The sequence below is a fragment of the Pinus tabuliformis genome, chromosome Q, assembly GCF_031772625.1.
Source record: "Pinus tabuliformis cultivar Carrire ecotype Pingquan chromosome Q, CPIR1, whole genome shotgun sequence".
NCBI classification, from domain to species: Eukaryota; Viridiplantae; Streptophyta; class Pinopsida; order Pinales; family Pinaceae; genus Pinus; species Pinus tabuliformis.
The window spans coordinates 579,837,398-579,981,576 of NC_142296.1; positions in this window are offsets into that span (position 1 = coordinate 579,837,398).

Consider the following 144,179-nt stretch of genomic DNA (forward strand, 5'->3'; position numbering starts at 1 on the left):
GTTATGCCTTTTGGATTGACGAACGCTCCTGCAACCTTCATGAGGCTAATGGATGACATTTTGCAGCCATTCACCAACTACTTTGTAGTAGTATACTTGGATGACATTCTGATCTTCAGCCAGAGTTGGGAAGAGCACTGTTGGGTTGTGTTATATTCTTTCCATGTAGTTAATAGGGGGTTTGAAGGGCACCCATAACCCCACTTTATGGGGTCCGGGGCAACGCCCCGGAAAATTTTGGTTTTGGACCATATGTTAGGTTGGGCGGACCCACCTATGGTTTTGTGCATGATTTTCACACATGTTTTTTGGATGTGATGGTTTTCGGTCCATGGTATTGGATGCTTCGACATGTATAAATATGTATTGTAACATTGAAAGGAACATAATGAAAAATCAAGCTGGTAGTCCCGGTTTTGGGATCCAGGGAAAAATCTCTATGCATATGTGTTTTACGGGTTATGCTCTCGCATTGTTTATTTTCTTTGTTTAAGAATTCGTATGCAGGTAATTTTTGTACAGGGTTAAAACCTACATTTGGTATCAGAGCTGTTTTGGCTTCAAGGGGACGCCTTTGTTGCTGAGGGGTTTCACTCGGGCCTGTGGTAGACCCTGTTGAGTGGGAGATCTGCGAGATCGATTCTGGTGGTGAAAGAAGATGGCGAGCAGTGGAAAGATAGAGATTGAGAAGTTCAATGGTCAGAATTTTGAGTTGTGGAAACTCAAGATGGAGGATCTGTTGGTGGATAAAGATCAGTGGATCGCAATAGATCCGGGTACTAAACCATCGAGAGTGATCGATGAAGAATGGAAGAAGTTGGATTGGAAGGTAAAGAGCACAATACGATTGTGTGTCTTAGATTCAGTATTGCTGAATGTATCAGGCGAAGCTACAACAAAGGCTTTGTGGGTCAAGTTAGGGACTTTGTACCAATCTATGTCTCTGGTGAATAAACGTTTCCTGCGGAAAAAGATATATAACCTAAGGATGAAAGATGGAGACTCAGTGACAGAGCATCTGAATGCGTTTAATACTGTGGTAAGTCAGTTATTATCTGTTTATATTAAAATTTCAGATGAAGATAAGTGCATCAGTCTGTTGTGTTCTCTACCAGATTCGTGGGATAGTCTAGTTATTGCAATAGGTAGCAATGCAACTGCTTTGTAGTTTGATGAAATAGTCTCAGCCTCACTGACGGAGGAGATGAGACGGAAAAATATGGACAACCAGAATGGTGATGCCTTGTCTGTACGAGGATGGTCCCAGAACAGAAACAAAAATAAGTCATCGAGTGGGAGATCTAAATCTAGAGGGAGATCTAAATCTCCGAGAAAACCTACAAAGGTGGTGTGCTGGAAATGCAGAAAGGAAGGGCACTTCAGAAGGGATTTGTAAATCTAAAGCTCCTGATAAAGGAAAGGGATCTGATGATGCTCCTTCTGCAGAGGCGAAAACCACCTCAGATGAAGGTGGGATGTGTACTTGGCTTCTTCAAGTACACATGTAGATCATGAGGCATGGTTGATTGACTCAGGTGCATCCTTTCACTTCACTCCCCATAGAGAGTGGTTCTGTGAGTATGAGAAATACGATGGTGGTGATGTCTTCTTAGGAGATGATAGGAAGGTTAGAATCATTGGTCGGGGAAAAGTAAAGTTGAAGTTGCAAGGTGGAAGGGTTAGAACACTTCCGGGTGTTCTACATATTCCTGCATTGGCCAGAAATATGATTTCTGTAAGCAAGTTGGATGATGCAGGTGTAAAGACGGTGCTCGAGAAAGATACCTGGAAGATGGTTCGAGGAGCACTGATATTGATGCGGGGAGTTTGGATTGGAACTCTGTAGAAGCTGCAAGGTAGCACTGTTGTTGATGGGTGCAATAATTCTATGGTTCCTGAAAATGGAGTAGAAAACCTAGTGGTCTCTAGAGAGAAGACCATGTTGTGGCATCAAAGGCTTGGACATATTGGAGAGAAGGGCCTTCAAATACTTCATGGTAAAGGTATGGTAGAAGGTATGAATGATAGCTCTCTGGATTTTGATTTCTGTGAAAATTGTGTGTATGGGAAGAAAAATCGGGTGAGTTTCCCCTCTGGTGGTAAGAGGACGAAATAGATATTAGAGCTTGTGCACAGTGATGTGTTTGGACCTGTGAAGATTCCATCACTGGGTAAGTCTGTGTACTATGTATCACTTATAGATGACTTCTCAAGGAATACATGGATATATTTCCTTAAGAAGAAATCTGAAGTCTTTGACAGGTTTAAAGAATTTAAGGCTCTGGTGGAAAATCAGACAGAGAAGAAGATAAAGGTGTTGAGGACAGATAATGGTGGAGAATTTTGCAGCAAGGAATTTGAAGAATTCTGTAAGAAGTGTGGTATAGCACGGCAGAAGACTACTCCATATACACCTCAGCAAAATGGAGTCGCAGAAAGAATGAACAAGACGTTGATGGAAAGGGCTAGGTTAGGACAGGAATTCTGGGCAGAGGCGGTGGATACTGCATGTTACCTGGTCAACAGGTCACCTTCATCAACGTTGGAGGATAAGACTCCACAAGAAGTATGGACTGGTAAGAAACCCTCTCTTTCACATCTGAGGGTATTTGGATGTGATGCATATGTTCATGTTCCAAAGGAGAAACGAACCAAGTTGGATAGTAAATCTGAAAAGTGCATCTTTATTGGGTATAAGGATGGTTTAAAGGGTTATAAGCTTTGGAACCCAGTCACACAGAAGGTTGTGTACAGCCGAGATGTGGTGTTTAGAGAGGTAAAAGATGTTATTAAACATGAAGTCCAACCAAAGGAACCTGAGAAGATAGAGTTTGAGCCAAAGGAGGAAGAATCAGACTCTACAGCAGAGAAGGAATCAGAAGATGAAGAGCCACAAACTCCGGCTGTGAGAAGATTAGTTCGAGAAAGAAGGCAACCAGAAAGGTATATTCCATATGCTTTTGCTTTGTCTGTTACTGATGATGATCCCAGAACTGTGAAGGAAGCAGTGGATTCAGAGGATGGAAAAGTCTGGAAAGAGGCCATGGTTGATGAAATGGCATCTTTGCACAAAAATGAGGCTTGGGATCTGGTGGAGTTGCCGGCTGGAAGGAAACCCATTGGCAGCAAATGGGTGTTCAAGAAGAAGACAAATGCAGAAGGAAAGGTGGAGAAACACAAAGCTCGATTAGTAGCAAAAGGTTATTCCCAGGTGCCGGGAATTGATTTTGGTGATATTTTTTCTGCTGTTGCCAAGGTAACTTCTATTATATTACTTTTATCTATTGCTGTTGCTTTTGATTTTGAGGTAGAACAGATGGATGTGAAGACAACATTTCTTCACGGGGATTTGGAAGAGGAAATATACATGAAGCAACCTAAAGGCTTTGCGGTGAAGGGTGAGAAAGAACTAGTATGCAAGTTAAAGAAGTCTCTGTATGGGTTAAAACAGTCACCAAGGATGTGGTATCAGAAATTTGATACATTTATACGGGGACTTGGCTTCACCAAAAGCAAAGCAGATCATTGTGTGTATTTTAAATTAATTGGTGACCGTGTTATTTATCTGGTCTTGTATGTGGATGATATGTTGCTGGTTGGAAATGACAAAGAAATTATCCAGGATTTGAAGACACAATTGTCCTCCAAATTCAACATGAAAGATCTTGGTGCTGCAAACTATATTTTGGGCATGGAAATTAAAAGAGAACGGTCAAAGAGGAAGCTATGGTTAAACCAGAGGAAGTATGTCGAGACAATACTGCAAAGGTTTGATATGCAGGATAGTAAACCGGTGAAGGTTCCTATTCCTGTAAGTGTGAGGTTATCTGCTGAACAGTGTCCCAAGACACAAGAAGAGGAAGAGGACATGTCTCGTGTTCCATATGCAAGTGCAGTGGGTAGCCTGATGTATGCAATGGTCTGTACTAGACCAGACATTGCACATGCAGTGGGAGTATTGAGCAGGTTTATGTCAAAACTTAGGAAGGAGCACTGGACAGCACTGAAGCGGGTTTTCAGGTATTTGCGTGGCACTAGTGATTATGGTTTGTGCTACCAAGGAAGACCAGGATTGGACAGAGTGTTGGATATTCATGGCTTTGTTGATGCAGACTGGGCTGGAGATCTGGATCAGAGAAGATCTACAAGTGGGTATGTGTTTAACCTATTTGGAGGTGCAGTCAGTTGGATGAGTAAGAAACAATCTGTAGTGGCACTATCAACTACAGAGGCAGAATACATGGTAGCCACTCATGCAAGCAAGGAAGCTGTTTGGTTGCAGAGATTGTGTTCAAGTATGGGGTTAGTACAGGGAGCTATAAGAATAGACTGTGACAGCCAAAGTGTAATTTTCTTGGCAAAGAACCCTGCTTATCATTCAAAGACAAAGCACATTGATGTTCAGTATCACTTTGTGAGGGATATGATAGAAGACAGAAAGGTGTTGCTGGTAAAGGTGGACACTTTGAAGAATACTGCAGATGCATTGACAAAATCTGTGAGCTCTGAGAAGTTGTAGAGAAGCAATGGGAATCTCAGGGCTGAAAAATGACTAAGCTCTCTTGCGGCCCCTTGTGGAAAGAAAACAACAAGTGGGAGATTGTTGGGTTGTGTTATATTCTTTCCACGTAGTTAATAGGGGGTTTGAAGGGCACCCGTAACCCCACTTTATGGGGTCCGGGGCGCTGGTTTTGGACCATATGTTAGGTTGGGCGGACCCACCTATGGTTTTGTGCATGATTTTCGCACATGTTTTTTGGACGCGATGGTTTTCGGTCCATGGTATTGGATGCTTCGACATGTATAAATATGTATTGTAACATTGAAACGAACATAATGAAAAATCAAGCTGGTAGTCCCGGTTTTGGGATCCAGGGAAAAATCTCTGTGCATATGTGTTTTATGGGTTATGCTCTCGCATTGTTTATTTTCTTTGTTTAAGAATTCGTATGCAGGTAATTTTTGTACAGGGTTAAAACCTACAATCACCTCCACCACATCTGACAGGTTCTCCAAACACTGCGGCAACACAAGCTATGTGCCAATTTGGAGAAATGCACTTTTGGCATGACCCAGGTTCAGTATCTGGGATACATCATTGATGAACAGGGGGTGTATGTCGATCCAGCTGTTAGTGCTTGAAATTTCACCTCGGGCTGAGAAAGGTAAACCTCAAGGCAACATCAAACCATTTAGCGTCGTAGCTAGCCCTACGGGGCAGGAGAAGGCTCTCTCCGGTCTATCTCGGTAGAATCTTCAATAGATGAGATGACCAACAAGGTAACACTGATATTAGGCTAGTAAACTGATCAAAAGGTTTGATTTGGGGTTTTTTGGGTTTTTGGTGGAAAATTGAGGAATTGCAATTTTGGGTGCAGGGATTTGACACAGTTTCTGCAGGGGGTTCTTTGGGGCGAGGTAGGAGACCGTATTGATGCCTTTGATTGAGGTGAGTGGATGGAAAAGACCGGTGAGGAGCTAAGGAGAGCAAATAATACTTTGAATTCTCCTTAAACAGTAGAAAACATAGAAATTAAACAAATTTAAAAGCAGAGCATGGCAAGCATGAATTCTTACTTTAACACTTCATTTGTTTAATATGCAGAAGGAAAGAAAGGAGATGAATCACATAACACACTTACAAGAACATTAAGAAGCACTCCATCAATACATGAAACCACAAGAATCCCAAAAAGGACTGCAAAACCCTGGTCTTCCTTAGCCAAAAATTGCAGAGATACAAGTGAAATAATACAATGATAGCTTCTCCCTCAAGAGTCCAACCATGAAAATGAGCAAGAAAGTACATAATATAGATGATATAACCTCTTCCCCTGCCTCCATGGGTCGAGCTCACTATCCTAGGAGCTGTTTCAACCACTTCTAAACTAGGCACTACAAACTAGGCACTCAAAACAACTTGCCTCTATAAGCTAGGAAACCAATTCATTCATTTAATATTTACCCTTTTCATGAATGAATCTTCTAAAAGTGTTACATAAGAGTAAAAGTTTCTAAAAAGTACAATAATTACATCAAATTACATCAAAGAAGATCACATTTCATCCCAAAAAGTCAAACTGGGTCAAACTGTGCTTTTCCAAGCTGTACAATGCATTTCTGGACAAAACTGCCTGACAGGTCGCGCGCCCCTGCCTGACGGGTCGCGCGCCTTTGGAGCCATGTTTGGGGCACTTGCAGGTGGCCAAAGTGAGAAAACGTGGGCTTGTTGGAAAGTTCTGTGAGTCTACTTTCCAACCCAACTGGAATTTCTGAATTTGGAGTTCATTTGCTGTGTCAAAAATCAAATCTCCCAAGACTGCTTTCTGCAATTCAAAAAAGTGGCAGAAAGTCAATTTTTACTAGTTTTTTGACTTTCTGGAGGCCCAAAACTTCACCAAATCTCAAGTCCATCCATGAGCATATGTAACTTTGCATGAAAAATCTGGAAATGCTGAGTTTTGGTCAAAAGGAGTTGCCCTGAAGTAGGGTCGCGCGGGGGGTGAGACCCGTTAATGGGAAAAACTTGCAAATTGCCAAAAAATGCCAAAATTCACCCAAAATTCTCAAAATTTTTTGGGATTTGTGCTGTGGCTGGGCTATTTAGTGCCTTGATCTTTGAGGGAAGCCTCAGCCAAGATACGGAGTGGATTGGTCTTCTTTTTCCGTTTAAGGGCCTCGGACAACCACCTTTGAAACATTTTCATCTTGGCCTTGCACACATGCATTCTTGCCCAGTAATGGTTTTTCATGTTCCTCAGCAATCTCTTCTCTTGGTTGGCCTTAGCCAACAGCCTCTCTAAGTGTGCATTCTCCTAGATGAGCATGGACTCTCGGTCAGCGGGCAATGGATCACTAGGTCTTCTTCGGTTCAAGACTCGGTCACTACGAATCCTCCATAACTCATCAAGGACTTTTTCCTCCTCCAACTGCTTGTTGCGCTGCTCAAGGTAGGTGATGGTCCATTGTGCCCCCTCTAATCTCCTCTGCAAGGCATCATTTTCAGCTCTGAGATGCTGAATGATCTCCTTTGCCTCTTGGCTAGGAGAACTGGCCTCAAGATCAACAAGCTCAATATCTGGAACTCCTGATGGACCCTCATCAATCATGGGATGTTTGCCCCTCTCTGGTACCTGTGCTGGTGAAGAAAGTGAGGCCCCTTCCACCTGATGTGGAGATAACACTCGCTGAGCTGATGATGAAGGCGAGACCCCTTCCACCTGCTGTGGAGATAGTACTCGCCGAGCTACTGCAAATAAGGCCCCTGCTGTTTCTGCTTGTAAAAGTGCTGAATTCTATGCTCGAACAATCTTGAAGATTTGAGGGAGTTTGAGCGATTTTATTTCGAGTTTGCAGGGGAAACCTTGACGGGTCGCGCGCCACACCCAACGGGTCGCGCGCGCTTGACGGGTCACTCCCATTACAAAATACACTGCGGAAATGGCGCTGACGGGTCGCGCGCACCTGACGGGTCGCGCGCCTGGCCTGACGGGTCGCGCGCCTGTCTTGAGCCCGAATTCGACCAGTCTTTGCCCAAAACGCTTGGATAGCTGCTCACTCTCTCTCAACAATGCCTTGGATGCACAATAAGAATAATAGGAGGGAAATTGAGCTTTTATAACCTCCATTTGAAAAAAATTCATGCTCAAACCCACTTTCTAATGTTTTCTCATTGACACTTTTTAAAAAAACTGACTTTTTGGCTTCCTTTGTCCTAAAATTGACTCTTTTAGTGCTTTTTCTTGATTCTTTTTGCAGGTAGATCATCTGAGGGATCTCGGCAAGGGGACCAGGGTTTCATGATGTCTGTTGCAGTCTTTTGAAAATTTCATCACTTTTACAAAAATTTAAAAAAAATGACCTTGGCTTTAAAAACAAAGTTTTTAAATCCAAGGTAAAAATTCACTGTACAAGATAAAAATATCGAAGAAACATGTTTACAATCCTCCCTCTAGCTTGCTGAGCACTCATGGACTTTCAGAGACATGACCTTGCAGAGATAAATGACCAAAACCCTAGACCTAAGACTTTGACCTCAAGACAAAACAAGACAAGCTTGAAAGAGCTTAATGACTGATATGACTGATCCAGCAAAGCCAAGAGGGGTATAAATAGACCAGCTCCTCCATCAGGGTTATGGCATGCCTAACGGGATGCAAAACTTGACACTGATGAGACACCTACCTATGCAAATGCAAAGAGCTTTGATCGCTGATGGAGGGCTTCAAGACCGACACTAACACCAGCCAAGATCCAAGTCATTCAGGATTGGCCATCTCCAACCACTCTAACAGAGCTCCGCAACTTTCTAGGTCCTGCGAACTTCTACCGCAGGTTCGTGTTGGGGTTTTCTCATATTACTTGGCCCTTGAGTCAAGTTACCAAGGGAGGGGCGAAAGCAAAATTCTTTTGGTCTGAATCTCAATAGAAGGCATTCATGGAGTTGAAGGATCGCCTCTGCACAGCACCAGTGCTCGCGTTACCAGATTTACAAGAACCATTTGAGGTCGAGACAGATGCCTCTGACTATGCTATTGGGGCAGTCCTTACTCAACATGGACATCCAGTGGCATATCACAGTGAAACACTTTCAGACACAGTCTGGAAGTACCCCACTTATGATAAAGAGATGTATTCCATTGTACAGGCCTGCCGACAATGGAAGCATTACATTTTGGCGAAGGAAACGGTCATCCACACAGACCACCGACCCCTGCAGTTCATATAGACCTAAGGGAAATTGCAAAATGATCGCCATCAGAAGTGGTCTACATACCTGCAATAGTTCCACTTGAATATCAAGTATAAGAAGGGCAGCACCAATAATGTTGCAGATTGCCTCAGTCGACCACTGATCATGGCGTTAACCACCGTGCTCAACTCTTGTGGGCACGAGACTTCTGATTGGCCACTTCTCTACAAAAGCGACCCAGAATTTGGCCACACATTCCAGACACTCTTGGAGGGTCGGCATGTTCCAGATTTTCACCTCCAGGATTCCCTGTTATGCCACCTCGGTCACCTTTTTGTTCCTTCAAGCGAGCGTGCCAAGATGATTGGGGAAGCACACTACAGTCAGGCTGCTGGGCATTTCAGGGTCGAGAAAACAGTGGCAGTACTGCAAAATTATTTCTATTGGCCGAATCTTCGACAGGATGTTGGGAAGTACATCAGATCATGTACTACCTTTGCCATTGCCAAACCGACCATTAAGAAGCACGGCCTCTATACCCTGTTGCCTACCCCTAGTCGACCTTGGGAATCCATCTCCATGGATTACATGTCAGGCCTTTCTTCCACTAAGCATGGAAATGACTGTGTTTTTGTGGTCATCGACAGGTTCTCAAAGATGGCCATTATGGCGGCCTATAAGAAGAATATCATAGCAGAAGCCACTGCTAAACTCTTCTTTGAACGAGTGTGGGTGCACTTTGGGATCCCACAGTCTATCATCTCAGATCGCGACAGTCAGTTTCTCAGCACATTTTGGTCCAGTCTCTGGTCAATGCTGGACACCAAACTCATGAAGACCACAGCCTTCCATCCTCAAACTGATGGCCAGACATAGGTTGTCAATAGGATGATTGTGCACATTCTGTGCATGTATAACTCAAAGAATCCACGCACATGGGACGAGAGCCTCCCCTATGTTCACCACAGCCACAACCGAGCTCTTCACAGCTCCACTGGCCATAGCCCTTTTCAGGTGGGTTTGGGATTCCAGCCACTATGCCCCATTGATGTGGGCATGCCACTTGCAGCTACTCACATAAATTCAACTCATGTCCAGTCCGAAATAGATAAGGCCACCAGCTTCATTGAGCGCATCCAACATATTCACCAGCAGGTCCATGACATTCTTGAGAAATCAAATGCCAAGTACAAGCAGCGACATGATCAACATTGGGTGCCACACAAGTTTCAGGTGGGTGACAAAGTCTGGTTGCATTTGCAAAAGGAACGCCTTACTGGAGCCTATCGGAAATTGAGACCACTGTGATATGGTCCTTACACCATTACTAAGGCTATGGGATACAATGCATTTGAGCTCAGCATTCCCCCATTCCTTGGCCTGCACCCAGTGTTCAATGTGGACCGCCTTCGGCCATACTTTCCACCATTGCTAGACACATCTGAAATTGCAGAACAACTCAAACCCACAGAATTAAATCCAGATTGCATGGAACAAGCTGCAACTGATCAGATCATGGACACACAGATCAAGAACACTCGCCAACAGAATATCCAACTGTATCGAGTTGTCAAAGCAGGCCAACTCCTTCAGCAGGGCAAGTGGCTCACCAGAGAACAAGTTCAGAAAAAGTTTCCTCATCTCATGGAGGAACTCAACGCAATGGGGACAATTGCTTCCTAAGGGGGGAGGAATGATCCAGGTGGATATTGGTGGCCACCTACGAAGTCCAACTGGACCCCCACCATTGTTTCTCTTAGCATTTTCAGTTTCCTTAATTGTAGCACAACTTACTATTTTTAGCAGTTTTTCGGGTCCTGAACTTTTGGAGCCGTTTTAATTCCCTAAAAAACGTTTTTTTGGGAAATCTGGGGGCAACATGGGTCCATGGACCGATGTTTCCCTTCCCAAACTGATAGTGCTCGGATAGGTCTTCCTAACGAGCTATTGTACGCATCAAACGGAGATCGTATGCCAAAGTTACGACCTTGGGAAGTTGATGTACCAATTTACCCAAACGAGGCCCGCAGTTTGGCGTTTCATGTCCTAGGGTTAGCTTTTGTAATGTTAAGGGTTTTCCATTGTTTCTCAACAATAAATAGGCCTTCGAGCCTCATTGTAACACAGTGCAGAGGCATGTAGCCACCACATCTCTTCTAAGAGATAAGCTACCATCGCCCTAGCTGGTTTATTTCCATTTCTGGTTGTAAGCATATTTCAGTATTTTCCATTAATGAAATGAAGTATTATTTCTGCTGCATCTTTGTGTATATGGTTATCTCTGTAATTTGTTGCGTTCCTGTTTAAATCCAGACCATATTCAGACCGTGCTGAATAAGGAGTTTAGTAGGCTTAAGTGTGAAGTTCAATCAATTGTGGGATTCAAGGAGATCATGATGAAGCCTTATGAGACACCCTGGGATTTGGATTAGAGGTTAAAGTGCACGATCCGCTAATCCAACATGAATCTTATGGATGGGCAGCACCATGAATGGTTTGTGGCTTCGCTCTTGCCTCATCTGAGGGTTGCTTTATCACAACAAAAGGTTGGGACCCATGTTTAAGTCCTAGAGATTACAATGAGATTGTATGAGATGCTGATGCAAGATGGTAATTTGGGAGTTCAATAGATTCATGCACAATTACAAAACCTTTGCCTAGAGTTTCAAAGTTTGAAGAAGGATAGATTAGTTCGGCCAAAGGTGCACGAAGAAGTTTGGTGCCTGAAATGCAAAAGATAGGGGCATGACAAATATCACTGCCTCATCATCGCGAATTATGTTGCAGTAGGAGGGTCGAGGCTTCTGAGGGCGGAAGCTCAAGTAGGGCCAAGTACATGGCCCATGCTATGGTGTGCTATCTGTCAGGTGGCTGGAAAACATGTGACACACAATTGTCACCTACTACATAAATTTGTACAGACACCGCAACAACTCTTCTGCAACATCTATTAATCGGTGGGTCATGATGAGCGTAAATCTCATAGCTATGAGCTAATGATGGATAGAACACCCGCATATAGAGTGCAGGTAGAAACTCGGCCTCTAGATCAAGGCGCTGGGGGAGCACAAGGAGGATTTTAGGGACGCAGGTGAGGCCGAGGTGGAGGAGGACCTGGTAGAGGTTGAGGACAAGTGATTTTCTACAATTGTGGGGGACCAGGACACTACAAAAGAGAATGAATGAACTCGATGCACCTATCATGCATATATTGCACTTAGTTTAACCACGTGATATAAGATTGCCCTGTATTATTAGCTAAGATACACGGAAAAGGGGTAGAGCCTTAGCAGCCTAACCATAATCTACAGATGATGAGGGCTGAACCCCGAGAAGAGGATCCTAATGTGAACATCGTGCTGCGAAGTGGAATGACAACTAGCGAAGACAAGGGAAAGAAGCCTGTAGAAGGTGAATGGGTCTATAAATCTCCAAAAAAGGAGGTTGGCTTTGATTTGGAGTGCACGAAGGAAACCTTCATGGAAGCAAAGAAAGGCTTCACTGAGGCTTCTACCTCAGGAATTCAGGATAAGCAGTCTGAAGAAATGGACCCTTCCATGCTTACTACATTTTGGAGACCTGTATGAAGTTGCTTCGAGATAGCAAGGCTATCAAGGGATTACAAGAGTTGATCAATAAATGTGCTAGTAATACTCCTGATGGCCTTTGCATGGTCAGGAAGATTGGTAAGCATAAGGCAAGAACAGGGAGCTAGATGAGACTCATCGCACAGATAGGAGAATATGAAATGGACCAAGTTATTCTTGATTTAGGGTCCGACGTGAATGTTTTTCCTAAACGGACATGGGAGAGAATGGGGAGACCTACGCTGCAATGGTCTCCTATTCAATTGAGGATGGCGAATCAGCAAAACATTATCCCCATGGGAGAATTACAGGGAGTGACAGTTGATATCGAAGGCACGAGCATGTTGGCCGATTTTGAAGTGATAGAGATTGTGGATGACAACAATCCATACCCTATGCTCCTTGGGATCGACTGGGATATCAACATGAACGGGGTGATTAATTTGAAGAAGTGGACAATGTCATTTGAAAGACAATCGCTACGCATATTAGTACTATTGGACCTTGCATAAGCATCGCGCTACACTGAACCAGTCCGTGATTAAGAAAGTGATGAAGATCCGAGCCAGATTTATAAGATAATGACGCGAGATCAAGGTTGGGTGAATCTAACAGCTGACGGTTGTCTTGCATGGCACCATGAAAGTTCCTACACATTAGACTCAGATAAGGAATTGGATCATCGACAGAATAAATTGCACTAAGTATCTACACTATGATGTAACATGATGACCAAATCACTACGCTGCGTATCATCGGAGGTAAGAAGTCTGCCTTACTGTGATGTTTTAAATTACGTTGATAAATTTCCAAATGAATTTGAAAGGGAAGTGCCAGAGAAGCATCACTTCCAAGCCTTGGACTTGGCACTACACGCTACGCCTACAAGATGGTGGGGTACACATAAAGGCAACTTTGATGGATGGTGCGAATATAGAAGAATGATGACGGTGCAGTTTGGTTACCCTAAGTTATGATTAATAGAGAAATACGATGGAACGAGTGATTTGCATGATCACGTAGCTAGATGGACCAATGCTTATGGAGAAGAACTGCAACCAGAGTGGGTGCATCTATTCTGTCACATCTTGGGTGTGATACCTATGAATTGGTACTTGGAAACAAAGCTCTGCCATGGCACGGATGAATGGGATATTTTGAGACAAGGATTATTGATGAAATTTAGGTTTGAAGATGGATTTGAGTGCATTGATGAAGCGCTACAAGAGATCAAAGCAACGATATTTAGAATACCGTAGGATCCCTTGGATTTGATTCAACTGGATTGGACCACCTAGCTGTGCCACATGTTGGAGTGCTACAATGTGACTGTTGAAGAAGAAGATGGGGATCTAAGGAACATTAATATCTTGAGAACAAAAGGACACTGCAAAGTTGAGGGGATGCATATACAAAACCCAGATATCACCATGCCGCTAAAAACAAGACAAGTGAACATCGAGATAGAGGTAGAGTTGAAGTTTGCAAAGATAGGGGACTAATGGGATGATGCTACGGTAGACAAGTTCGTTGAGTTTCTCCGCGAATACCAAGACTTGTTTCATACAAATTTCTCAGACTTAAAGGGGATAATAGGAGACCTAGGAGTTATGAAAATTACATTGAAACCGGACTCGAAGCCGATCAAGAAAAGGACTTACCCCCTCAATCCAAAGTATAAAGAAAGGGTTCGCTTAGAGTTGGATAAAATGATTGTGGCATGTATTATTGAACCAGTGGAAGAGTCTAATTGTGTGAGCCCAATAGTAGTTCAGGAAAAGAATAAGAAGGATGGAATAAGGATATGCATAGTTCTCAGGAAGTTGAATGACGCTTGCATGCATGATCCTTTTCTAAGACCATTCACTGATGGGTTCTCAGGGTACCATCAAATCAAGATCGTGCCAGAGAATAGAAGTAAGATGACTTTCGCAACCGAATGGGGATGCTTCCAATATACTGTAATTCCTTTTGGACTGAAGAATGCACCGGCGATCTTTTCGCACGTAGTCATTGTGGTGTTCAAGGGCTTCATTCACAAGTTTCTGGAAGTATACTTTTACGATTGGATGATGTTTGGGATGGTGAAATGCCATGTAGCTAACCTACCCTTGATGATGGATACACGTTGAAGGTATCAGATCTCACTCAATCTGAAGAAATGTTTGTTCAGTGTTCCTTTCAAAATCTTGCTGGGCCATGTGGTGTGCAGACAAGGATTAATGGTGGACCAAGCTAAGATAGCAATTATCATTAATTTGAAGGTGCCAAGAAGTGTGAAATAGCTGCGCGCAACGTTGGAGCATACGGGATACTATAGAAAGTTCATCAAGAGTTATGCCCAGATTACTGCACCAATGGAGAAGCTACTAAAGAAAGATGTTGCATTCTGTTGGAATGAAGAGTGTCAGTGAAGCTTAGATGTGTTAAAGGAAAACATGGTCACCACACTGATCCTAGTATTCTCATATTAGAAGAAGGAATTTCATGTGCGTGTGGACACATCATGTATTATGCTCGGGGCAGTAATAAAACAGGCCAGTGAGGGAGAGTTGGATCACCCTATAGCATTTGCAAGTAGGAAGGTTTCTAAAGATGAGAAGAACTATTCAACAACAGAGTATGAACTTTTGTCTATGGTGTACGCGATCCATAAGTTCAAACACTACTTGCTAGGCGAACACTTTAAGATGTATATAGACCATTCTACATTGAGGTACTTGGTTAAAAAGCTTGTGTTGGGGGGGGAAGATATGCAAATGGCTGTTGTTGTTTTAGGAATATGATTTCAAAGTCATTAGGAAGCCATGATGATTGAATGCGGGACTAGACAATCTATCGTGTATCTCTTTGCGATGCACGTAGCTGATGATCACTTTGCAGATATCATACACTTCCTGATGATGGGGATGGCTCGAGAAGGATATACTAGTCAACAAAAGAAGGAGATGGTGGTGTGCATGGAAGAATTTTCTGTCATTGCAGGACATTTATATAATAGTGTCTCGGATGAAATTCTGCGATGTTATGTACCTGAGTTTGAATGGAACAACATCCTCACTAAAGCTCATGGAGGATTTGTGGGAGGATTATGCAGGAAAAGAAATAGCGCAAAATATTTTACTCACTGGGTTGTGGTAGCCGAAACTACATAAGGATTCCAAGGCTTACTAGAAGGCATGCAATGCATGTCAGAAAATGGGCAGGCCATCACAAAGGGATGAGATGCCTCTGAATCCACAAGTGTCATTACAGCCATTGGAGAAATGGGCCATTGATTTTGAAGGCCCGATTCAACCTCTAAGAAAGAATATCAGTGCCATCACCGCGACGGAGTATTTGACCAGATGGGTGGAGGCACAACTCATGAAGGACTGTACAGGGGCAACAATAGTGAAGTTCCTCTTTGAATATGTGTTGAGTAGGTTTGGTTGCCTGAAGATTTTGATGAGAGATCGTGGTACACATTTCCTTAATGACATGATCAACGCGCTGACAGATGAATTCCAAGTTTATCATCAAAAGAGAATGCCCTATCACCCGTAGGCTAATGGGATGGTCGAAGCATTTAATAAGATATTGGAGAACGCACTAACAAAGATTTGCAATGAACAAAGGAATGATTGGGACGTGTGCATTCCCATGGCGCTATGGGTTTACAAAACTACTTGTAAGAAATTAACTGGATAGACACCCTTCAGGCTGGTTTAGGCATAGAAGTTGTGATGCCAATGGAGTATATTGTACCTAGTCTACGCATAGTGGTGCTCAAAGGAATGGCAGATTGTAGAGCCCTAGAAGAAAGGCTCACACAACTGACAAAGCTTGAAGAAGATAGGTTTTTGGATGGTTCCATCAACAAGTTCAAAAGGAGCGTGAAAAGGCATGACACGATTGACACATCAAACTGCGCACCTTCAAGGTAAATGATTTAGTTTTATTATATGACAACAAGTTTGATAAATTTCCAGGAAATTTTCAAATGCATTGGCTAGGGCCATATGTCATCACAGAGATTACTAATGGTGGGGCAATTCAACTAGTGAAATTGAATGGATATCCATTCCCCTGAAAGGTAAATGGTAGCCGATTGAAGCCATACACTAGGGATCTGGCCATATGACTATATGATGGAAGAACATTATTAGTGCTCTAGGTAGCTGAAAGGAGGCACGTGAGTATAAACTACACTGCCTAGGTTGTAGGGTTGCACGAATGGGGGACTCCGCGGGATGGATGTCACGGCATCAGCACAAGTGCGAAGGGAGCTACATTATAGGAGGAGAAATTGTGTAGAGTAGCCATAAAGGTCATTGTTCATGATTTGATAGTGAGAAAATGGCTAAGAGGAGCGAGGGGGTAGCACTTAAGATGGAATTTAAATGTGATATCTTTGAAAATCTGCTACCAATCTAGCATTTATGAATGAATTTTGGGGGGAGTGGTCAGATTTGAATTCAAATTTGCCTATAAATTACAGGTGGCTGCCCTATGAAAAACACTTTGCATTCTGAGAGTTGATTTGTCAAGTTATCCGCTGTGCATGAACCCTAGGAGTTTTGAGGCTTTGGTGGCCAATTCAGTGTTTGATAGGTTGACTAAGGAAATTGAGGAGGTCCTTAATAGTCTAATGTCAGCACCCACAAAAACTGCAAGTGCTGGAGAATCGATGGCCTCTGAGGAAGCTTCCCCTAAGGTCGTAAGTGCAGAGGTTCCTGTAGACGTGCCAAAGACACCGAGGTCACCCAGTACGAGGCCTACGCCGACAATAGAGGGGCCTAATATGAAGAAAGACAAACAAAAAGTGACACAGTTGGTATGTGAGTTGCCAAGGAAGCACTAGAAGAAAGAGAATCCCACCGCGCAGGAGAAAGGAAATATGGTAAACCTAGCATCCAGCAAGGGCATAGATGAAGGCACAAAGGATATTGATATTGAAGGAGTAGACCCTATCTCCAAGATACCTGAATACATCCCTCCATGCTGGGGTAAGGTGAAGGTCCCGAAGGACCTAGATGAGGGAAAAGTTCTACTTAATACACCTCTGCTACCTGATCAGATCACATTTGAAGGTCTGTGCTTGGCGCATGTCCCACATCTGAAGTTACAGTATTGGGACTTGGCAGATACTGAGCGATTCCCCCACCTAGTGACTGATACATTTATGACACGCGTATTCTATAAAGATTCTGGTGTCACAACATTGGTGCTGGTGAAGTGGATTACAGTGGTGGAGAAAGAAGGATTCTTGAATCTACTTTGGGTATGGCATTACAACCGCGCTCCCATAAATTTGATCATGATCAACAATTGTTGTGTTTGGTGCGTGATGGTGCTTGTGGTTGCGAGAGCCAATACCAATCAGAAATATACTGATCCATAGGATCACATTGCTACCGCATTCAGGGTTGAATCTGGCCAAGGCATTTGGTGGAAAGTTGGGTGAGCGTGACCTCACTGAGAGAATAAAGGATAAGTTTAAGCATGTCAAGAAGTCATGTAGATATTCAATTTCAAGAATAACCAACCCCATAGTGAAGTAGCCACCTAGATCTTGGCTGGGAAGGTAATGAGGAAGTATCGTCCAGACGAGATGCCAACACCAATTGATTCATTAGCGGCCCAGTGCATAGAGGGCATACAATTTAACTTGGCGTGATACCTCTACAGTGAGTTCCTCACAAACTGTAGAGAAGCACATGACTAGAGCAAGACGTTTCATTACTCTTGGTTGTTGTTATCAATTGTGTTAGTCGCGCGGGAATTACTGGAGGGCAGCTAGTTTCCTTTGATCGCATCAGATTTACTAGAAGCAATGAAGTTCACTTTGCTATGGGTCACAAAGGATGCTGAGTGGGTCAAGGAGAGTAAAATATTTTGGGTATTCATGGAGGCAAGAATCTGCATGACCATCAACCACAAGCCACAACTTTCACCAACTATTTATGAGCAGTTGTCGAGATATGCGCAGTTCAAGGTGGACTTCCACTGTATCTCCATCAAGGCGCAGAAGGATGTAGAATAGAAATTGTATGATCTCTCATACCTTACGACGAATGATGCGATAGTAGCGGTCCTTGATCGTTCGCCAGCAGAATGGCACATGGCCTCAGATTTGGTCATTAGATCCAGTAAGTCCACAGGAAAGTAGAAGAAGGAAGAGGCCCAGTTGAAAATGTAGCAGATGGATGAAAGATGGAAAAAGGAAGTAGAGGAAAATTCCATAGATGAAGTAGAGTGCACCGCTAATGAGCATGCAAAAGAGAAGAAAGAGGAGGAAGAGTGCGACTCTAATAGAGGTTGGAAGTCTCCTTCGCTATAGACGGAGGATGAGAAGTAATCTAAACAGGGTGGTGGAGACCAGGAAAGCATTCCCTTCTAGGTGAAGCAGAATGGGGAGTAGGAAAGAGAAGGGCCTCAAAAGAAGTCCAAGGCAAGTAAGTCATTGCTCAACCCGATCACCTTGATAGAAGGTGACTTAGACGACATTGGGGATAAGGTTAGGGATGCGACCGTGGAACTACTGCAGAAGTTTGAGCAACAGCATAAACATGCCTTGGTGGCCATTTACATGGGCATGCGCAAGTAGTAGATCCAAACTACTCAAATGTAGGTCAGTGTAGGGCAGGGAAGCGTAGTGTCAACTGTTGTGGCATTGGGGACTAGTGGCGCAACAGAGATGGTTTTCTCCATGAATGCTCGAGTCGTTGTGCTACCTAATGGATCCATAAGTGTGGAGACAGAGGCTCACAGGGTTGCATTAAGGAACATTGGTCTCAACGTGGCAGTGCTCCCAAGCGAATTCCTTCACACACTACAAGTAGGTGTGATTGTGGAGTTGAGGGCCCAAGAGCAGTGTGCACTGAGTGTGATAAGGGAGCAGAAGGTTAACAATGAACAATTGTTCGTTGAGAAAACATCCGTGATAGAAACCTGGAAGAAGGTGTAGGAGAAGAACGATCACACAACATCAGTGGTAGCAGAGGTGTGCATAAACATTCTGGAACTACACATCCCCGAAGAAGCGATGGTGGAAGCCAAAATTCAAAAGTTGGTTGTAGTTTTGCATGATGCCAAGACCAAGCTGGCTACGGTTCAGTTTGAGAAGAACCTTAAGATTATAGAGCTTGAGTTGAAGGCCTAGCCTTCGACTCCACCAGAGGTCAAAGAACAGTGTGAGGCAACTGTCAAGGATGCAATTGCTACAATAGATAACGTGGTGATGGATTGCACTGTGGTCTTTGAGCAGTCGTTGCAGGTACTTACCAGTCTTCACAAAGACCCTAACCTACAGAGGTTAAATACCAAGGCGAGGGAATTAAAGCAGTGGTACGATGAAGAAAGAGCGACAGAATGCACTGTTTTCATCACATAGAGATTGGAAAAACTGCGGGAAGCAAAAGGAACTGAAGGAACATATAGAAGCAGCGCAACACAAAGAGGCAGTACTCAAGCCCAGATTGGGGCCTTGGCTAGATGAGGCCCATGCACTCACTACCACCATTGAAGGAAATTTGGCTAGCCTGCAAGTAGTACAATAGAAGATCTAGGCAGATAGCACAGGACCAGTGACAAAGTAGCTAGTAGAGCAGGTCAAGCAGGCAGTGATGCAGTGTACCACTGAAGTTGTAGTGGTGCAAGTGGAGCTGGCAGGTCTTCACAGCAAGATCTCTACGCCAGCAGATTGACTCGAGGGTGAGTCACCCTATTTCTGTTGGGGGCTTGTTGGGGCAGTGTCCCCTAGGGTCAATTTTGGGGTTAAAAGCCCAAGTTTTGGGGTAGAAAGCCCATGTTTTTGTATAAAAGGTGTAAAATCTCCACATTTCCTGGTCATGGAGTGCGAAGATGTAAAGTGTCACAAATGGTTTTCACCCTTTGTTTATGTAAGTCATGTCAGCTTTAGGAGATCTACCCATGGTCCACGGACCATGGGATTGTATAAAAAGGGAAGTCTTAGAAGAGTGTAAGGAAAATTAGATTTGGTAATTGTGTTGATTTAATGGGTCAGTAAGAGCTAAGAGTGAAGAATCTTAGTGTAGGAAAGAGGCTCTGTAGCTGTGTGCGCAGAGGCCTAGGGTAGAAATCCGCAGTTGAGTGCGTGGACCTCTACAGTTGTGTGCACATGATGGTTAGAGTCTGTAAGGAATATCTAAAGCATTAATAAAGAGGATTATTCTGGAATTACATGTGTTGATCTATTTACTTCTATTATGAATGCATGCGATTATGTTATGAAGAATATTGGGTTTATGATTTAATTCGATATTGATGCATGAATCTATATGTTTTACTTTACTATATGAACACAAGTAATAATATATGTTTACGCGAAGAATATCTTAATGCATGTTGAAGTTATCAGATACTTAAGTCAATCGAGGTAAATACAAAGGTAAGAATAATTACAGAAGTGCATAAGTAAATAAATCACCTGTTTGGGTCCACGAAGGATAATCAGAGACCTTCACGAAGGTCTAGAGGCCAATTAAAGGAAGTATATTGACAAGCCCTAAAAGGCGTATCGATCTGCGCAAAGGCAGAGTTAATGCACAAAACAACATCACTGTCATCTCTGGGTGTGGAAACTTGGTTCCTGTATCCCCCCATACTGCTTTGGGTGAGACTTCAGTCCGCGCTCCACGGATTGGTGCCAAAAGGGCCCGTAGTGTAGGTATTTTCTTGGCTAATTAATTTTGAACTTGGGTCAGGGCCCATTAAGCCAACAATGGGTCCAACACCCTCAACAGGATTCCATTCTAAGATTACTAGTGAAATATGCCCTAGCTCTAGGGTCGGTATTCCTATTTTTCTTATTTCTGTAGGTTTTAACCTTGTACCAAAATTACCTGCATACGAATTGTAAAAAGAGAAAATAAACAATGGTGAGAGCATAAAACATAAAACACATATAAACACATATTTCCCTTGGATCCTAAAACTGGGACTACCAGATTGATTTTTCATTATGTTCCTTTCAATGTTACAATACATATATATACATGTCAAAGCATCCATAAACCTGCATCCATTAACCTTGGATTAGAACATAATTGTAGCTCCCTTGACTAGATCTACAAAATACCATGGACAGAAAACAATCATGCCCAAAACCATGTGTGAAATCCATGCACAAAACCATAGGTAGGTCTGCCAACCTAATACAGGGTCCAAAAATAGTTCCTAGGGAACTTCCCCGAACCCTGTGTAGGGGGGCTACCGCCCCCCTAAACACCCCCCGACAAGGAGTGCAGCCTCCCCCACTGTGATGCCCCCGGAAGCGCCCTGCGCAATGTATAGGGTCGCCTACCTCCCCCATGTTGGAAATAATACTGAGAGGGGGGGTGAATCAGTATTATCTAGCAATTTAATAAATCTTCCTTATTTGATCTTTGAATTATTTTAGCATGTCAGTACCATAAAATAATGAGCATGAAAAACAGATAGTCACACCAAAGAACACAAGATGTAAGGTGGAAACCCAATGTGGGTGAAAACCACCTGCTGCAATATGTCTCTATCTTCTTTCAATTTAGAAACTTCTTTTACAATGATTTTGTACTGGTGCAGTCCTTTACCAGTACGCAGGCTGCAACCTGCAGAGAGCTACAACTCTCTCTCTCTCTCGTTTTCCAGTCTACTCCTGGAAGGGAGCTACAACCCCCTACTTCTTTTCATAAAGCATCAGATAATCAACAAGTACATAACAGATATAGATCACTACAGATATCAGATTAGCAACAATAGAACTAACCCAGAACACCTTATCAATAGAGAAATTCAATCAACAGAACATCTTAAAACAGAGACGCAGTTTTTCTTTCTGTGGCCTGCGACCAGACACCGTTAACCTTCTGCTACTCTGCGTCCACACGCAGATATCCTTCTGCTCCGCTGCGTGCCCACGCACTGTTCCTTTGACTGCTCTGCGTTCTGTTGCTTCAGGGACGCACCCAAAGATACTATCGCGCCGCGTCTTTCGCTACAGAGATGCACCTGAAAACACTATCGCGCCGCGTCTTTCTGCTTCAGAGACGCACCTGAACCTTGATCGCCCTGCGTCCCCACGCAGGTATCTCTCTACTGTGCTGCGTCTCGGCGCACTTGCCCTTTACAGTACCTGTGTCCCGGCGCACTTTCCCTTCACTGAACCTGCGACCCTCTAGATATAAATGATATGAAGGCTTCAGAACAAACCCAAACAGTCAGATCTACAGATCTGATCATGCGCCATAGAGATCACAGTCCATTAGAAGATTCGCCCTCTTAGATCTGGACTAGATCTCACCAAATAAGATATTCAACCCAAGACAATTGCTCAATCCAAATGAACTCCTTTGCTTTATATAGGCAAGCTCCTCCCCAAAACATGGAACAATACCATGAGCCGACACCATAGAAACACAAAACCGTCGGCTAGATACCACACAAGAAACCCCCACATGCTTTTTCTCTGTCTTGAAATGTGTGCACTGGGTGGACGCACCTCCTGAACAGCTGGCCAGCGTCTCTGGACGCGGACCCTGCATGGTGTACTTGCGGGTATGCACCTCCTGAACTGGTTTCCTGCATCCTTCTTAATTTTCAACAAACTGAGAGCCTTGCCACTGGAGTTGCCATCAAGTACAACATCTGTAACATACAGTCATACCAGAAAACATAATGCCAACAATCTCCCCCTTTGGACTTGATGGCAACCTTACAAACTTCAGCTTCATTCTCCCCCTTTGACATCAAGGGCAAAGGGTATGCTCCCCCTAAGCTCATGCTCCTCCAGATCTACAACAAATAACCAGAGATCCACCATGAAAGAGATAGAGACATATTGCAGCTATTTCCAAGATCTCCTTCTCCATAATGCCAACAATGCATTATGTGCTCCCCCTGAGCCTTGTACCACCAATAAGAAGATGTTCAACAATAAGATGATGCATCAACAACCCCCAACTTTTGCCTGAGGTATTCAAATGTGTCCCTGGGCAATGGTTTGGTGAGAATATCAGCAACTTGTTCCTTGGAAGGAACATACTCCAACTTGACTTTCTGTTCAAGCACTTGTTCCCGGAGAAAATGGTACTTGATTGGTATGTGCTTGGTTTTTGAATGCATAACAGGGTTCTTTGAGATGCTGATTGCACTTGTATTATCACATAAGATGGGGATTGGTGGTGTACAAGTGATTTGAAAATCCTGCAAAGTCTGCATCATCCAAAGAAGTTGGGTGCAACAAGATGCAGCAGCAACATATTCCGCTTCAGCTGTAGACAAGGCGATCGAACTCTGTTTCTTGCTGAACCAAGATACCAGTCTGGAACCCATAAAGAACGCACCACCACTTGTGCTTTTCTTGTCATCCACGCTTCCGGACCAATCTGCATCTGTATAAGCATGAAGAGTAAGATCTGTATCTCTAGGATACCATAAGCCATAATTTTGAGTCCCTTGAAGATATTTGAAGATTCTCTTTACTGCCTGAAGATGAGTCTCCTTCGGATTTGCCTGAAATCTTCCAACTATTCCAACTGCATGCATGATGTCCGGTCGGGTACCTGTCAAATATAGTAAACTTCTAATCATAGATCTGTAGGTTGGTTGATGTACTACTGCAGATTCATCATTTGCACTGAGACTACATCCTGTGACCATGGGTGTACATACTGGTTTTGCATCTTCCATGCCATATTTCTTCAAAATCTGTTTGAGATACTTGGTTTGAGATAAAAAGATTCCTCCTTTCTTTTGTTGGATTTGCAAACCAAGGAAATATGTCAGTTCTCCTAGCAAGGACATTTCAAATTCTTTCTGCATGACCGAGGCAAAACTTTGACTCATAGCTTCTTCATTGCTGCCAAAAATAATGTCATCTACATACACAACAAGTATTAGCAATTTGTCATTTTCAACTTTTATATACAGATTGCTATCTGCTGAACCTTTTGAAAAACCTTGTTGATGAAGATATTTGTCCAACCGGTAGTACCAAGCCCTTGGAGCTTGTTTGAGACCATAGAGAGCCTTTTTCAATCGGCATACAAGATTTGGATCATTTCCAAGAATGAACCCATCTGGCTGTTCAACGTACACTTCTTCTTCCAAGTCTCCATTCAGAAAGGCTGATTTCACGTCCATTTGAAATACTTTGAAGTTTTGAAAGCTTGAGAGAGCAAGGAACATTCGGATGGCCTCAAGTCTTGCAACAGGAGCAAAAGTTTCTTCAAAGTCTATTCCTTCTTGCTGCGCATACCCTTTACAAACAAGTCTGGCTTTGTTTCTAATTACTTCTCCATTTTCATTCAATTTATTTTTGAAGACCCATTTTGTTCCGATAACATTCTTATCCTTTGGTCTAGGAACCAGCTCCCAAGTGTTGTTCTTTTCGATTTGCTCAAGTTCTTCATCCATCGCTTTTACCCAACATTCATCTTTGCATGCTTCTTTCACATTTTGTGGTTCAGTAGAGGATAGTAATGCCAAATAGCTTGAGGCTTCTGCAACTGTTCTTCTTGTTTGTATGCCTGCTTCTTTCTGCCCCATAATCTGAGATTCTGGATGATTCTTCTGAACATATCTGGATGGAGTTTTCTCTTCTATTCTTGTCTGCTCCTCTGGTTCTTCTTGAGGTTCTTCTTGAGGTTCTTCTTCTTCATCATTCTGTCTTTGAGGATAGCCTTCATCTTCTTCGATATCTTCCCGATGTACTTGCCTAGGAATGTATCCCTTCTCATCAACCACCACATCAATGCTGTCAACAATTCTGCCAAGTCTTTTATTGTAGCACTTGTATGCTTTGCTATGTGGAGAGTAACCAAGAAGAATGCCTTCATCTGCTCTAGGTTCAAGTTTGCCAAGCTGCTCATCAGTATTCTTGATATAGCATTTGCTCCCAAAGATTTTGAAGTGCTTTACCGAAGGAATTTTACCGCTCCAGAGCTCATGAGGAGTTTGAGTGCTGTTCACCCGGACATTTGTCTTGTTGAGAATAATAACCGCAGCATGTGCAGCTTCACCCCAGAAAGTTGCGGGAGTTCCTGATTCATCAAGCATAGCACGAGCCATTTGTTGGATTGTTCTGTTCATTCTTTCAACAACTCCATTTTGCTGAGGAGTTCTAGCTGTAGAAAATTCTCTCCTTATGCCATGTTCATCACAGAAATCGAAAAATTCATTTGAAGTAAATTCCCCACCTCTGTCGGATCTAAGGCACTTAATTTTGTGACCTGATTCATTTTCAACCAAGGCTTTGAAGGATTTGAATTTTTCGAAAGCTTCATCTTTGTGCTTCATAAGTCCTAACCAGACAAACCTGGAGAAATCGTCAATAAATAATATCAAGTATTCCTCTCCTCTAGGTGTTCTTTTCCTGAATGGACCACATGTATCTATATGTACTAGCTCAAGAGGCATGCTAGCTGATCCTTCCTTCTCTGGAAAGTTAGTCCTGGTTTGTTTTCCAAACTGACATGATCTGCATATGGTGTTGTCAGGAATTTTGATATCTGGAAGATCGCGAACTGCCTGATATTTGCATGCTTTCCTTATTTGTGAGAAGCTTAGATGTCCCAACCTTCGATGCCATAACCAGTGTTCTTCATCCTTGCTCAGATAGCATTGTTGTTGTCCTTCTTCAAATATGTATAGATTATTTGGAGTTCTTTTGCCTTTGAGTACTGTTTTACCTGTATCAAGATCACGAACAAGACATCCATTCGATCTGAAAATAACCTCGGTTCTTTGATCACACATCTGGCTAACACTTAGAAGATTATGCTTCAATCCATCAACATACAAAACATTTCCAGCCTTGACCTTTTCTTTTAAAGGAGCAATTCCTTTTCCTTTTATAGTTGCAGGAGTATCATTTCCAAAAGAGACTTTCTTTCCTTTTTCTAGAACAGAATAAGATTCAAGTTTTTCTTTATCACCTGTCATATGCTTCGAACATCCACTGTCAAAGTACCATAGATTTTCCTGTCCCTCTGCATAAAATGCTATTCCACATCTTTCTGTTTGAGGTTCCTTTATTCTCCATGTTTTGGTGCTTGAGGCTTGCTCCTTTTTCTGCTGAAACCTGCTCCTGCATTCAGATTCTTCATGACCAAAGTTATTGCAAATAGAACATTCGACTTCATTTTCAAGAACCGAAAAGTTGTTATAGGTCATTTTTGTCATCCCTGTCATACTTCTTTGTTTTTGAGCTTCCCTAGTCATGATTGTTTTATATGCAACACATTGAGCTGCTTTGTGACCAAAATTATGGCAAGAAAAGCATTGTCCATTGAAGAAGCTTCTGCGGTTATTGAATCTACCTGCCAACTGATTGTAATTTCTATTTTCATCTATTCTTGAACCAAACTGAGAAGATTTTACCTGTGGCTGGTTGTAGCTTTTGTTCACCCTTAAGATGGATTGCCCCTGATAGTTTCTGTTTGTATTTTGTCCCTGCTTTACCTGATTATGTTCATTGTTCTTCTGCTCATTTCTTCTTGCCGCATCAAGATAACTTTTTGAGGTGGATGCTTGAGAGGTTTCTCCATTGTAACCCAAACCTGTCTTGTTTAGAGGAGACCGCTGCACATTGATAATCTCATCCAAAGTTTCAGATCCTTTGACAAACTTAAGATTAATAGCTTTTGTTTTCTCAATTTCTTTTCTGAGACCAACAATTTCACCTTCTAGTTTTTCAAGATGTTTTTCTTTTTCATCAATTTGAAATTGTAGAGTATCAATGATCACATTGTTTTCTTCTATACATCTCTTGAGTCTAGTAATTTCATCATAGAGGTTATTCACATCTACAGCATCCTCATAATCATCATCTTCAAATGCCATTAACAACTTATATTTATTACCTTGTTCATCTTCATCACTGTTTGATAAACCATCACTATCTTCATGGGTGTAGTAGCTTTTCTCATTTGCACTTTGTTTCTTGTTCCATCTAGCAGGTTCCTTTCCTTTATCCTTATAAGGACATTTTGCAGCATAATGACCTACTCTTCCACAAGCAAAGCATTTGAAAGGTAGCTTACCTCTGAACCTTCCAGAACCCCTTTGAAGATTTCTGACAAAGTTTGATTCTTCTTCCTCTTCTTCTGGAACATGGCTTGCTTCATAGTAATCTTCTTTGCCTGATGCCTTAAAAGCAGCTTCCCTTCTGTCTGATGGACCTCCCTTTCTCATTTCATAAGCAGTTAGAATTCCATGTAGCTGAGAAATAGTGAGAACACGGAGATTTTCCTTTTCTTCTATTGCAGATACTTTAGATTCAAACTTGGGGGATAATGATCTTAGAATCTTTTGAACTACTATGGCCTCTTTTATTTCTTCACCCAAATTTTTCATACAATTAACAATCTCATCTACCCGAAGAAAATAATTAGCAACACTTTCATCATTATACATCTTGAGAGTCTCATATTGAATCCTGAGAGTTTGAAGTTTAGCTTGTTTTACCTGTTCATCTCCTTCATAGCTTGTGACCATTTTGTCCCATATCTCTTTTCCTGATTTGAAGTGCATTACCTTCATGAATTCTGTTTGGGATATACTTCCTAATAGAGTACTGACTGCTTTTGCATTTGTTTCATACTTCTTTTTCTCAGCTGGATCTGTAGGAGTAGCTGAAGGAAAAGCATAGCCTATTTCTACAATGTCCCAAACTTCTGTACCAAGAGATTGAAGATATGCAGTAACTCTTACCTTCCAATAATTGAAGTTTGTCCCATCAAAAATCGGTGGCCTGATTGATGCTTCTCTCTCGTAGTTGCTCATGATGAACGATCTACCTTCAAGCGATCAAGCTTCTCTGAAGGACCTGCTCTGATACCAATTGTTGGAAATAATACTGAGAGGGGGGGTGAATCAGTATTATCTAGCAATTTAATAAATCTTCCTTATTTGATCTTTGAATTATTTTAGCATGTCAGTACCATAAAATAATGAGCATGAAAAACAGATAGTCACACCAAAGAACACAAGATGTAAGGTGGAAACCCAATGTGGGTGAAAACCACCTGCTGCAATATGTCTCTATCTTCTTTCAATTTAGAAACTTCTTTTACAATGATTTTGTACTGGTGCAGTCCTTTACCAGTACGCAGGCTGCAACCTGCAGAGAGCTACAACTCTCTCTCTCTCTCGTTTTCCAGTCTACTCCTGGAAGGGAGCTACAACCCCCTACTTCTTTTCATAAAGCATCAGATAATCAACAAGTACATAACAGATATAGATCACTACAGATATCAGATTAGCAACAACAGAACTAACCCAGAACACCTTATCAATAGAGAAATTCAATCAATAGAACATCTTAAAACAGAGACGCAGTTTTTCTTTCTGTGGTCTGCGACCAGACGCCGTTAACCTTCTACTACTCTGCGTCCACACGCAGATATCCTTCTACTCCGCTGCGTGCCCACGCACTGTTCCTTTGACTGCTCTGCGTTCTGTTGCTTCAGGGACGCACCCAAAGATACTATCGCGCCGCGTCTTTGGCTACAGAGACGCACCTGAAAACACTATCGCGCCGCGTCTTTTTGCTTCAGAGACGCACCTGAACCTTGATCGCCCTGCGTCCCCACGCAGGTATCTCTCTACTGTGCTGCGTCTCGGTGCACTTGCCCTTTACAGTACCTGCGTCCCGGCGCACTTTCCCTTCACTGAACCTGCGACCCTTTAGATATAAATGATATGAAGGCTTCAGAACAAACCCAAACAGTCAAATCTACAGATCTGATCATGCGCCATAGAGATCACAGTCCATTAGAAGATTCGCCCTCTTAGATCTGGACTAGATCTCACCAAATAAGATATTCAACCCAAGACAATTGCTCAATCCAAATGAACTCCTTTGCTTTATATAGGCAAGCTCCTCCCCAAAACATGGAACAATACCACGAGCCGACACCATAGAAACACAAAACCGTCGGCTAGATACCACACAAGAAACCCCCACATGCTTTTTCTCTGTCTTGAAATGTGTGCACTGGGTGGACGCACCTCCTGAACGGCTGGCCAGTGTCTCTGGACACGGACCCTGCATGGTGTACCTGCGGGTACGCACCTCCTGAACTGGTTTCCTGCGTCCTTCTTAATTTTCAACAAACTGAGAGCCTTGCCACTGGAGTTTCCATCAAGTACAACATCTGTAACATACAGTCATACCAGAAAACATAATGCCAACACCCCACCCACGCATGTGATAGTTGTGGAAAGAATATAACACAACCCAACATTCTCCTACTTGTTGTTTTCTTTCCATAGGTGGCCACAGAAGATCTTAGTCATTGACCCAACCCCGCAATGCCCATTGTTTCTCTACACCAAGAGAACTTATCAGTGCTCACAGACTTTGTCAATGCATCTGCATTATTCTTCAAAGTGTCCACCTTTACGAACAACACCCTTTTTTCCTCAACCATATCCCTCACAAAGTGATACTGAACATCAATGTGATTTGTCTTTGAATGATAAGCAGGGTTCTTTGCCAAGAAAATTACACTTTGGCTATAACAGTCTATCCTTATAACTCATTATACCAACCCCCATACTAGAACACAATCTCTGCAACCAAATTTCATCCTTGCTTGCATGAGTGGCTACCATGTATTATGCCTCTGTAGTTGAAAGTACCACTACAGATTGTCTCTTACTGATCTAATTGACTGCACCTAGAAATAGGTTAAACACATACCCACTTGTAGATATTCTCTGATCTAGATCTACAACCCAATCTGCATCAACAAAGCCATGGATGTCTGAAACTCTATCCAATCCTAGTATTCCCTGGTAACACAAACCATAATCACTAGTGCCACACAAATACCTAAAAATCCGTTGTAGTGTTGTCCAATGCTCCTTCATTGGTTTTGACATAAACCTGCTCAATACTCCCATTGCATGTGCAATGTATGGTCTAGTATAGACCATTTCATACATCAAGCTACCAAATACACTTGCATATGGAACACGTGACATGTCCTCTTCCTCTTATTGTGTCGTGGGACACTCTTTAGCATATAACTTTACACCTACAAGAATAGGAACCTTCACTGGTTTACTATCTTGCATATTAAACCTTTGCAGTATTGTCTTGACATACTTCCTCTGGTTTAACCAGAGCTTCCTCTTTGGTTGATCATGTTTAATTTCCATGCCCAAAATATAGTTTGCAGCACCAAAATATTTCATGTCAAATTTGGAGGAAAATTAGGTCTTGAAATCCTGTATAATTTCTTTGTTATTTCCAACCAGCAACATATCATCCACATACAAGACCAGATAGTTAACACAATCACTAATTAATTTAAGATAAACACAATGATTTTCTTTGCCTCTACTGAAACCAATTCCCCATATAAATGTATCAAAGTTATGATACCACATCCTTGGTGATTGTTTTAACCCATATAGAGACTTTTTTTATCTTGCATACTAGTTCTTTCTTACCTTCACCACAAAGCCTTCAGGTTTCTTCATGTAGATCTCTTCTTCTAGATCCCCGTGAAGAAATGTTTCCTTCAAATCCATCTACTCCACCTCAAAATCAAAAGGAACAACAATATATAAAAGTAATTTAATAGAAGCTAACTTGGCTATAGGAAAAAAATATCACCAAAATCAATTCCTGACACCTGGGAATAACCTTTTGCTACCAATTGAGATTTTTAATTCTGCACCTTTCCTTTTGCATTCATCTTCTTCTTGAACACCCACTTTCTTCCAATGAGTTTCCTTCCAACTAGAAAGTCCACCAGATCACAAACATCATTTTTTTGCAAAGATTTCATTTCATCAACCATGGCCTCTTTCCAAAAATTTTCATCCTATGAATCTACTACTTCCCTCACAGTTCTAGGATCATGATGATTAATAGATAAAGAAGAATTTGAATAGAAAGAAAATGGACTATACATTTTTGGCTGCCTTCTTTCTCGAACTGATCTTCTCACAGTCGGAGTTTGTGGCTCTTCATCTTCTGATTCCTCTTTTTCCATAGAGTCTGATTCTTCCTCCTTTAGCTCAAACTCTATCTTCCTAGGATCCTTTGGTAAGATCATGTTTAATAAAATAGTTCACCTCTCTAAACACCACATCTCAGCTATACACAACCTTCCTTGTTTTTGGGTTCCAAATCTTATAACATTTTAAATCATCCTTATACCCAATAAATGTTGGGTTGTGTTATATTATTTCCACGACTAGCTACCATTTGGTTAGAGGGGCAGTAGAGCCCACCCTTCGTTACACCGATTGCATAGCGGGGGGGTCACAAGGGGGGCAGCATCCCACCTGGTATAGGTGGTTTGAGGGGGGAAGTTAGCCCCCTTCTACGGGGTCCGAGGCAGTGCCTTGGGGATTTTTTTTTTTGGACCCTATATTAGGTTAGGCAGACCTACCTATAGTTTTGTGCATGGTTTTCGCACATGGTTTTGCGTGTGATGGTTTTGGGTCCATGGTATTGGATTCTTGGGCATGTATATATATGTATTGTAACATTGAAAGGAATGTAATGAAAAATCAATCTGGTAGTCCTGGTTTTGGGATCCAGGGGAAAATCTCTATGTATATTTGTTTTATGAGTTATGCTCTCGCTGTTATTTATTTTCTATGTTTTAGAATTCGTATGCAGGTAATTTCTATACGGGGTTAAAACCAACAAGAAACATGCACGTTTCCAACTTTTTTCTTTTCTCCTTTGTAACATGTACATATGTATCACATTCAAATACCCTCAGATGTGAAAGAGAAGGTTTATTACCAGTCCATACCTCTTGTGGAGTCTTATCCTCCAATGCTGATAAAGGTGATCTGTTGACCATGTAATATGAAATTTCCACCACCTCTGATGAGAATTCTTGTCCTAACTTGACACCACTAAGCATGCTTCTTGCCCTTTCCACCAAATACTTGTTCATTCTTTCTACAACTCCATTTTTCTCCGGTGTGTATGGAGTAGTCTTCTACCATGCTATAACACACTTCTTACATAATTCTTCAAATTGCTTCTTGCAAAACTCTCCACCATTATCTGTCCTCAACATCTTTATCTTCTTCTCTGTCTGGTTTCCACCAAAGCCTTAAATTGTTTAAACCTGTCAAAGACTTCAAATTTCTTCCTGAGAAAATACATCCATGTGTTCCGTGAGAAGTCATATATAAATTATACATAGTACATAGATTTCCTAGTGATGGAACCGACACAAGTCCAAACACATCACTATGCATAAGCTCTAATATCTATTTCACCCTCTTACCACCAGAGGGGAAACTCACCTGGTTATGCTTCCCATATGAACAATTTTCAGAGAAATCAAAATCCACAAAGATATTAGACATAAATCATACCATAACATTACCATGAATTATTCAAAATCCCTTATCTCCAATATGTCCAAGCCTTTGATGCCATAACATGGTATTTTCTCGAGAGACCACTAGATTTTCTACTGCACTTTTAGGAACCACAGAACTATTGCACCCATCAATAAGAGTGCTACCTTGAAGCTTGTATATAGTTCCAATCTGAACTCCCCACATCAATACCAGTGCTGCCCAAAACATCTTGCCGATATATTTCTCGAACACTGTTATTACACCTGCATCATCCATCTTGCTTACAAAAATCATATTTTTGGCCAATGCAGGAATATGCAGAAGACCTGGAAGTGTTCTAATCCTTCCACCTTGCAACTTCAACTTGAATTTTCAATGACCAACTATTCTAGCCTTCCTGTCACCCCCTAAGAGGACATCACCACCATCATATTTCTCACACTCGCAGAACCACTCTCTATGGGGAGTGAAGTGAAAGGATGCACCTGAGCCAATCAACCATGCCTCATGATCTACATGTGTACTTGAAGAAGAAGCCAAGTACACATCACCACCTTCATCTAAGGTTGTTTTCGCCTCCGCAGAAAGAGCATCATCATATCCCATTCCTTTCCTAGGAGATTTAGATTTATAGTCCCTTTTGAAGTGCCCTTTTCAAGTCTTCCTCCCATTCTTCTATCAGTCTCCTGACTTCTTCATTGGTTCCCTCCCAGTAAGTGGTTCCCACATCATTCATTAAGCCCTCAATAGACTTATGATCTCGTTGACTACCTGAAGGGTTGGGTTTTGTGTCATGCTTGGCCTCTCGTGGCCTCTTACCTCACCCTTGAGTCTTTGATGGTCGCGCCATGATCTAACTACCCCAATCCCTTGTAGTGCTTGGTGGATTAGCTAGATTACAAGCTTCTACCTGAACAAGCCTGGAGTTTCTATGTGTCGGGGAGGGTTTACCACTCAGTAGACCTGCTTTGCAGACAAGACATCTAATTGAACAATCAATCTTCATTGTGCTACTGCATAATTCGAGTTTTCAGGTGGTAGAATTGTGTCGGTCCATCCCTCCATCTTCCAACACCCCCCTGATGCTTGCAATTGCATTCCCCCTTCTTCATAGGAAATATATGCAGAGAGACCATGCCCATGCCCCGCACATGAGTGTTTATACCACAATTGAAGCCCCCCTTAGCGTCGCTCATGTATGCATTATCCCTCCAGTCCCGGGTACAGTGGCCCGACCGCCCTCCAGCCACCAAGCCATCATGTTTGAGTTTCACTTTGCTACAAGTACGGAAAGCATCGTGGGTGCCCAACAAAGGTTGCCAACCATCCCTGAGCCCCATATCATAACAATTGTCCCCCCTCCTTTTAGTTCTGACATAGCCAGTCTAAATTCCCTATCAAGTCTCATGCCCATGACTTCTCTCCTCCTTCTCCCTAATTCTCGAGTCCTTGCAATCCCCTCCCCAACTGTGCATGGCCAAAAGAGAAAGGTTTCCTCCCATAATGCAGGTTTATAGGTAGAAAATATCCAAATACCCAAACCCTCGATCTTTTCCAGTGATGCAACTACATGCTCCTACATTATGTTCGCTACCCACTACCAGCATAATTCCCATACGGGATAGGAGAATCTCGAAACAGACTGATATGGTTAGGGTGCCCATCGAATTACTGAGGCAGTTGCAGGCTATTTCCACCAACCCACACCCCCATCCCCTATTATCCCTACACCCCATCCCCAATTTTCCGTGCATCTCTCGTAGACAAAACCAGAAACAGGGTAGCATAATGCGGTGAGAGAGGATGCTCATTACATACGCGGTTTCCTTAGCTTGCAGTTGGTGGGTTGTCTGTCACTTATGGAGCTACTGCACCAGCCCATCTCTCTAGTCCCCTTGCACTCGGTCATTCTAGTGATCACTACACTCCCCTCTGGGCTGAATGCATACTAAAACTCTTTCCCTCCTCTCATTGCCACCTTTCCTTAATACTTTGTCCATCATCATGCCAAAGGCCACCACACCCATTGCTTTGAGCATGTGGGGATGGTGGTTATGTACCTCATGGTACATACCATTAACATGGCCTTAATGAGGTAATACGCTGGCTCGCACCCCGATCGGGGGTTTGGCCTACTAGTTGGCCATGCGGAAAGCTTCCTCTTTGATCTAGATCCATGATTTCTTCCATGATCCGGTAACCTTCGTCCCAGGTTTGTATTCACCATATTTTCTCCACATTGTTGTTTTTTTTACTCCATCCCTAGTTGTCTGGGAAGTTTGTTGCTTTGTTACCCTCCCGTCTAACATGATTAGCCATTATGTAGTCAAAATTGTGAATCAACTCCCTTATTTCTTGGATTAGTCTAGAAGTTCTCCAACTGTGGTTGAGCTTATCTCATTTGGTACCATGGTTCAATTTTGTCAGCATCTTAATGACCAGGTTGGAGTCACCCTCCACCACGATATTTCTATATCCCATCTGAATAGTTATTTGTGGGCCTTGCTTGATAGCATCAAATTCAGTTTCATTATTACTAGCTTACCCATAGTAGTGAGCATAAATTAGTCTAGTGTAGGTTTGGGAGTCCTTGAGAATACCACCCAGCCTCGTCGACCCTAGATTTCCCTTTGAAGTACCATCAAAACCCAACTTTATGAACCCCTCCACCAGAGCTGTGAAGAGGTCAGGTGATGCCTTTCCCAACCCGATTTCCTTCCAAGATGAGTGGGCTATCATTTCTGGAAATAGATTCAGCCTCTACAAAATTTGTGCTTCCTGGGGAGGTACCTGCTAGTCTTCCTCATGTCATTATTCCAGTAGGATTGTTTCCTGGATGTTTTGGATGACTTATTCCTAGAATTTCTCTTGGGGAAGAGGTTGGTTCTTAAAGATTGGGTGATTCCTCCCTTTCCATATGGACCACGAAGTTAATCCCACTTCCAACCCTGATGCTCTATTTACCATAGGGCTGGAGAATATGATGGCTCTCTAGAGGAGTATTTTTTCGTGAATGATTTTGTTATCCCGCTCCTTTCTTCCAAATACTTCTTGCAAATGTCATCATTTTTGTGAGCAAATGGACAAGAGTTAAGAATTTGTTCAAGGTCCTCGATGTGTTGTTTGCACAACAAGAACTATGAAGGACCATGAAAACCCCTTCTTTGAAGCTAGTCCAATGTTAAAATGACCTCTAATTACCAACCATAAGAGGTGTGTCACCTTCAGCCACCACCCTCCCTTCCATATCTTTTTGCAAATCAAGTTTTGTCCTCCGAGATCACTCCCCATCTGTAAATCATATTCCTATTTTATAGTAAAGGTGCCTTTAGTGGTATATCCCCATCTAAGAATATATGGGCCATTGAGGATGGTTAATTTTCTGGATTCAAGTTCTTTGTCAATTCGGTTCCATTGTTCCGATGTGGGTGCCTATGGCTAGCTTGATTACCCCTTGCATCTCCTCCACCCTTCCTCTTCCTATCCTTCACTCCAAAATTGGTCAACCATATGGATATTCCTGTCACTGGTGTATATAAATATGTCCCTTAAGTCTCGCCTTCCAAGCAATCGATGTCTTTATTGCCAAGAATACTACCAGAACAGGGTCATTTTTCCATTACGTATTTACCAGAAAGCATGTTGTTGAATGAGGTCCCTGTTTTGGGCTGGCAAGTTCCAGTTCACTGATACTTTTGAGGGGTCCCGATATTTGAGAATGTCTTTTTTTCTCACTGGTATGTTTTATTTTTGTGTCCATATTTGGTTCCAGAGGTCCATCCCTCCTCCTATCCACATCCACCATAACTTTGCTCCCATTACTTGGTTCATAGTAAAGGGGTCCCTGAGACCTAGGCCCCCTTCCATCCTTTTTTTTATAAGATTAGGCCATGACACAAACGCCCATTTCTTTACTTCTTATGCACCTCCCCATAGAAAATTTTTAAAGATGTCCACCATTTTAGTCAAGCGTTTTTTGGGGTTTCCATTCGTGAGAGTTGTTAAATCCAAATAGATTGAAGTAATTCTTTTAGGAGAACTATCATGCTTGCTAGGTTGAGGAATCTAGAGGACCAACTGTTGAGTTTCCCACTGAGTTTTTGGAGCATGGATTTCCAACAAGAGGTCTTCAAGGAGTTCACTGATAAAGGCATTCCTACATATTTAGATGGAAGAGATCCAATACAAAACCCAATGATTTGAGCAAGGTAGGACTAAAAATTCCCCTAGGGTGTTAAAGACAAAAATGCATGATTTTTCATTGTTGATCATTATCCTGAATGCCTCCATGAAGGTGTGCAAGACCTCTTTTACTCAACAGGATTCGCTCAGCGAAACATTGAAAAATAACATGATATCATCTACGAACTACTGATGGGTGATGGGTAGGTCATTTCCCCATAGCCTCAGTCCTTTGATCTGAGAATTTCAGAATTCATTCTTAATGTGATGGCCCATTCCTTCTGCTGCAAGAATAAAGAGAAAAGGGGTGATAGGGTCCCCTTGACAGAGACCTCGAGAGTGGTTGAAGGTAGGAGAAGGGGAGCCATTAAGAAGAATTGAGAACACTGGGGAGGAGACCATAGAAGAAATATAGTTTATCCATATTTGGTCAAACTCAAAGGCCTTGATGATGCTATTTAAGTATGCCCAACTTAAACAATCATAGGATTTAGAGAGTTTCAACTTAATCATCATCCTCGAGAGTTTTCTCATCTTTAGCGAGTGCACTACTTCTTATGAAGTTACAAATCCATCTAGGATATGTCTTCCTTCCACAAATCCAGTTTGTTCAGGTGATATGAGGTTGGGGGAAGGGGTTTGAGATGCTTTACACTCATAGTGGCTATGATTTTATATATTAAATTACATAAGGCAATGGGTCAAAACCCTTGCGGATATTTAGAAATCGAGGATTTGGAATAAGAGAAATAAAAGTGTCATTTAGGCTAGGTTATACCTTCCAATTTTAGCGTGACTCTTCCACCACCTTTAGTATGTCTTGTCCCATGAAGCCCCAAGCTACCTCGAAGAATTCCACCATGAAACAGTCTTGGCCAGGGGCCTTATTTTCCTGCATTCCTTTAACTACCTCTTCAACCTCCTCCATCATGACTTCTTACATCAGGGCTAAATTTTGGCCTCTTGAGATGAGGTGGGGAATATTTCATGTGATCCTTTGTATAGCTTCCAAGTGGTCCTCGGGTGGTTCAGTGAGGAGATCTTTGAAATGATCCACCAACAACTTCTCCATATTCTGATGTTGTACCACTCAATTCCCCCTGACATCTTTTAAGGAGTAGATATGATTATGTTGCCTATGTTGAATCATGGCTTTGTGGAAGAAAGTAGTATTTCATTCTCCTTCCCACAGCCAATTAACCCTTGATTTCTACTTCCATAATATCTCCTCCTTCTTTCCTCTTTCCTTAATTAGTTGGCCTTATTCTTTCACTAGGTTATCTGATCTTCCTGGATGATATGTTGTTGCACATCCTTCATTTTATTAGTCAGCTGGTTTTTGTATTTCATAATATACCCGAACTCTTCCTTGTTCCATTTCCTTATCTTATGTTTGAGTTCTTTCAGTTTCAATTGAAAGGTGTGCTTTCAATTTCTCGCTTTCTCTTCATTGTTCCTCCACTAGTCTTCAATTCTTTTTAACAATTTTGGATCCCTTAACCAAAAGGCCTGAAATCAGAATGGTCGATTCTTGGGCTCTAGCTTCAAGTCTACCTTGAGTCTTATCGACCAGTGGTCATAGCCCATGCAAGGGAGAATTGAGACCTCCATGAATATGTCCCTGCTTATGGTTTGATCTCATATCAGATATATGTCTAGTCATGAAGCGATCTGGTGGCTTCCTCCCCATCTATTGTTCCAAGTATAAACTCCATTATTCGTCTACAAGTCCACTAGGTGCAACTTCATTATAAGGTCCCTGAAAGCTTCCATATCTTCTTTTGTTCCCCTAATACCCCCTTATTTTCCACTAGTGAAGTTATCATGTTGAAGTAACCTCCTACAACCCATAGATCATCTGGGTACAAATTCCTTAGCTTTGTCAAATTCTGGAGGAACACCCCCTTTTCCCCTGGAATGTGAGGCCCATAAACCCCTCTTAGGAGAACCCACTCTCTGGATCTGATATGTCAAAATTTTCCAGAAAGTATCCTCAGTAGACTAATCCACTCTTCAAAAATAATCTCTCCAAGATTCCAAAGTATAACAAGGCCTCTCGCACTTCCATTGGCATCCTGAGTGATTACTTCACACTAGGGTCTGTAATTTTTGTTGAACTCCTTGAGTTTTCTCTCAGTAATATTTATTACTTGTATTATCAGAATACTTGGCTTGTATATTTTTAATCTATCCTTAAGACACCTTATCTTTCCTCTACTGTTTAGGCTCTATACATTCTAGGATGTAATGATCATTTCAACGGTTTGTTGAGTTGGTGTAATACCTCTGATAGCGACACCACCCTTCCAAATTTTACCAGCATCTCTCCTACTATCTGAATGGACTTGTTCAGAGTTATCCTTCCTCGCTTATTTCCTCCTTTACCTTGGGATCCAGGGTCTTGGGCTTGGCTAGCTTGGGAGCCAAAATTCTCTAGTTGATCTACGATGGATGTACCTTGCTTAGCTTTGTATTGTTGAAAATTTTCTTTGTACAATTGTTTTTGTTCCTATAGGATTAATCCTCCATATAGATGCCTCCATTCCTGCAGTAGATGTTTCATCACTTATTCTTCAACACAAAGATCTTCCTTCTAACTATCAATCTCCATATTGACTTGTTCTGCCACTTGCATGGGGGTTTCTTTCCCCTCAGGTTCCTCTTTCGCCTTTCTCTTGGGGTTGTTCCCCCCTGAAGGAGACTTTTGTTTATTTTTCATTTCCATTTTATTGTCAGGGATTGCCTCTCCCTCCACTTCCTCTTGCAGGATTGTATAACAGTTGTGGTTACGTTTCCCTTTTCCACTCTGTACTCGGTTGGGGTTCCCCGAATTCGTCTTTAAACATATTGGAAACCCTTGCCATATTTTTTTTCCTTCATTTCCCCATCTAATTTAGATGCTTCATGTGCCTCATCCTAGTTTAGCGGGCAAGCTCAGAACAGGTGCACATATTCATGGCATAGGCGACATCTGAAAGGTATACACTCGTAATCCAGAGGTGGTTGTCATACCTCATCATGGTATTCCAGCTCTATGAAATTTGGTAGTGGCTCTGTGATATTCATGTAGACACAGATCCTAGCGTAATAAGTGTACCTTCCTCGTCTCGTGAAATTTGCAACCTTGACAAAGGTTCCAATAGAGTTGCCAATCCCCTCCAAGATTTTTGGGTCCCAAAAGTATGCTAGTAAGGCAAATAGTCGTACCCACACTAGAGTAGCAAGGATTTTTTCCTGATTTGGGTTGTCACATTCCTCCCAGTGTCTCATAAAATGTCCTGCATTGTTGAAAAAGTATGGCCCCTCCTCAAAGACTCTTTCCTTGTCTTCTAGGTTGGAGAACATCACTATAAAGAAGCCTTTCGCTCCCATTTTAAGGTCGATATGGCCCTTCGGCTTCCATTTGATTTGGATCCATTTGATTAGGTCCATTTAATTAGGCGTTGTCCTCTCAAGTCTTCCTGCCACTGAGATCCCAAGACAGGGGGTCGTTTACCATGACCGTTATGGTTTCCTACTGCCACTCCATGCAAACTCATTTTCCCTGCTACTACGTTTTGGTAGGAGGGGATCTCTCCGCCCCTTGTCAGATGACTCATGTCCCCGGTCAGAAGGCGTGATGATTGTGATGAGATTGCAATGATTTCCTCCATTAAGGGTTTCTGCAGAGATGTCAAGGTTGATTATTGATAACTTGGTCATTATTATTTATAACATTCATTTATTATTCCTTTTCTTTCTTAAGTTAAAGTTGAACCATAACCTTTTTATACATGGTTAATCAAGTAAATGTGTGCATTAGTAATACATTCTTCATGTTGTAATAATTTTTTTCGTTATGTTTATGAAGCCTTCAGCTATATCAACCACATTAAAATTATTAATGTGGTTGTACTAGTTTTTACAAGTTAAAAGTATCCACAGTAAAGTCGGGGTGAATATCCATGGTTAATAATCTTGTCATATTGTTTTAAAATATTTTAGTTGTGAAATAAGTTATGGTTTTTGGGCATGCCATATTGATAAGCCATGGTATTGTAATAAATCATATTCACAAGTTAATAACAAAATCAAAATATGACAAATTGAATTTTATTATTTTTATTAATTTAATTTTGATACATTTTTTTATTTTTTAATTAAGCGCACATTTATAATTGTTTACATACTTACATTGCACCTACACATCTACTCTATACTTTGCCCAATTATATTTGGATGGGTATTACTTTTAATTATATAGATCGATGTTTATAATAAAATATAAAATTACAATATTATTGTATAAGATAAGAGTTATATTTCTATTTACCAAAATGTAAGTCATATATATTTCTCATTTATATATATTTCTATTTACAGTATTGTTCTTAGTGGACCACCATTACCACCACCTCCGCCACCACCACCACCACCACCGTCATCATCATCATCATCAATACTTACTATAGTTTATAATATTATATTATAAATAATATTTCAAAATAAACACCTATATTACCTACTTAAATATAATTAAATATATATTGTTTTATCTATTTCTATTTAAATATTACATTTTTTTTCCTAATATAACTCTCCTTTATCTTGACATAAATGAAAATATCACTCTCATTTATATAATATGGTGTATAATGTAATATAATAATATTATATTATATTATAAATCATATTTTAAATCAAACATTTGTTTATATAATTAGATTAATCAACCAATTATTTTTGTAAATAACCTAAATCAATTTTAATATATTAGTTTGTTTTCCATTACATAAACTTGATATAAAACTAGACATTGAAATATTTTATTTATAACTTACATCTATTGCTCCATGTTTTTTAGCAGCAGATGGTTTCTGGAAACTTCAATTTGGACTGCCGCGAGTTCTTTCAAGATAATGTTTTTTATGGAGGTTGATTCTTCCGTCAGTTGGCATTTGAGGAGTTCTTCCGCTTGCTTGCATTCTTCATCTTCCTCTTCACGCACCGCTTGGTTAACCTCCATAGCCCTGCCAACCACATGCTTCATGATCTAGTAGAATTATAACGTTTTATTGAATAACGAGTCCCTACCTCTGGAAGTGCCTGGGTCGAGGATTATAGCCCAGTCCTCATGGGGGATCTCTTGGTTCGCACTTATTTCCCTCAGCTCGCGTTCCCATTCATGGATGAGAGCGCGGACCTCAGGAGAAATACCAGTCATGTACCCATTAATCATGTGAAGGAGTTTATCAAAGTTGGGATTTCTGCCTCTTTTATTAGGCTGACTACTGGTGCCAGCTTCCTTCTTCTGTTTAGGAGGGACCTTCTTGGAGCCATTTTCCCTCTGGTCCTACCTGTCACAGCAGAAAGCTGAGAGTCAGTGTAAGAGATATAGAGCCTGGTCGGGGTCTAGTCCATTTTGGCGACGCGCTTAGCATGGGAAGTCTCATGTGACATTAGAACAGGGCCATTATGTTCACGTTGGTAAAAGACCCGCCACCTTCTTACAGGAGTCCGGAGAACCCCCCAACCAACAGAGCAAAGAGACCAGACGACCTTGGTCAGCGGAGGGGACGAACAAGATTGGAGCCTACCACGGTAAAGAACCAGAGATAAGAGAATAACAAGGGTGCTATGACCCTCAGAAGCATGGCGAAGCCCGACGAAGCCCAACGAAGACCCCCAAACTACCAGACACTTGGAGCAGGACATAGCATTACCATAAATCAAATCTTCCCCATCCAGGGACTGGGAAAGGAGGAACCAGAAGGAGCCCGAGGGGCCCTTAACTTCGCAGCGACAGGGGGTCTGCTTACAGGGTGAAAGCATATCCAGCCAGACCAAAAGACCAGAAAAACAAGCATGCATGCCTGAGGGACGAGGATAGAAGGAAACATACCACCTTTTCTTGCTGAGGCCGATGACGAGGGCTGGTCGCAGAGATGAGTAGACGTCTTTCCGTTCTTTGTCATTCTTCTTGCTGAGCGGAATGAGCCTGGCATATGTTTTCTCGGGTTTATTAACTCGATGTCATGACAAGCATGCCACCACTTGGCTTATAGAAATTCCGGTCTCCGCTTGCCCATTTATTTTTCCGTCACGCCAACCGGTTTTTTCATCTCGGAAAGTGGTGTGGATTGTCCTTTCCACTTCATGCATCATCATTCCTTTCTCTGTCCGGCTGCTCTTGCCGTAGCCTAACTTGACTCCTGTTGCCACCTGTCGTCCTTCCCCTGCTCATTATCTCGAGTTCCGGAGCTGGTTCTACATTTTTCTTTAATGATGCCTTAGCTCGCATGTCCCCTCCGCTTGTTCGGCCATTCTGGCCATGCCCCGTCACCTGCCTGTCATGTGCCTGCCTTACCCCTTTGCCTTTTCCCACGTAGGAGCTGTTCGAGCCTTGCTGATGAAGATTATCTCCGCCTCCGCTGCATGCCGCCTGATCTTGGCCATTCATTTTTCCCATGATTTTCCCTCTTGCATCATCGATTAGAAGTTGTTGGAGTTGGTTTTTCTCCTCCTGATGCAAATGAGGCAAACCCTCGCTATCAATTTCCTTGCCCCGGTTCTGGCAGCCCCAATTCGCAAGCCAATCTGCCAACTTGTTACCTACGTGCCTGGTGTGGGTCGGGAGGACATAGTCAATTTTTGGAATGAGCTTTCCAATTTCGCTTACCAGCCAAGCGGTTCTCCAGCTTTCGCTGGTTCTTTCTGCCGGAATTTGCATCTGGAGCTTCCTGACCATGTCAATTACCAGCTTTGAGTCCCCCTCGATTTGGAGTCATTTAAAGTTTGCCCGGAAAGCTATTTTCAGTCCTCGTTTCAGGGCGTGCAGCTCTGCTTCGTTGTTCGAAGCTTCCCCACAGTCCATCATGAAAGTTTTGAGAGTGTTTCCCTCTGCATCTCTAAAGACTCCGCCAATGCTGGCCTCACCTGGGCTGTGCTTTGCAACTCCGTCGAAGTTCAATTTTTTGAATCCATGTGGAGGGAATCTGTACTGGTTGCTTTCAGTCACCTCTTTGGCCTTATCAGCATGAGAATCCCCACAATTTACCATACTCTATCTGACCGCTAATTTTTCCAGGATGGTTTCTTCCATTTTCGAGACTTTCCAGTCTTCGTCCTTCCAGCATTTCGAAAGGATTGTTTCCCAGAGGTTTCTGATGACTTGCTCCCAGATTGCTGCGATAGTTCTGGTTTCTGCTTTGAAAATGGCCCCATTCAGGGCTTTCCAGATATTCCAGAGGAGGAATCCAGCGGAGAGGAGCCAGGCACGGTTAACAATCGGGTTCAGGTAAGGCTTCTTTGTCCAATTGATGATTGTGCTAACGATATTTCGCTGGTTATGGTGCTGCTACTCAAACAAATTGTGGTGGTTGTTCCACAGGGAGGAGCTGACGGAGCAGCAGTTCATTAAGTGCTCCATGGTTTCCTCTTGGGCGAGGCAAAGGGCGCATCGGGATGGGCCTTGGCTACCTTTCCGTAGAATTTGGTCCCAGGTGAGCACTCTACCGTGTAGAACTATCCAAATGAAGAAAGAAATTTTAGGCCAATGCTTAATTTCCCAGAGATTTTTCCATTGATTATTTTCCGGATGAAGGTTGATGTTGTTATGAAGGTGGTAGGCTTCTGCTGTAGTGAAATTTCCTTGTATGCGTTTGCCCCACCTGAGAATGTCAGACCCCATTTTCTTTGCTATTTTCCGAGAAGCCATCTCTGTATAGTAATCCTGCCATCTGTCGGTTTCTGGTGCTCCTGCCCAGTCTTCTTTAAATTTCCAATTTCTCCAGTATCCTGCCTCGTCAGGCTTCCAGAAGTTGCCTACTGTTGAAGCCCCTGCCTGGGTCGAAAAGGTAAGGATGACATGAAGGTTGTCTTTTTGAATGATATGGTCTCTTTGCTGCCAGGGTTCCTCCTAGAATCTGGCTTTATCTCCTTCCGGAAATTCCCAGAAACTGTGCTCCCTTATCAGATCCTTGTTTCCTCTAGCCAGGTTCCATATTGCAGAACCTCTGGTCTCTGTCGTGCTTCTCAGTTTGTCTTCAATTTCCCCTGTCTCGTCGTATTTTCTTTCCTAGAGTATCTTCCACAGGTCAGGGCCCCCCTGAAGCCGCCACCACCAGAGCTTAGCGCCCATTACTTGATTGAGGACAAAGGGGTCGCGAAGTCCAAGACTGCCATCTTTAGGGTGTCGGCAGAGCCACTCCCATGAGATAAGGGCCCACTTTCTAGTTTTGCTATTCCCTTGCCAGAGGAAATTTTTGAATAGGGAGACTAGCTCGCATCCTTAGGAATTGCTTGGCATGAGAGCTGGTAGTTTGGGATGGCCTGCAAAATAGATTTCAATAAGGTTACCCGACTTGGGGCATTTAGTGAGTGGTGGGTCCAGTTCTCCATTCTATTGCGGATTTTCTTGATTAGCAGATTCCAGTTGGTCGACCAGAATTGGTGCTCATTTAGCATGATTCCTAGGTATTTGGAGGGAAAGGATCCTCTGTTGAACCCTAGAGTACAAGCCAGGAACCTTTGGACTGCCAAGGAGGTGTTGAAGAAGAACACTTCTGATTTATCTTTATTTATTTCCATCCCGGAGGCTTTGCTAAATTGAGATAGGGATTTGATAATTCTTTGGGCCTCCTTTAGGGTGGCCTGACTGTAAAGCATTACGTCATCCACAAACTGCTAGTGGGAGACCAGAATATCTTCTCCGCAGATGCGGAAGCCTTTTATCTGTTCTTTGGAAACCTGAGCATTAACCAGTCTGCCTAGGCCATCTGTAGCCAGGATGAAGAGGAAAGGAGACAAGGGGTCTCCCTGCCTTAGCCCACGGGAAGGAGTGAAAGCTTCAGAGGGGGAGCTGTTTAGGAGAATTGACAGGATGGGGGAGCTAACCATAGACAGGATCCATTTTATCCATCGTTGATCAAACCCATAGGCTTTTAGGATACCTTCCAGATAGGTCCAGCTAAGCCTATCAAATGCTTTGGCCAGATCCAGTTTGATAAGCATGCCTGGGGATCAGGAGCTTTTCAGGGAATTGATCACTTCCTGGGCGACTATAATGCCATCGGTGATCTGCCTTCCTTGGACAAAGCCAGTCTGCTCTGGGGCAATGAGATCCGGCAGGATAGGCTTAAGCCTGTTGACAATGATAGTTGCAAGGATTTTGTAAACCACATTACATAGGCAGATGGGCCTAAAACCCTGCGGTTCATCTCAGCAGCCAGACTTTGGAATTAACACCAAGGAGGTGGCATTCAAACCTTGGTGCATGCGTTTGGAGCATCTGGATTCCTCCACTAGATCAAGTAGATTATTTCCTATGAAGCTCCAAGTGGCCTGATAAAATTCAATGGTGAATCCATCAGGTCCTAGGGCCTTATTTTTAGCCATTTTGTTTATTGCTTCCTCTAGTTCATCCTTGGAGATTATCTGAAGAAGGGCCAGGTTTTGATCTCTAGAGACTTTCTTGGGAATATGGTGGTTGATTTTGTCGATGTCCTCGACTTTGTTGATATTAGGTTCAGAGAGAATACCTTTGAAATGCTCCACCAAAAGATGTTCAATTTCATCTTGCTGAGTCACTCTGTTTCCTTCCTTGTCCTTCAAGGAGAATATTCTGTTGTGTTGGCAGTGATTTATCATGGCTTTGTGGAAGAATTTGGAGTTTTTGTCGCCTTCTTTGAGCCATTGGATTCTGGATTTTTGTTTCCACAGGATTTCCTCCTGTTTTCTCCTTTCCTCTAATTGGGTGATTACTCTACCTTCCTCCTCTGCCAGAGCCTGACTTCAGCCGTCCAAGATGATTTGCTGCTGGATTCTTTCCATTCTGGCTTGGAGTTTGCCCTGCTCCTACTGGATATTGCCAAATTCTTCCTTGTTCCACTTTTTATTTTTTCTTTTAATTTCTTTGAGCCTTTGCTGAAATGAGCACATTTTTCTCAGGCCCTCCTTTCCACTTTTGTTATCCTGCCACCAGCCTCTTACTTTGTCTAGGAAGTCAGGGGCTCAGAGCCAAAAGGACTCGAACCAGAAGGGTCTCCTTTTTCTCTAATTATTTAAGGCTATTTCCAGCTTTATTGGCCAGTGATCCGACCTTGCTGAGGGTAGGATAGAGGCTTCATAGAAGATATCCAACTCTATTATGTGTTCTGAGATGAGGAATCTGTCCAGTCTTGAAGCAATCCGTTTGGAACTGCCTCTTCTATCGTTCCATGTGTATTTTCCGTTGATGGTTGGGATATCCACTACTCTTAATTCTGTCTGCATTTCTCTGAATCTTTCCATTTCTGTGTCTCCCCTGCTTATTCCACCTTTTTTCTCTTCTCAAGAAGCAATTAAGTTGAAGTCTCCAGCCAGGATCCATCTCTGTTCTTGGTGTAAACTTCGGAGCTTAGTCAGCTGAGTGAGGAACAGGTCTCTGTATGCATGGATGTGGGGCCCATAGACAGCTAAGATTGCAACCCATCCACTTTGTCCTATTAGTCTGAATCGCCCGGTGATGATTCTTGGCATTCCTATCCACCAGTTAGCGAGGACTTCAGCTGGGTTCCAGAGGATAGCTATTCCTCCTGCACTGCCTTTGGGGTCTATAATGACATGTTCATATCTTGGTTTTATTTTATTTAGGATTTCCTCCATTTTTTGTCCTGGGATTTTGGTTTCTTGGAGAAGCGTGATCTGAGGTTTGTCTTGTTTGAGTCGAGCTGCTAGATATCTCTGTTTTCCTTTACTATTGAAGCCTCTGATATTCCATGAGGTCAAAGTCATTGATTAACTTGAGAGAGGGTTTGGAACACCGTTGAAAGTGGAACTACTTTTCCAGTGTTGACTAGGGTTTCTCCCATGAGTTGTATTGTTTCCTTGATGTTTCTTCTTCCTCTTTTTTTTTCCCCCCTTTATTTTTACCAGTCTGATATAATCTGGTTTCTTTTTGAGTCTCTTGGCCTTTTTCTAATTTGGTTTTGTATTGTTGGAAGGTTTTAGTATACAGCTTCCTTTGATCTTCGGGGATAAACCTCTCATCCAGGTTCTTCCATTCATGCAGCAAATTTTCCAACACTTCCTCTTCCTGGCTTAGGTCCCCCTACTAGACTCGTAGTCTGTCTCCATCTAATCCATTTGTTCCTTTGTTTCCTTCTCCTATTCTTGTGTCTCACTTGGGGCCTTTCTTTTAGCTAGGATCCTTTCACTAGTTTCACTGCGGTTTGAGCCTTAATCCTCCTGATGTTCCATGTGCCGATCTTCCTCATCCTCTTCTACCTGCAGTATAGTGAAACTGTTTGGCTTCGTTGTGTCAGGTTGTTTGCCTTTCCTATCTTTCTGGGGGGGTTCCTTGTTGGCTTTCTTTTTGTTTCTCACCTCTTGGAATTCCTCCTGATCCGAGTCTCTCTTGTTTCTTTGGAGCCCTCTGATTTCTTCTTCCTCCCGGGTTATTGGGCATTCCTTTGCTAGATGGCCATGGGTATGGCATCTACGAAACCTAAACGGAATATGTTCATAGTCCATGCTTTGCTTCCAGATCTCTTCGTGGTATTCAAGCTCTATAGTGTCGGTGATGGGGTTTGCTAGGTTCATGTAGACACAAATCCTGGCATATGAGGTGTATCTACCTTTCTTTATAGTATCTGCTATCTTCACGAAGCTTCCTATTGAGTTGCCTATTCCTTCCAGGATATCCGGGTCCTAGAAGTCTGTGGGGAGCCCAAATAGATGGACCCAGACAGGAGCAGCCTGAAAGGTTTCTTTGTCTGGGTTATAACAGTCTTCCCAGAAGCGCAAGAATAGACCGACATTATTATAAAAATATGGGCCATTATCAAAAACCTGTTCTTTATCTTTCAGGTTAAAGAAGATTACCGTAAAGAAGCCTTTCACTCCTAGCTTGAGCTCGATGTGGCCTTGAGGCTGCCATTTCTGTTGTATCCACTTGGTGAGGTCTCTTTCCGACGGCCAGACTCTGACAAACTTGCAGATAAGGGCATGGTCCTTCATGTAACTTTGATACTTTTCCAGCTTGTTCGCTGGGATCACATATCTGGGTTTCTTTGTTGTACATGGCAGACACTTTCCTCTGCGGCCTGATTGCCAGGCTGCTCCTAGAACTGATCCCGTGCTCTTCTGTTCCTCTGAATCCTAGTTGCTTTGTCTGTCTCTTGTCGCCACTTCTCGGTAGGAGGGGATCTCTCCCCTCCTAACATTTTTTGTCATTCCTTTTCTGCTTTGGCCACTGACAGTTCTGCTGGACTAGACTGCATCGGTTGTCTGCACTTTCGTCCTAACTTCCTTAGGTTTTCACCGCTTTGCCGCCAATATATTTTTATTTTAACTATAGAATGAATTATATATAAAATTAATTATATTATTTTTACTTGCAATGTGATTCATATTAAATATTAAAAAAATAATATATCTTGCAATATGGTTCATATTTAATATTAAAAAAATAATATATCTTCCTTAATATTAGTATTTTTTCTTTTAGTTTCAATTACTTCATTTTCACTCTTTTTTATCTTTTTTATTTGACCGCTTAGATTGATTCTCAAGGGAATATGCTCAACATATACATAGTCTTAATGTTGTAGTTTGTTAGAGTTTGTTAGGTTGCATTGACTTTTCATAAATTTCAAAAATTAGATTTGGGTAAAGTGGCTCCCCACCCAACAATTTCTTAGGGATCTGAGATTATTCCAAATCTAATAAGCCCCTCCATGATAAGTTCCTCATTATTATTTATAACATTAATTTATATATAAGCGATTTTTATTTAACAAAATACTCCATTACTTTTAATAAATTTAAAAATTATATTCATGTCAAGTGGCTCTCTGCCCACCAATTTCTTAGGAATTGGAGATTATTCCAATTCTAATAAGTTCCTCCATGATAATTTCCTCATCATTATGTATAACATTCATTTATATATAAGCAAATTTTATTTAGAAAAATGGTCTATTTTATGATAATATGTGTAATTATTTTGTTTTTCTCAAGTTAAAGTTGACACATAACCTTTTTATATATGGTTCATGAGGTCAATGAAGGCATTCTCCATGTTTCAATAGTTTTTTTTGTTATATTTATGAAGCCTTTGGCTATAACAACAACATTAATACTTTTAATGTGGTTGTACTAGTAATTACACAAAACCAATATTTATTATTATTATTATTATTATTATTTTAAACTATAAATTAATCTTATCTCACAACACTATGTTATCAAACTATAACTTAATTATAATAATAAAAATGTTTCAACACAATTAAAATGTAATATTCTGAAATTGTATAACGAAATTCATTTTTATATTTGAAAATGACTCTCAAACAACAACAACAAAAATAAAAGATTTGTTGACTTATGGTTAGTCTTAATGTTTATCATCAACTTTAGTGTATTAAAGAGTTTGTTAGGTTGCATTGACTGTGAATAAAATTTAAAAAATTAGGTTTTCCAAGTGGCTCCCCCCAACCAATTTTCTAGTGCTTTGATTTATTCCAATTCTAATAAGTTCCTCCATGATAAGTTCCACATTGTTATTTATAACATTCATTTATATATAAGAAAATTTTATTTAGAAATCCATCCATTATTTTTAATAAATTTAAAAAATTTGATTTGTACCATTTGACTCCCCAACCACAAATCTTTTTATACATGGTTAATCAAGTAAATGTGTGCATTAGGAAGACATTCTTAGTGTTGTAATAATTTTTTTAGTTATGTTTATGAAGCCCTCCAGCTATATCAACCACATTAAAAAGATTAATGTGGTTGTACTAGCTTTTACAATTTAATTATGTCGTAAGGCGTTCCCCTCTGAGACTCACTATCCTCTTGTGATACATGGATCTGGTCTCTACCGTCAGATGGCTTGTTAGACAATTAAAATATCATCAACCTTTGGATCTCACCATTATCCCCCAAACTGTTATTTATTCAGTTAACCAGGTCATTTCAAGAATTCTTCATTTTCTCAAGCACATCCCAAGGGGTTTCAGGGATGAATAGGTTGCAGGAACAATTTTCGAGCTTGCAAGCACTAATTCTTCTTCTCTTCTTCTAAAGAGAACATTCCCCATTATCCTCTTATTCTTCTTGTTCGGGTTCTGTACTATGATTACCCCATTCAATGGATCTTCGGAAGCATCTCGAAGATATCACTCACTCCTTTCGGTTTGGGTTTTGTATTGCGATTACCCCATTCAATGAAGCCTTGGAAGCCTCTCCAAGATATCACTCGCTTTGTCGCATCAGTCACTAATCATATTAGTATTCACAGCTTCAAATTTGGTTTTCTCTGCACATTTTCCCTTTTTCTTTATCAATTCTTTTCTCGAAACATATATGAGTGAATTAAATATGTGGTTGTTCTTTGTTTTGTTTTACAAATAATTTATTCACCTTCTATTGCAAAAGCGAGAGCTCATGTTGCAAAAGCAACATCTAGTGTAATATTGTGGTACGATCTTCTAGTAAGAAGTGCAGTAAAAAGAAAGTAGTTGTGCATCTGTCAAGCGTGGGTGTCATTTTGAGTGAGGAGAGGTGTTAAAGACATGAAATGGACATGCTCAGAAAAAGATTCAGATACACAATGCAGAGGTGTTGCCGATTTTGTTAGTGTTAAGACTTGGGGATTCAAATAGCATAGATAAGAAATCTGAGCTGGAGGATTATTTATGCCCTTATTGTATTTAATTTCAAAATAAAAACCCTCTCATGCCCTTCTTGTATTGAATTTCAAAGTAAATACCCCCTCATTTCTTGACTTTTGTAGCATATGGGTATCCCTCTCATCTTTTGCGTCATGCCAGAAAATAGTTAGATGAACCTAGCCATTCTCATTCGGTGAATGCCAATGGTGAGAATATTTTTATTGAATTCATTCTATCTTGGGTTCTGAAATTTGAGAGGGTTATGTCTTCTATGTAGGGATCAAATCCCCTGTACATGCAAAGAAGCCTAAAATGCCTTACATGATAGAGCCCAAGGAAGCTTCCGCTAGGAAAACCATAGAAGCCTTGGGAAAGAATCCATTGGATTTTGTAGCTTTATAGATTGGCTTTGCAATTCTCTATCAAGAAAAGAGGAATGAAATAGTTCAAGTCAAATCTAGCAATAAAGAGGAGGTAGCAGTGACATAAGAACTGACTTGGATTGAGAAATGCAATGAAGTGATGAAAGGCTAAAACAACAACCAAGTCTGAAGAAGTAGGCAGAGCTGGGTTCGGTATTTTTTATTTTGTGGGATGCTGCAAAGATGAATATTAATCACATTTTCAGTTCTCAATTTTGGATTCATTATAGAGTCCATAGTTATGTGGCCATTGTATATTTTCTTTGTACAAGATGTCTACAACGCTCCTGATCTGATTCTGAAGAAGAGATGTTGGGAATTACTGGAAGTATTTCAATCCATTTGGAGGAAGAAAAATGGTTGTTCACAGAGATTTCAATGCAACTCTTATACATTCAGAGAAAAACAGAGGCTTAGGATTCAATTCAGCCAACCTAGTGTTTGTGGACTTCATTTCAATTGATCGTGTTTGGCATCCAACTCCTATTAGGGATCGCTTCACTTAGACTAACTGAAAGGTGGGGAGGAATCACAATGCAGAAGGGAATTAGAGATTTCTTGAAAATTCTCAGTGGTTTCTAGGTAACTTTTTTTTTTTAATCCTAATCCCCAAGATTTTCAAATCTAAGGATAAACTAGTATTAGGAAATTTGGGTACATCTGCTTCCAAATTTTTGCCTTTCGTATTTGTAAACATTTAGATATCTCATCCTAACTTCAAAGACACACTAGAGTAATGGTGGAATAAACATATTCATTTTGGAAATGTTTCTCATGGCTCAAATACTTAAATTTATGAAGGACAAAATGATTCATTGACATAGAGAAGCTTCTGGTGGCATTTTTAACAATAGAAATTCCATAGGAAAAAAATACGGATGAATTGAAAATATATATTTGGGCTAAGGATTGCCAAAGGACCTTCTCAAAGGCTTGACTCTGAGGACCTTGACAAAGTGCACAAACAAGAGCAGATTCTCTCAAAGTATAAATATAGGGTAACCCTAGTTGAAGAAAGGTGACAAGAACATTCAATTTTTTCATTACAAATAGACTAGTGAATAAAATGAAATGCCTCCTACTCTCAAATGGAAGACTATTTAAGGATCAGAAGAAAAATAGAAATATTAATTGATTCAAAAGAGGAACAAGAGGAATTGAAATTATAAGAAGTTTAGTTAGCACCTTTCTCAACGAAGAAGAACAAAGCTCTTGTTTTGGTTGGGTTCTGGACTTATATTTTCTAGGAATGATGTGACATCATCAAGGGGGGTCCTAGAGAGTGGTGGAAGAATCAGGAATATCTGAGAGATTCCTTAGAGATTTTGACAATGCCTTTTATTCCAAGAATCGAAAGATAAAAATGCTAACTTCTTGGATGGCTTTAGGAAAATTGTTCTGTAATATAGTCTACAAGGTGATCTCAAATATGGTGGCAAATTCACTGAAAACTATTCTCATTGTCTCATTTAGAAACCTTCTAATTATTAAACTTAAAAGAAAATTTTGGGCTTTTTAGAATTATCATTTTATAAACTGTTTGTGGAAGTTCAATAGGTAAATTAAATTTTATTCCAATTTTATTATAATTCTTTTAGTCCCCACATTTTGCAAACAGAATCTGGTAGTTGGATGTTTCTTATTAGCCTGAGTGACCTAGAATCCAAGTGATGTTGAGCTTATAAACTAACAGGATGAGCTTATAATGTAACTCACTTGGTTTGAGATTATTAACCATTCAATTCCATGTAAGAGTCATATTCAATAATCTCCATTTATTATTTTTCTCAAGTAGCTTGAACAAAGTGGTTTTAAAGAGTATGGATAGACTTACTAGTCCTAGAGAGACAACGCTGGTATCCAATCTAAGATGGATGGAATGAGACCTGCCAGGCGAGGATTGCATTAGATGAAAACACACCAGGTAGGCAAAAGCACACTGGAGCACGACCTGTAGGAAGACATTTGGATTCAGCAAGACCACATTATGTAAGCAAACATATATAATCAAGACCTATTTAAAAAATACATGGTTTCACAGATGGTGTCCTTACCTATCTAAGTTTAAGAAAGTTACCTGGGATGAACCTGCACTAGGTGTGCTTGGGTCGGCCTAGCATAGCCAAGAAAATAAGGTTCAAATACTTTGCAGGGGTTAGCATTTTTGTTTACTCTAAGGCAAGGGAAATTCTAGGTATGTGATTTGTTCTAATGAGTAGTTTAGGGTAGGATCTTTCCTTTCATTCTATAGAATATTAACTTGAAACAAATTCAGATGAATCTAGACATTCTTTCTCCTTGGGATACCAATGGTGAGAAATTTTTTATTGAGTTGATCAATCACTATGCACCCAATAAGAAATCCGCTCAGATAGCATAGATAAGAAATCTAAGCTGGAGGATTATTTATGCCCTTCTTGTATTTAATTTGAAAATAAAAACCCTCCCATGCCCTTATTGTATTGAATTTCAAAGTAAATACCCCCTCATGTCTTGACTTTTGTAGCATATGGGCAACCCTCTCATATTTTGCATCATGCTAGAAAATATTTAGATGAAGCTGGCCATTCTCGTTCGTTGAATACCAATGGTGAGAAGATTTTTACTGAATTCATTCTATCATGGGTTCTACAATTTGAGAGGGTTGTGTGTTCTGTGTAGGGATCGAATCCCCTATACGTGCCAAAGAAGCCTAAAATGCCTTACACGATAGAGCCCAAGGAAGCTTTTGCTAGGAAAACCATAGAAGCCTTGGGAAAGAATCCATTGGATTTTGTAGCTTTAAAGATTGGTTCTCCAATGCTCTATCAGGAAAAGAGGAATGAAATAATTCAAGTCAAATATGGCAATAAAGAGGAGGCAGCAGTGACATAAGAGCTGACTTGGAGGATTATTTACACCCTTCTTGTATTGAATTTCAAAATAAAAACCCTCTCATTCCCTTCTTGTATTGAATTTCAAAGTGAAGACCCCCTCATGTCTTGACTTTTGTAGCATATGGGCAGCCCTCTCATCTTTTACGTCATGCCAAAAAATATTCAGATGAACCTGGCCATTCTCATTCATTTAATGCCAATGGTGAGAATATTTTTATTGAGATGATGACCTACTGCACACCCAATTATAATGTAATGGATGGTCGGCTGACAAAGTTGCTTGACATTAGGGAGCAGTCAGGGTGGGTCACTTGCATCTAACCATTTCAAGGTATGTAGCCCACTGGTCCGATCGCCACTGCTTGAAGCGTGGCCATCACGATGAAGGTCCTAAGGTTGGTAGCCGACCATCCTTCTCTATTTTCTTTAGCCAAATCCACATTCCTAGTACTAGCCTTATTCCTCCTGCTCCTAGTATTTGCATTCATATTCATACCTTTCTTTGTTAATTTCTTGCTCGAATTAGGAAAACTCTGGTGGTTTATTATAGTTACGTTAGGCAGGTTACAAGGGCCATTAGTATCGTGAGTGTTATTGGCGAGGGTTAGTGTATTATAATTTAGTCCCTTTATGGGCTAGTGTTTGTAGCATATCATGAGCTATCTCATCCCTTGAATATTTTCATATTCAGCTAATAATTTTTTTCTCCATCCAAGTGCTACCTTAGATATGGCATGCAACTCAGATTGCATAGATAAGAAATCTGTTGAAGCATTATTTATGCCTTTATTGTACTAAATTTCAAAGTAAAAATGTTGTAGTTTACTTTCCTACTTGTTCACTAAAATTACACTAGGATACTGAATACTTAAAATTTTCATGATCTATTCAAATTTTGAAGTGTTGTCCCAATAAATGTGGCTTGAAGTTTTGCACAACATGAATAAGGGCCAACATTTCCTTATCATAGATGCATAACAACTTCTCCTTGTCTGTCAATTTCTACTTTGAAAGGCAATAGGCTGCTGAATTTCCATGACCACATTGTTCATGTCAGTGCTCAAAGCATCATATTTCACTTCAAAAGTCTGTGAGAAGTCTAGTAGTGAAAACACAGGGCTGTGCCTTTTTCATTTGTCAGAAGGTAGCCCCTCTGTGGCTTCCATCCATTGAAATAAATCCTCAAAACCCTTGACAAAACTTCCTATATAAAATGTATATTCTATAAAGTTCTCTCAAATGACTCACAGTCACATTCTTGGGAGTTTCCCATTCAAAGAATAAGGAGTGAAATTCAAGAAATAAAGAGTGAAACAAAGCCAGCCCTGGATGATTAAGAAAATTGTTAGGCTTCAGGTTCCTTGATCACAATTTGATAGGAAGAAAAACTAATGGTTTTTCATTATAAATGTCTTGTGTCTTTTTCCACAATAATGTTGGGATAAATGAATATACCAAGAGAAATAATTATAGACAAACTTAAGTTACTAATGAAGTCTTGTAGTTTCACCTTCTGTTACAAGTAATTGGTAGATGCCTACTTGAGTGTTACAGTCTGCATAGATAAGAAGGTATCCCCTCTACCCCCTCTGTCCATTTAAATCAATCCTTATTGGTAGGATCAATGAGGGTGTGTCATGATTCTTCCAAAACCCTTGATAAAACTTCCTATACAAATTGGATATTCTATCAAGTTCTCTAAACTGAGTCACATTCTTGGGAGTTGGCTAGTCAAGGAATAAAGAGTGAAATTCAAGAAATAAAGAGTGAAACTGAGCCAACCCAAGATGATTGAGCAAATAGTTAGGGTTTAGGCTCCTTGATCACAATTTGATTCTAAATATCTTGTGTCCTTTACCATAATAATGTTGGGATAAATGGAAATACATTGAAAGAATCAATTGTAGACAAACGTAAGTTACTGATGAAATCACTGAGTTTCACCTTCTGTTACAAGTATTTGACAAATACCTGTTTGAGTGTTACAGTTTGGCATGTAGAATAAGCTCTTCTTTTGTCATAGTAATTCCTGGGATTGCCTTCATTTATCTATTCAGTTCAACAAACTTTTTGAAGAATTAATTACAAAATCTGCAATGTGATGATTGTGAATAGAACATGTAACCTTCTGATTTTCAGTATGATGCTCTCCAGAGTCCAAACGGAGCTATCACACTACTAGATAAACAAAGGGGATTTTAGTAGGCACTATATGATACATGTCCAATAATTATTTTCCTAATCTTTCTCTCTCATCTTTTACTAATGATACCTATATGTGGGATATTCCATTGTTCCAGGGACCCAAAATTATATTTCTACTATTCATAAAGGTGAATTGCACATGTCCTTTGATGCAAATTCTCTATATTAATCGGGTAAAAATCAAGAATGAATATATCTTTGAATGTTGTGTTTCTTTTCATGAAAGCAATACCATCAGGAATAAAAAAGCTCCTCTATACATTGATAGTTTGATCAAATAAAAAAAGCTCAATTGTTGTACCATATTTAAAACATATTGAATTGTACAATGTGTTTGGTTCCCAAATCCATCGATATGGATACCCATTTGCTGTTTGCGTGCATTCAGTTGTGAACCTTGACCTTTGAATACAGATACAGAGGTGTGCCAATCTTGAATGGGATGATAATTAGGGTGTTAGGCATGGCATCCTCAATTGATTCATTTCAGTTCTCATTAAAGAGAAGAATTCCTGGAAGAAAACATTAGTCAACCAATTGTATACCATGAACATAATTTTACTGATAAGATGTGTAGGATCCCAGGTAATCCTATTTCTATTATTGAGATTTCTCTCATGAAGTATAATTTTGTTACTTTGTGTAAAATTTGCATCTATGTTGCGATGATTTTCAAGATGATTGAAGGGAAGGTACAAGGGACTCATCCCCTGGATGGCTAGAGCATCCCAAACTGTTTCAAGGGACAGTGGATTGGGGACAACAACTCCTCTCGTGTGAGAATTAAAGATCGAATGGTCAAGCAAACATTTTCCCATTAATCTACTTTAATTGATTTTCATAGGGGCTTGCCCAAGTATCAATTAATGAATTTGAATAAAGCAAGATAGGATGGATCTTGAATACCTTAATACATCGCTATTTAGAATTAACTCAAGACAGACCCAATTCGCTATGTCTTGCAACTTACCATAATTGGCCAGTAGTAGGTGAGGAATGGCATTCTTTTATCATTGCCTTCTTAAAATCTAGATTTTTGTACTAGATATGTGCAATTCATATAAAGAAAAAGAGGTTTCTTGAAAGTGTATACCAATTTCCTTTGTTGTGGGTCCTTTTTGAGTTTTGTAGCATATCAACAGCTCTCTTATCCTTTGAATATTTGCATATTTAGCTAATAATGTTTTTCTCCATCCCAGTTCTACCATAGATATGGCATCAAACTCATATTTCATAGATAAGAAATCTGCTGAAGCTTTATTTATGCCTTTCTTGTATTGAATTTCAAAGTAAAAACCTTGTAGTTTACTTTCCTATTTGTTCACTAAAATTCCACTGAGATACTGAATACTTCAAAGTTTCATGATCTGTTCAAATTTTGAAGTGTTGTCCCAATAAATGTGGATTGAATTTTTTCACAATATGCATAAGGGCCAACATTTCCTTGTCATAGATTCCTAACAACTTCTCCTTGTCTGTCAATTTCTCCTTTGAAAGGCAATAGGTTGTTGAATTTCCATGACCACATTGTTCATGTCGGTGCTCAAAGTGTCATATTTCACTTCAAAAGTCTGCGAGAAGTCTGGTAGTGCAAATACAGGGCTCAGACTTTTTCATTTGTCCGAAGGTAGCCCCTCTGTGGCCTCCATCCATTTAAATCAATCCTCAAAAGCCTTGACAAAACTTCCTATATAAAATTTATATTCTATCAGGTTCTCTCAAATGACTGACAATCACATTCTTAGGAATTGGCTAGTCAAAGAATAAGGAGTGAAATTCAAGAAATAAAGAGTGAAACAGAGCCAGCCCTGGATGATTAAGAAAATTGTTAGGCTTCAGGTTCCTTGATAATAATATGATAGGAAGAAAAACTAACAGTTTTTCATTCTAAATGTCTTGTGTCTTTTGCCACAATAATGTTGGGATAAATGAATATACTGAGAGAAATAATTATAGACAAGCTTAAGTTACTAATGAAGTCTTGTAGTTTCACCTTCGGTTACAAGTATTTGACAGATGCCTTCTTGAGTGTTACAGTTTGCATAGATAAGAAGGTAGACCCTCTACCCCCTCTATCCATTTAAATCGATCCTTATTGGTAGGATCAATAAGGGTGTGTAATGATGCTTCCAAAACCCTTGACAAAACTTCCTATATAAATTTGATATTCTATCAAGATCTCTAAACTGAGTCACATTCTTGGGAGTTGGCTAGTCAAGGAAGAAAGAGTGAAACAGAACCAGCCCAGGATGATTGAGAAAATAGTCAGGGTTCAGGATCCTTGATCACAATTTGATTCTAAGTATCTTGTGTCTTTTGACACAATAATGTTGGGATAAATCGAAATACACGGAAAGAATCAGTTGTATAAAAACTTAAGTTACTGATGAAGTCATTGAGTTTCACCTTCCGTTACAATTATTTGACAAATGCATGTTTGGTTGCTACAGTTTGGCATATAGAATAAGATTTTCTTTTGTCATAGTAATTCCTGGGATTGCCTTCATTTATCTATTCAGTTAAACAAACATTTTTAAGAATGAATTACAAAATCTGCAATGTGGTGATTGTGAATAGAACATGCAACCTTTTGATTTTTAGTCTGATGCTCTCCAGAGTCCAAACTAAGCTATCACACTACTAGATAGATAAATGGGATTTTAATAGGCACTATATGATACATGTCCAATAGTTATTTTCCTATTCTTTCTCTCTCATCCTTTACTTAGGATACCTGTATGGGGGATATTCCATTGTTCCAGGGACCCAAAATTATATTTCTATTGTTCATCAAGGTGAATTGCTCATGTCCTTTGATGCAAATTCTCTATATTGATCGAGTAAAAATAAAAAATGAATATATCTTTGAATGTTGTGTTGCTTTTCATGACAACAATATGTTCATGAATAAATAAGCTCCTCTGGACATTGATAGTTTGATCAAATAAAAACATGTCAATTGTTGTACCATATTTAAAACATACTGAATTGTACAATGTGTTTGGTTACCAAATACATCCATATAGATACCCAGTTGCTATTTGCGTGGATTCAGTTGTTAACCTTGAACATTAAATCCAGATACATAGGTATGTTAATCTTGAATGGGTAGATAATTAAGGTCTTAGGAATGGCATCCTCAATTGATTCATTTCAGTTCTCATTAAAGAGAGGAGTTCCTGGAAGATATCCTTAGTCAACCAATTGTATACCGTGAACATAATTTTACTCATAAGATGTGTAGGATCTCGGGTAAATCCTATTTTTGTTACTGAGATTTGTCTCATCAGGTATAATCTTGCTATTTTGTGTAACATTTGCATCAATGTTGCAGTGATTTTCAGGATGATTGAAGGGCAAGAACAAGGGACTCATCCCCTGGATGGCTAGAGCATACCCAAATTTTTCAGGGGATGGTGGGTTGGGGACAACAGCTCCTCTCATGTGAGAATTTAAGGTCTAATGGTTTGGTAGAAATTTTCCCATTAATCTGCTTTAATTAAAATAATTCTCTACATTTCTCTGAGGATTGATTCACTTATACCATTGTATTAGTAAACGGTGATGAAATGATGCAATAACATCATGTGCATTTTTAATCCAAAAAACTTAATTGCATTTTGTTGCATGTTTTAGTGTAGTTATATCTCCTTTTATTTCAATTCAACTATTTGCAATCCTGTTGAAGGAATTGGTAGTAAATCAGTTCATGAATTTGGTGCAATTTCTTAACTGCATACTTAAACATCTCATGGTCATTCCAAACAGACTACGGTTAGTGTAGTGAGATAAAATATGGAAAACCCCACCTTCATAATTAGCAAAACCCTGATATATCCTTTTATGAAATCTGGATACAACTTGTTTCCATGCATTGTGTAACAAATTTATATGATATATGGGGAGAGCCCTCTAGAAATATATAGTGTTTTCTCTCAATAATACTTCAGAAAGGATCAAAATTTAGGGAGTACTCTCTAGAATCTATAGTGAATCCCTTTACAATTCTCTAGAACACTCTAGCCTAAAGAATCCACTCGAATGCAGTATGTTACTATGTAATTGATGGAAATAATCCTGATGAATTCACTCGAATGCAGTATGTAATTTGTAGAAATAATATTTGATGTTAGAATTAAATATGACAATGCATTTGAAATATTTTACATGAGTCTTCTAACATAAGTAATTAAATAATCTAACATCTTTAAAATTTGTTTTACAAGATTAAGATTATAATTTTCTATAGAATAACAAGTTACAACACCTTTCTCTGTGATGTGATAACTTCTAATTCCAGTAAGATTATTTTTACCCTTACATGCTAAATACTTGAGAAAGATTTGCATATTTGGAATCGAATGTTTTGGACTTATGTGACATACAGGCATATATATGTTACCTTATGAAAAATTTCTCCTTTTTCATGTGTTTGAAGTCAAGTGGTTTTTCAAACTAGTTTTATTCCTGGTTCCAGTCTAGTGTGATATTTTGGCTTTTTCGGTTCTAGTTTTGATAACTTTGTCTGGTACCACATACATTATTTATTTCCTTGGATGGTTGAATTGACTTTTGAATCTTGATCATTAACTTCAATTCAAATAATTTTCCTAATCATGTCAATGAACACATTGTTAGTAACCACTCTACATTCTATAGTTTAAACTTTATAGGTAATTTTCTCAATTTTCTCCCAGAGGTTATCTTTGCACTTCCATTCTTTCAATAATAGATGCTAAATTAATTTATGCATCTGTTTTGAAAACTTGATTACCAAGTCTTGGCAAATGCATGAAAATCTGGGTCACATGTCAGAGAGTTATACTACTGTGCAAGATCCCTAGTAATTCATGTTTATGATACTGAGAGTTGTCTCATCAAGTATAATCTTGCTACCTTGTGTAATGTTTGCATCTATGTTGTAGTGATTTTTAGGATGAGTGAAGGGGAGGAATAGGGGACTCATCCACAGGATGGCTAGAGAGTACCCAAAATTTGCAGGGGACGGTGAGTTGGGGACATCAACTCCTCCCATGTGAGAATTGAAGGTCTAATGGTCTAGTAGGCATTTTCCGATTAAGATTCGTTAATTAAACGAATTCTATACATTTCTATGAGGATTTATTCACTTATACCATTGTATTAGTAACGATGATGAAATGATGCAATAACGTCATTTGCATTTTTAATCCAAAAAACTCAATTGCATTTTGTTGCCTGTTTCAATGGAGTTATATGTCCTTTTATTTTAGTTCAACCGTTGGCAATCCTGTCAAAGCAATTGGTCACAAATTAGTTCATGAATTTTGTGCAATTTCTTACTAGCATACTTAAACATCTCATGGCCATTCCAAACATACTAGGGTTAGTGTAGTGAGATAAATTATGGAAAACCCCACCTTGATAATTTGCAAAACCATGATATATCCTTTTATGAAATCTGGATACAACTTGTTTCCATGTGTTGTGTAACAAATGTATATGATTTATGGGAAGAGCCCTCTAGAAATATATAGTGATTTCTCTCAATAATCCCCTTCAGAAAGGATCAAAATTTAGGGAGTACTCTCTAGAACCTATAATCATCCATAAATTTTCTTTTCAATGATGTTTTATATGGTAGGATTCTTCTTCAATTTATGCCTCTAGCAATATATAGTGATTTCTCTCAATAATCCCCTTCAGAAAGGATGAAAATTTAGGGAGTACTCTCTAGAATCTATAATCCTCCAGAATTTTTATTTTCAATGATGTTTTATATGGTAGGATTCTTCTTCAATTTATTGCCTTACAGAGTTTTTTTTGCAACATTTGGTGCAATTGCTAGTAATATCCATGGTAAAGTGGGGATGAATATCCATGGTTAAGAATATTTTTTTATTTCAACTTAAGGTGGGTGATGATCTTTTCACTTCTTTATTTTATTTTTTTAATTGATGGCCTAGATTTATTTTCAAGGGAATATGCTCAACATATCCTTTGTCTTAATGTTGTAGTGTGTTAGAGTTTCTTAGGTTGCATTCACTTTTCATAAATTTAAAAAATTAGATTTGTGGCTCCCCGCCCACCAATTTCTTAGGGATATGAGATTATTCCAATTCTGATAAGCTCATCATTATTATTTATAACATTAATTTATATATAAGCAATTTTTTTTTAGAAAATTTGTCCATTACTTTTAATAAATTAAAAAAATTATTTTCATGTGGAGTGGCTCTATGCCCACCAATTTCCTAGGGATTTGAGATTATTCCAATTATATAAATTCCTCCATGTTAATTTCCTCATTATTAATAACATTCATTTATATATAAGAAAATTTTATTTAGCAAAATGGTCCATTTTACAATAAGATGTGTAATTATTTCTTTCTCAAGTTAGAGTTGACACATAACCTTTTTATATATGGTTAATCAGGTAAATGTGTGCATTGATAAGGCATTCTTCGTGTTGCAATAGTTTTTTTGTTGCAAGTCTTTTTTTGTTATATTTATAAAGAATTTGCCTATATGAACAACATTAATATTTTTAATGTGGCTGTACTAGTAATTACACAAAACAAATATTTAATATTCTTATTATTCTTACTTTTTAAACTATAAATTAATCTTATCCCACAACAATATGTTCTCATACTATAACTTAATTATAATAATAAAAATGTTTCAACACAATTAAAATGTAATATTCTCAAATTGTATAATGAAATTCATTTTTATATTTTAAAATGACTCTCAAACGACCAAAAAAAATAAAATATATGTTGACTGTTTTTTTTATTTTTTTAATTGAGGGCATAGGCCGATTCTCAAAATAATATGTTCGGCATATGCTAAGTCTTAATTCTTATCATAGACTTTAGTGTATTAGAGAGTTTGTTAGGATGCATTGACTTTTAATGAAGTTAAAAATTTAGATTCGGGATTAGGGTAGCTAATTTGCTAGGGGTGTGAGATGATTCCAATTCTAATAAGTTCCTCCAAGATAAGTTCCTCATTATTATTTATAGCATTCTTTTTTTTTAAGTGTGGTTCACGGGCACTGGAGTGGCCGCTACGTCCACATAGAGAAGCGGGGCAGCTCCACCCGAAGGGAACTGCCGGTCGGCCATATCAGGCCTAACCCCGAGGGCGTCGAGGAGATTTGAACCCGTGACCTCCCAAACCAGGAGAGTACTAGCAACGGGAACTCGACCATTTGAGCTATCCCTCGGGGCTTTTTATAGCATTCTTTTATATAAAAGAAAATTTTATTTAGCAAAATGGTCCGTTATGCTTAATAAATTTAAAAAAATTGATTTGTGTGACTCTCTGCCCATAAATTTTCTAGGGATTTGATATTATTCCAATTCTCATAAATTATTCATCGTAAGTTCTTTATTATTATTAATAGCGTTCATTTATAATTATTTTTTTCCTTAAGTTAAAGTTGACCGATAACCTTTTTATACATGGTTAATCATGTAAATGTGTCAATTAGTAAGACATTCTTAGTGTTGTAATAAATTTTTTGGTTATGTTTATGAATCCTTCACATATATCAACCACATTAAAAATATTGATATGGTTGTGCTAGTTTTTACAAGTTAATAATATCCATCGTAATAATCTTGTCATACTGTTATAAAATATTTTAGTTGTGAAACAAGTTATGGTTTTTCAGTATGCCATAAGGCATGGTATTATCCCATGGTATTGTAACAAAGCCTATTTGCAATTTAATAATATCTATGGTAAAGCGGGGATGAATATCCATGGTTAAGAATATTTTCGTGTTGTTATAAAATATTTTGATTGTAAAAGAAGTTATGTTTTTGGGGCATGTGGTATTTTAAGAAATCTTAATTGCAAAGGTTTCTTATTTAAACTTAAGGTGGATGAGGATATTTTGAATTTTATTTTTTTAATTGACAGCCCAGATTGATTCTCAAGTATATATGCTTAGCATATTCTTAGTCTCTATATTGTAGTGTGTTAGAGTTTGCTGTGTTCCATTGACTTTTCATAAATTTAAAAAATTTAGATTTGTGTCATGTGGCTCCCAGCCTACCAATTTTCTAGGGATTGAGATTATTCCATTTCTAATAAGCTCCTCCATGATAAGTTCCTCATTATTATTTATAACATTAATTTATATATAAGAATTCTTATTTATCAAAATGGTCCATTATTTTTAATAAATTTAAAAAATTATATTCATGTCAAGTGGCTCTCGGCCCACCAATTTCCTAGTGATTTGAGATTATTCCAATTCTAATAAGATCCTCCATGATAATTTCCTCATTATTATTTTAACATTCATTTATATATAAGAAAAATTTATTTAGCAAAATGGTCTATTTTACAATAGGATGTGTATTTTTTTTCTCAAGTTAAAGTTGACCCATAACCTTTTCATATATGGTTAATCAGGTAAATATGTGCATGTATAAGCCATTCTTCATGTTGCACTAGTTTTTTTTTGTTATATTTGTGAAGCCTTTGGCTATATTAACAACATTAATATTTTTAATGCCATTGTACTAGTAATTAGACGAAACCAATATTTATTATTCTTATTATTATTTATTTTTAAACTATAAATTAATCTTATCCCACAACACTATGTTATTAGACCGTAACATAATTATAACAATAAATGTGTTTCAACACAATTAAAAAGTAATATTCTCAAATTGTATAATGGAATTCATTTTTATATTTGAAAATGACTCTCAAACAACCAAAAAAAATAAGAGATATGTTGACTCTTTTTTTAAATTTTTTAATTTAGGGTGTATATTGATTCTCAAAGGAATATGTTTAGCATATGCTTAGTCTTAATTCTTATCATCAAATTTAGTGTATTAAAGAGTTTGATAGGCTGCATTGACTTTTAATCAAGTTAAAAAATTAGATTCATTCTAAGTGGGTCAGCCCAACCAATTTCCTAGGGATGTGAGATTATTCATATTCTAATAAGTTCCTCCATGACAAGTTCATCATTATTATTTATAACATTCATTTATATATAAGAAAATCTTATTTAGCAAAATGGTCCAACATTTTTAATAAATTAAAAAAAATTGATTCCTACCATGTGACTCCCCACCCACCAATTTTCTAGGGATTTTAGATGATTCCAATTCTTATAAATTCCTCATGATGAGTTCCTCATTACTTTTTTTTGTTAAGCTTGGTAGATCCACATTTTCATTAGTAGAAAGAAAATTAACACAACATAAAACTTGCTAGGTGGCCTCAACTTTCCAAATGGAAAACCAAGTCTGTTGGCCACCTATCCACATTATATGCCATCCAATAGCAAAAAATATTAAGTCTCTCTATCCAAGAAATGCAAGTTTCAGTTTCCTATCGACATCCATAATCTTAGGTTCTACATTCATATGTAAATGCATAGACAAGTTTAAAATCTAGTTGCATATATAAACAAAACTATGAGTAAGTAAGCATGTTATTCATGTTGTTCAACTGATGTTGATTCAACCAGAGTTGGATCCTTGGCATTTCATCTAGGAAGATCTGTCTGAGCCAGTATGTAGGGAAGATGCTTCTCAATTCGGCCAAGGCAGATGTCATGTTTATGTAGTTGGAACTGCACCTTCTGATGTTCCTTCTTGTAGTTTGGCTATCCCTGAACCGTAACTACCATGCCCACTGAGATCTATTCCATCGCCTTTCCCAACATCCTTTTCATCAACCAATACAAGTAGAAGATCTATTTTTACTGGGTGATTCTCCCTTGTGTGTTCCCCGGGTCTGAGATGAGGACTCTCCAATCCTCCAGCTCCATTTCTATCTCATTGTCCTACCTTTTCAAGTCTTCCTCCCATTATTCTATCAGTCTCCTAACTTGTTCATTGGTTCCCTCCTGGTAGGTGGTCCCGCTTCATTGATTAATCCCTCAATAGATTTTCGACATCGTTGACTGCCTTAAGAGCTAGGTTTTGTCTCTTGCTTGGCCTCCCATGGCCTCTTACCTCACCCTCGAGTCTCTGTTAGTCATGCCATGATCTCACCACCCCTATCCCTTGTAGAGCTTGGCAGATTAGCCAGATTACAAGCTTCCACCTGATTAAGCCTGGAGTTTCTGTGTGTCGGGGAGGGTTTACCACTCGGCAGACCTACTTTGCAGACAAGACATCCAATTGAACAATCAATCTTCATTGTGCTACTGCATAATTCAATTTTTCAGGTGGTAGAATTGTGTCAGTCCATCCCCCCATCTTCCAAGACCCCCTTGATGCTTGCAGTTGCATGCCCCTTTCGTCACAGGAAATATATGCAAAGAGACCCTGCCCATGCCCTGCACATGAGTGTCTATGCCACAATTGAAGCTCCCCCTTAGTGTCGCTCATGAATGCATTATCCCTCTAGTCCTAGGTACAGTGGCCCGACTGCCCTCCAATGACCAACCCATCTTGTTTGAGTTTCACTTTGTTGCAAGCACGGAAGGCATCGTGGCTAGCCAACACAGGCGGCCAACCATCCCTAAGCCCCATAGCATAATAGTTGTCCCCCCTCCTTCTAGTTCTGACATACCTAGTGTAAATTCCCTATCAGGTCTCATGCCCATGACTTCTCTCCTCCTTCTCCCCAAATCTCGGGTCACTGCAATCCCCTTCGCAACTATGAATAGCCAAAAGACAAAGGTTTCTTCCCATAATGTAGGTGTATAGGTAGAAAATATCCCAATACTCAACTCGTTGTGGTTGTATCAACAACATTAATATTTTTAATGTGGTTGTACTAGTAATTACACAAAACAAAAATTTAATATTCTTATTATTCTTACTTTTTAAACTATAAATTAATCTTATCCCACAACAATATGTTCTCATACTATAACTTAATTATAATAATAAAAATGTTTCAACACAATTAAAATGTAATATTCTCAAATTGTATAATGAAATTCATTTTTATATTTTAAAATGACTCTCAAACGACCAAAAAAAATAAAAGATATGTTGACTCTTTTTTTTATTTTTTTAATTGAGGGCATAGGTCGATTCTCAAAATAATATGTTCGGCATATGCTTAGTCTTAATTCTTATCATAGAATTTAGTGTATTAAAGAGTTTGTTAGGATGCATTGACTTTTAATGAAGTTAAAAATTTAGATTCGGGCTTAGGGTAGCTAATTTGCTAGGGGTGTGAGATGATTCCAATTCTAATAAGTTCCTCCAAGATAACTTCCTCATTATTATTTATAGCATTCTTTTATATAAAAGAAAATTTTATTTAGCAAAATGGTCCATTATGCTTAATAAATTTAAAAAATTTGATTTGTGTGACTCTCTGCCCATAAATTTTCTAGGGATTTGATATTATTCCAATTCTCATAAATTATTCATCATAAGTTCCTTATTATTATTAATAGCATTCATTTATAATTATTTTTTTCCTTAAGTTAAAGTTGACCGATAACCTTTTTATACATGGTTAATCAAGTAAATGTGTCGATTAGTAAGACATTCTTAGTGTTGTAATAAATTTTTTGGTTATGTTTATGAATCCTTCACATATATCAACGACATTAAAATTATTGATATGGTTGTGCTAGTTTTTACAAGTTAATAATATCCATCGTAATAATCTTGTCATACTGTTATAAAATATTTTAGTTGTGAAATAAGTTATGGTTTTTCAGTATGCCATAAGGCATGGTATTATCCCATGGTATTGTAACAAAGCCTATTCGCAATTTAATAATATCTATGGTAAAGCGGGCATGAATATCAATGGTTAAGAATATTTTCGTGTTGTTATAAAATATTTTGATTGCAAAAGGAGTTATGTTTTTGGGGCATGTGGTATTTTAAGAAATCTTAATTGCAAAGGTTTCTTGTTTAAACTTAAGGTGGATGAGGATATTTTGAATTTTATTTTTTTAATTGACAGCCAGATTGATTCTCAAGTATATATGCTTAGCATATTCTTAGTCTCTATATTGTAGTGTGTTAGAATTTGCTAGGTTCCATTGACTTTTCATAAATCAAAAAAATTTAGATTTGTGTCATGTGGCTCCCAGCCTACCAATTTTCTAGGGATTGAGATTATTCCATTTCTAATAAGCTCCTCCATGATAAGTTCCTCATTATTATTTATAACATTAATTTATATATATGAATTCTTATTTATCAAAATGGTCCATTATTTTTAATAAATTTAAAAAATTATATTCATGTCAAGTGGCTCTCGGCCCATCAATTTCCTAGGGATTTGAGATTATTCCAATTCTAATAAGTTCCTCCATGATAATTTCATCATTATTATTTTAACATTCATTTATATATAAGAAAAATTTATTTAGCAAAATGGTCTATTTTACAATAGGATGTGTATTTTTTTTCTCAAGTTAAAGTTGACCCATAACCTTTCCATATATGGTTAATCAGATAAATATGTGCATGTATAAGCCATTCTTCATGTTGCACTAGTTTTTTTTTGTTATATTTGTGAAGCCTTTGGCTATATTAACAACATTAATATTTTTAATGCCATTGTACTAGTAATTACACAAAACCAATATTTATTATTCTTATTATTATTTATTTTTAAACTATAAATTAATCTTATCCCACAACACTATGTTATTAGACCGTAACATAATTATAACAATAAAAGTGTTTCAACACAATTAAAAAGTAATATTCTCAAATTGTATAATGGAATTCATTTTTATATTTGAAAATGACTCTCAAACAACCAAAAAAAATAAGAGATATGTTGACTCTTTTTTTTAATTTTTTAATTGAGGGTCTACATTGATTCTCAAAGGAATATGTTCAGCATATGCTTAGTCTTAATTCTTATCATCAAATTTAGTGTATTAAAGAGTTTGATAGGCTGCATTGACTTTTAATCAAGTTAAAAAATTAGATTCATTCTAAGTGGGTCAGCCCAACCAATTTCCTAGGGATGTGAGGTTATTCATATTCTAATAAGTTCCTCCATGACAAGTTCATCATTATTATTTATAACATTCATTTATATATAAGAAAATATTATTTAGCAAAATGGTCCAACATTTTTAATAAATTAAAAAAAATTGATTCCTACCATGTGACTCCCCACCCACCAATTTTCTAGGGATTTTAGATGATTCCAATTCTTATAAATTCCTCATGATGAGTTCCTCATTACTTTTTTTGTTAAGCTTGGTAGATCCACATTTTCATTAGTAGAAAGAAAATTAACACAACATAAAACTTGCTACGTGGCCTCAACTTTCCAAATGGAAAACCAAGTTTGTTGGCCACCTATCCACATTATATGCCATCCAATAGCAAAAAATATTAAGTCTCTTTATCCAAGAAATATAAGTTTCAGTTTCCTATCGACATCCATAATCTTAGGTTCTACATTCATATGTAAATGCACAGACAAGTTTAAAATCTAGTTGCATATATAAACAAAACTATGAGTAAGTAAGCATGTTATTCATGTTTATCAACTGATGTTGATTCAACCGGAGTTGGATCCTTGGCATTTCATCTAGGAAGATCTGTCTGAGCCAGTATGTAGGGAAGATGCTTCTCAATTCGGCGAAGGCAGATGTCATGTTTATGTAGTTTGAACTGCACCTTCTGATGTTCCTTCTTGTAGTTTGGCTATCCCTGAACCGTAACTACCATGCCAACTGAGATCTATTCCATCGCCTTTCCCAACATCCTTTTCATCAACCAATACAAGTATAAGATATATTTTTACTGGGTGATTCTCCCTTGTGTGTTCCCCGGGTCTGAGATGAGGACTCTCCAATCATCCAGCTCCATTTATGTCACATTGTCCTACCTTTTCAAGTCTTCCTCCCATTATTCTATCAGTCTCCTAACTTGTTCATTGGTTCCCTCTTGGTAGGTGGTCCCTCTTCATTGATTAATCCCTCAATAGATTTTCGACATCATCGACTACCTTAAGAGCTAGGTTTTGTGTCTTGCTTGGCCTCCCATGGCCTCTTACCTCACCCTCAATTCTCTGTTGGTCATGCCATGATCTCACCACCCCTATCCCTTGTAGAGCTTGGCAGATTAGCCAGATTACAAGCTTCCACCTGATTAAGCCTCAAGTTTCTGTGTGTCGGGGAGGGTTTACCACTCGGCAAACCTACTTTGCAGACAAGACATCCAATTGAACAATCAATCTTCATTGTGCTACTACATAATTCAAGTTTTCAGGTGGTAGAATTATGTCGGTCCATCCCCCCATATTCCAAGACCCCCTTGATGCTTGCAGTTGCATGCCCTTTTCGTCACAGGAAATATATGCAAAGAGACCCTGCCCATGCCCTGCACATGAGTGTCTATGCCACAATTGAAGCTTCCCCTTAGTCCTTAGTGTCGCTCATGAATGCATTATCCCTCTAGTCCTAGGTACAGTGGCCCGACTGCCCTCTAATGACCAACCCATCTTGTTTGAGTTTCACTTTGTTGCAAGCACGGAAGGCATCGTGCCTAGACAACACAGGCGGCCAACCATCCCTAAGCCCCATAACATAATAGTTGTCCCCCCTCCTTCTAGTTCTAACATACCTAGTGTAAATTCCCTATCAGGTCTCATGCCCATGACTTCTCTCCTCCTTCTCCCCAAATCTCGGGTCACTGCAATACCCTCCGCAACTGTGAATAGCCAAAAGACAAAGGTTTATTCCCATAATGTAGGTGTATAGGTAGAAAATATCCCAATACTCAACTCATTGAGCTTTTCCATTGATGTGACTACATGCTCCTACATTATGTTTGCTACCCACTACCATTATAATTCCCATACAGGATAGGATAATCTTGAAACAAACCGATATGGTTAGAGTTCCCATCGAATTACTGAGGCAGTTGCACTCTGTTTCCACCAACCCACATCCCCATTCCCTATTATCCCTACTCTCCATCCCCAATTTTCCCTGCATCTCTTGTAGACGAAACCAGAAACAGGGCAGCATAATGCGGTGAGAGAGGATGCTAATTACATACATAGTTTCCTTAGCTTGCAGTCGGTGGGTTGTCTGTCACTCATGGAGCTATTGCACTAGCCCATCTCTCTAGTCACCTTGCACTCGGTCATTCTAGTGATCACTATGCTCCCCTCTGGGCTGAATGCATACTAAATCTCTTTCCCTCCTCTCATTGCCACCTTTCCTTAATACTTTGTCCATCATCATGCCAAAGGCCACTGCACCCATCGCCTTGAGCATGTGGCGATGGTGGTTATGTACCTCATGGTACAGTCCATTAACATGGCCTTAATGAGGTAATATGCTGGCTCGCACCCCAATTGGGCGTTTGGCCTACCAGTTGGCTATGATGAAAGCTTTCTCTTCAATGTGGATCCGTTATTTCTTCCATTTTCTGGTAACCTTCGTCCCAGGGTTGTATTCACCATATTTTCTCCATTGGGTTGTTTTGGTGACTCCATACCTAGTTGGATAGGAAGTTCGTTGCTTTGTTACCCTCCCATCTACCATGATTAGCCATTATGTAGTCAAAATTCTGAATCAAATCCCTTATTTCTTGGATTAGTCTAGCATTTCTCCAACTGTGGTTGAGCTTATCACATTTGGTACCATGGTTCAATTTTGCTAGCATCTTAATGACCAGGTTGGAGTCACCCTCCACCACGATATTTCTATATCCCATCTGAATAGCTATTTTTAGGCCTTGTTTGATAGCATCAAATTCAGTTTAATTATTACTGGCTTACCCATAGTAGTGAGCATAAATTAGTCTAGTGTAGGTTTGGGAGTCCCTGAAAAGACCACCTAGCCTCATCGACCTTGGATTTCCCATTGAAGTACCATCAAAACCCAACTTTATGAACCTATCCACCAGAGTTGTGAAGTGGTCAGGTGATGCCATTCCCAACTTGATTTCCTTCCAAGATGAGGGGGCTATCATCGCCGAAAATAGATTCAACCTCTGCAAAAATTGTACTTCCTAGGGAGGTACCTGTCAGTCTTCCTCATGTCATTGTTACGGTAGGATTGTTTCCCAAATTTTCTGGTTGACTCATTCCTAAAATTTCTCTTGTGGAAGAGGTTGGTTCTTAAAGATTCAATGATTCCTCTCTTTCCATATGGCCCATGGAGTTAATACCAGTTCCAACCCAGATGCTCTATTTACCACAGGGCTGGAGAATATGATGGCTCTCTAGAGGAGTATTTTTTCACAGTTAGCCTGGTCCATTCTTCCAAATAATTCTTGCAAATGTCATCATATTTGTTCAGCAAATGGACAAGAGTTAAGAATTTTTTCAAGGTCCTCGATGTGTTGTTTTCACAACAAGCAGTATGAAGGACCATGGAAACCCCTTCTTTGAAGCTGGTGCAATGTTAAAATGTGACCTCTACTTACCAACCATAAGAAGTGTGCCACCTTCAGCCACCACTCTCCCTTCCATATCTTTTTCCAAATCATGTTTTGTACTCCCAAATCACTCCCCATCTGTAAATCATATGCCTATTTTATAGTAAAGGTGCCTTTAGTTGTATATCCCCATCTAAGAATATATGGGCCATTGACGATGGTTAACTTTTCGGATTCAAGTTCTTTGTCCATTCGGTTCCATTGTTCCGATGTGGGTGCTTGTGGCTAGCTTGATTACCCCTTCCATCTCCTCCACCCTTACTCTTCTTGTCCTTCATTCAACAATTGGTCAACCACATGGAGATTCCTATCACTGGTATACATAAATATGTCCCTTAAGTCTCACCTTCTAAGTAGTCGATGTGTTTGTTGCCAGGAATACTGCCAAAACAGGGTCATTTTTCCATTACGTATTTCCCAGAAAGCATGTTGTTGAATGAGGTCCCTGTTTTTGGCTGCCAAGTTCCAGTTCGCTGATACCTTCGAGGGGTCCCAATATCTGAGAATGTTTTTTTTTTCTCACTGGCATGTTTTATTTTTGTGTCCATATTTGTTTCCAGAGGTGCATCACTCCTCCTATCCACCTCCACCATAGCTTCACTCCCATTACTTGGTTCATAGTAAAGGGGTCCCTGAGACCTAGGCCCCTATCCATCCTTTTTTTTATAATATTAGGCCATGACACCAGTGCCCATTTCTTTACTTCTTATGCACCTCCCCATAGAAACTTTTTAAAGATGTCCACCATTTTAGAGCAAGCCTTTTTTGGGGTTTCCATTCCTGAGAGTTGATAAATCCGAATAGATTGAAGTAATTCTTTGTGGAGAACTGTCATGCTTGCTAGGTTGAGGAATCTAAAGGACAAAGTGTTGAGTTTCCCACTGAGTTTCTTGAGCATGGATTTCAAGCAAGAGGTCTTCAAAGAGTTCACTGACAAGGGCATTCCTACATATTTAGATGGAAGATATCCAATACAAAACCCAAGGATCCAGGTAAGGTAGGACTAAAAATTCCCCTAGGGTGTTAAAGAAGAAAATGCATGATTTTTCATTGTCGATCATTGTCCCGAATGCCTCTATGAAGGTGTGCAATACCTCTTTTACTCAATGGGATTCTCTCAGCAAAACATTGAAAAATAACATGATATCATCTACGAACTGTTGATCGGTGATGGGTAGGTCATTTCCCCATAGCCTCAGTGCTTTGATCTGAGAATTTCAGAATTCATCTTAATGTGATGGCCCATTCCTTCTGCTACAAGAATAAAGAGAAAAAGGTGGATAGTGTCACCTTTTCAGAGACCTTAGGAGTGGTTGAAGGTAGGAGAAGGGGAGCCATTAAGAAGAATGGAGAACACTAGGGAGGAGACCATAGCAGAAATATAGTTTATCCATATCTGGTTAAACCGAAAGGCCTTGAGGATGTTATTTAAGAATGCCCAACTTAAACGATCATAGGATTTAGAGAGTTTCAACTTAATCATCATCCCTGAGAGTTTTCTCGTCTTTAGCAAGTGCACTATTTATTATGAAGTTACAAATCCATCTAGGATATGTCCTCTTTCCACAAATCCAGTTTGTTCAGGTGATATGAGGTTGGGGGAAGGGGTTTGAGATGCTTTACACTCATAGTGGCTATGATTTTATATATTAAATTGCATAAGGAAATAGGCCGAAACCCTTGCAGATCTTTAGAAATCAAGGATTTTGGAATAAGAGAAATAAAAGTGTCCTTTAGGCTAGGGTATACCTTCCAATTTCAACACGAATCTTCCACCACCTTTAGTATGTCTTGTCCCATGAAGCCCCAAGATGCCTAGAAGAATTCCACCATGAAACTGTCTTGGCCAGGGGCCTTATTTTCCTACTTTCGTTTAACTACCTCTTAAACCTCCTCCATCATGACTTCTCACATCAGGGCTAAATTCTGGTCTCTTGAGATGAGGTGGGGAATATTTCATGTGATCCTTTGTATAGCTTCCAAGCAGTTCTTGGGTGGTTTAGTGAGGAGATCTTTGAAATGATTGACGAAGAACTTCTCCATATCCTCATGTTTTACCACTCAATTCCCCCTGACATATTTTAAGGAGTAGATATCATTATGCTACCTATGTTGAATCATGGCTTTGTGGAAGAAAGAAGTATTTCATTCTCCTTCCCGCAGCCAATTAGCCCTTGATTTCTGTTTCCATAATATCTCCTCCTTGTTTTTTCTTTCCTCCAACTAGTTAATTAATTGGCCGCCTTCTTTCACTAGATTATCTGATCTTCCTGGATGATCTGTGATGCGAGAGCATGTAACTCAGAGGGGAAAAATCTTCCAAATTATTTCAAAAATAAAAAAAAATATACAGGCAAGGGAGTGGGGTCCTTTAGCCTGCAATTTCTATGCTTTCTTAGTTAAAAAATAGAATAAATTCTAGCAATAAATCATGCTATTTGTAACAAAGCTTTTCAAGCTTTAAATCATCCTATAAAGCATGCTTTTCTTTGTGTCGGATAAGGACCGAGAGGGCCTATCCTCAGTTATAAATAAAGAGGCAGCGAAGCCCTCATGGGAGACAGAGGAGAGGGGCGAGTGCCATATTATTATTTTGAAAAAAATTTGTTCTCTCAGTGTCTCTTATTAATGACTCTGTAATTGCATGCATAGATTATGGGATAGCGTCGATGGTTTTGAATGGTTCTAATTCTTCTTGCAGCAATTACTGTTTATTAATCATCGAAATCAATTTCCCTTTCATTTTATGTTTATACAGGCTTTGAATTTCAATTGCGCGTATATTCTGGTTAGACTCAGAACTCTAGCTATTTTTCATTAAGTGGGCGTAGTTGATTTGAAATCTTGTAACTGTAAGTTCTTACTATATTGGTCCGAAACCATATCTGCGCCGAGAGGTCCTTTGGAACGTTAGTCGTATGTTCAGTTTACAAAGGTTTTCAGTTTGAAGGGAGCCACATCATAACAAGGGCCGAGTCCCAATTTTGGAAGCCGAATTAACATAAACTGTGACATATATATATCGCCAGGTCCATCGTTGCGGAGGTAGGAAGTTAGTACTTGAGTCGACCACGAAAAGCGGAACCACCGATTTATTAAAGGCTGCGTAATAGTGTATCAGGTCCGTTGATTCGGAGGACAACAGATCTTTGTTGAGCGATCGCCGACTTGTATATCGACCAAAACCAACATAAAGGGCAGAGATACATAGCGACGGTGCGATATATATATTCGAGCTTGGTACACGGTAAGGCCCCACCTACACTCATCGGCGATGCGATCTCGCATCAGGCCAAGGAGCAAAGGGAAATATAACTGTTATATGTAATGATGTGTGCGTAAGCGGTTTGGGGTCATAAGGATCGCTTGCTATAGTGGAAATATGGGCGCTGAGGTGTAACCACGGTATAACGTGGTATATATATATAGTGTTACGTACGTCTGCCAAGTGGATATCGCTTTTAAAGACTTCTCCGAAAAGCCACGGTTTGTTAATAAAGCCCGATAGTGGGGTTTTTAAAAAGAAATGAAATATCAGTTTAATGACTGATGCGCTCAATCCAGAAAAAAGGGAAATTGATCAAGACGTTGAAGAACTTGCAGGTAGATTAGGGAGATTGTCTCTAACGCCTGCACACTCGCCATCATTAGTGGTATCAGAGCCATCAACTGACATTGAATTGAGTCTCAGGAGCAGAAGAAGGATGGCTTTCAGAGTTGGAAGAGGACGAGGACGTGGTGGAAGAGGACGACCTGCTGCAAATGCTGAACTAATGGAAACAATAGAAGAGCTGCGAGCTAGAGTGGATGCATTAACTTCGGATAGAAATATAGATGATGGAGATGTTAGTGAGCCCGAAATTGAAGCTGCTGAAGAGGAGGAAGTTGTACAGGTTACTCCTGAGATGAGATTCTTTCAGCCAGTGTTGAAATCCACAACCAGGCCATGGAACCAATTAGTACCGATATATCAAGGAGGACTGAATCCAGAAGAATTGATCGACTGGATTAACAACATGGAGAAATTCTTCGATTACAAGGAAACAGAGGATGAGAAGAAAGTAAAGTTTGTTGTCACCAAGCTAAAAGGCCATGCAGCACTCTAGTGGGATGGTGTGCAGGCGGAAAGGAAGAGACTTGGTAAACAACCTATCAAGAACTGGAGCCGAATGGTAGCAAAGTTAAGAGGTAAGTTCTTTCCAAGTAATTATCAGCAAACATTGTTTAGACAAATGCAAAATCTTAGACAGAGAGCTTTAACAGTAAAAGAATATATAGAAGAGTTCTATAAAGTGAGCATAAGAGCTGGAGAAGCCCAAGACACAGATGAGAAGGTGGATAGATATATGAATGGTCTCAAGATGGACATTCAGGATGAGATAAGTCTGCTGTCTCCTAAAACAGTAGAGGAAGCTTATCAGATAGCGCTGAAAGGTGAAGAAAAACTCGTAAGGAAGCAGTATGCCAAAGGGAGAGGGACTTTCAGAGGAAAAGGAAGTCAAGGTGGTAGAGGAAGATCTACAACACCTAGAGATGGAGCTAGCAGTAGCTCAACCTAGCATGCACCCAGAGAAGGTGATGCAAGAGGCAGAGGGAGTTTCTCCAGAGGAAGAGGAGGCAGAGAAATAAGATGTTACAAATGTAACAGGTTGGGACACAAAGCTTTTGAGTGCCCAGAAAACGCAGATATAAAGCAGAGGAATGCAATTGTTGCTCCAGCTGAAGAAGAAGAGGTAGCGGCAGCAATAGCAGAAGAAGAAAATACACCAGAAAGAGGATAATCTCTGGTGGTTAATAAAGTCTTACTTAAGCGAATGAAGGAGGTGGCTGCTGAACTGCCACAAAGGAAAACTTTATTCAGGACAGTGTGCAAGGTCCAAGGGAAATGTTGTCAGATGATCATTGATAGTGGCAGCACTGATAATTTGGTCTCTACAGAAGTAGTGGAGAAATTGAAGCTGAAGACAATGAAGCATCCAACACCTTATAAGGTGTCATGGTTACAAAAGGGACATCAACTGTTGGTAAGTGAACAGTGTGAAGTGGAATTTCAAGTGGGCAAGTACAAAGATAAAATTGTTTGTGATGTGATGCCTATGGACGTGTGTCATATATTGCTTGGGAGGCCTTGGCAATAACAGGAAGAGAAACACCTACAAGTTTGGAAAAGATGGTGTTAATCATACATTGTTGCCTCTGCAAGAAGAAGAGGTGTCGAGGTAGAAGACTAGTCCAAAAACTCTGTTACTTGGAGGGAAGGAATACTTGAAGCAGATTGAAGAAAATGAGGTAAATTTTGCTGTAATTTACAAGCCCAAGGTAATATTGACTTCTACTAAAATTTCTGAATTACCCATTGAAATTCAAGAAATGCTGGAGAATTATTATGATATTATTGTTGATGATTTGCCTAATGAATTACCGCCAATTCGGAAAATCAGTCATCATATAGACTTGATTCCTGGAGCATGTCTACCTAACAAATCAGCATATAGAATGACTCCTGCAGAAAATGAAGAAGTTAAGAAACAGGTGCAAGAATTGCTTGACAAGGTTGATTAAGGAAAGCATGAGTCCTTGTGCGGTGCCAACAGTGCTGAGCCCGAAGAAAGATGGAGGCTGGAGAATGTGTACAGATTCAAGAGCCATCAATAAGATTACAATCAGGTATAGACTTCCATTACCCAGAATTGAATATTTAATGGATTGCTTGTCTGGCGCAAAATATTTTTCAAAGTTAGATCTTAAAAGTGGCTATCATCAGATAAGGATAAGAGAAGGGGATGAATGGAAAACTGCTTTTAAGACCAATGAAGGATTATATGAGTGGAGAGTGATGCCTTTTGGGTTGTCCAATGCACCAAGTACATTCATGAGGCTTATGAATGAAGTTCTTAAAGAATTCATTGGTAAATTTGTAATCGTATATCTGGATGATATATTAGTCTATAGCAGATCCAAGGAGGAACACTTGAGGCATTTAAATTATGTTTTACAGAAGCTGCAGCAAGAAAAATTATTGTTGAATCTGAAGAAGTGTTTATTTATGAAAGAGGAGCTGGTGTACTTGGGATTTGTTATCTCAGCTGAAGGATTGAAGATGGATCCAGAAAAGATCAAAGTAATTGTGGAGTGGCCTTCACCCAAGAGTATTTTTGAGGTAAGGAGTTTTCATGGTCTTGCTAGTTTTTACAGAAAATTCATTAAGAATTTTAGTAAGATTAATGCACCTATTATTGAGACCATAAAGAAAGATAAACAGCCATTTAAGTGGACTGCTGAAGCAGAAAGAAATTTTCAGCTGTTAAAGAAGAAAATAACTGAAAAGCCTATTTTGGTTCTTCCTGATTTTAACAAAACTTTTCAAGTTAAGTGTGATTCCAACGCAGAAGCAATTGGAGGAGTTTTAAGCCAAGAAGATAGACCAATAGCTTACTTCAGTGAAAAGCTAAATGATGCAAAAAGGAAGTATTCTTCTTATGATAAGGAGTTTTATGCAGTTGTGCAGGCACTAAAGAAGTGGAGGCATTATTTAATGTCGAAAGAATTTATTCTTTGTTCAGATAATCATGCATTGCAGTTTATAATGCAGCAGCCCAATGTTATGAAACCAGCTCAAGAAAAGATAGAAAAGATAGATCAACGCCTTAGAATTCAGCCTCTTCGATGGGGCAACCTCCTTTACATTACATAAATGAACAATTCTTGGATGATACAAATGAAAAGTCCTCCTTTCTATATATAGGAGTCTAAGGGGTTATAACATAATCAAAGCCGACATAACAATAATAATGTAAGGGCACAATAATAACAATAGTGGGCTTCTATGGGGCACAATAGTAACAATATGGGCACTACATGGGCACATCAATATAATAAGTGGGTTATACTAATAACAATAAGGGGTTACACTAGTAGTATAGGGTCCTAACATGCCCCTCTCCTTCAAAAAGCGTTGTCCTCAATGCTTGAGTAGTTCTTGATGCTTCTGTATCAAATTCTTGTCCTCCCATGTGGAATATTTAGCGGGTAAGTTCTTCCACTTGATGAGATACTCTGAAATTGATCGATTTCGTAGCTGTCGGGTTCTTGTTTTTGTGACTGTTCCAGGTTCCAATATGATTTTTCCTTCCTCTTCAATTTCTGGCAATATTGCTTGAATTGGGATCTTTTGCAACTTTTGAATAAGTGGCCATACTTCTTCGTCCTTCTTCCATTCATCCCTTGCTTCGTTTATCCAATCTGGTTGGATAATATAAATAGCACAAAGCAATGCTTCCACATCCTCATTCTTGAAGAGTCTTCCCATTCGGTAAGGTCGCCATTTTTTAAGTGCATGTATTATTGCCAACATTTCCTTCTCATAAATAGCTTGCTTGAGATGTAGCAGTAAAAATACCCAATCACCTACATCAAAAAAATTTTCACTATGATGTTGATCTACCTGTTGTTTCGTTTGATTTTTCACCGAAGTGGCGTTATCCTTTAAAAGTTGGAGAACTTGCTATTGATGCTCGATGTGATCTTTCTCTGCTTGAACATTTTTCTTCTTGATGTGTCCTTCTATCTTGATAGTTTGAGGAGTGGTAATTTCGTCCATTGAATTACAAGATATGGTTGGATTCATTTCTTCTTTCTCGATGTGATCTTTCACTTCTTGCACCTTTTTCTTCTTGATATGTCCTTCTATCTTGAGAGTTTGAGGAGTGGTAATTCTTGCCAATGCTTTACAAGATATGGTCTGATTCATTTCTTCTTTCTCGATGTGATATTTCACTTCTTGCACCTTTTTCTTCTTGATATGTCCTTCTATCTTGAGAGTTTGAGGAGTGGTAATTCTTGCCAATGCTTTACAAGATATGGTCTGATTCATTTCTTCTTTCTCTGGGGTGGGGTCCTGGCGTATATCTTCTTCTTTTGTTGTTTCTTGATCCTTTTCTTCCTCCTCTTCATATTCTATGTAAAATAATTTCTTCTCGGAACACTTATGACCTTTAGTGCATTTGCTATCACAATTGTAACAAAGCCCTTTTTCTCTTTTTTCTTCCAATTGTTGTGGTGTAACCCTTGTAGGTTGTGGAAGGCTAGGAGAAACAACACTTCCATCTTTATAGTTGTGAGGGGTACATTTCCTGGTTTCCATAATTTCGCTTTCCACTATGTGACAAAGCCCTTTTACTCTTTCCAATTGTTGTGGTGTTACTCTAAAGAAGGTGTTGCTCTTTGTATCCTCATAATGTGCTATCATTTCCTCCGTGAAAATTGACCACGTAACAAGTTGTTTACGAGAACAAAGCCCTTTGTACCATAAAAATTGATCTAGTTCTAAATATGAAGATGCAATACATACCTTTTGTAACAGTTTTACACCATGCATATCAAAATATTGTTCCATCTGAAGTATCCAATTTACTGGATCCTTGCCATCAAACTTCCTCATCTTGCTTTTTCTTGATTTTAGGAGCTCTACCTTGAAACGACTGTAACTTTGTACTTTCGGATCTTTAAGTTCTGAAATTGTGACCTATAGTAGCCCTCTGTGTCCTCTTTCCAATGCCACCAGTCTGATCCCAATTGGATTCTCCAAGAAAGAGTTATGCACAATCTCCCAAGATGACCTGATTATAGACTAGATCAGTAGAGCTAACTTGTACGATTTGCCACGAGTCACTGTTTCAACCTTTGGATATGAAAAATGCATACTAGAAACTAAAGTCCATCCTCTTTCTGTACCTTTTTATGAAATTTCAATCCGATCCCCAGAGAGAAAGTTATGACGATTTTCCCCAGGTCATCTGTTTTGAATGTAATTCAGGAGTCTGCAAAAAGACCAACTTCCTCAGATCATATCTCCGCAAATATTGTGCAAAAAGCTCTGAAATTTGGATCGAAGGTTCAGCGTGATTTCTTCTCAAATGGGTTTTTTTTGCGACTTCTGAAACGTTACAGAAAAAAAGTTATAGCAAAAATTCCACAATGACCTGTTTGGAGCAGCGAAACCCTAGAATCCAAAGCTCTGATACCAAATGTTATGAAACCAGCTCAAGAAAAGATAGAAAAGATAGATCAACGCCTTAGAATTCAGCCTCTTCGAGGCGGCAACCTCCTTTACATTACATAAATGAACAATTCTTGGATGATACAAATGAAAAGTCCTCCTTTCTATATATAGGAGTCTAAGGGGTTATAACATAATCAGAGCCGACATAACAATAATAATGTAAGGGCACAATAATAACAATAATGGGCTTCTATGGGGCACAATAGTAACAATATGGGCACTACATGGGCACATCAATATAATAAGTGGGTTATACTAATAACAATAAGGGGTTACACTAGTAGTATAGGGTCCTAACATGGTTAGGACCCTATACTACTAGTGTAGGGTCCTAACACCCAAACTCAGCCAGAGACATGCTAAATGGGTAGAATATCTTCAAGGCTTTTATTTTGTGTTGAAGCATAGAACTGGACAATCAAACAAAGTCGCAGATGCCTTAAGTAGGAGAAGTGTATTGCTGCAAGAAAGTCAAATTCAAGTGTTGGGGTTTGATTTTCTTAAGGAATTATATGAGACCGATTCAGATTTTAAGGAGGCATTTGAGGCTTGTAAGAATCCTATTTTGGCAGACAGGAGCAAGTGGCTGGATTATTTTATACAAGATGGTCTGTTGTTTAAGAAAAATAAGCTGTGCATACCCAACTGTTCAATGAGAGAGAATTTAATCAAAGATAAGCATAGTGGAGGACTTGCAGGGCATTTTAGTAGAGAGAAGACCTTTGAACAGCTCAACAGATTTTACTTCTGGCCGAAAATGAAACCTGAAGTAGAGAAGTATGTAAGAAATTGTAAAGTCTGCCAGTATGCAAAAGCAAGGAGCCAGAACATAGGGTTATATATTCCATTGCCAATTCCAGATAGGCCTTGGGATATGGTAAGTATGGATTTTGTGCTCGGATTGCCAAAGACTCAGAAAGGCTATAATTCAATTTTTGTTGTAGTGGACAGATTTTCAAAAATGGCACACTTTATTCCATGTTATAAAAATAGTGATGCTTCTCGCATTGCTAACTTGTTTTTTTAGAGAAATTGTAAGATTACATGGATTGCCCAAAAGCATTGTTTCAGACAGAGATTCAAAGTTCGTTGGACATTTCTGGAGAACACTATGGAAGAAGCTGGGAACTAAATTAAATTTCAGTTCTGCCTATCATCCACAAACTGATGAACAGACTGAAGTTGTGAATAGAAGTTTAGGCAATCTTTTGAGGAGCTTTACTGCAGAACATCCAAAGCAATGGGATCAAGTGTTACCACAAGTTGAATATGCATATAATGACTCACCAAACAGGAGCACAGGACAGAGCCCATTCCATATTGTTTATGGAATGCACCCAAGAGGAATATCTGAATTAAGGAACTTGGGAAAAGAAGAAATAAGAAGTGCAGAAGGTGAAGACTTTGCTTCAAGAATGCAGGCAATACATGAACAGGTGAAACAGCAGCTACAGGATAGCAACATTCAATATAAAACCAAAGCAGACATGAAGAGAAGAGAAATGAACTTTGAAGTTGGAGACTTGGTTTTGGCACACCTCAGAAAGGAGAGATTTCCAAAGGGAGCATATAATAAGTTAAAATCCAAGAAAATTGGACCATGCAAAATACTAAGGAAATTCTCTGCAAATGTATTGAAATTGAATTACCACTTGGTGTGGGAATATCACTAATTTTTAATGTTGCAGACTTGTACAAGTATGAGAATGAAGCTGTAGATGATACATCACAAGATCAAGAGACTCCAGAGATTGACTGGGTAAAACAGTTACCCACAGCCAAGAATTTACAGCCAGAAAGAATTCTGGACAAGAAAGTGTATAAGAAGACAAGGGGACGAGAATATTTCCAGTATCTAGTGAAATGGAAGGGACAGCCGATCGCTGAAGCTACTTGGGTTACAGAAGACATTCTACAGAAATTGGGCAAATCTGTAGATGAGCTCATGGACAGGAGCCCATGAATAATTTTGAAGGGAGCCACATCGTAACAAGGGCCGAGTCCCAATTTTGGAAGCCAAATTAACATAAACTACGACATATATATATCACCAGGTCCGTCGTTGCGGAGGTAGGAAGTTAGTAGTTGAGTCGACCGCGAAAAGCGGAACCACCGATTTATTAAAGGCTGCGTAATAGTGTATAAGGTCCGTTGATTCGGAGGACAACAGATCTTTGTTGAGCGATCGCCGACTTGTATATCGACCAAAACCAACATAAAGGGCAGAGATACATAGCAATGGTGCGATATATATATTCGAGCTTGGTACACGGTAAGGCCCCACCTAGACTCATCGGCGATGCGATCTCGCATCAGGCCAAGGAGCAAAGGGAAATATAACTGTTATATGTAATGATGTGTGCGTAAGCGGTTTGGGGTCATAAGGATTGCTTGCTATAGTGGAAATATGGGCGTTGAGGTGTAACCATGGTATAACGTGGTATATATATATAGTGTTACGTACGTCTGCCAAGTGGATATCGCTTTTAAAGACTTCTCCGAAAATCCACGGTTTGTTAATAAAGCCCGATAGTGGGGTTTTTAAAAAAGAAATGAAATATCAGTTTAATGAATGATGCGCTCAATCCAGAAAAAAAGGAAATTGATCAAGACGTTGAAGAACTTGCAGGTAGATTAGGGAGATTGTCTCTAACGCCTGCACACTCGCCATCAATCTGTTGTTGCACATCCCTCATTTTATTAGTTAGCTAGATTTTGTCTTTCATAATATACCCAAACTCTTCCTTGTTCCATTTCCTTGTATTATGTTTGAGTTCCTTCAGTTTCAGTTGAAAGGTGTGCATGCAATTTCTCCCTTGCTCTTCATTGTTCCTCCACTAGTCTTCAATTCCTTTTAGTAATTTTGGATCCCTTAACCAAAAGGCCTGAAATCATAATGGTTGATTCTTGGGTCCCAGCTTCAAGTCTACCTCCAGCCTTATCGACCAATGGTCATATCCCATGAAAGGGAGAATTCAGGCATCCATGAATATGTCCCTACTTTTGGTTTGATCTTATATTTGATATATGTCTAGTTGTGAAGCGATCTGGTGGCTTCCTCCCCATCTATTGTTCCATGTATAAACTCCATTATTCGTCTGCAAGTCCACTACGTGCAAATTCGTTACAAGGTCCCCGAAAGCTTCCATATATGCTCCTGTTCCCCTAATACCCCCTTATTTTCCACTAGTGAAGTTATCATGTTAAAGTAACCTCCTACAACCCATAGATCATTTGGGTACAAATTCCTCAGCTTTTTCAAATTCTGGAGGAACACCCCCTTTTCCCCTAGAATGTGAGGCCCATAAACCCCTTTTAGGAGAACCCACTCTCTAGATCTGATATCAAAATTTTCTAAAAAGTATCCTCAGTAGAGTAATCGAGTCTTCAAAAATAATCTCTCTAGGATTCCAAAGGATAACAAGGCCTCTCGCACTTCCATTGGCATCCTGAGTGATTACTTCACACTAGTGTTTGTAGTTTTTTATGAACTCCTTGAGTTTTCTCCGAGTAATCTTTATTTATTGTATTATCACAATACTTAGCTTGTATATTTTTAATATATTCTTAAGATACCTTAGCTCGCCTCTACTACTGAGGCTCTGTATATTCCAAGATGTAATGATCATTTCAACGGTTTGTTGAGTTGGTGTAATACCTCTGATAATGACAACACCCTTCCAAATTTTACCAGCATCTCTCCTACCATCTGAATGGACTCGTTTAGAGTTCTTCTTCCTCTCTTATTTCCTCCTTTACCTTGTGGTCTAGGGTCTTGGGCTTGGCCAGCTTGGGAGCCGAAATTCTCTAGTTGATCTATGATGGACGTACCTTGCTTAGCTTTGTATTGTTGAAAATTTTCTTTGTACCATTGTTTTTGTTCCTCTAGATGCCTCCATTCCTGTAGTAGATGTTTCATCACTTATTCTTCAACACAGAGATCTTCCTTCTGACTCAATCTCCATATGGACTTGTTCTGCCACTTGCATGGGGGTTTATTTTTCATTTCCATTTTATTTCCAGGGATTACCTCTCCCTCCACTTCATCTTGCAGGATTTCATAACGGTTGCGGTTGCATTTCCCTTTTCCACTCCGTATTGGGTTTGGGTTCCCGGGATTCGTCTTTGAACTTCTTGGAAACCCTTGCCATCTTTCTTTTCCTTCATTTCCCCAACTACTTTAGATGCTTCATGTGCCTCATTCTAGTTTAGCGGGCAGGATCAGAACAAGTGCCCATATTCGTGGCATAGCCGACATCTGAAAGGTATATGCTCGTAATCCAAGGGTTGTTGCCATACCTCATCATGGTATTCGAGCTCTATGAAATTGGGTAGTGGCTCTATGATATTCATGTAGATGCAGATCCTAGCATAAGAAGTGTACCTTCCTCGTCTCGTGAAATTTGCAACCTTGACAAAGGTTCCAATAGAGTTTCCAATCCCGTCCAAGATTTCTCGATCCCAAAAATCCGTTGGTAAGGCAAATAGTTGTACCCACACTGGAGTAGCAAGGATTTTTTCATGATTTGGGTTGTCAGATTCCTCCCAGTGTCTCATAAAAAGTCCTATATTACCTACTTAAATATAATTAAATATTATATTATTTTATCAATTTCTATTTTAATATTACAAATTTTTCCTAATATAGCTCTCCTTTATCTTGTCATAAATGAATATATGACTCTTATTTATATAATATGATTTATAATATAATATAATAATATTATATTATATTATAAAATAAATCATATTTTATGTCAAATATTTATTTATATAATTAGCTTAATCAACCAATTATTTTTGTAAATAACCTAAATCAATTTTAATATATTAATTTGTTTTTCATTATATAAACTAAATATAAAATATAAAATTAGACATTGAAATATTTTATTTATAACTTACTATATTTCTTTATTAATATATTTTTATTTTAACTATAAAATTAATTATATTATTTTTAATTACACTGTGATTCATATTAAATATTAAAAAAATAATATATCTTGCAATATCGTTCATATTAAATATTAAAAAAATAACAAATCTTCCTTAATATTAGTATTTTTGCTTTTAGTTTCAATTACTTCATTTTTTTTATAATATGATATTTAATTCCTATATTTTCAGTTTTCTCTCTATTTATAGTCGCCCTCCATTAATTATTTTCACCATCTCATCTCATTAGTGTTTATTTTTTTCTGTTTGAAATCTTTCTCTTTTGCGCAGATATCAATGGCGGCTTTGAAACTAGTATTAGTGTTGGGTATTTGCATTTTAACACTCTTCTTGCTATCTCCTGTAATAGCAATAGACAATGATGGCCCCTCTGGAAACAAGGTTACAAAAAACTCGCTGGAAACGCCAGCGCTGTCTCCTGTGGAAACGCCAACGCGAAGTAATCACTTATGACAATAGTTTTGTATAATCTTAATGCCCTCTGAAGTGTTTTCTAGAATATGGGAATATTTTTATTTCTATTGAGTTTTTGAAAAATTCCATGAATCATTTTTGAGAAAATGATTTAATAGTTTGTGAAATGGTTACTAATGGTGAAATTGTTTGATGCCGTATAGGGGATTGCGAATGGAGTTGTTGCGACTGGTTTCTATTTTGGTGCACCCGTTGCTGCTAGATAACAGCCAAGACGCTAGACTCGATTTTAGATTAAGCTAGACTCGATTATTGTTTATGCATTTACCTAAAGCCAGACTCAGTTACTATTTATGTTTGATACTATTTATGTTGGATAGGTAGCTAATAAGATATGTAATAAGGCTGACTTTAATTATGACTGATTTTTTAATGTTTTTCTGTGGTTATAATAGGTTTTGGTTAATTTGATTACTATGGGTTTATAATAAGTTTCGACCATTTTGATGATGGGTTTATTAATTTATTTTTTCAATGTTTATCAGTGTTATTTTAATGAAGTGTTTATTAATTGTTTAAATGTTTATTTGTGTGTTTTCTAGAATATTATTTTTAGATTTGCTTTAAAAGATAGTATAAATTTTCCTTATAAAAGAGAGATATATAATTCATAATTTCAAAAATCTTATTTTTGATTTTCAATTGTTTGATATTGAAATACTTGTTATGCTTAATATTTCTATATTTACTATATTGTTTTATATTTCTTATATGATAGATATTGAAATATTTTACTTAATATTTTATATCAATTCTATATTAAAAACTAAGTAAATTATGTTTCTATATCATATTAAGAATTGGAAAGTAATAACTTGTTCTCTATATAGATGTATATTTGATATAAAAATATTTTATTTAATAGAGATATTGAAATATTTTATTTATGGTCAATATTAAAATATTTTGATAAATTATAAATTTCTAAGAATTTCTTATTTTTATTTTGAGTTAATATGGATATTGAAATATTTTATTAGTTGCTAACATTTTTTTGTTATTAATATTTTTTTTTAAATATTACATACTCTATGTTAAGAATGGAATGAATTACACATTTCCTTTATATTGGGATTCAAGATTACACATGTAAACTCCATATTTTTGTTATTAATATTTTTTTTAATATTACATACTCTATGTTAAGCATGGAATGAATTACACATTTCCTTTATATTGGGATTCAAGAGCACACATGTAAACTCCATATTGAGTACTGGGGGAGTTACACATGTCCCTCGTACTAAAGGAAATTATAAAGAAAATTACATATTTTTCACTATAACTTATTTTATCTTTATATATAAATATAATGTAAAATTAAGGTTAACATTGAAGTTCTCGAGATGGGGTGTTTTCATGTGGAATAGTGGAGAGGGGCATAATCCCACCACTCCAACATGCATTAATGGATGATACATGGCATTACGTGCCACCAATATTATTTATCACCAGCCACACTTACTATGAGAAAGTACTGGGCATCGAACCCAACAATTTTATTTCAAGGTACTGGGTTAGATGCTTGTTTCATGTGTTGGTCAGCCTCATCCATGGCCTATAATATTGAGGATCCATGGTCATGGAATGCCCTTATTGTACAAGTAATGACATAATGTCACCTCACATTGTGAATAGGAGAAATTTGATTTCATGGTCTTAGCTGACATGAGAGAGGTGACCTCCTGGAAATCAATACCACTTGATCGAACACATTATCCTTCTTTATGGTGCAAAATTTCTCCAACAACGACTATGAGTAGGTACTTTCTCCCGTGGTCTATTTACTCTAGTTTCTTAGTTGTTTTTTGGCTCACATATTGTTTGGTTGAGCATGGAAGCTCTAACTTAGTCAATTTTTCTTTGGTTCTCCTCCTAAAAAGGTTTTATCTATCTTGGTATTTTATTGTTATGTTCCCCTTTACTAATTGAAATATTATAAATGTGAATGCAGGTTCATCCATTTTCTCAATTTTCCACTCTTACCCCTACATATCATTCACCATCATTCATTGTTTTCCCATTGTTTTTCCATCATTATCATCACATTTCCCTGATATTTGGTATGTATCTTACCTCCACTAGGGAACTTCCATCATTAATATAATCCATCATTGGTCATCATCAACTCCCTCCACCACATTTGTCATCCATCCACCCACAAAGGTTGCATCCACAGACCATTCACTAGCCCCCTTCTACCCTCTAGCCCCCACAACCATTATTCCATCTCAAGTCCAGATGTCCACCATGTAATCCCTTGACCATAATGGAATTTCACTAGATGCAAGAATAAATGTTTGTTTTAAGCAAGTTGTGTAGTTGACTACTTCACCCACTAGTGAATCCCCATCATTGGGTTAGACATTCAAGATGAGATCATCCATTGATGACTTCTTTTCTCTATCATTAATTGAGGAGAGTCTAGGAATTTTTGTTTAAATTATATGCTCTAACTCTTGTAACTATTAAAGAGTGGTATAGTAGAGAGGTTAGGGGTGGGGAGGAGGAAAACACCCTTGTGATTTATTAGATCATATTCAGTGACTTTTATGGGGTTGAGTTAGAAATTATTGGTTTGTAAGTGTGTAATTTATTGTGGAAAAAATATAATGAGAATGTTCTTTCTTTGTGCAGTTCCAAGAGAGAAGAAGCATGCCTCAAAAGAAAGAAAATTGATCACATTATTCTTGTAAGAAGATAAAGGTTGACTTCTAGGATGCAAATGATGATGGTAAAGGTAGAAGAGGTTGAGAGACCCATTTTGTATACACACCATAATATGCCAAATGATCATTTTTGGGCATGAGATGTTGTTCGTATATTAGAATCATTTTCTCTATAGGTCACCACAAGCCATACTTCTATGTTTATGCATGAGGTGTTGTTTTGTATATTGAACTCTTTGTGTCATTTTATTAAATATATACTTCTGAAAAAACTTTTAGTGGGTGTCTATGTGTGTGGTATTTACATTTGTGTGTATGAATTGAAATGTTTGTTTACTTGATGTTGAAGTGTTATATTGTTAGGTTGAATCTGAAACTTTGTCATGATGATGTAAATCACCTATTATGAAGTGAGCAATCTCACATGTTGTATTGTTGAAGGTGTTTGGATTGGGTTTTTGACAACATGTCAATTAGGAATATTCTTGATGGTAAAGTAATTGATGATTCTAAACAAATTGCAACAATTTTTATCCCTTATGGCACATTTCTCCAAGCACATATCAAATCTGAAAATCACTTTATTACAATAATTTGTGTAATACAAATATGTTTTTAGCATTTGATTTCTATGTTAAATCACTTAAAATTTTCAAACTTGTGTTATATCAAATCAACATAATGAAAAAACTTGAAAATTATTTAATCATGAAGACAATGCATGAAGAAAAAACAAATTTGCAATCACACAATTTTGGATAGCAAGATACATTATAAATATGTAGAAGAAATTAAATACATGTGAACAAATTTATCACAAAATCATAACAATATCGAGTTATCAAAACTATATCAAGGTAAAATCAAGAAAACCCTAGCCACCATCAAAGATAAACAATAAACTAAAATTAACAACAACAACTTTTCCCTTGGCTTCAACAAGGTTTTACAACATATGATCTTCACACTAGAAATATTTTCTTCCTTAGGGTTTACAGACCCTAGCCATGTTCCATCACACAAGTGCATGTAAAGATGGCTATAGTCCAATCTCCATATATACTTGTTCATCCTAGGGTTTGTGTATTAAAATCCTTGGCCTTCAACTCTTACATCAATATAAACAACAACACCTACATGGGATATCATGAAAGATATAGTGACCAACTTTTCTTCTAGGAAAGACATCACACCATACTTAAGACTCATCAATTTCATATCACGATGATATTTCCCTAGCCTCACATCCCATACCAACAAGGTTTTAAAATCATATCATAACAACCATGGGTTAAAAGTTCATGTAATAAAGGTAATAAAGGAAAAATAAGACCAAGGTCATGGGACATGTATTCCAAGTTGAACGTTGTGAAAACATGTCCTAAGCGGTGTTCATTTCAGTTTATAGTGGCTAAGGAAATTGGAAAAAACATTGGAAAAGGCTTTGGAAAGGTAAAGAGACATAAATTGGTATTTTACTTATGAAAACTTCAACGGATGGTTTACATATTTTAAAATTACACTCACAGCATTAAATCAAAATGGAAACTTAATTTAGGATTTATAAAAGATCTCAATCAAGAGTCCAAAAGTATTTCCTATTTTTCGTATGTGTTGATGGGTGAAATCTCTCCATTACTTAGATTTATCACCAAATGATCATGTAACTCTTACAACACATGAGGTTAGAATTAGTTCGTTGAGTAGAGTCTATTCATTATCAAGACTCACATTCAAGCTTTATAGAGAGCAATTAAAAATGTAACACAATTTTGAAGAATTAAAATTTTCCAAAAAGAGCATAGTGTTTGTGATAACATCTCACTAATTTCATACTTATTTCGTTTTATTCTTCTAAAATTTATATACATTTCTTTTCCTAAAAAATGAAAGTTCTTATCAAAAATATATCTTAAAAATAAAAATTGAACAATATAAAAGTAAAAAAAAATATTTGAAACCATATTTGAAAAAAGTTATGGCAAATGAGTTATTATTAATTTATAAACTCTTCCTTTAATTTCATCTTTACCAATATAGAATTAAATAACAAAAAATTAGATACTTACAAAATTTATAATCCAATGTTGTCCCCGCTTATGAAAAAGTATAAGACAAGTTATTTACCTATAGGTTAAGCATGGTCAACCATGGTCAACCATGCTTAACAATTCTTTACCGTGGTCCAATGTCACATTATGAGAAGGATTGTCTCAATATAAAATCAACCATGGACAACCATGGTCAATCATGTATATTTTACTAATTATAATGTTTGTTTTAGGGTTTATATACTTTGGTTTTATAATATTAGTTCATTGGGTTTAATTTTATTATCTTGGGTTCATAATCCCAAGGGGTTTTTGTATTAATCCATTGGGTTTGTAATATAAATCCCTTGGGTTTATTATTCCCTTGGGTTTATAAAATCAAATGTGGTCAACCATGGCCAATCATAGCCAACCAAGGTCAACCATGGTCAAATGGCACATTGTGACAAAGATTATCATAATATGAAAATCAACCATGGTCAACCATGGTCCAATATCGCATTGCGACAAATATTGTCTCGATATGAAAATAAATAATGGTCAACCATAGTCCAATGTCACATTGTGACAAATATTATCTCAATATGTAAATCACCAATGGTAAACCATACTAACTGAAGGGATAATAAATGCAAGGGACTAATTCTATTCACCCTAGGGTTTGCATTCCCTTGGGTTTGTTTTATCAATCAATTGGGTCTATTAATCTTACGGTTCATATTTCTACGGTATAATAGCAAATCCCAAAGGGATTATAAACCCAAGGGAATAATTTTAATTGAAGGGATTATAAACCCAAGGAATTAATACTAAAAACAGAAACAACTATAATCACGGGGAAGAAAAAATGCAGGGGATTAATACTAAAAACACAAGGGAATGTAAACCCTAGGGTTTTTAACGAATCCTTTGGCTATATCAATGACATTAATATTTTTAACGTGGTTTTGGTAGTGGATTAATGTATGTTAATATACATTCCTATACATCAATATAGTTTAATTAATATATATTAGTGTGCATAATAGTAATGTATATAAAATTAAATACATTAATATACTAATATGCACAATAATGTACATTTCATATATATAAATGCACAATATTGTATATGGATGTTCATATGAATGTATATAAATATTGAAGTGTTTTTATAAATGTGGTTGATATATGCCTATGGTTTCCTAGATCTTCTAAAGTTTATATACAATTTAGTTTTCCTAAAAAGTAAAAATCATTATAAGAAATATATGTTAAAAATAAAAATTGAACAATATAAAAGTAGAAAAAAAAATTGAAATTGTATTTGAAAGAATATATGGGAAATGAGTTATTATTAGTCCGAGTCATAAGGTAGCAGGGACTATTGTAATTGATGTGCCTTGAGGTATGAGCCAGCGTACGAAAACATACATAATTAAACCTAATTTGTTTCTATACAAGTTTTAATTCCCTTTTTCCTCAACCTATTAAACATTGACAACGTTTTTTGTTGACGAATCAAAAAATTTGAGGTCTTATTTGGCCTCTTCCCAAGGCATCTACCAGGTTAAATCTAGGATGTATAGTAGCATTAATGAGATATATAGTAGCTTTGAAGAACGATCTTTTACAAGTGAAGTGATGCTAGACTAAAAATAAATGCTAAGTGTTTTAGTTAACTCCTCCTTTCGCTTTTAGGATTTCCTACTTGTGACATCTAGGTACCTTTTACATTTGGACATTTTATGATGTGTAATATATGGACCTTTTTGACATATGGATTTTTCCTAGCCAGCACATAGGGCCTCTTCCCCTTCCCCTATGTTTAGAAAAATGTTTTTGTTATTCATGTTCCAATCTTTAGCTCTGCAGTGTTCTTGTTACATTTTGTTATTGTTAAATTTGTTCCAACCTTTGGCTCTGCATGAATGGGATCGAGGTAGAGCGAGGTATGAAATTCAATATTCAACTCAATGAATCTATGTTGCAGGCTTCTCCCCACCTGGGATTGAGGTAGAGCGAGGTATGAAATTCAATATGCAACTCCATGAATCAATGCTTCGAGCTTCACAACACCTGGGTTTTGATTTCATTCCTTTCATGTGAAATTACATTTTCTTGTGAATGTTTTTAGATTAAGATGCCTTAAAACACATTTTTATGACAATGTTTCTGAGATTAGGATGTTGAAAACATATAGACTCTGAAAAAGGTGAACTATAGCTACACCCCTAATTAGACTAGTCTTTTATATCAGTGAAACAAGATGCTAGAAGGTGGCATTCTATGTGGTTTACATGTTCGGCATTAACTGGAGTTGATTCTACTATTGAAGATCTATTTTATGCCATTACACATTGAAACCACTCCCTTGTCTTTACTTTATTTCTCTTTCACTGTCGAGTATGCCCAAGGAAAATGCATGGGGTAGCTATTGTCGAGTCTTCCGATTCAAATATTTTGGAAATGGGAGGAAGTGAATAATGGTGAAAAGAATAATTCATCATTTCAATAGGTCTTGTATGCCCTTACCAATTTTTTCAACCATGAATGCTTGTTAGGTATGGCGCTATTATTGCTATTGTTGGGGGAACGAGCCACCCCAAATGAGAATCTATCCTAAACGGGTGAAGTAAGCATAAAATGCCACTAGGCCATCCAAAACGATTCTCGTTGAAAAAACACCATTTGTGCCAACTTACTAATGTTGAAAACATATAGGCCCATATATTTATTACTTTGCACAATGGAATATAAACAACAGTAAATCACACATGTGTAGAATATAGACAAATTTTTGTATTTTTCAAGCCAACTTCATTATATTAAACAACATATAATACAATAGTATAGGGCTCTCATATTAGGGATAATCGCCCTCATACATCGACTAGTAAAAGGTACAAAACTGAGGCTCAGTGTCAATCCATCGACAACTGATTTTCCCTCAACAAGATACTTTGACAATATTGCTATCGCATGCTCTCTCAGCTCCTCTTGGTCATACCCTATACATTCCTAGTCCTTCGGCTCCTGACATGCAACTCCTGCCTCTATCAATGCTCCAAGTCAATCTGGTCACTGAACCTTGGTTATCAATCTGCTCTCTAGTTGATCATTTGGCCATCAATGGATCATCACATCAAGACTCCTATCGATTTATTCACAGCTCCACTTATGAATAACTCTCAACCTTCCCACTGTTGCTCCCTGGCTACTTAGGGATTTCAGCCCATTATGTTCTTCATACACTACTCCGATGAATACCAAGATAGGGCACAGAAGGTTGTCACCTATGACTACAATATTTCCACTCCTATAATGAACAACAATATTTCCACTCCTACTCCGATGAAACGCCAGCGCTGTCTCCTGTGGAAACGCCAACGCTAAGTAATCACTTATGACAATAGTTTTGTATAATCTTAATGCCCTCTGAAGTGTTTTGTAGAATATGTGAATATTTTTATTTCTATTGAGTTTTTGAAAAATTCCATGAATCATTTTTGAGAAAATGATTTAATAGTTTGTGAAATGGTTACTCATGGTGAAATTGTTTGATGGCGTATAGGGGCTGAGTGCCAGGATGCGAGTTGTTGCATGTGGCTTTTTTTTTGGTGCGTCTGGTGCTGCTAATAACAGCCAAGACGCTAGACTCGATTTTAGATTAAGCTAGACTCGATTATTGTTTAATCTAGATTAAGCTCTGGATGTTAGATTAAGCTAGACTCGATTATTGTTTATGCTTTTAGATAAAGCCAGACTCAGTTACTATTTATGTTTGATACTATTTATGTTGGATAGGTAGCTAATAAGTTATGTAATAAGGCTGGCTTTAATTATGACTGATTTTTTAATGTTTTTTTGTGTGGTTATAATAAGTTATGGTTAATTTGATTACTATGCGTTTATAATAAGTTTTGACCATTTTGATTATGGGTTTATTAATTCTTTCAATATTTATCACTGTTATTTTAATGATAGGTTTATTAATTGTTTGAATGTTTATTTGTGTGTTTTCTAAAGAACTTTGAATATATATATATATTTATATAGTTTTCTATCTAGATTTGCCTCTCTAGAGGGAAGAAAGTTAAAAAAACTTAAAAAATAGTATAAATTTTCATTATAAAAGAGAGATATATAATTCATAATTTCAAAAATCTTATTTTTGATTTTCAATGGTTTGATATTGAAATATTTGTTATGTTTGATATTTCTATATTTACTATATTGTTTCATATTTGTTATATGTTACACATATATTTATATTTGTTATATGTTAGATATTGAAATATTTTACTTAATATTTTATATCAATTCTATATTGGAAACTAAGTAAATTATACTTCTATTTCATATTAAGAATTGGAAAGCAATAACTTGTTCTCTATATAGATATATAATTGATATAAAAATATTTGATTTAATAGAGATATTGAAATATTTTATTTATGTTCAATATTAAAATATTTTGAAAAATTAAAAATTTCTAAGAATTTTTTATTTTTATTTTGAGATAATATGGATATTGAAATATTTTATTACTTGCTAACATATTTTTGTTATTAATATTTCTTTTAAATATTACATACTCTATGTTAAGAATGGAATGAATTACACATTTCCTTTATATTGGGATTCAAGATTACACATGTCAACTCCATATTTTTGTTATTAATAATTTTTTTTAGTATTACATACTCTATGTTAAGCATGGAATGAATTACCCATTTCCTTTATATTGTGATTTAAGATTACACATGTCAACTCCATATTTTTGTCATTAATATTTTTTTTTAGTATTACATACTCTATGTTAAGCATGGAATGAATTACACATTTTCTTTATATTGGGATTCAAGATTACACATGCAAACTCCATATTGAGTGCTGGAGGAATTAAACATGTCCCTTGTACTAAAAAAGAGGAGGAAATTATAAAGAAAATTATATATTTTTCGAGATGGGGTGTTTTCATGTGGAATAGTGGAGAGGGACATAATCCCACCACTCCAACATGCATTAATGGACAATACATGGCATTACGTGCCACCAATATTATTTATCACCAACCACACTTACTATGAGAAAGTATTGGGCATCTAACCCAGCAATTTCATTTCAAGGTACTAAGTTAGATGCTTGTTTCATGTGTTGGTCAACCTCATCCATCGCCTATAATATTGAGGATCCTTGGTCATGGAATGCCCTTATTGTACAACTAATGACACAATGTCACCTCACATTGTGAATACAAGAAATTTGATTTCGTGGTCTTAGCTGACAGGAGAGAGGTGACCTCCTGGAAATCAATACCACTTGGTCGAACACATTATCCTTCTTTATGGTGCAAAATTTCTCCAACAATGACTATGAGTAGGTACTTTCTCCCATGGTCTATTTATTCTAGTTTCTTAGTTGTTTTTTGGCTCACATATTGTTTGGTTGAGCATGGAAGCTCTAACTTAGTCAATTTTTCTTTGGTTCTCCTCCTTAAAAGGTTTTATCTATCTTCGTATTTTATTATTATGTTCCCCTTTACTAATTGAAATAGTATAAATGTGTATGCAGGTTCATCCATTTTCACAATTTTCACTGCTACCCCTACATATCATTCACAATCATTCATTATTTTCCCATCATTTTTCGATCGTTATCATCACATTTCCCTGATATTCAGTATCTATCTTACCTCGATTAGGGAAATTCCATCATCAATATAACCCGTCAGTGGTCATCATCAACTCCCTCCATCACATTTGTCATCCATCCACCCATAAAGGTTGCATCCACAGACCATTCACTAAACCCCTTATACCCTCTACCCCCCACAACCATTTTGACTACCATTCCAGATATCCACCTTGTAATCCCTTGACCATAATGGAATTTTACTAGATGCAAGAATAGATGTTTGTTCTAAGCAAGTTCTGTAGTTGCCTACTTCACCCACTAGTGAATCCCCATCATTGGGTTAGAAATTCAAGATGAGATCATCCATTGATGATTTCTTTTCTCTATCATTAATTGAGGAGATTCTAGGAATTTTTGTTTAAATTATATTCTCTAACTCTTGTAACTATTAAAGAGTGGTATAGTAGAGAGGTTAGGGGTGGGGAGGAGGAAAACACCCTTGTGATTTATTAGATCATCTTCAGTGAGTTTTATGGGGTTGAATTATAAATTATTAGTTTGTAAGTGTGTAATTTATTGTGGAAACAATATAATGATAATGTTCTTTCTTTGTGCAGTCCCAAGAGAGAAGAAGCATGCCTCAAAGGAAAGAAAATTGACCGCATTCTTCTTGTAAGAAGATAAAGGTTGACTATTAGGATGAAAATGATGATGGTAAAGGTAGAAGAGGTCGAGAGACCCATTTTGTATACACACCATAATATGCCAAATGATCATGTTTGGGCATGAGATGTTGTTCGTATATTAGAATCATTTTCTCTATAGGTCACTACATGCCATACTTCTATGTTTATGCATGAGGTGTTGTTTTGTATATTGAACTCTTTGTGTCATTTTGTTAAATATGTACTTCTGAAAAAACTTTTAGTGGGTGTCTATGTGCGTGTGTATTTACGTTTGTGTGTATGAATTGAAATGTTTGTTTACATGATGTTGAAGTGTTATATTGTTAGGTTGAATCTGAAACTTTGTCATGATGATGTAAATCACTTATTGTGAAGTGAGCAATCTGACATGTTGTATTGTTGAAGGTGTTTGGATTGGGTTTTTGACAACATGTCAATTAGGAATATTCTTGATGGTAAAGTAATTGAGGATTCCAAACAAATTGCAAAAAGTTCTATCCCTTATGGGACAATTCTCCAAGCACATACCAAATCTAAAAATCACTTTATAACAATAATTTGTGTAATAGAAATATGTTTTTAACATTTGATTTCTATGTTAAATCACTTAAAATTTTCAAACGTGTGTTATATCAAATCAACATGAATGAAAAAACTTGAAAATTATTTAATCATGAAGACAATGCAAGAAGAAAACACAAATTTGGAGTCACGCAACTTTGGATAGCAAGATACATTATACGTATGTAGAAGAAATGAAATACATGTCAACAAATTTATCTCAAAATCGAAACAATATCGAGTTATCCAAACTATATCAAGGTAAAATCAAGAAAACCCTAGCCACCATCAAAGATAAACAATAAGCTAACATTAAGAACAAGTTCTCCCTTGGCTTCAACAAGGTTTTATCACATATGCTATTCACACTAGCAATATTTTCTTCCTTATGGTTTACAAACCCTAGCCATGTTCCATCAAACAAGTGCATGTAAAGATGGCTATAGTCCTAGTCTCCATATATACTTGTTCATCCTAGGGTTTGTGTACTAAAATCCTTGGCCTTCAACTCTTACATCAAGATAAACAACAAAACCTACATGGGACATCATGAAAGATATAGTGACCAACTTTTCTTCAAGGAAAGGCATCACACCATACTCAAGACTCATCAATTTCATATCATGATAATATTTCGCTAGCCTCACATCCCATATGAACAAGGTTTTAAAATCATATCGTAACAATGTTGGGTTAAAAGTTCATGTAATAAAGTTAATAAAGGAAAAATAAGACCAAGGTCATGGGACATATATTCCAAGTTGAAAGTTGGGAAAACGCGTCCTAGTGGGTGTTCATTTCAATTTATAATAGCTAAGGAAATTGGAAAAAAATTGGAAAAGGCTTTGGAAAGGTAAAGAGACATAAATTGGTATTTTACTTATGAAAACTTCAACAGATGGTTTACATATTTTAAAATTACACTCACAACATTAAATCAATATAGAAACTTAATTTAGGATTTATAAAAGATCTCAATCAAGAGTCCAAAAGTCTTTCCAATTTTTCGTATGTGTTGATGGGTGAAATCTCTTCATTACTTAGATTTATCATGAAATGATCATGTAACTCTTACAACACATGAGGTTTGAATTAGTTGGTTGAGTAGAGTCTAGTCATTATCAAGACTTGCATTCAAGCTTTATAAAGGGCAATTAAAAATGTAATGCACTTTTGAAGAATTAAGCTATTCCAAAAAGAGCACAGTGTTTGTGATAACATCTCACTAATTTCATACTTATTTTGTTTTATTCTTCTAAAATTTGTATACATTTTTTTTTCCTAAAAAATAAAAGTTCTTCTCAAAAATATATCTTAAAAATAAAAATTGAATGATATAAAAGTAAAAAAAAATATTTGAAATCGTATTTGAAAAAAGTTATGGCGAATGAGTTATTATTAATTTATAAACTTTTCCTTTAATTTCATCTTTAACAATATAGAATTAAATAATAAAAAATTAAATACCTACAAAATTTATAATCCAATGTTTTCCCCGCTTATGAAAAAGTATAAGACAAGTTATTTACTTATAGGTTAAGCATGGTCAACCATGGTCAACCATGCTTAACCATGTGTTACCATGGTCCAATGTCGCATTGCAAGAAGGATTGTCTCAATATAAAATCAACCATGGACAACCATGGTCAATCATGTATATTTTACTATTTATAATATTTGTTTTAGGGTTTATATACTTTGGTTCTATAATATTAGTTCCTTGGGTTTAATTGTATTCCCTTGGGTTCATAATCCAAAGGGGTTTTAGTATTAATCCCTTGGGTTTATAAAATCAAATGTGGTCAACCATGGCCAATCATAGCCAACCAAGGTCAACCATGGTCAAATGTTGCATTGTGACAAAGATTTTCATAATATGAAAATCAACCATGGTCAACCATGGTCCAATGTCACATTGTGACAAAGATTGTCTCGATATGAAAATAAATAATGGTCAACCATGGTCCAATGTCGCATTGTGACAAAGATTATCTCAATATGTAAATCAACCATGGTAAACCATACTAACTAAAGGGATAATGAATGCAAGTAACTAATACTATTCACCCTAGGGTTTGTATTCCCTTGGGTTTAATTTATCAATTCATTGGGTCTATTAATCTAAGGGTTCATGTTTCTAGGGTATAATACCAAATCCTGAAGGGATTATAAACCCAAGGGAATAATTTTAACTGAAGGGATTATAAACCCAAGGAATTAATACTAAAAACCGAAACAACTATAATCACAGGGAAGAAAAAATGCAGGGGATTAATACTAAAAACACAAGGGAATATAAACCCCAGGGTTTTTAATGAAGCCTTTGGCTATATCAATGACATTAATATTTTTAACATGGTTTTGGTAGTGCATTAATGTATGTTTATATACATTACTATACATCAATATAGTTTAATTAATATACATTAGTGTGCATAATAGTAATGTATATAAAATTAAGTACATTAGTATGCACTAAAGTACATTAATGCACAATAATGTACATTTCATATATATAAATGCACAATATTGTATATGGAAGCTCATATAAATGTATATAAATATTGATGTGTTTTTATAAATGTGGTTGATATATGCCTATGGGAATTTATCAACCACATTTATTAACATGGTTTTGCTAGATCTTGTAAAATTTATATACAACTTCTTTTCCTAACAAGTGAAAATTCTTAAAAAAGTATATGTTAAAAATAAAAATTGAACGAATGAAAAGTAGAAAATAAAATATTTGAAATTGTATTTGAAAAAATATATTGCAAATGAGTTATTATTAGTCCCCGCCATAAGGTAGTAGGGACTATTATAATCGATGTGCCTTGAAGTATTAGCGAGTGTACAAAAACAAACATAATTAAACCTAAATTTTTTCTATACAAGTTTTAATTCACTTTTTCCTCAACCTATTAAACGTTGACAACGTTTTTTGTTAACAAATCAAAAGATTTGAGGTCTTATTTGGCCTCTTCCCAGGGCATCTACCAGGTTAAATCTAGGATGTATAGTAGCATTGATGAGATATATAATGGCTTTGAAGAATGATTTTTTGCAAGTGAAGTGATGCTAGACTAAAAAGAAATGCTAAGTGTTTTAGTTAACTCCTCCTTTCACTTTTAAGATTTCCTGCTTGTGACATCTAGGTTTTTTTTACAATTGGACATTTTGTGATGTGTAATGTATGGATCTTTGTGATATATGGGTTTTTCCTAGCCAGCACAGAGGGTCTCTTCCCCTTCCCCTATGTTTAGAAAAAAAAATTGTTATTGATGTTCCAACCTTTGGCTTTGCAGTGTTGTTCTTAAATTTTGTTATTATTAAATCTGTTCCAACCTTTGGCTCTGCATGAATGGGATCGAGGTAGAGTGACGTATGAAATTCAATATTCAACTCAATGAATTTATGCTGCGAGCTTCTCCGCACCTGGGATTGAGGTAAAGCGAGGTATGAAATTCAATATGCAACTCCATGAATCAATGCTTCGATCTTCAGCACACCTGGGTTTGGATTTCATTCCTTTCACGTGAAATTACATTTTCCTGTGAATGTTTTTTAGATTAAGATGGCTTAAAACACATTTTGATGAGAATGTTTTTGAGATTGGGATGTTGAGAACATACAGAATCTAAAAAAGGTGAACTATAGCTACATCCCTAATTAGACTAGTCTTTTTATATCAGTGAAACAAGATGCTAGAAGGTGGGATTTTAGGTGGTTTACGTGTTTGACATTAACTGGAGTTGATTCTACTACTGAAGATCTATTTTTTTGCTATTACACATTGAAACCACTCCTGTGTCTTTACATTGAACAACTCTCAATATGTCCATTGTTGCTCCTCAGCTACTCAGGGACTTCAGGCCACTATGGTCTTCCTGCATCACTCTAATGAAGACCAACATAGGGCATGGGGGGTTTCCACCTATCACTGCAAGATGTCCATCTCCTACAATGAACACGGGCTAGGAGGACTGCCCATCATCTGTTGTATAAGTCCTTCTCCACACACAAGTCTAGGGCTCCACAAATTTCTCCCTGTTGATTAGACCCTTGAGCTCAACAACTACCTCTCTCACAACTGCCTTTGTCCATCAAGGTGTTTCTCACTGGGCTCCAACTTGGACACTATCACGATGTCCTCCAGTAGACCATAAATGCCGAATCATGTTCACACTTAGTCTAATCTCATGATGCCCTCCAATAGACCACGAGTGATGAGGTCCACATTGTAGCATCTGCACCTAGTCGGGGAATCCTCACACGTAGGAGACCCATACACATGACTGCCCACAAACATCTCCACATCTTCCCTTTGATGTGCAATAGAGGAGCTATTGCACAAATATAGTCTCCAAAATTCACTGTGAAACTTCCCACTGGTTAGGGCTTCTAACATTCCATGTTAGGCCTACCTCCTTGGCTTCCATGGGAGGCAATAACATTGTCCACACTAGGACACCTAAATTGCTCCATAGTGGGATCTGTTCCTAGTTGGAGTTCCTTCATGCCAAGGCAACTCCAAAAAATGGCTCCCAACAAACTACAATCTAGACAAATCCAAATCCGATCAAAGTGATGACCCAACATAAGATAAATTATGCTCTCTACGTCTGTCAACTATTGTTGTCATTGAGTGCACCTAGCATACTGCAAAAGACCTAGACACGGTCCATTGAATCACCTACAACTCCCTCTATTTGTTGTGGCCTTTGCTTTGAGAGGTCTCCTCCTCTTTTGTTGTTGTTCTAGGAATGGAAAGCCCTCAGTCCAACCTACGCTTCCCTCAAAGAAGGTGGTAGGACCTATGGCCTACCCACAGCAGCTTCAACTACCTCTCTAAGGGTCTTTCCTACCTTTATTTTCCATGGACTGCTACAACAAGTCATGCGACATACTATTAGAGGGATAGAATACCCATAGGAAACCCTTAAACATTCCAAACTTCACTTATGTACCTCGGCCCTCCTTCCTTGCAATTTTGGTCATTGAAAGACACCCAAAACATTCATTTCTCCCAGACTTATTAATCCTCCTTGCTACAGCCTAGAACATAAGTTCCTTTCTACTTGTACGCTTCCTTGTGATGCACAAATGGATGAGGAATAAGCCTCATACTCACCCTCTATTTATACCTAAGGGAGGGGCTCCAAAACGTCACATTTTAGGGTTGTCTAGTTGTTATGAGCCTAATATAACCTTAGGCCAACCTTGACACTTATGGTGTCAACCCCAAAATTACATTCAAAAATTTATATCTCCACTTCTACAACTTGGAATTCAACAATTCTCAAAGCACTGGATTCTCCTTTCTGCCCTCTATCATCACATGCCATCAAATGTACAAATGTGATCCTATAAATGCCCAAAACATGATTTGGTGCAAAACCCCAAGCTTGGGTTCCAAGCGCACAAGCCTACTTGTGGCTCATTTCCCTCCAATCCTCGAACCCTAGGGCTTGGAGTACATCCCAAGCTACATAGACATCAACATTTCCTTCCTCCATTTTCCAGCCAAACCCATTCTATAATTACCTCCGATGAATAGGTTGGCATGTGACTTGTTAAGACTTCGAGCAAGCATCCATCTCTTAGAGGAATCAAAGAAAAGGCGCAGCTTCTCTAAGAAAGATAGCTTATGTACCGCCTCCAAACAAAACTTTCTTTCATTAATTAAACATATACAATAAATTCTCCATCTAGAAGCCCAATTTATTCTATTTCTTCTGGGCACGTACCACCCACTACCTCCATTCATACCATTTATCCTAAGATCTTTCCAACTTCAAATTAAGGGCTTAATCCTTACTATAACGCTCATCCATTGAAGGGGTATCTTTCATGTCTTATGTTCTCAACATGGTGTGGGTGTAGGAAGGAGCTATAATGGGGTACACCCTCACACTAACCCTAATCCACATGAATGAGACTCCGTGACTAGCATGAATGACTCAACCTCCTTAACTTGAATGTCTCTCTTTGACAACCAGAGTTTCCCTTTAGGTATGACCCTACATGTTATGGCCTATAGACATTGATAGATTGAATTCACTGAGAACTGAGCCATTGAGAGAGTGGCACATGGATCGAAATTATTCCTGCATAAACCATTCACCCAATACAGTTTCCCCTCCTAATAGTAGGCACTTGAGTAGTATCATGACACCTCAAAACATTATGCTTCTATTTTTTCATTTATTGGCAAAGCATAAATGAGAAATCTAAAGAAATAGCAGGCAAACTGATTGGACGAACCGTGAAATGCGGCCTTTAGGCCTGTGAAAAGTAACAAATTGAGTTAAAAGGAGTGTTCGCCAGCCAACCAATGTTTTTCCATTCTGAACCTTTATAGTTCACGGGCTTAATTGCAATACAAAATGAATTAGTAATTCCCGGGATTGCCTTCATTTATCTATTCAGTTCAACAAAATTTTTGAAGAATTAATTACAAAATCTGCAATGTGATGATTGTGAATAGAACATGTAAGCTTCTGATTTTCATTCTGATGCTCTCTAGAGTCCAAACTGAACTATCACACTACTAGATAAACAAAGGGGATTTTATTAGGAACTATATGATACATGTCCAATAATTATTTTCCTAATCTTTCTCTCTCATCTTTTACTAATGATACCTATATGGGGGATATTCCACTGTTCCAGGGACCCAAAATTATATTTCTATTGTTCATAAAGGTGAATTGCACATGTCCTTTGATGCAAATTCTCTATATTAATCGGGTAAAAATCAACAATGAATATATCTTTGAATGTTGTGTTTCTTTTCATGAAAGCAATACCATCATGAATAAATAAGCTCCTCTGTACATTGATAGTTTGATCAAATAAAAAAAGCTCAATTGTTGTACCATATTTAAAACATATTGAATTGTACAATGTGTTTGGTTCCCCAATCCATCCATATGGATACCCATTTGTTGTTTGCGTGGATTCAGTTGTTAACCTTAACCTTTGAATACAGATACAGAGGTGTGTCAATCTTGAATGGTCTGATAATTAGGGTGTTAGGCATGGCATCCTCAATTGATTCATTTCAGTTCTCATTAAAGAGAGGAGTTTCAGGAAGAAAACATTAGTCAGCCAGTTGTATACCATGAACATAATTTTACTGATAAGATGTGTAGGATCCCGGGTAAATCCTATTTCTATTATTGAGATTTCTCTCATCAAGTATAATCTTTTTATTTTGTGTAAAATTTGCATCTATGTTGCAGTGATTTTCAAGATGATTGAAGGGCAGGTACAAGGGACTCATCCCTTGGACAGCTAGAGCATACCAAAATTTTTCAAGGGACGGTGGATTGGGGACAACAACTCCTCTCATGTGAGAATCGAAGGTGTAATGGTCTGGCAAACATTTTCCCATTAATCTACTTTAATTTATTTTCATAGGGGCTTTCCCAAGTATCAATTGATGAATTTGAATGAAGCAAGATAGGATGGATCTTGAATACCTTGATACATCACTATTTAGAATTAACTCAAGACAGACCCAATTCACTATGTCTTGCAGCTTAGCATAATTGGCCAGTAGTAGGTGAGGAATGGAATTCTTTTATCATTGCCTTCTTAAAATCTAGATTTTTGTACTAGATATGTGCAATTCATATAAAAAAAATAGGTTGCCTGAAAGTGTACACCCATTGCCTTTGTTGTGGGTCCTTTTTGAGTTTTGTAGCATATCAACAGCTCTCTTATCCTTTGAATATTTGCATATTTAGCTAATAATTTTTTTCTCCATCCCAGTTCTACCATAGATATGGCATGAAACTCATATTGCATAGATAAGAAATCTGCTGAAGCATTATTTATGCCTTTCTTGTATTGAATTTCAAAGTAAAAACCTTGTAGTTTACTTTCCTACTTGTTCACTAAAATTCCACTGAGATACTGAATACTTCAAAGTTTCATGATCCGTTAAAATTTGAAGTGTTGTCCCAATAAATGTGGATTGAATTTTTTCACAACATGCATAAGGGCCAACATTTCCTTGTCATAGATTCCTAACAACTTCTCCTTGTCTGTCAATTTCTCCTTTGAAAGGCAAGAGTTTGTTGAATTTTCATGACCACATTGTTCATGTCAGTGCTCAAAGTGTCATATTTCACTTCAAAATTCTGCAAGAAGTCTGGTAGTACAAACACAGGGCTCAGACTTTTTCATTTGTCCGAAGGTAGCCCCTCTGTGGCCTCCATCCATTTAAATCAATCCTCAAAATCCTTGACAAAATTTCCTATATAAAATGTATATTATATCAGGTTCTCTCAAATGACTAACAATCACATTCTTAGGAATTGGCTAGTCAAAGAATAAGGAGTGAAATTCAAGAAATAAAGAGTGAAACAGAGCTAGCCCTGGATGATTAAGAAAATTGTTAGGCTTCAGGTTCCTTGATAATAATATGATAGGAAGAAAAACTAACAGTTTTTCATTCTAAATGTCTTGTGTCTTTTGCCACAATAATGTTGGGATAAATGAATATACTGAGAGAAATAATTATAGACAAGCTTAAGTTACTAATGAAGTCTTGTAGTTTCCCCTTCAGTTACAAGTATTTGACAGATGCCTTCTTGAGTGTTACAATTTGCATAGATAAGAGGGTAGACCCTCTACCCCCTCTGTCCATTTAAATCGATCCTTATTGGTAGGATTAATAAGGGTGTGTCATGATGCATCCAAAACCCTTGAAAAAAATTCCTATATAAATTTGATATTCTATCAAGTTCTATAAACTGAGTCACATTCTTGGGAGTTGGCTAGTCAAGGAAGAAAGAGTGAAATTCAAGAAATAAAGAGTGAAACAGAGCCAGCCCAGGATGAATGAGAAAATAGTCAGGGTTCAGGATCCTTGATCACAATTTGATTCTAAATATCTTGTGTCTTTTGACACAATAATGTTGGGATAAATGGAAATACACTGAAAGAATCAATTGTAGACAAGCTTAAGTTACTGATGAAGTCATTGAGTTTCACCTTCTATTACAAGTATTTGACAAATGCATGTTTGAGTGCTACAGTTTGGCATATATAATAAGACTTTCTTTTGTCATAGTAATTCCTGGGATTGCCGTCATTTATCTATTCAGTTCAACAAACATTTTTAAGAATGAATTACAGAATCTGCAATGTGGTGATTGTGAATAGAACATGCAACCTTTTGATTTTCAGTCTGATGCTCTCCAGAGTCCAAACTAAGCTATCACACTACTAGATAGATAAATGGGCTTTTAGTAGGCACTATATGATACATGTCCAATAATTATTTTCCTGTTCTTTCTCTCTCATCCTTTACTTAGGATACCTGTATGGGGGATATTCCACTGTTCCAGTGACCCAAAATTATATTTCTATTGCTCATCAAGGTGAATTTCACATGTCCTCTGAAGCAAATTCTCTACATTCATCGAGTAAAAATAAAAAATGAAGATATCTTTGAATGTTGTGTTGCTTTTCATGACAACAATATGTTCATGCATATATAAGCTCCTCTGGACATTGATAGTTTGATCAAATAAAAACATGTCAATTGTTGTACCATATTTAAAACATACTGAATTGTACAATGTGTTTGGTTACCAAATACATCCATATAGATACCCAGTTTCTATTTGCGTGGATTCAGTTGTTAACCTTGACCATTGAATCCAGATACATAGGTATGTTAATCTTGAATGGGCAGATAATTAAGGTCGTAGGAATGGCATCCTTAATTGATTCATTTTAGTTCTCATTAAAGAGAGGAGTTCCTGGAAGATATCCTTAGTCAACCAATTGTATATCGTGAACATAATTTTACTTATAAGATGTGCAGGATCTTGGGTAAATCCTATTTTTGTTACTGAGATTTGTCTCATCAGGTATAATCTTGCTATTTTGTGTAACATTTGCATCTATGTTGTAGTGATTTTCAGCATGATTGAAGGGCATGAACAAGGGACTCATCCCCTGGATGGCTAGAGCATACCCAATTTTTTCAGGGTATGGTGGGTTGGGGACAACAACTCCTCTCATGTGAGAATTGAAGGTCTAATGGTTTGGTAGACATTTTCTCATTAATCTGCTTTAGTTAAAATAATTCTCTACATTTCTCTGAGGATTGATTCACTTATACCATTGTATTAGTAAACGGTGATGAAATGATGCAATAAAATCATTTGCATTTTTAATCCGAAAAACTTAATTTCATTTTGTTGCATGTTTCAGTGCAGTTATATGTCCTTTTATTTCAACTCAACTATTTGCAATCTTGTCGAAGGAATTGGTAGTAAATCAGTTCATGAATTTGCTGCAATTTCTTAACTGCATACTTAAACATCTCATGGCCATTCCAAACATACTAGGGTTAGTGTAGTGAGATAAGATATGGAAAACCCCACCTTGATAATTAGGAAAACCCTGATATATCCTTTTATGAAATCTGGATACAACCTGTTTCCATGCATTGTGTAACAAATGTATATGATATATGGGGAGAGCCCTCTAGAAATATATAGTGTTTTCTCTCAATAATACTTCAGAAAGGATCAAAATTTAGGGAGTAATCTCTAGAATCTATAATCCTCCAGAAGAGATAGAAATTTAGGGAGTACTCTCTAGAATCTATAGTGAATCCCTTTACAATTCTCTAGAACACTCTAGCCTAAAGAATCCACTCGAATACAGTATGTTACTATGTAATTGATAGAAATAATCCTGATGAATTCACTCAAATGCAGTATGTAATTTGTAGAAATAATATTTGTTGTTAGAATTAAATGTGATAATGCATTTGAAATATTTTACATGAGTCTTCTAACATAAGTAATTAAATAAGCTAACATCTTTAAAAAAAAAATTACAAGATTAAGATTATAATTTTCTATAGAATAACAAGTTACAACACCATTCTTTGTGATGTGATAACTTCTAATTCGAGTAAGATTATTTTTACCCTTACATGCTAAATACTTGAGAAAGATTTGCATATTTGGAATCGAATGTTTTGGACTTATGTGACATACAGGCATATATATGTTATCTTATGAAAAAATTCTCCTTTTTCATGTATTTGAAGTCAAGCGGTTTTTCAAACTAGTTTTATTCCTGATTCTACTCTAGTGTGATATTTTGGCTTTTTCGGTTATGGTTTTGATAACTTTTTCTGGTACCACATACATTATTTATTTCCTTGGATGGTTGAATTTTGTTTTGAATCTTGATCATTAACTTCAATTCAAATAATTTTCCCAATCATGTCAATGAACAGATTGTTAATAACCACTCTACATTCTATAGTTTAAACTTTATAGGTAATTTTCTCAATTTTCTCCCAGAGGTTCTCTTTGCACTTCCATTCTTTCAATAATAGATGCTAAATTAATTTATGCATCTGTTTTGGAAACTTGATTTCCAAGCCTTGGCTAATGCATGAAAATCTGGATCACATGTCAGAGAGTTATACTACTGTGCAAGATCCCTATTAATTCATGTTTATGTTACTGAGAGTTGTCTCATCAAGTATAATCTTGCTACCTTGTGTAATGTTTGCATCTATGTTGCAGTGATTTTCAGGATGAGTGAAGGGGAGGGATAGGGGACTCATTCGCAGGATGGCTAGAGAGTACCCAAAACTTACAGGTGACGGTGCGTTGGGTACATCAACTCCTCTCATGTGAGAATTGAAGGTTAATGGTCTAGCAGGCATTTTCCCATTAAGTTTCTTTAATTAAATGAATTCTCTACATTTCTATGAGGATTTATTCACTTATACCATTGTATTAGTAACGATGATGAAATGATGCAATAACGTCATTTGCATTTTTAATCCAAAAAACAGAATTGCATTTTGTTGCTAGTTTCAGTGGAGTTATATGTCCTTTTATTTTAGTTCAACCGTTAGTAATCCTATCAAAGCAATTGGTCGCAAATTAGTTCATGAATTTTGTGCAATTTCTTACCAGCATACTTAAACATCTCATGGCCATTCCAAACATACTAGGGTTAGTGTAGTGAGATAAAATATGGAAAACCCCACCTTGATAATTTGCAAAACCCTGATATATCCTTTTATGGAATCTGGATACAACTTGTTTCCATGCGTTGTGTAACAAATGTATATGATATATGGCAAGAGCCCTCTAGAAATATATAGTGATTTCTCTCAATAATCCCCTTCAGAAAGGATCAAAATTTAGGGAGTACTCTCTAGAATCTATAATCATCCGTAAATTTTCTTTTCAACGATGTTTTATATGGTAGGATTCTTCTTCAATTTATGCCTCTAGCAATATATAGTGATTTCTCTCAATAATCCCCTTCACAAAGGATGAAAATTTAGGGAGTACTCTCTAGAATCTATAATCCTCCAGAATTTTTATTTTGAATGATGTTTTATATGCTAGGATTCTTCTTCAATTTATGCCTTCCAGAGTTTTTTTCACAACATTTGGTGCAATTGCTAGTAATATCCATGGTAAAGTGGGGATGAATATCCATGGTTAAGAATTTTTTTTATTTCAACTTAAGGTGGGTGATGTTCTTTTCACTTTTTTATTTTATTTTTTCAATTGATGGCCTAGATTTATTTTCAAGGGAATATGCTCAGCATATCCTTTGTCTTAATGTTGTAGTGTGCTAGAGTTTCTTAGGTTGCATTGACTTTTCATAAATTAAAAAAATTAGATTTGTGGCTCCCCACCCACCAATTTCATAGGGATATGAGATTATTCCAATTCTGATAAGCTCGTCATTATTATTTATAACATTAATTTATATATAAGCAATTTTTATATAGAAAAATTGTCCATTACTTTTAATAAATTTAAAAAAATTATTTTCATGTGGAGTGGCTCTCTGCCCACCAATTTCCTAGGGATTTGAGATTATTCCAATTATATAAATTCCTCCATGATAATTTCCTCAATATTATTAATAAAATTCATTTATATATAAGGAACTTTTGTTTAGCAAAACGGTCCATTTTACAATAAGATGTGTAATTATTTCTTTCTCAAGTTAGAGTTGACACATAACCTTTTTATATATGGTTAATCAGGTAAATGTGTGCATTGATAAGGGATTCTTCGTGTTGCAATAGTTTTTTTGTTATATTTATAAAGACTTTGGTTATATCAACAACATTAATATTTTTAATGTGGTTGTACTAGTAATTACACAAAACAAATATTTAATATTCTTATTATTCTTACTTTTTAAACTATAAATTAATCTTATCCCACAAAAATATGTTCTCATACTATAACTTAATTATAATAATAAAAACGTTTCAACACAATTAAAATGTAATATTCTCAAATTGTATAATGAAATTCATTTTTATATTTTAAAATGATTCTCAAACGACCAAAAAAAATAAAAGATATATTGACTCTTTTTTTTATTTTTTTAATTGAGGGCATATATCAATTCTCAAAAGAATATGTTTGGCATATGCTTAGTCTTAATTCTTATCATAGACTTTATTGTATTAAAGAGTTTGTTAGGATGCATTGACTTTTAATGAAGTTAAAAATTTAGATTCAGGGTTAGGGTAGCTAATTTCCTAGGGGTGTGAGATGATTCCAATTCTAATAAGTTCCTCCATGATAACTTCCTCATTATTATTTATAGCATTCTTTTATATAAAAGAAAATTTTATTTAGCAAAATGGTCCATTATTTTTAATAAATTTAATAAATTTGATTTGTGTGACTCTCTACCCATAAATTTTCTAGGGATTTGATATTATTCCAATTCTAATAAATTATTCATCATAGGTTCCTTATTATTATTAATAGCATTCATTTATAACTATTTTTTTCCTTAAGTTAAAGTTGACCAATAACCTTTTTATACACGGTTAATCAAGTAAATGTGTGGATTAGTAAGACATTATTAGTGTTGTAATAATTTTTTTGGTTATGTTTATGAATCCTTCACATATATCAACCACATTAAAAATATTGATATGGTTGTGCTAGTTTTTACAAGTTAATAATATCCATGGTAATAATCTTGTCATACTGTTATAAAATATTTTAGTTGTGAAATAAGTTATGTTTTTTCAGTATGCGATAAGGCATGGTATTATCCCATGGTATTGTAACAAAACCTATTTACAATTTAATAATATCCATGGTAAAGCAGGGATGAATATCCATGGTTAAGAATATTTTTGTGTTGTTATAAAATATTTTGATTGTAAAAGAAGTTATGTTTTTGGGGCTTGTGGTATTCTAAGAAATCTTAATTGCAAAGGTTTCTTATTTAAGCTTAAGGTGGATGAGGATATTTTGAATTTTATTTTTTTAATTGACAGCCTAGATTGATTCTCAAGTATATATGCTTAGCATATTCTTAGTCTCTATATTTTAGTGTGTTAGAGTTTGGTAGGTTCCATTGACTTTTCATAAATTTAAAAAATTTAGATTTGTGTCAAGTGGCTCCCAGCCTACCAATTTTCTAGGGATTGAGATTATTCCATTTCTAATAAGCTCTTCCACGATAAGTTCCTCATTATTATTTATAACATTAATTTATATATAAGAATTTTTTATTTAGCAAAATGGTCCATTATTTTTAATAAATTTAAAAAATTATATTCATGTCAAGTGGCTCTCTGCCCACCAATTTCCTAGGGATTTGAGATTATTCCAATTCTAATAAGTTCCTCCATGATAATTTCCTCATTATTATTTTAACATTCATTTATATATAAGAAAAATTTATTTAGCAAAATGGTCTATTTTACAATAGGATGTGTATTTTTTTTTCTCAAGTTAAAGTTGACCCATAACCTTTTCATATATGGTTAATCAGGTAAATATGTGCATGTATAAGCCATTCTTCATGTTGCACTAGTTTTTTTTATTTTTTTATTTGTGAAGCCTTTGGCTATATTAACAACATTAATATTTTTAATGCCATTGTACTAGTAATTACACAAAACCAATATTTATTATTCTTATTATTATTTATTTTTAAACTATAAATTAATCGTATCCCACAACACTATGTTATTAGACCGTAACTTAATTATAATAATAAAAATGTTTCAACACAATTAAGATGTAATATTCTCAAATTGTATAATGGAATTCATTTTTATATTTGAAAATGACTCTCAAACAACCAAAAAAAATAAGAGATATGTTGACTCTTTTCTTAAATTTTTTAATTGAGGGTCTACATTGATTCTCAAAGGAATATGTTCAGCATATGCTTAGTCTTAATTCTTATCATCAACTTTAGTGTATTAAGGAGTTTGATAGGCTGCATTGACTTTTAATCAAGTTAAAAAATTAGATTCGTTCCAAGTGGGTCAGCCCAACCAATTTCCTAGGGATGTGAGATTATTCAAATTCTAATAAGTTCCTCCATGACAAGTTCATCATTATTATTTATAACATTCATTTATATATAAGAAAATTTTATTTAGCAAAATGGTCCACCATTTTTAATAAATTTAAAAAAATTGATTCCTACCATGTGACTCCCCACCCACCAATTTTCTAGGGATTTTAGATGATTCCAATTCTTATAAATTCCTCATTACGTTTTTTTGTTAAGCTTGGTAGATCCTCATTTTTCATTAGTAGAATGAAAATTAACACAACATAAAACTTGCTAGGTGGCCTTAACTTTCCAAATGGAAAACCAAGTCTGTTGGCCACCTATCTGCATTATATGCCATCCAATAGCAAAAAATATTAAGTCTCTCTATCCAAGAAATATAAGTTTCAGTTTCCTATCGACATCCATAATCTTAGGTTCTACATTCATATGTAAATGCACATACAAGTTTAAAATCTAGTTGCATATATAAACAAAACTATGAGTAAGCAAGCATGTTATTCATGTTGTTAGACTGATGTTGATTCAACCGGAGTTGGATCCTTGGCATTTCATCTAGGAAGATCTGTCTGAGCCAGTATGCAGGGAAGATGCTTCTCAATTCAGCCAAGGCAGATGTCATGTTTATGTAGTTGGAACTGCACCTTCTGATGTTCCTGCTTGTAGTTTGGTTGTCCCTGAACCGTAACTACCATGCCCACTGAGATCTATTCCATCGTCTTTCCCAACATCCTTTTCATCAACCAATACAAGTAGAGGGTCTATTTTGACTGGGTGATTCTCCCTTGTGTGTTCCCGGGGTCTGAGATGAGGAATCTCCAATCCTCCAGCTCTGTTTCTATCTCATTGTCCTACCTTTTCAAGTCTTCCTCCCATTATTCTATCAGTCTCCTAACTTGTTCATTGGTTCCCTCTTGATAGGTGGTTCCTGCTTCATTGATTAATCCCTCAATAGATTTTCGACATCGTCGACTGCCTAAAGAGCTGGGTTTTTTGTCTTGCTTAGCCTCCCATGGCCTCTTACCTCACCCTTGAGTCTTTGTTGGCCGTGCCATGATCTCACCACCCCTATCCCTTGTAGTGCTTGGCGGATTAGCCAGATTACAAGCTTCTACGTGATCAATCCTGGAGTTTCTGTGTGTTGGGGGAGGGTTTACCACTCAGCAAACCTACTTTTCAGACAAAACATCCAATTGAACAATCAATCTTCATTGTGTTACTGCATAATTCAAGTTTTCACGTGGTAGAATTGTGTCGGTCCATCCCCCCATATTCCAACACCCCCTTGATGCTTGCAGTTGCATGCCCACTTCGTCACAAGAAATATACGCAAAGAGACCCTGCCCATGCCCCACACATGAGTGTCTATGTCACAATTGAAGCTCCCCCTTAGCATCGCTCATGAATGCATTATCCCTATAGTCCTAGGTACAGTGGCCCGACTGCCCTCCAACGACCAACCCATCTTGTTTGATTTTCACTTTGTTGCAAGCACAGAAGGCATCGTGGTTGCAACACAGGCAGCCAACCATCCCTAAGCCCCATAGCATAATAGTTGTCCCCCCTCCTTCTAGTTCTGACATACCTAGTGTAAATTCCCTATCAGGTCTCATGCCCACGACTTCTCTCCTCCTTCTCCCCAATTCTCGGGTCACTGAAATCCCCTCCCCGATTGTGAATAGCCAAAAGAAAAAGGTTTCTTCCCATAATGTAGGTGTATAGGTAGAAAATATCCCAATACTCAAATCGTTGAGCTTTTCCAGTGATGTGACTACATGCTCCTACATTATGTTCGCTACCCACTACCAGCATAATTCCCATACAGGATAGGAGAATCTTGAAACAAACCGATATGGTTAGGGTTTCGATCGAATTACTAAGGCAGTTGCAGGCTATTTCCACCAACCCATGTCCCCATCCTCTATTATCCCTACACCCCATCACCAATTTTCCCTGCATCTCATGTAGATGAAACCAGAAACATGGCAGCATAATGTGGTGAGAGAGGATTCTGATTACATACATAGTTTCCTTAGCTTGCAGTCGGTGGGTTGTCTGTCACTCATGGAGCTATTGCACTAGCCCGTCTCTCTAGTCACCTTGCACTCAGTCATTCTAGTGATCACTACGCTCCCCTTTGGGCTGAATTCATACTAAAGCTCTTTCCCTGCTCTCATTTCCACATTTCCTTAATACTTTGTCCATCATCATGCCAAAGGCCACCACACCCATCGCCTTGAGCATCTGGGGATGGTGGTTATGTACCTCATGGTACAGTCCACTAACATGGCCTTAATGAGGTAATATGCTGGCTTGCACCGCAATTGGGGGTTTGGCCTACTAGTTGGCTATGCTGAAACCTTTCTCTTCGATCTGGATCCATGATTTCTTCCATGTTCTGGTAACCTTCGTCCCAGGGTTGTATTCACCATATTTTATCCACTGGGCTGTTTTGGTGACTCCATCCCTAGTTGGCTAGGAAGTCCGCTGCTTTGTTACCCTCCCGTCTAACATGATTAGCCATTATGTAGTCAAAATTGTGAATCGAATCCCTTATTTCTTGGATTAGTCTAGCATTTCTCGAACTGTGGTTGAGCTTATCGTATTTGGTACCATGGTTCAATTTTGCCAGCATCTTAATGACTAGGCTGGAGTCACCCTCCACCACCATATTTCTATATCCCATCTGAATAGTTATTTGCAAGCCTTGTTTGATAGCATCAAATTCAGTTTAATTATTAATGGCTTACCCATAGTAGTGAGCATAAATTAGTCTAGTGTAGGTTTGGGAGTCCCTGAAAAGACCACCTAGCCTCATCGACCCTGGATTTTCCATTGAAGTACCATCAAAACCAAACTTTATGAACCTGTCCACCAGAGTTGTGAAGTGGTTAGGTGATGCCATTCCCAACTTGATTTCCTTCCAAGATGAGGGGGTTATCATCACCGGAAATAGATTTAGCCTCTGAAAAAATTGCACTTCCTGGGGAGGTACCTTCCAGTCTTCCTCATGTCATTTTTACAGTAGGATTGTTTCCTAGATGTTCTCGATGACTCATTCCTAAAATTTCTCTTGTTGAAGAGGTTGGTTCTTAAAGATTCAATGATTCCTCTCTTTCCATATGGCCCACAGAGTTGATCCCAGTTCCAACCCAGATGCTCTATTTACCATAGGGCTGGAGAATATGATGGCTCTCTAGAGGAGTATTTTTTCGCGGTTATCCCGGTCCATTCTTCCAAATAATTCTTGCAAATGTCATCATTTTTGTTCAGCAAATGGACAAGAGTTAAGAATTTGTTCAAGGTCCTCGATGTGTTGTTTTCACAACAAGCAGTACGAAGGACCATGGAAATCCCTTCTTTGAAGCTGGTCCAATGTTAAAATGTGACCTCTACTTACCAACCATAAGAAGTGTGCCACCTTCGGCCACCACCCTCCCTTCCATATCTTTTTCCAAATCAATTTTTGTCCTCCCAGATCACTCCCCATCTGTAAATCATATGCCTATTTTATAGTAAAGGTGCCTTTAGTGGTATATCCCCATCTAAGAATATATGGGCCATTGATGATGGTTAACTTTCCAGATTCAAGTTCTTTGTCCATTCGGTTCCATTGTTCCATTGTGGGTGCTTGTGGCTAGCTTGATTACCCCTTCCATCTCCTCCACCCTTCCTCTTCCTGTCCTTCATTCCACAATTGGTCAACCACATGGAGATTCCTATCACTGTTATATATAAATATGTCCCTTAAGTCTCGCCTTCTAAGTAGTCGATGTCTTTGTTGCCAGGAATACTGCCAAAACAGGGTCATTTTTCCATTATGTATTTCCCAGAAAGCATGTTGTTTAATGAGGTCCTTGTTTTGGGCTGCCAAGTTCCAGTTCGCTGATACTTTCGAGCGGTCCCAATATCTGAGAATGTTTTTTTTTCTCACTGGCATGTTTTATTTTTGTGTCCATATTTGTTTCCAGAGGTGCATCACTCCTCCTATCCACCTCCACCATTGCTTCACTCCCATTACTTGGTTCATAGTAAAGGGGTCCCTGAGACCTAGGCTCCCTTCTATTCTTTTTTTTTTTAATATTAGTGTTAAACACACATGGGCAGCTAGAAAGATATGAAAGATAAATCATGCAATTCATTTTTTTATTAACAGAAGATATACATTTATAGTACATTATGTGACTCTTGGGTTTCAGATCCCAAGGTCTCTTGGACTGCTTTGTCTATTCGGCTTCCACACTAACCCATTTTGGATTAGGTGTCCAACATTCCCCCCCTTAATCCGAAGGGTTATGTATGAGTCCAAGAAGAGAGCTGTAATACAAAATGTGCAAAAAATGCATGGCAGCACTAGGCTGAATGTGCTCTCTGAAATGTTGGTATAAAGGGCGGTGGTTTAAGGATGACCACCAACACTGGAACGCTTAGTGCAGTTCCTGGAACTCTTCCAAAACTGGCAAGAAACTGAAGTTTTCTGCTAGAGGAAGTGATCCTATTGTTTTAAAGAGGGAAATCTTCAACCATAAAAGGGAGGTCTCACCCCGCATAAAAGGTAAAACTTCAACCTGAAAAGGGAAGTCTCAACCTGTGATGGTTTAAGGATAACCAAAAACTCTGGAATGCTTAATGCAATTCCTGGAACTCTTCCAAAACTGGCTAGAAGCTGGTGTCTTCTGCTAGAGGAAGTGTTCTCAATTTTGTTTCTGGAATTCTTCCAAAACTGGCAAGAAGCTGAAGTCTTCTGCTAGAGGAAGTGTCCCAGATTCCCAACTAAAGGCATGTTCAGGGGCATCTTTTCTTCTGGCTACAACTTTGAATCTGGTATGGCAGGTTGTGGCTCAGGCTCGCTTGATGTGGCTTTGAGGCTTGTAGATGACCATCACTTCCCCCCCTGTCAGATACAAGGTGAGATGATGGAGAAAACTCAACTGCAAGACTGTTCAATACTCTGGAACAAGTTCTGACATGTGTTTGGAATATCTTCTTGGCTTTTGATGCCCATTGCCAAGAAGCGATCCATCCAAGATGAATCTTTGTTCTTGCAGGACGTTTGTTTTTGAAGCATCTTTGTGAAGAATGACTGGTTTTATGACAGTGCTTACATGGATGAAGATCAAAACAGTGATCTTTCAGATGGCCAACTCGGTCACAGTGTTGGCATTTCACGATCTGTTGTTTTTGTTGTTGTTGTTGTTGCTGTGCAAGAGGAGTAGAATCTGGAACAACTGAAACTGAACTGTCATAAGGAGCAGGTGACCTGTCATGAGGAGCAAGTGAACTGTCATGAATGAATCCAGCACTCTGAAACTGAATGGGCTTGGCATAGTCTCGAATATGAAAGGACAACTCCTTGTCATATCCAATCCCAGTTCTGTGCTTGTTGTGGACAAGGTGTTCCCAAGGTCTGATGATGGGCTTGGGAAGTGCAGACTGAGTTTCTGCATCTGCATGTACAACTGCTGCTTTATTGGGTTCTGGATCTGATTCAACCTCAATCTTACTAATTTCACCACTTGCTGGTTTAACCTTGAACAACATATTGTTTTGTGCAGAAAACAATTTGGAATGACAAATCTGTTGAAGCTCATCTTGCTGGAATTGAGATTCTAGTTGCAAAAAATCAATCTTTTCTTGTGCATCATGCAGGTAGGTCTGAATGTCACAAAGAATGTCTTTGCTAACATTTACCTTCCCACCAATAGTGGAGTGTATTAGTGTATTCAGTAACTCTAATACATCATCAAATCTAGCCATTGTCTCAGCAAAGAAATGAACACTCAACAATCCTAGTGGAGACTATAGCAAGTCTAGACAAACCCCAGCTATTGAAGATTTCAAAAATTAAGAATATCAGTTTGAAAAAAGGCACTCAACTAATTCCAGCTAAGAATTTAGCCAATCACTAACAGATTTGTGTCCAGCAAGAATGAGAGGCTCAAAGTCCTTCCAACACAGATACAATAGATATGTTTCAGCCTTAAAATGCTCAGGTATACCAAGATACGCTTTGTATGGATGCACAACTAAATGACTTCTTCCTTCTTTGAGATTCGAACTTCAACTTCAGGAATGGATTACATATACCTCTGATATATCAACTCTAATAATAACAGAGATCTGAAGTAGAATATACCAGCAAATGTTAGGAAGAACAGTGGCTGTAGATAAGTGTTATAACATCAAAGAAGCTCCACAGTGATAATATATGCAACGTATTCAGCTCCAAAATAGAAATAAATATGGAGTGTCTTCAATATATTCACAGCGACACATCCAATGAGATGAGGAAGTTTGAGACCCTCTATAGCAGAGGTACATCACCAAACATCACTTCCAATAGTCTATACTCATTAAGATTTCAAGCACAGGTACAGTGATATGCTGCTCAACTGAAACAACCACAGAAAATACAAGTTTGTAGCCTTGGGGCTAGATCATTCTTTATGCCCTTAGTTGTTATGCTTCGCCTCTTGAGTTCGTCTTTCAGCTTTGTAACCTTCCACTGCTTCAGAGGGCAATTCCTAAAACCTCTTCAAGGCAAACAATCCAGGTAACAATCCAAGTTCGAATCCGAACAAGTGCTCAACAGAATATTCACCTCGAGTACTCACACGCATGGGGTTTCCAAAAGAGCAGGAGAAAATGAAAACATTCTGTATTATTTGGATCACTTCGGGTTATGGGCAGCCTATCAGGTTACACAACTTTACTGGAAACTCGCAAGCTCCACGACAAAAATGAATATTTGAATGCAGCATTGGAAGTATTAAAAAAAAAAGGTACCTTTTAAATAGATACCAAAGTATTTTTCACTTTATCGCCGCCTGACGTAAGAGATGGATCATCCCTTTAGGAAGGAGCGCAGAGGTCTTATTGAACTCGCCGAGATCCCGATGAGGATGATCAGGGACGAATACTAAGTGTTAGTCGACCCCTCCTGGTTTCCTGTAGCAGTTCGAATGGGGTTCCAGTGAAAAATTACACCAGCAGCTCACACGTCTCCCAGCAAGGGATGCAGACACCCATGTGATATATGAAAATCTCTTCATGTACGTTTAACAGTGAAAGATGGGTAGCGTGGGCCCTCTACTCAATTCAGCATCTGACAGTTTGTGGTCCCCACTCATAAAAGTCTCTTCTTTGTATTAATAAAGTCCTAGCTACGTCCAGTCATAAACAACAGACTTATCCTTAGTCCAAATAACATTCACGGCCCCAAAACTCAATTTTCTTGGCATCTACGCACAATAACAGAGGTGTGCAGCATTACGATCAGCAGAGAGGAGAATACGACCATGGTTTGACAGAGAATGAGTCCCCCACAAATAATACGCTCAGCCTAACCAACTGTATGCAGTCCAATAAGTGAGGATAGCCTTTCCAGCAGTGAATGGAACTCAGCGCTTTGACTAGATGCTCAAGCTGCCTCTTCTAAGAAGAATTTCGAGCCACCCTTTTTTTTTTTTTTACAATCTATGACCACAATGGGAATGATAACTTCCAGATTTAAACTCAGCCTCAGTTTGGTCCTGTAGCTCATTTTCTCATGCCCAGAATTTCATCTACATCCTCAATCTGAAAAAATGATATTGAAAATACCCAATAAGCTTTTAAAATCAGCTGATAGCACATGAATACCTCATTATTTTCGAAAACCTTGTTCTCCATTGAAGCTCATCGGTGAAAGAGTGATTTCACTCTCATGTCCAGACTAGCGGGTCTACAGACTCATGTTTGTGGTGCTTTCCATTAAAACTAAATACCAGAAATCATGAAGAAAATCAAGCGACACCGTGATTTTGATGAGATTTCACATCGGGTTCACCAAATGAAAAACAAGTGAACGAGCCCGTAGTCTGCAAATTAGAGCGGCTAGAGATGTTTTTGACAACTATAGAAGATAAGATGTTGGCTTGACAGGTCTGGAGAAATGCAAAGGCGTTATGCTAGAGTAGTCTCGGCGGTTTCCGGAGTTACAGAGTTGCGTGAGCAAGAACGGTGGAACAAAATCCACTGAGGGGAGTGCGACAGCAATAAATGAGGACAATGGTAGCATATGGCAGAGGTGAGCAGCGACTGTGGAGGGTCAGGTCGAAATGTAACGAATAGCTCTGAGCAGGTAAGGGGCGTTACAAACACTCAATGCACCAGGGTTTGCCCGAATATCAAAACAGTAAAAAACTAATAGCCATGGCAAATACGTTCGTTCAATACGCCGGTGTTCTACAGAACAATTTATCAAGATATACGACCATGTTCAGCATTTACTTAAAAACGCATATATCAGAGAGCGCAGAATCAATTATGGCAGACAGAGAGCAGATTCAGAATCGCAGAGACATAATTAGATGAAACAGCTTGGTGCATGTAAGTAGCAGACCTGATAGACAGAGGTGGCAGCTAATGGCAGACAACAGTTATGGCAGAGAGCCCACAGAGAGCGCAAGAAAGAATATGGCGCAGAATGAGTGAGAGAGCTGAACAGTCAGAGACGTTTTATGAATCGGTGAGAGAGCATGAAACTCTTATGGACAGAGAGCGCAGGTAAAATTATGGCAGACAGACATGTCAGAAGAACCGCTTGGACAGTGTTGGACAGCGCCAGGAGCAGCTAACATTTAGCTGAAGAAATATTCGTGAGAAAATATTCTTGAGATGCAGAATTGATGGTAGAAATAAACTGCACACAAAGGCCATAAAACAAATGGCTCAAATTGAAGCAGGACCAGCAATCGCCCGCTCTGATACCATGTTAAACACACATGGGCAGCTAGAAAGATATGAAAGATAAATCATGCAATTCATTTTTTTATTAACAGAAGATATACATTTATAGTACATTATGTGACTCTTGGGTTTCAGATCCCAAGGTCTCTTGGACTGCTTTGTCTATTCGGCTTCCACACTAACCCATTTTGGATTAGGTGTCCAACAATTAGGCCATGACACCAGTGCCCATTTCTTTATTTCTTATGCACCTCCCCATAGAAACTTTTTAAAGATGTCCACCATTTTAGAGCAAGCCGTTTTTGGGGTTTCCATTCGTGAGAGTTGATAAATCCGAATAGATTGAATTAATTCTTTGTGGAGAACTGTCATGCTTGCTAGGTTGAGGAATCTAAAGTACAAAGTGTTGAGTTTCCCACTAAGTTTCTTGAGCATGGATTTCGAGCAAGAGGTATTCAAAGAGTTCACTGACAAGGGCATTCCTACATATTTAGATGGAAGATATCCAATACAAAACCCAAGGATCCAGGTAAGGTAGAACTAAAAATTCCCCTAGGGTGTTAAAGAAGAAATGCATGATTTTTCATTGTCGATCATTGTCCCGAATGCCTCCATGAAGGTGTGCAATACCTCTTTTACTCAACAAGATTCTCTCAGCGAAACATTGAAAAATAACATGATATCATCTACGAACTATTGACCGGTGATGGGTAGGTCATTTCCCCATAGCCTTAGTTCTTTGATCCGAGAATTTCGGAATTCACTCTTAATGTGATGGCCCATTCCTTCTGCTGCAAGAATAAAGAGAAAAGGGTGGATAGGGTCACCTTTTCGGAGACCTCGGGAGTGGTTGAAGGTAGGAGAAGGGGAGCCATTAAGAAGAATGGAGAACACTGGGGAGGAGACCATAGCAGAAATATAGTTTATCCATATCTGGTCAAACCGAAAGGCCTTGAGGATGTTATTTAAGTATGCCCAACTTAAACGATCATAGGATTTAGAGAGTTTCAACTTAATCATCATCCCTGAGATTTTTCTCATCTTTAGCAAGTGCACTATTTCTTATGAAGTTACAAATCCATCTAGGATAGGTCCTCTTTCCACAAATCTAGTTTGTTCAGGTGATATGAGGTTGGGGGAAGGGGTTTGAGATGCTTTACACTCATAGTGGCTATGATTTTATATATTAAATTGCATAAGGCAATAGGTCGAAACCCTTGCAGATCTTTAGAAATCGAGGATTTTGGAATAAGAGAAATAAAAGTGTCCTTTAGGCTAGGGTATACCTTCCGATTTCAGCGCGACTCTTCCACCACCTTTAGTATGTCTTGTCCCATGAAGCCCCAAGCTGCCTGGAATAATTCCACCATGAAACTGTCTTGGCCAGGGGCCTTATTTTCCTACATTCCTTTAACTACCTCTTCAACCTCCTCCATCATGACTACTCACATCAGGGCTAAATTCTGGTCTCTTGAGATGGGGTGGGGAATATTTCATGTGATCCTTTGTATAGCTTCCAAGCAGTTCTCAGGTGGTTTAGTGAGGAGATCTTTGAAATGATCCACCAAGAACTTCTCCATATCCTCATGTTGTACCACTCAATTCCCCCTGACATCTTTTAAGGAGTAGATATGATTATGCTACCTATGTTGAATCATGGCTTTCTAGAAGAAAGAAGTATTTCATTCTCCATCCCGTAGCCAATTAACCCTTGATTTCTGCTTCCATAATATCTACTCCTTCTTTTTTCTTTCCTCCAACTAGTTAATTAGTTGGCCTTCTTCTTTCACTAGATTATCTAATCTTCCTGGATGATCTGTTGTTGCACATCCTTCATTTTAATAGTCAGCTAGTTTTTGTCTTTCATAATATACCCAAACTCTTCCTTGTTCCATTTCCTTATGTTATGTTTGAGTTCCTTCAGTTTCAGTTGAAAGGTGTGCATGCAATTTCTCCCTTGCTCTTCATTGTTCCTCCACTAGTCTTCAATTCTTTTTAGTAATTTTGGATCCCTTAACCAAAAGGCCTGAAATCAGAATGGTCGATTCTTGGGTCCCAGCTTCAAGTCTACCTCCAGCCTTATCGGCCAATGGTCATATCCCATGAAAGGGAGAATTGAGGCCTCCATGAATATGTCCCTGCTTATGGTTTGATCTTATATCAGATAAATGTCTAGTCATGAAGCGATCTGGTGGCTTCCTCCCCATCTATTGTTCCAATTACAAACTCCATTATTCGTCTGTGAGTCCACTAGGTGCAACTTTGTTATAAGGTCCCCAAAATATTCCATATCCGCTCTTGTTCCCCTAATACCACCTTATTTTCCACTAGTGAACTTATCATGTTAAAGTAACCTCCTACAACCCATAGATCATCTGGGTACAAATTCCTCAGCTTTGTCAAATTCTGGAGGAACACCCCCTTTTCCCCTGGAATGTGAGGCCCATAAACCCCTCTTAGGAGAACCCACTCTCTAGATCTGATATCAAAATTTTCCAGAAAGTATCCTTAGTAGACTAATCCAGTCTTCAAAAATAATCTCTCTAGGATTCCAAAGGATAACAAGGCCTCTCGCACTTCCATTGGCATCCTGAGTGATTACTTCACACTAGGGTTTGTAATTTTTTATGAACTCCTTGAGTTTTCTCTCAGTAATCTTTATTTATTGTATTATCATAATACTTAGCTTGTATATTTTTAAAGTATCCTTAAGATACCTTAGCTTGCCTCTACTACTGAGGCTCCATATATTCCAAGATGTAATGATCATTTCAACGGTTTGTTGAGTTGGTGTAATACCTCTGATAATGACACCACCCTTCCAAATTTTACCAGCATCTCTCCTACCATCTAAATGGAATCATTTAGAGTTCTCCTTCCTCTCTTATTTCCTCCTTTACCTTGCGGTCTAGGGTCTTGGGCTTGGCTAGCTTGGGAGTCGAAATTCTCTGGTTGATGTATGATGGATGTACCTTGCTTAGCTTTGTATTGTTGAAAATTTTCTTTGTACCATTGTTTTTGTTCCTCTAGATGCCTCCATTCCTGCAGTAGATGTTTCATTACTTATTCTTCAGCACTGAGATCTTCCTTCTAATTATCAATCTCCATATGGACTTGTTCTACGACTTGCATGGGGGTTTCTTTCCCGTGAGGTTCCTCTTTCTCCTTTCTCTTGGGCTTGTTCCCTCCTAAACGAGACATTTGTTTATTTTTCGTTTCCATTTTATTGCCAGGGATTACCTCTCCCTCCACTTCATCTTGCAGGATTTCATAATGGTTGTGGTTGCCTTTCCCTTTTCCACTCTGTACTGGGTTTGGGTTCCCGGGATTCGTCTTTGAACTTCTTGGAAACCCTTGCCATCTTTCTTTTCCTTCATTTCCCCAACTACTTTAGATGCTTCATGTGCCTCATTCTAGTTTAGCGGGTAGGCTCAGAACAAGTGCCCATATTCATGGCATAGGTGACATCTGAAAGGTATACGCTCATAATCCAAGGGTTGTTGCCATACCTCATCATGGTATTTGAGCTCTATGAAATTGGGTGGTGGCTCTGTGATATTCATGTAGACGTAGATCCTAACATAAGAAGTGTACCTTCCTTGTCTCGTGAAATTTGCAACCTTGACAAAGGTTCCAATAGAGCTTCCAATCCCGTCCAAGATTTCTGGATCCCAAAAATCCGTTGGTAAGGCAAATAGTTGTACCCACACTGGAGTAGCAAGGATTTTTTCCTGATTTGGGTTGTCACATTCCTCCTAGTGTCTCATAAAAAGTCCTATATTTCCTATTTAAATATAATTAAATATTATTTTATTTTATTTATTTCTATTTTAATATTAGAATTTTTTCCTAATATAGCTCTCCTTTATCTTGGCATAAATGAAAATATCACTTTAATTTATATAATATGGTTTATAATATAATATAATAATATTATATTATATTATAAAATAAATCATATTTTAAGTCAACTATTTATTTATATAATTAGCCTAATCAACCAATTATTTTTGTAAATAACCTAAATCAATTTTAATATATTAGTTTGTTTTTCATTACATAAAATAGATATAAAATTAGACATTGAAATATTTTATTTATAGCTTACTATATTTCTTTACTAATATATTTTTATTTTAACTATAAAATTAATTATATATAAAATTAATTATTTTATTTTTAATTACAATGTGATTCATATTAAATATTAAAAAAATAACAAATCTTCCTTAATATTAGTATTTTTGCTTTTAGTTTCAATTTCTTCATTTTTTTATAATATGATATTTAATTCCTGTATTTTCAGTTTTCTCTCTATATATACTCGCCCTCCATTAATTATTTTCACCATTTCATCTCATTAGTGTTTATTTTGTTCTGTTTGAAATCTTTCTCTTTTGCGCAGATATCAATGGCGGCTTAGATTTGCCTTTCTAGAGGGAAGAAAGTTAAAAGAACTTAAAAAATAGTATAAATTTTCATTATAAATGAAAGATATATAATTCATAATTTCAAAAATCTTATTTTTGATTTTCAATGGTTTGATATTGAAATATTTGTTATGTTTGATATTTCTATATTTATTATATTGTTTCATATTTGTTATATGTTACACAGATATTTATATTTGTTATATGTTAGATATTGAAATATTTTACTTAATATTTTATATCAATTCTATATTGAAAACTAAGTAAATTATACTTCTATTTCATATTAAGAATTGGAAAGCAATAACTTGTTCTCTATATAGATATATAATTGAGATAAAAATATTTGATTTAATAGAGATATTGAAATATTTTATTTATGGTCAATATTAAAATATTTTGAAAAATTAAAAATTTCTAAGAATTTTTTATTTTTATTTTGAGATAATATGGATATTGAAATATTTTATTACTTGCTAACATTTTTTTGTTATTAATATTTTTTTTAAATATTACATACTCTATGTTAAGAATGGAATGAATTACACATTTCCTTTATATTGGGATTCAAGATTACACATGTCAACTCCATATTTTTGTTATTAATATTTTTTTTTTAGTATTACATACTCTATGTTAAGCATGGAATGAATTACACATTTCCTTCATATTGGGATTCAAGATTACACATGTCAACTCCATATTTTTGTTATTAATATTTTGTTTAGTATTACATACTCTATGTTAAGCATGGAATGAATTACACATTTTCTTTATATTGGGATTCAAGATTACACATGCAAACTCCATATTGAGTAATGGAGGAATTACACATGTCCCTCGTACTATAAAAGAGGAGGAAATTATAAAGAAAATTATATATTTTTCGAGATGGGGTGTTTTCATGTGGAATAGTGGAGAGGGACATAATCCCACCACTCCAACATGCATTAATGGACGATACATGGCATTACGTGCCACCAATATTATTTATCACCAGCCACACTTACTATGAGAAAGTACTGGGCATCTAACCCAACAATTTCATTTCAAGGTACTAAGTTAGATGCTTGTTTCATGTGTTGGTCAACCTCATCCATGGCCTATAATATTGAGGATCCTTGGTCATGGAATGCCCTTATTGTACAACTAATGACACAATGTCACCTCACATTGTGAATAGAAGAAATTTGATTTCGTGGTCTTAGCTGACAGGAGAGAGGTGACCTCCTGGAAATCAATACGACTTGGTCGAACACATTATCCTTCTTTATGGTGTTATCACTCAGGTTGTCCTTAAGCTCCGGAAAGGATACAGCCGAGGTAACCACAAACCAACTTTGGACTGCAGGTTCTAGCCCACCTGCAATCAGAGAGGGCTCTCTCTTTCAGATTTAGCTTTGTTTAAAAAGGATTTTAGGCTAGGTCTCGAGTTCAGAGGGTTTTTGTTTTGTTTTTGGTGGGAAGGATGATGTTTTCAGGTAGAGAGGCAAAACATAGTCTGGTAAGTTTCAAACCATTGGGCGTGGAGTCAAGGAGTCGGACTGCTGGTGCATTTTCTTGGTCACAAGAGAAATAAGGAGCAAGGTAGCTGCTCATGAAACAACACTTAAGCTTAAAAGGATGGAATGAGGGATAAGGAATGAGAGGCAACAAAGAATCTCTCACTCAGCTTAAAAGGGGGAAGGTGAATGAGCTCTGTCTAGGAGCAATTAAGAATTCCTAGACAACTGTCAAAGATGAATGGATTAGGGGAAATATGAGCCAGAGGGAATTCATATTTATGACTGATCCAGAGGAAAACATAAAGAAACAACAGAAAATGAGCATAGAGGGCAGTTAAACCAATTCTAGACTATTCTTTCTTTCTGCTATTTTAGATGGTATATCAATGGAAAAAACAGAGGTAGGAAAACTTATTGAGTCATGTTGCAGCACAAGAATTCCAAATTCACTTCTTCAAACCTTTAGACACAGAGCAGACAGTCTTTCCTCCAAGCCTTTCAGCAGTCTTTGATTATAGAAAACATATCAGGTATACAGTGCGAGTCTCAACTGAAGACTATCAACCAACCGACCCTTTAAACAATACAGAGGGTGGTATATATAGGGAAGATTTATCCAAAATTTATCTATTACAGCCGACCTAACAGGTCTGACAGAAAACTGATTATTTTTAACCTAATCTTATCCAGAAATAAATGCCAGAAAATATCTTTGAGCTATGCTGGGGGCAGCTGTATCAAAATGAGTTAATGTCTGTCCTGGTGGCTCTGTGCTGTTCATCTCTTATAACTGTGCATTGGTCTTTGCACCCTTGCTGTTCGGCGGCATTGAATGCTTCTGACTGTGATTTGAGAGCTAGGACGGGCTTACTCTTCTTGATTTGACTTTCTGGGGGGCTCATCAATGTTCAGGTGCTTTGAGCCCCTAAAAAATCTTGACTGATACTCCTTGGCTCTTCTTTTTCCTCTGATACTCTTTGGCAATAAGTAGATGTTGTTCTGATGTGCTGTGGGTCTAAATCATCATTTAATGGCCGTTGTTCGGCCTCTGTTTCCTTCAAAACTGTTTTCTGCTCCTTCCGGCAAGCTTCGCGAAGAAAAATGGGTCATTCGGTGCCTTTCGGGCTTGCTGGGGGCCGTATGATGAGAAGATTCCCTGAAGATTCCCCATTCAGGCCCAAAAAATCCTGCGATGATCAAAAACTGCCTCAGAAACTGATTCCGGGGCCCCGAAGTGCGATTTTCGCCTCTGCGCCAAAAAACTGATGATGACGTCAGCATGACATGACATTGTACGGCGGGTGACGTCAGCGATGACGTCAGCATGATGACGTGACGGGATGACGTCAGCATGACGTCATCATGTACGGTCAGTGATGTGGCATGTACGGTGGCAGGGACACAGTGGCAGGACACGTGGCAGATGACTCGGTGGTACGATGGCGGGGCAAGGGGGGTGACGCGGCGGATGACGTGGGGCTTACGTCACAGGGGAGAGGGCGGTAAGTGGTTTTAGGGCGCACCGCCTTTGGGCACGAGCGGTTTTGTCAGGGGGGCCTCCGCCACAGCCCAGAAGGTGACGCGTGGCGGGAGGTACGGCGGTAATACCGCCCATCTCCTGGACGCTAACCTTCGGGCAGGTCGGGGATGGGGCGGCCCGCCCACCGTTGATCTGCGGGGCGGGCAATCCAACGGTTGGCGGCAGACGCGAGGTGGCGGGTAGTTAGGGCGGGGAATATTCACAGGAATATTCTGTTTTTAATGTATGCGCGGGTGGGTTTAAACTATGGGAATGGCGGAGTTTGAGAGTTAAACGGGTTTAATGAGTGCGGGTTAGTGTTTTAGACTTAGGAAATGGGGCTTTATGGGTTTTTTATGCGCAAAACTTTGGTTTGGGGGTGAATTAAGGGGTTTTTGAGGGTTTTAGGGCTAGGGGAAAGGTTATTAGTCTGACCAGGTGTCAGATTAATCCCTGTTACGACTCGGATGGGCTAAAAACAGCCCCAGATGGACCATTTTTTCCCCAGACTTAGAAAAATATGGCTATATTGCCAGGGAGGGAATATTTACATAGGGGAGTTTCATATACATAGTTTAATAGGGGGATGGGAAAACTGATAGGGAGTTATATAATACTGTTAATAGTTAATATGAAGGTGACCAGCAAGCGCTTAGGTCAGGGACCTTAGGCTAAATTTGGGAAGAATAACTTGAAAGGAACTGAGATCCTTGAGTGAAGGAGATCTTCACCAAGGTGACTGATATGGATGATGATGAAACTAAGAGGCTCAAGCAGATCTTGACCTCTTTGGGGAAATTAGTAAGTGACTTGGGGAATTAGAAGAAGGGGAAGTTAGTGATGTCCACCTTTGAGCCCTTTTGCATGAAAACTGCCTGCACTGTGATCTGAAAAGATAAAACACTTTGTACCACAAAATTGATCACAAATTATCATTCTGCAACCACACAGCTACCTACCCAGCCTACTTTCCTAACATTTTTTCTTCTTTTCTGATTAGGGTGCATTTAGACTTGCAAACCCAGAATTACAATTTTTCTTTTGAATGTTTCCTATCTAAATCTGCACTTATTTCTGCCGAGGCCCAGATTAAACAGTCGGGTCCCTTTGATACTCTACCTATCTACAAAATCTGCCAAGATTAAACTGTTTGGACAGATACATTCTCTACATTCTAAAACAGGAAATTGAAGTCTAGGGAGGCCAAGATTAAGCTGTTTGGCCTTTCCTTTAAAAAAAGAACTCATCAAAAATGGAATACAGCAGTGGCATTTGGACTAGCACACTTCATGGCATTATGGAAATATGGAACACTGCAGCTTGCAAAGTATGACATATTTGGCATGTAAAAATGTCAATCATGAAAGATGAATACCTGCTGCAGCAGGAGGCTAACATATGGTGCAAAATTTCTCCAACAACGAATATGACTAGGTACTTTCTCCCATGGTCTATTTATTCTAGTTTCTTAGTTGTTTTTTGGCTCACATATTGTTTGGTTGAGCATGGAAGCTCAAAATTAGTCAATTTTTCTTTGGTTCTCCTCCTAAAAAGGTTTTATCTATCTTGGTATTTTATTATTATGTTCCCATTTACTAATTGAAATATTATAAATGTGTATGCAGGTTCATCCATTTTAACAATTTTCACTACTACCCCTACATATCATTCACCATCATTCTTTATTTTCCCATCATTTTTTGATCATTATCATCACATTTCCCTGATATTCAGTATCTATCTTACCTCCATTAGGGAAATTCCATCATCAATATAACCCGTCAGTGGTCATCATCAACTCCCTCCACCACATTTGTCATCCATCCACCCACAAAGGTTACATCCACAGATCATTCACTAAACCCCTTATACCCTCTACCCCCCACAACCATTTTGACTACCATTATTCCATCTCAAGTCCAGATATCCACCATGTAATCCCTTGACCATAATGGAATTTCACTAGATGTAAGAATAGATGTTTATTCTAAGCAAGTTGTGTAGTTGCCTACTTCACCCACTAGTGAATCCCCATCATTGGGTTAGATCAAGATGAGATCATCCATTGATGATTTCTTTCCTCACTCATTAATTGGGAAGATTCTAGGAATTTTTGTTTAAATTATATACTCTAACTCTTGTAACTATTAAAGAGTGGTATAGTAGAGAGGTTAGGGGTGGGGAGGAGGAAAACACCCTTGTGATTTATTAGATCATCTTCAGTGAATTTTAGTGTGGAAAACAATATAATTTAAGTGTGTAATTTATTGTGGAAACAATATAATGAGAATGTTCTTGAAACAAAATTGACCGCATTCTTCTTGTAAGAAGATAATAGTTGACTTTTAGGATGCAAATGATGATGGTAAAGGTAGAAGAGGTCGAGAGACACATTTTGTATACACACCATAATATGCCAAATGATCATGTTTGGGCATGAGATGTTGTTCGTATATTAGAATCATTTTCTCTATAGGTCACTACATGCCATACTTCTATGTTTATGCATGAGGTGTTGTTTTGTATATTGAACTCTTTGTGTCATTTTGTTAAATATGTACTTCTGAAAAAACTTTTAGTGGGTATCTGTGTGTGTGTGTATTTACATTTGTGTATGAATTGAAATGTTTGTTTACTTGATGTTGAAGTGTTATATTATTAGGTTGAATCTGAAACTTTGTCATGATGATGTAAATCACTTATTGTGAAGTGAGCAATCTGACATGTTGTATTGTTGAAGGTGTTTGGATTGGGTTTTTGACAACATGTCAATTAGGAATATTCTTGATGGTAAAGTAATTGAGGATTCCAAACAAATTGCAACAAGTTCCATCCCTTATGGGACATTTCTCCAAGCACATACCAAATCTGAAAATCACTTTATAAAAATAATTTGTGTAATAGAAATATGTTTTTAACATTTGATTTCTATGTTAGATCACTTAAAATTTTCAAACTTGTGTTATATCAAATCAACATGAATTAAAAAACTTGAAAATTATTTAATCATGAAGACAATGCAAGAAGAAAAAACAAATTTCCAATCACACAACTTTGGATAGCAAGATACATTATACACATGTAGAAGAAATGAAATACATGTCAACAAATTTATCTCAAAATCAGAACAATATCGAGTTATCCAAACTATATCAAGGTAAAATCAAGAAAACCCTAGACACCATCAAAGATAAAGAATAAGCTAACATTAAGAACAACAAGTTCTCCCTTGGCTTCAACAAGGTTTTATCACAGATGCTATTCACACTAGCAATATTTTCTTCCTTATGGTTTACAAACCCTAGCCATGTTCCATCACACAATTGCATGTAAAGATGGCTATAGTCCTAGTCTTCATATATACTTGTTCATTCTAGGGTCTGTGTACTAAAATCCTTCGCCTTCAACTCTTACATCAAGATAAACAACAACACCTACATGGGACATCATGAAACATATAGTGACCAACTTTTCTTCAAGGAAAGGCATCACACCATACTTAAGACTCATCAATTTCATATCATGATAATATTTCGCTAGCCTCACATCCCATACGAACAAGGTTTTAAAATCATATTGTAACAACGTTGGGTTAAAAGTTCATGTAATAAAGTTAATAAAGGAAAAATAAGACCAAGGTCATGGGACATATATTCCAAGTTGAAAGTTGGGAAAACGCATCCTAGTGGGTGTTCATTTCAGTTTATAATAGCTAAGGAAATTGGAAAAAACATTGGAAAAGGCTTTGGAAAGGTAAAGAGACATAAATTGGTATTTTACTTATGAAAAATTCAAGAAATGGTTTACATATTTTAAAATTACACTCACAGCATTAAATCAATATAGAAACTTAATTTAGGATTCATAAAAGATCTCAATCAAGAGTCCAAAAGTCTTTCCTATTTTTCGTATGTGTTGATGGGTGAAATCTCTTCATTACTTAGATTTATCATGAAATGATCATGTAACTCTTACAACACATGAGGTTTGAATTAGTTGGTTGAGTAGAGTCTAGTCATTATCAAGACTCGCATTCAAGCTTTATAAAGGGCAATTAAAAATGTAATGCACTTTTGAAGAATTAAACTATTCCAAAAAGAGCACAGTGTTTGTGATAGCATCTCACTAATTTCATACTTATTTTGTTTTATTCTTCTAAAATTTGTTTACATTTTTTTTTCCTAAAAAATAAAAGTTCTCAAAATATATCTGACAAATAAAAATTGAATGATATAAAAGTAAAAAAACTATTTGAAATTGTATTTGAAAAAATTTATGGCGAATGAGTTATTATTAATTTATAAACTCTTCCTTTAATTTCATCTTTAACAATATAGAATTAAATAATAAAAAATTAAATACTTACAAAATTTATAATCCAATGTTGTCCCCGCTTATGAAAAAGTATAAGACAAGTTATTTACTTATAGGTTAAGCATGGTCAACCATGGTCAACCATGCTTAACCATGTGTTACCATGGTCCAATGTCGCATTGCAAGAAGGATTGTCTCAATATAAAATCAACCATGGACAACCATGGTCAATCATGTATATTTTACTATTTATAATATTTGTTTTAGGGTTTATATACTTTGGTTTTATAATATTAGTTCCTTGGGTTTAATTCTATTCCCTTGGGTTCATAATCCCAAGGGGTTTTAGTATTAATCCCTTGGGTTTATTAATCCGTTGGGTTTATAAAATCAAATGTGGTCAACCATGGCCAATCATAGCCAACCAAGGTCAACCATGGTCAAATGTTGCATTGTGACAAAGATTGTCATAATATGAAGATCAACCATGGTCAACCATGGTCCAATGTCATATTGTGACAAAGATTGTCTCGATATGAAAATAAATAATGGCCAACCATGGTCCAATGTCACATTGTGACAAAGATTATCTCAATATGTAAATCAACCATGGTAAACCATACTAACTGAAGGGATAATAAATGCAAGGAACTATTACTATTCACCCTAGGGTCTGTATTCCCTTGGGTTTATTTTATCAATTCATTGGGTCTATTAATCTAAGGGTTCATATTTCTAGGGTATAATACCAAATCCCGAAGGGATTATAAACCCAAGGGAATAATTTTAACTGAAGGGATTATAAACCCAAGGAATTAATACTAGAAACCAAAACAACTATAATCACAGGGAAGAAAAAATGCAGGGGATTAATACTAAAAAAACAAGGGAATATAAACCCCATGGTTTTTAATGAAGCCTTTGGCTTATCAATGACATTAATATTTTTAACGTGGTTTTGGTAGTGCATTAATGTATGTTTATATACATTACTATACATCAATATAGTTTAATTAATATACATTAGTGTGCATAATAGTACATTAGTATACACTAAAGTACATTAATGCACAATAATGTACATTTCATATATATAAATGCACAATATTGTATATGGAAGTTCATATAAATGTATATAAATATTGATGTGTTTTTATAAATGTGATTGATATATGCCTATGGGAATTTATCAACCACATTTATTAACATGGTTTTGCTAGATCTTGTAAAATTTATATACAACTTTTTTTCCTAACAAGTAAAAATTCTTTAAAAAAATATATGTTAAAAATAAAAATTGAACGAATGAAAAGTAGAAAATAAAATATTTGAAACTATATTTGAAAAAATATATGGCCAATGAGTTATTATTAGTCCCCGCCATAAGGTAGCATGGACTATTATAATCGATGTGCCTTGAAGTATTAGTGAGTGTACAAAAACAAACATAATTAAACCTAATTTTTTCTATACAAGTTTTAATTCACTTTTTCCTCAACCTATTAAACGTTGACAACATTTTTTTGTTAACGAATCAAAAAATTTGAGGTCTTATTTGGCCTCTTCCCAAGGCATCTACCAGGTTAAATCTAGGATGTATAGTAGCATTGATGAGATATATAGTGGCTTTGAAGAATGATTTTTTGCAAGTGAAGTGATGCTAGACTAAAAAGAAATGCTAAGTGTTTTAGTTAACTCCTCCTTTCACTTTTAAGATTTCCTGCTTGTGACATCTAGGTTTTTTTTACATTTGGACTTTTTATGATGTGTAATGTATGGATCTTTGTGACATATGGGTTTTTCCTAGCCAGCACATAGGGTCTCTTCCCCTTCCCCTATGTTTAGAAAAATGTTTTTTTATTCATGTTCCAACCTTTGGCTTTGCAGTGTTGTTGTTACATTTTGTTATTATTAAATCTGTTCCAACCTTTGGCTCTACATGAATGGGATTGAGGTAGAGCGAGGTATGAAATTCAATCTTCAACTCAATGAATCTATGTTGCGAGCTTCTCCGCACCTGGGATTGAGGTAAAGTGAGGTATGAAATCCAATATGCAACTCCAAGAATCAATGCTTCGAGCTTCACCACACCTGGGTTTGGATTTCATTCCTTTCACGTGAAATTACATTTTCCTATGAATGTTTTTTAGATTAAGATGCCTTAAAACACATTTTTATGAGAAATTTTCTGAGATTAGGATGTTGAAAACATACAGACTCTAAAAAAGGTGAACTATAGCTACACCCCTAATTAGACTAGTCTTTTTATATCAGTGAAACAAGATGCTAGAAGGTGGGATTCAAGGTGGTTTACGTGTTCGACATTAACTGGAGTTGATTCTACTACTGAAGATCTATTTTTTTCTATTACACATTTGAAACCACTCCTGTGTCTTTACCTTATTTCTCTGTTGTTTTCGAGTATGCCCAAGGAAAATGCATGGGGTAGCTGTTGTCAAGTATTCCAATTGGAATATTTTGGGAATGGGAGGAAGTGAAAAATAGTGAAAATAATAATTCATCATTTCAATAGGTCTTGTATGCCCTTACCAATTTCTTCAACCATGAATGCTTAGTAGGTATGGCGTGACTGTTGCTATTTTTGGGGGGACGATCCACCCCAAATGAGAATCTATCCTGAACGGGTGAAGTGAGCATAAAATGCCACTAGGCCATCCAAAATGATTCTCGTTGAAAAAACACCATTAGTGCCAACTTACTAATGCTGAAAACATACAGGCCCATATATTTACTACTTTGCACAGTGGAATATAAACAACAATAAATCACACATGTGTAGAATATAGACAAATTTTTATAATTTTCAAGACAACTTCATTATATTAAACAACATATAATACAATAGTGTAGGACTCTCATACTAGGGATAATGGCCCTCATACATCCACTAGTACAAGGTACAAAACTGGGCCTTGGTGTCAGTCCATCGACAACTAATTTCCCTTCAACAAGATACTTTGACAATCTTGCTATCGCATTCTCTCTCAGCTCCTCTTGGTCATACCCTATACATTCTTAGTCCTTCAGCTCCTGACATGCAGCTCCTGCCTCTATTAATGCTCCAAGTGAATCTAGTCACTAAACCTCGGTTATCAATCTGCTCTCTAGTTGATCGTTTGGCCATCAATGGATCATCACATAGAGACTCCTATCGAGTTGTTCACAGCTCCACTTATGAATAATTCTCAACCTTCCCATTGTTGCTCCCTGGCTACTCAAGGACTTGAACCCATTATGGTCTTCCTGCGCTGCTCCAATGAAGACCAAGATAGGGCATAGAGGGTTGTCACCTATCACTTCAAGATTTCCACTCCTATAATGAACATAGGCTAGGAGGATTTCCCATCATCTTCTCTAGAAGTCCTTATCGACAGACAAGTCTAGGGCTCCACAAACTACTCCTGGTTGATTAGACCCTTGACCTCAATAACTACCTCTCTCGCAAATACCTTTTTCCATCAAGGTGTTACTAACCGGGATCCAACTTGGACATTATCACGTTGTCCTCCAGTAGGCCATAATTGCCCAGTTACTTCCACACTTGGTCCACTCTCATGTTGCCCTCTAACAGACAATGAGTGACCAAGTCCACGTTGTAGCATCTGCACCTAGTTAGGGCATCCTCACATCTAGGAGACCCTTACACATGACTTCCCATAGAGTTCTCCACATCCACCCTTTTCTCTACAATAGAGGAGCTATTACACAAATCTAGGCTCCAAACATCATTGTGAAACTGCCCAGTAGTTAGGGCTTCTAACATGCCACGTCAACCCTGCATTCTCGCTTCCATAGGTTACAACAACTATGTCCACACTAGGACACCTACATCACTTTGTAGTGGTATCTGCCCTAGTTGGAGTTCCTTCATGCCCAAGGCAACTCCAAAAAATGGCTCCCAACAAACTACAATGTAGGATGATTCAAATCTAGTCAAAGAAATGACCCAACATAAGACAAATTCTAGTCTCTAAGTCTATCAACTATCATTTTCATTCACTGCACCTCGTTAGGGCACCTAGCATACTGCAATATCCCTACACACAGTCCCTTGAATCACCTACAACTCCCTTTATTTGTTATGGCCTTCTCTTCGAGAGGTCTCCTCCTCTTTTACTAATATTCTGGGCATGAATATCCCTCAATCCACCCTGTGCTTCCCTCAAAAAAGGTGGTAGGGACTGCGGCCTAGCCAGAGCACCTTCGACTCCCTCTCCAAGGGAATCTCATCCCTTTATTTTCCACAGACTACTAGAACAAGGTCTGCAACATACAATTTCAAGGATAGACTACCGATAAGAAACCCTTAAACATTCCAGACTTAAATTTTGTACATCAACCCTCCTTCCCTATAATTTTGATTACCAAAAGAGACTCAAAATAGTCCTTTCTCCCACGATGGTTAACCCTCCTTACTATGACCTTGAACAAAAGTGTCTTTCTCCTTGTACACTTCCTTGTGATGCAAAAATGGATGAGGAAAAAGCCTCATACTCACCCTCTGTTTATACCAAAGAGAGGGGCTCCAAAATGTCACATTTTATGGTTGTTCAGATCTCATGAGCCTAACATAACCTTAGGCTAACCTTGACACTTATGGTGTCAACCCCAAAATTACATTCAAAAAACCATATCTCCACTTCTAAAACTCAGAATTCGACAACTCTTGAAGTGTTGGATTCTCTTTTCTTCCCTATATCGTCTCATGCCATAAGATGTAGAAATGTGCTCATGTAAATGCCCACAACATGATTTGATGCAAAACCCCAAGCTTGGGTTCCAAGCCCACAAGCCTACTTGTGGCGCTTTTCCCTCCAATCCCTGAACCCTAGGGCTTGGATTACCTCCCAAGCTACATAAAAATCAACATTGCCTCTTAGCGAGGGAGGTACTTCGAAGACTAGGAAGTAACCATCATCATCTTTGATGACACTATCCCATCTGGCGTCCATCACTACAGCATACCCTATAGAATGAACCCGACAATATCGGTAGTGCCTATGCCTCATCACATCTGAACCTGAAGATCCCAAACCTCCATAGGGTTGCTCCCTCTGAGGCTAGATTCCCTCTAAGCCTACACGATCTCCATTGGCTCAGTCCTACAAATACTCATCCTCCTGGGTGAAATACAACTTGTGCGAATCCCACCAATATCAGATATTCAACGCCATGATCCGATGAACATTCTAACTTTCCAATATCCAGTCCATCACATTAAGCCATCTTGATCAACCTGATCTCGTCAAAGCCAAAGAAACCATTGAGTTGTACCAACCATCCATGACAAATCAAAGGAAGTCCATGATCAGCAATCTACCCTACAACAAAACTTTTTTTCACCAGGATCACCACCAACCCACCAAAACACCCAGCCCATCTCGCCATGTAACATGTCAAGACCACATCTCCATGTCCTCAGTTGAACACTCTGCTCCATGATCTCGACACCGAAAACTCCATCTGAGTTACTTCACTATGCATACTCTAATTCACTATCCCTCGAGGTAGCTCAGATACACTCTGATACCATGTTGAGTTTCCATAATCTTGGTCTTAGGATAGAATCTTAAAAACTCTAACGCTATCAAACCAAGAATCTCAATGATACTACTTTGCACAAAGGAATATAAACAATAGTAAATCACACATTCACATAATATAAACAATCTTTTATCATTTTCAGCCCAACTTCATTATATTAAATAAGGTATAATACAACAGTCTAGGGATCTCATACCAGGTATAATGGCCCTCATACATCCACTAGTACAAGATAAAAAATTGGGGATTTGTATAAGTCCATTGACAACCAATCTACCCTCAACAAGATATTCTATCCATCTAGTTGTCCCATTCTCTCTCAGCGCTTCTCAGTCATACCCTGTACCTTTTGAGTCCTTTGGCTCCCAATCTGCAGCTCCTCCCTCTATCAATGCTCTAAGTACATCTGCTCACTAAACCCCGACTATCAACGTGCTCTCTAGTTGATTTTCTGTCCATCAACGCATCAACACATCAAGACTCCTCCCTATTTGTTCACATATCAACTTGTGAACAACTCTCAATATGTCCATTGTTGCTCCTCAGCTACTCAGGGACATCAGCTCGCTATGGTCTTCCTGCACTACTCTAATGAAGACCAACATAAGGCATGGGGGTTTTCCACCTATCACTGCAAGATGTCCATCTCCTACAATGAACATAGGCTAGGAGGACTGCCCATCGTGTGTTGTAGAACTCCTTCTCCACACACAAGTCTAGGGCTCCACAAATTTCTCCCGGTTGATCAGACCCTTAAGCTCAACAACTACCTCTCTCACAATTGCCTTTGTCCATCAAGGTGTTTCTCACTGGGCTCAACTTGGACACTATCACGATGTACTCTAGTAGACCATAAGTGCCGAATCATGTCCACACTTAGTCTAATCTCATGATGCCCTCCAATAGACCACGAGTGATGAGGTCCACATTGTAGCATCTGCACCTAGTCGGGGCATCCTCACACCTAGGAGACCCATACAGATGACTGCCCACAAACTTCTCCACATCTTCCCTTTGATGTGCAATAGAGGAGCTATTGCACAAATATAGGGTCCAAAATTCACTGTGAAACTACCCACTGGTTAGGGCTTCTAACATGCCATGTTAGGCCTACCTCCTTGGCTTCCATGGGAGGCAACAACATTGTCCACACTAGGACACCTACATTGCTCCATAGTGGGATCTGTTCCTAGGTGCACTTGTTCCCGAAAAAATGGCTCCCAAAAAACTACAATCTAGACGAATCCAAATCCAATCAAAGTGATGACCCAACAGAAGATAAATTATTCTCTCTACGTCTGTCAAATATTGTTGTCATTCAGTGCACCTAGCATACTGCAATAGCCCTAGACACGGTCCGTTGAATCACCTACAACTCCCTCTATTTGTTGTGGCCTTCGCTTTGAGAGGTCTCCTCCTCTTTTGTTGTTGTTCTAGGAATGAAAAGCCCTCAATCCAACCTATGCTTCCCTCAAAGAAGGTGGTAGGGCCTACGGCCTACCCAAAGCAGCTTCAACTACCTCTCTAAGGGTCTTTCCTGCCTTTATTTTCCATGGACTGCTACAACAAGTCCTGCGACATACTATTACAGGGATAGAATACCCATAGGAAACCCCTAAACATTCCAAACTTCACTTATGTACCTCGGCCCTCCTTCCTTGCAATTTTGGTCATTAAAAGAGACCCAAAACATTCATTTCTCCCAGACTTATTAATCCTCCTTGCTGCAGCCTAGACATAAGTTCCTTTCTGCTTGTACGCTTCCTTGTGATGCACAAATGGATAAGGAATAAGCCTCATACTCACCCTCTATTTATAACTAAGGGAGGGGCTCCAAAACGTCACATTTTAGGGTTGTCTAGTTGTTATGAGCCTAATATAGCCTTAGGCGAACCTTGACACTTATGGTGTCAACCCCAAAATTACATTCAAAAATTTATATCTCCACTTCTACAACTTGGATTTCAACAATTCTTAAAGCACGGGATTCTCCTTTCTACCCTCTATCATCACATGCCATCAAATGTACAAATGTGCTCCTCTAAATGCCCAAAACATGATTTGGTGCAAAACCCCAAGCTTGGGTTCCAAGCGCACAAGCCTACTTGTGGCTCATTTCCCTCCAATCCTCGAACCCTAGGGCTTGGAGTACATCCCAAGCTACATAGAAATCAACATTGCCTCCCTCCATTTTCCAACCAAACCCATTCTATAATTACCTCCGATGAATAGGTTGGCATGGGACTTGTTAAGACTTCGAGCAAGCATCCATCTCTTAGAGGAATCAAAGAAAAGGCGCAGCTTCTCTAAGAAAGATAGCTTATGTACCGCCTCCAAACAAAACTTTCTTTCATTAATTAAACATAGACTATACATTCTCCATCTAGAAGCCCGATTTATTCTATTTCTTCTGGCAACGTACCACCCACTACCTCCATTCATACCATTTATCCTAAGATCTTTCCAACTTCAAATTAATGGCTTAATCCTTACTATAACGCTCATCCATTGAAGGGGTATCTTTCATGTCTTATGTTCTCAACATGGTGTGGGTGTAGGAAGGAGCTATAATGGGGTACACCCTCACACTAACCCTAATCCATGTGAATGAGACTCCATTACTAGCATGAATGACTCAACCTCCTTAACCTGAATGTCTCTCTCTGACAACCATGTTGGAAATAATACTGAGAGGGGGGGTGAATCAGTATTATCAAATTCTTTTCAATATTCCCTCTAGATTTATAATTTAATTTATTCTTCAGATGTTGACCATTAATTTGAATGTCAGTACCATATAATAATGAACAGGAACAAGAAAAACAGACAGTCACACCAAAGAAAACCAAATATAAGGTGGAAACCCAATGTGGGTGAAAACCACCTGCTGCAATGTGTCTCTATCTTCTTTCAATTAGAAACTTCTTTTACAATGATTCTGTACTGGTGCAGTCCTTTACCAGTACGCAATGTGCAACCTACGGAGAGCTACAACCCTCTCTCGTTTTCCAGTCTCTCCTGGAAGGGAGTGACAACCTCCTTAGCTCTTGTACTAGCTGAGCTACTAGTACGTAGGTGCTAACCTACTTCTTTTCTTCCAATGACCACGTTTCATTAATTTTCAGACTGGATCCATGAACATCAAATAATCATCAAGTACATGTGAATCAACCAATCTCCTTTTACAATCAACTAATGAATCAACCAATAGCTTCTCAGAATGTAGTAACCAGAAAAGCAATACTAGTAATCTAAACCCAGAACTCTGCAGCAATAGACAAAAGGCAGCCAACAAATATTTCAAGAAAAGTCTGCAACTTCACCAATAGAAACCTGCGAATATCCGCAGTTCTTCTGTGTCTAGCCTGCGTAG